A 144,179-nucleotide genomic window follows, 5' to 3' on the forward strand; every position below is an offset into this window, starting at 1 on the left:
GCCACGTGGAAAGTCCCAGTAATTGTGATTTTTTTGATTTAATTGAAAGATTTCATAGACAAACTGTGCCTCCACTCAGAAACTGTTAAAAAGGGATATTCTACTTCTAATTCCCCCTGAAGGCAGAGACGCGTCGCTGCGGCCGCTCACGATGCGCGCAGGTTGCACGATGATGATGATGATGATGATGATGATGATGATGATGACCGCGGCTCAGAGCTGCTCAGCGCGTCAGGTATTAACACTGCGAGTGTGATTACATGTGGGAGGTCGGATCTGCGAGGCTGGCGGAGAGCCCTGTCGCCGCTGCGAGCTGGAAACTACTGAATGGGAATCTATCCGGCCACTCGGACACTCCGCTCCCGTCTCCCGGCGCCGCGGCGGCTCTGCGTAAAACCAAGCGGCGCGTCTCCAAGTCTGGCTCCGCGCCGCTCGCAGGCGGAGAGCAGGCTCGGTCCGGATCGGCCGAGGAGGAGCAGCTTCTTCTTCTCACTTGTTCTCGGGCTCCCACGAACATGCCTGCCATCAAGAAGGAGCGGCTGGACGGGGACGACATGGCACTGACCGCCTTCAACCAGTCCGAATACCTGGCCCCTTTAAATGCCACCGCCATCCCCGTGGTGACCCCGCATCCGCCGCCCTACGACCACATCTTCGCCCATCACCGCGCGTACTTGGGGCTCCACGACTCGGCGCTGCACCACCAGCACCTCCACCACCACACGGACGACTTGATGCTGGAGAGGTTCTCCTCCATCCCCGACTTCCAGCCCTTCTTCGACAACGGGGAGCCGTGCATCGAGGTGGAGTGCGGCGAAAACAAGGCTTTGCTTTATATCAATAAACTGTGCCAAGGCAGCAAAGGACCTTCAATTAAATACAGGGGCGAGTGGCTCACCCCCAACGAGTTCCAGTTCGTCAGCGGACGGGAGACTGCCAAAGACTGGAAACGGAGTATCAGACACAAAGGTAAGAGACAAGCGGCAGTGTGCTCGCGGTTCGTGGGCAGAGAGGGACACCTCACCACCGGCTCGGAGACACTTTTTACGCGTAGCCGATTCTGGGTAGAAACTTGGGTGTCGTGGTTGGGCGCTGGGTTTTGGAGTGAAAGGGTTACAGCAGCAGTCAGAGACAGATCTCCTCCACCAACACTCCGGGGCGCTGACCCAGAGTCCGGGCTGCGATCGGGCTCTAAACCCGGGGCATCAGGAGGAGACTGCGCCGGAACTGAGGTGAAAAGTTACCGACAGAGTTAATTCAGTGCGTAACAGTTGTATTCTTATTTGTATCATTATGGGATGAGTGGTTCCGTTTAGTGAAGCTGCACTTGTGCATGGGTGAAGAGACTTTTAGGACATGGAGGGATTTTCTGTCTTTTGAGATGTTGTGTTTAGTTTGCTCCTTCACACCAAAGTCAGAGTTTAACGTCACCATTAAGAGAGCAATTCAAACATTTAACCAAATATTTAAGAATATATCACATCTTTTTTTTTTTTACAGGTGTTTCTTTTCTTTTTAAGCATCAATGCAACGATAACGATCCGAGATATCTCATGTGGACATTCACTGCACAGTATTTTTAAGCAATGATTACGCATGGAGCGCGCACCCACCCACTCGCCACACACACACACACACTCGCACGTACGCTAGTTTATCCAGGGAGAGCAGACACTAGTTAAGGTGTATGTGTGTGTGTGTGTGTGTGTGTGTAGGTGGGAAGTGGGGAAGGGGGGGTGTCGACCCCAGGTCAAAAATGATGCCCGATAGATCAATATGCTGATTCCTGTATAGACTGATGACAGTACTCTGCTGTCTCTCCTCATGGGAAAATGAATAGAATTAAACTTCATGGCAAAAACTGAAAGTGAAAATTCCAGGTACTGACTCCTCCACTTGTATACTGTATTCAGATATTGGTTGTTATCCATTTATTTTTTTGTTTTAAAGATTTCTTTTTTAAAACTTTGTAAGTTTGGCAAAGATGGATTGAAGGAACAGACTCTTCTCTGAAGCTGTTGGTGTTGCCTTAACTCATCCTGTGTCATGCAGCTGATGAGTTTGAACATATTTCTACACATTCCCTGAAAAGTCACTTCTTTTCTTCTCTTTCTCCAGGGAAGAGTCTCAAGACGCTCATGTCAAAAGGAATCTTACAGGTGCACCCTCCGATCTGCGATTGTCCTGGTTGTCGAATTTCATCTCCAGTGGTAAGAATATTTCTTCTTCATCTTTCCTACTTGCTTTCACTGCTGCAACCTCTTTTTTGTCAACTTGTTAATACAGTGTGATAACAAGGATCAGGCTGTTTTAGATTGTGTTTGACTTCCCTGCAGTAGGTATGTAGGATTTTAAAACACGTTGGGTTGTCAACATGGTCGTCGAGATTTCTCACTGTTGAAGGTTGTAACTTGTCAAAGAGCACGATGCATGAGGAAAGATATATTATGTATAAGGGTTAAAAGACTGGTGTGGTATGTGGTACGATAATATCGCGATAAACTGAAATTAGCATGTTATAAGAACTTTTTTAATTCCAAAGTTGAGTTAATGGTTAATGCCTTCGTCTACTTGGTTCCTGTATCAAGTAAATCTAGTTTTATTTATTCAACGAAAATAACAGATTTGTCCGAAAAGTAACGATACGTACGAACCATCAAAACATTTTATTTTATTTTTCTCATAGACCAGATCACTGCTCTATAATTTTGATTTTTTTCAGCCTATTTGAAAGCAGGACTATAGCCACACGTATATTTCATTGTGATATCTGTGCTGTCACCAAGCTCGACATGCATGAAACAGTGTGTGTGTGTGTGTGTGAGTGTGTGTGAGAACACCGGAGCGTTGTCTCTCTCTTTGTAACCTTGACGGTGAAGCCCCTACAGGCACACGTGTCAACTTTGATGATAATTTTTCTCAGCATGAATATCAAATCCACTTTCAGCCTTTCACAGACGCCGAGTATCAAGCTGCCTTTTTTTTTATATTCGGAGGCATTGAGCTGTTCAGTACGGCCGCCTGACGTGAGGGCTCGTTGGCTCGGCTCCTCTGTCCCACTGAATCAGTTTCCTCACCTGGCTGTTGAACTTTTGTTTGCCTTGTGCTTCCCCCCCCGGGGCTCGGCCAGGGGCATGATGCCAAACCTCCAGGCCTTGCAGGTGTGTCACGGATATATACGGCTTCACCACTCTTGTGCGTGTGTGTGTGTGTTTGTGTCAGTTATGAGCAAGCACACCGCCGGCTCACTGTCGCCAAATCTGTTCACACAGGTTGGGAGAGCCTGTATGTGTGTGTGTGTTGTCTTCATGTGTGTGTGTGTCTGTGTGTGTGTGTGTTTTTATCACCACGAAGCGCATCTGTCGTCGCTCCCAAGCACTAATCTTGAGGGAAGGGTGTAAGAGGCTTAGCGAGCTACTGAGCGTGGCTACTGCTGATTATTGTGTGCGAGGCACGCAAGGCAAAGGTGGTTTAGATAAGCCGGAGGTGTTTGAGTGATACAGGTAAACAGGTAACATTTTTCACAGCCAAGAATGAAGACCTGCACCCTAACACGTAGGGTTCAGCCAAGACCAGTCACCCGAGGGAGGCAGGGGGCAGTGGAAACAGAAAGCAGAAATGCTCATCTCTTCTTTTTCTTATTTTTTACACGAGGATTTTCAAAATCTGAACATGTTTACTTGTGTTTAGGCTCTTTACAGATATCAAAGTGATCGGCTCGTGGCTTGCAAAGGCTTGCACAGTCCCGTTACGATGATAGCTGTGACAGTAAAACTTTGTTATTGACGTAAGCAGGGATATGAGAGCATTAAGGTCAGTGTAGCCTTTTTTCTCCCTCACTTCCTCGCCTTGTCTGTTGGTGAAGCTCGAAGTCGAACCCACCAATACCACTGTGACACACATCCACACACACACACACACACACTCACACACACACACACTCACACACACGCGAGCAAAGTCTGTTGGCAGTTCAGTGCGAGGCAGCAGTGAGGGTTAGGGCGGAGGAGGGAGGGCAGCGGGACTTGTATGGCCTGTACTGGCGTCTCCCTCTCTCCCCACTGACTCCCCTCAGGGCATGGCAGCCAGCACTCCCTCACTGATGAGCTCTCTCTCACACACACTCTTCCACACACACACACACACACACACACACACACACACACACACACACACACGCACACACACTACATGCCTGCCCACTGACACAAATTACCTCATGCAGACATTTATTTTGAAAGTTTGACGGCTGAACTTTGAGTGATCTTGTTTCGCTATAGGCATGAGGCAAACGATCATAAAAAAAAAGGAAAGAAAAAGTGCAGCAGCTGGCAGGAAGACATTTCACCTGCTCGCTCGGAACTCGTGGAAGTTCATCTGCTGCGTCGGCCCCCGACACAAGCTGTTTTTACGACGACGCGACACAAAGTGAACCGTTGTTACGCTCAACAGTTTGGAATTTGAATATGATCGTATAAATGTTCCTTCACGCTCCGGAATGAAATCAGTTTTATGACTGATGCGCTGCTGATGACGAGCTGTCAAGGTGCGTTCTTTTGCTGTCAAGCCCGTTATTATGGGATCATCAGGCGCTTAAATGATTTCTGTCTCTTGTCGGTGGCTGTGAACATTGACACAAGTTGTCCCTTGAAGTTGCTGGACCCTGTTTATTCTTTGTCTGGGACTATAATACTGAACGTTATTTACGCCTGTTGAACTGTTGTTCTTGGCTCTGTATGTGTGTGTGTGTGTGTGTTTTCTTGTACTTAAGTACATGTTAGTTTGTGTGTGTGCGTTTTCTGTGTGCATGTCTGGGACTATTTGTCATTGTGACGGCGGGCGGACTTGCCTGTTTACTGTGTGTGCACTTGCGCGTGTGTGTGACTGTGCATGTGTGTACGTGTGTGTCTCCTCCAGGGAGAGCTGGGCTTCCTCTGCTCTGTTTTTTCAGCGGAACTGGCGGAGGCCGGGAGGAAATTGCACTCCCCTCCTCCGGCTCTTAAAGACCTCCTCCAATCAAGGGCTCCTCTTGCAAAGTGGAATCAAACACATGCACACACTCAGGCACACACACACACACACACACAAACACAGAAACATACACACATACACTCTTTAGCATACAAATAGACTTTGGCTTCAGATTGTCAACTACCTACTGTACGCTGTTGCTTCCGCTGTGTACGTTTTGTGTTTGCGTGCATGCGTGTTGCTCTGGTTACGTTGCTATGGTAACGCCGGAATCGGTCAGTGGCCCAGAAGTGTGCAGAGCTGTGATCACGTGAAGTGTATTTGTGCACTTTTGAATGCATCACTCTGTGTATTGGACAAATTAGAGATTAAGTGAGCCCCTAATGAGCTGTTTGTTCACCGTGGGTCTTAATCTCGCTGATAGAGATCAATATCAACTGGAATGTGAGTCCGACGTTAGATCAGCACGATTCTAGATGAATAAGAATCATGATTTTCTTGGTTAAAATTAAGGTCACGATTTCTACAAAAATGTTTATCGCACTATTTTACCCGATGCAGAAGGAGACGACAAAAAATATGAAGTGAACACTCGTGTTTCTAGCTTGCTATATCTGACGCTGAAGTGTTCTTCTTTACTTTTTCGCTGGTAAATCGCTGGTTTCTCCTGCTCTGCATCACGTGGTCTAATGCTGTGTTGTCATTTATTGAGGCAGAAAGTAGTGTTTGTTTTCATGCAGCAGAAGACCAAGGAAAATGCATCAGACTTGTTGACGTTAAGAAATGAGATTGCATAAAGGCATTTTTTTTAAATCAAGTTTTTAATACGATCAAACATGCCGCTCAGTAACATGTAGAAAGCCAGTAACCGTTGCGCATGAACATACATGTGAAAACACGATCATTGTGCGTTTGTTGTTTTTCAGTTAATAATTCTGTAAAAATAGCACTTGGTTGTTAGCAAATTGGCAAATGTATATGTGAGCTTGTATGTACTGTACGTGCTGCGCTGAGCTTCTTAAGTAGTTGTACATATTTTTAAAAACAACGCATCAAAATGAAGTCGAAGCATCTATCAACCAAATGTGGTTTATCACATCAGTGTGTGTGTGAGTGTGTGTGTGTCAACATGTGATTTCCTCTTACGGTTGCACTGACAAGCTCACACGCAGCGTGCATATGACCACCAAGACCAGGAAGTAAAGTCCATCATTTTTTAACACCTTTTGATTAATTTTAACGTGGTAATTTAGCTGTAAGACCGTTATGATTTTGCAGATCATTATAATTAATGGTATGTATTTGGAAATCAATTCTTAACATAAGTTTGATTTTGTCTCTCATTTTGTTCAATGTTAATATTGTGATAAATTGATTTATTATGATAAAGATGGACACATTTAATGTAACGTTTGCTCCATTAAGTGTAGTTTTGTGTGTGTGATTTGTCTAAATCTCATCAAGGAGTGTATTTAATTGCCCTTGTGTGTTTTATTACAAGTGCGTCAAACTTGAAGATGAGATTCCATCGATGGTCTGGTTCACATTCGACTCCTGTCGGGACCAAAACAACAGAAAACCCCAGTTGAATTTTTTCCTCCTCAACTTTGCGCCTCCCTCCACTTCCCCTGCCAGGGGAGAGATAGAGACCTGGTGGTGGTCACCTGTGAAGCTGTGGTGACTTCAGCCGGCCAATCCCAACACAGAGAAAGAGCGAGAGAGGCAGAGAGGGAATATGGGAATACGGGAGGAGGAAAGGGAACAAGGGGGAGAGGGAGGAGAGCGAGAGGCGCACACATGCATGCTTGACTGCACTGCCACTGACCTCCCAGCGCCGCCCAACAGCACCCCCCCCCAGCCCTTCCCCTCCACATCACCATCTCTCGCCCTCTGTGCACCTCACCCCCCCCCCTTCTTAACGCCGCCGCCACCCCCCCACTCCATCCCTCCCTCCCTCCCTCCTTGCCCTGTGCCGCTTCACTGGGCTGCAACGGCAGGAGAGCGTGTGTCTGTGTGTGTGTGTGCATCCGTGCAAATGTGTGTGTGTGTGTGTGTGGGGAGGAGGGGGACTCGGTCGCCTGCCTGTCAGCCCTACAGTGCTTTCTCACTTTTTTTCTCTTCCTCTCACACGGCCTTGAACAACCAAGTGTTGCTTAAAGACTATAAAAAAACACACACACACGCACACGCACGCACATTATTTTGCTAAGTATGTTTCCTTGACAAGGCGTCCGATCTCATGGTTGGAGATGTTCTCCACACACACACACACACACACACACACACACACACACACACACACACACACACACACACACACACACACACATTGGGAGAAATGAAGAATCACAATTGTCGTGTCCTTGATTGTTTCCTGTCTGAGTTCGTCCCTCCAGTATAAAAGAATAACACACTCATGTTTTTTGCTTGGTTGATGATATTTCAATTGTCTCACACACACCTATAAAACATGTTGATTACAACGGCAGTAACAAGCAGCAACTTAACTTTTTGCCTTTGTACAATGATATATACCACTTTATTGCGTGCCTTTAGTTAGTGTGTGTGTGTGTGTGTGTGTGTGTGTGTGTGTGTGTGTGAGTGGTGGAGGAACGTGTTTATTCCTCTATCTCTGTGAAGGAAAGTGTCTGTAGGAGCATTATATTATTTTATGCCAGAAGAGTTCAGCATGTTTTTAATTACGGATCTGTTTATTCACAGCCGGTCTTGATCTTTGCTGTCGTTCCAGATATTGCAGTAAGTGTGTTTTTACGCACACACTAATAATTTGATTATAACCAGATTAGGAAAATATAAAGCCTTTCTTAGATGGTTTCTCCTTTCCTCTGACGGCGTAGCGTGCCTTTGTCTGATTTCTGTGAGTGTTTGGATTCTGAACATGCACCACAAAGGTCAGGGAGTGCAGCGGATGCAAATGGGTGTTTTTTTTCACACACAAACAGTGTCATGGCTCAGGGTGGGGAAAAGGAAACGGCGACTTTATTTTGGGATGACAGCGAAAACAGCTCTCATGACACAACCAACGCTACATGTGATAGAGATTGTGTTAAGTTGAATTAATCAAAGGACAAACGATAAACAGCAAATTATTTTCTTATTTTCTTATTGCTTTGTGGTGCTAATGAGGCTTTTTTCCACAAATCCACACAAACAGTGTCTGGACTCTCAGCCAGATCATATAACAAGTTTATTAGAGGGTTACTGAGGGAAATCTGCTTACTGCAAACCATGAACACACACACACACACACACACACACACACACACACACACACACACACACACACACACACACACACACACACTTTAATCAAAGCATTACTTTAATCAGATTATTTACAGTAATCAGGATATACCTGTCGTGTTTGCATTACCAGGCCATCTACATTTTTACGAAAGTTTGAAAAATCTAAAACGCCCTTGGGGGGTGCACCTGTGGAAATGTCCCAGCATGCTTTGCGGGACGAGACAAGAGATAAGTGGGTGAGACTAAACAAAGTTAAGAATTTTGCAATTTGCACTTGGTGATGAACTGAATCTGAGTCTCTCTCTCTCTCTCTCTCTCTCTCTCTCTCACACACACACCAATGGTTTGTTTTGGCCCTGTTTCAGAGCGCTTACGTGAACGTGGTAATGACCGCCTCACCCCTTCCCTCCCTCCCTCCCTCCCTCCCTCCCTCCCCTCGCTTATTTTTTCCTCCTCTCTCCCACTCCCTCCGTCATCTCCTCAATCCCCCTCCTCCCCCTTTCCCCTACAGCTCGCGCCAACTCGGCCCTCCATCCCGCCTCCACACACACACACACACACACACACACACACACACACACATGAACACACACACACACACACACACGAACACACACACACACACGCTGCGAGGTAACGGCAGACAGGCGCGTGACTCATTAGGCATTCGTCCCCCAGGGAGATCGCTGGGGGGGCGCGTGCGAGGGAGAGAGAGCGCCGCAGCTGCAGGAATGTCACGGGCGGCTACCGCTGTGTGTGTGTGTGTGTGTGTGTGTGTGTGTGTATGTGTGTGTGTGTGTGTGTAAGTGTGTGTGTGTGTGTGTGTGTGTGTGTGCTCACTAATGCTGGCTGGAGCCGGCGGCCGGGCACTGCATCTTTCAGGAAATAACGCAAGAAGGAGAAAAACACACACACACACACACACACACTAACACACACACACACACACACTAACACACACACACTAACACACACACACACACACACACTAACACACACACACACACACACACGCACACACACACACACACACACACACACACACACACACACTTATTAGTGCTCCTCTCCACCAAGAGCCGGTTTAAAAGTCTGAGATGAATTTAGAGAGAGAACATTAGATTGCCCTTCTAATTTCTGCTCGGCTCTGCAGGCCCACGTGTGCACGGTGACTGTGTGACGTCAGAACATTGTGTTGCTTTTTAAACCAAACACCCTGCTATGGATTTATGATTCCAGGACGCCACCCAAATGAATGGTTTTGGTAAATGGTAAATGGTTTTGTATTTATATAGCGCTTTTCTAGTCTTGATGACCACTCAAAGCGCTTTACAGTACAGTTTTACATTCACCCATTCACACACACATTCATACAGTGCATCTATTCGCAGCACTTTGTTATTCTATGGGGGGGCCATTCAGGGTTCAGACTGGGGATCGAACCGCCGACCTCCAGGTTGGTGGACGACCACTCTACCCCTTCTAATGAGTTAGAAGAACGTATGTGGCCGTGAATGTAAGCGCGTTAGTTACCACATGTTATCGCTAATGTTTTTTTCCTCAAATGTCGAAGCTTTATTACCCATATCCACCTATTAAATGATAATGTATTCTGAGTATATCTTGGCTCATGAATTGACCGCAATAGTTTACTTTTGACTTGTTGCCATTTTTAAAGATTGTTTTCTATAAAGTTGGCGAGCCCATAAGAACACTTATCCTGCACTCTGGTAAATCTCAATATTTCCCTTGCACGGAATTTCACTGACATCTTAAGGCTCTTATATACTACTACGAGTCCGTTTCTCGGAGAGGTCTCAGCAGGGGGCAAAGACTCTTTTTGATTTTTACTTCTCCGTCAGTCTACGTCCGGAAAAAATTCACCGCCAAACCCATAGGTGGCGCAACGGAAGACGAGCTCAGAGAAGCCTACCCCATTTGGGAAGAAGAAGTCCACGTGTCTCTGTTGACATGTTAGCTTGCGTCCCACACACTGAACCATGGCAACTAACAGAACTAAATAAAGTGACACCCAGCGGGTCAAGATGCTGATGTAATCGTTTCTTAGCGCAGCGGTTCCCCGGTCCTGTTTCCGAACTGTGTTGCTGATTCCACAGCTTGAATCTGCTTGAGGCTACATGTAGCTAGAAGCTACCCGGAGCTAGCTCCCCCCAGCTTCCACACACAGTCAGCAGGGACTCCCGACACTAACTACTACTATCCAGTGTTTGCTTCTAACCTGACGGTATTATAGAAACAGTGTCATGATAGAAGTGGAATTAAAGTCGTGACGGCGGGTTCTTGCACTGTTACCACCGCAGTTAGCATGGTGGCTAGCCTAGCCCGCTAGCCTAGCCTGCGCCGTTTTGAAAGCTCGTTATAACCGTCTGTGACCGTGCACACATGTCGTCAGTGCTCGAACGAGCCACCGTCAGCCGGACAACTCCGCTGGCTTAACACACACGTCACATTAATCGTAGAATCATAGTTGTGTTTGGGTTTGATGCTACATGGAAGTAAACAGGAAGTAAACAGGAAGTTTGAGGTCCGGAAATACGGAAATGACGTCATTCGGAAACGATGTCGTTCGCGGACCAATCACAGCCAAGAGCGGTCCGTCGGGTCTCCAACATGAAGACGGATAGTTAGAAAAATCAAACGTGTACGAAAAGCTGTCCGACGCCCTCGGAGAGGACGTTTCACGACGGATAGGGCGGTCTTATCTGTCCGTAATAGAAAAAACGGAGAGGCATAAATTGGCCTTTAGAGAGACAATTAGGTGGAACATTGTGTGGATATTCACAAAAGCTAAACTTTGCACATTTGTGTCAAATCTCCTTCACCTCAACATCATTGTCATTATACTTGATTGCAACAAAATATACGGTCACCCCAACAACTACAGCTTGAGAAAAAGTAAGGGAATGGGATAACAGTAGTAGTTTTTTGCACAAACCTCCACCAAGGCCCAACTGTCTCCCTAGCAATTCAATCTGAATGCACACGCATTGATATCAGTCCCTTAAAGTGACCTACTCTTTTTTCGTCAAGATCCATGAAAACGGTGAAAATGTTGAAAAACAGCATAACTCGCTTTGGTAAAGAAAGAGGGAGGTAAAACAATTCTGCATCCGTCTCCTGATCCAGATGCACACCAAAATGTAATGGGTTCTTCCCTGACCCACACCACATCCTCCCACCAACTCCTGTGGCAATCCACCCAGTAGTGTTTGTTTAATGCTTCTAAATGACACACAAACATGTCTGATCTACTGAGCGGGCCTCATGTCTTTCTTAGTGCTGCCATACAAACCAGTAGCCAGTCAGATTTAGCTTTAGCTTTAGCATTACCTTAATTTGTGGCCATATTCCGCTGCTCTATAGCAAACACGGTATAAACTAGTTTAAGTCACACTTGTATGATTGGAATATTGACAGCGAGGGGTATTTACATCTCATTCCGTTTGACCTATATTATGCTACGTAACTATAGAAACCACTGACTGTTAGTGTCAAACTGTGAGTATCAATCTTTCAGCATTTTCAAATTCAAAATGCTGTTGATCTCATGTTTTACATGAATGTGGGTGAAGAAAGTATTTGACTGGATGTGTTTGTCATGCACTGATAAGACCATAATTGTGTGTCCAGATTGGGTAATAAGTTGGTCAGTGTGTCCCCAGGCATGTGCGCATGTGTGTTTTTTGTCTTGTGTGTGTGTTTGTTATTGCGAAGCCCAGATATATTTCTTGGCCGCCTGACTGTCAGACAGAAAACGTGGGAGGCAATATTCATAGAGGTGCTTTTAGTGGGACTTTTATGAGAGACTTTTTTCCATGGCTGAAAGGAGGTTGACCACACACAGTAAGGTTGCCTCAGAGGCGCGTGTGTGTGTGTTTGTGCGTGCACGTACGAGCCGGAGCGTTCCGGCGCCCTTCCTCTCAGCGCCCCTACGTGGGCCGCCGGGGGGGTGTTACGCTTCGTGTTTTGTTTCAGAGAGCCCTCCCCCCCCCGTGCTGCGGAAGTGTTGCCGGAAGCAGTGGGAGCTCACCCCCGGTTCTGCGTCAGTGCCACTAAAGAAAGGATCGGGGCTTTCCGGGAGGAGGGGGGGGACGGGGAGTGGGAGGGGAGGGGAGGGGGGCTGTCAGCCTGGGTATGTCACGGCCATGTGGGTGGTTGTCTACACGCTCACACACAAACACACAGCTACACAAACACACACACACGCAAACACACAGCTACACAAACACACACACACACACAGCTACACACACACACACACACACACACACACACACACACACACACACACACACACAGCTACACACACACACGCACACAAACACACACACACAGCTACACTCACGACTGCTCTTAGACAAACTATTCTTGTATACATTATATTGCTGGCATGCTCCAAGTAAAATCCCCTGCTTCAGAGGGAAATTCTAAGGAGCAGGAACAGGTGTGTGTGTGTGTGTGTGTGTGTGTGTGTGTGTGTGTGTGTGTGTGTGTGTGTGTGTGAGTGAGTGAGTGTGCACGCGATGTGTGTGATGCCGTAGCGCATGTGAGCTTGTGTGTGTTTTTCCCTGACAACGCGGCGAGAGCACGAAAAGAAACTTGAGGCGGAGGATTTGTCTCTAACAGATGTGTGTCTGACAGACGCGACCGTGGCTGCATCCGTAGGAGAGCGACGCTCTGTTGTTCTGTGGTGTTGTTCCCCCCCCCACCCCCACCCCCAGCCCCCCCGTTACACCCTGTTGGAGCTCGAGCACTTCCTTCCTGTACGGCGAGGCCTGGTGTGGAAGTAGCAGGAGCAGCAGTGAGTGATCCTCGGTCCTCAAACGCCGGAGCAGAGCTCGTAGAAACCTCTGACAGGAAAGAAGAAAGGAGGGAAAAACCTCTTCTCTGGCACGGCTCGGAGAGAAAAAAAGAAGAGAAAAAGGGGTAGAAATCTGCAGAACTATGCGGCCTGCTCATCCTGGGGGATGTTTTCATCTTTCTCTGTCCCCCCCACCCCCCCCCAACTCCAACTCTTTTTAATGTCTGCCATTTGAGAGACTCCAGAGGGGCTGCACCTGTTTGCCTCTTGGCGAGGAGCCCCCCAAATCCCTCCTCCTGCCCCGTCTGCCACTCATGCTGCTGCACCTCCTGGGATGGAGGGAGCGAGGGAAGGAGGGAGCGGGGAGGAGTGGTGGAGAGCAGGGTTGCGTGTGGTGGAAGGGATAGCTGGAGGGCTCGAAGGCGTCCGGGAGTGAGAGCAGTGATGTAGGCACAGACTGGAGGGAGAGAGAGAGAGAGAGAGAGGAAGAGGAGGAGGGGGAATATTGTTTCAAATCCAAGTCCTCTCTTCCTCACCGGACAGGCCTCACATCTGTGGAACCTTGAGTCATCACATTCTCTTTCTTTTCTGTCTTTGCTCTCACCTTCTCTCTCCGGCATGAATCCACATCTGCCCTCCTTACATCCAGCCGGCTAACTTTTCTCCTCTGCCTGTCGTTCCTTTGCTCTTCAATAATTCCCTTCTCCTCCACTCGCCCTCCCTCCCTCCCTCTCTCCCGTCCCTGTCCCGTCTCTGTGAGAGGTCCATGTTAATCTGCAGTGACCTCTCCAGGTCACATTAAAGGTCACCCAGCTTCACTTCCTAATGACCCCGAGGGCAACACTCTCCTATGTATCCCTTCTTCTCACTCCTCATTCCTGTCAGCTTTGGAAAAAGAAAAAAAACCTCCAGCCCTTTTAGTTGGTTTTAGGTTAAAAAGTTTGGTGCAACTCTTTTTCAAACAGCTTGTGGGGAGGGAAGTTGCTTCATTACTGCAGAGGTACTTAAGTATTGGAGGATTTTTTTATGTAATTTATTCAGTGAATAAAGTGAGGACATTCAACAGTAACAAGTTTTAGAGATTAGGTTGTTTTGCTTCAGTTATCCTCATGAGGGTACAGCTACAGTCGTGTTATTATTCTGGCTCATAACCTTTTTTAATCTAGTATATTATTCTAACTGTAGATGAGAATATTTTTCAACATTTTATTTGTGGTTCCCAACCTTCTGTGTCTGATGTACTTCCACAGTCTTGTCTGAGGATCTGTACCTCTTCAGTGACTGAAATGTTCCAATACCGTTTTCCCTTCCTGATACCGATTCCAAGTTGGATTTTACTAATAATTATATGTCGATAGCACTTTTCAAGCAAATAAGCACAACATGTATTGGCCAGTACAGAGTACAGATCCAATACCATGGCATTTAAAAAAAACACCACCTCATATGATGTATTTTAACAGCTGCATGCTGCTAACTCTGAATGGAAGTGATGATTCCTATTGCTGTATGATCTGACTCAGGTTAAACCCTGCTGGACTTATTCAAATATTTTGATATTTAGCCAGCACAGTGGCAGTTTCTCAAAACTGCTGTTTTGGAGCAGTGAAGAACAAGTGATCTCCAGGAAAAGAAACTTCCTGTTTTATCTGGAGGAAACATATAGACTTTAAAAATGTGGTATCAGATCAGTACATAGATTTGAGTACTCGCGTTTCGCATTTTCTGCAGAATCAGTGACATTTCCAATGCTTGTATCAGATCATCTCTACCTTTAAATATTTATAATTCAATTTAAAATCGGGTATTATTTTGCACTGTCCATTTCATAAAATATTATTATATATGTATGTATATATATATATATGATTATTTTTCTCACACCTTGTAGCCAGTTGTTAGACGTCTCTGCTTGCTCACTCAGAGTGTTGAAATATGTTTTTTGATCAAAATTAAAATTTCTATCATTTAAAAGTAATTGAGTTACATTGCCATCTTTCAACATGCCCCCATCTAACTGCAGGAGTATCTCCTAACCTGTCACCTGTCAGTACTCCTGATTTGGAAATATTGATTCCGTTTGTTCTTTGAGAAAACCTTAAAAAAAAGCAACACAAAAATAGTCAATCAATACAGCTCAATAAAACTAAGATACCTTTGTGTTGAAGTCTTGAGTCAAACCGAGTCACAACTTAAAAAAGACACGCGCAAAACAGCCCGAGGTGCCTGGAGACACTACTGTTGTGTTGATGTTTTTGTACTTTAAGGTCCAGGAATAATGAATCTTGTTGCTAAGACATCTTTTTCTCTCCTTTGTGCCATGTTGTGCAGAACCGTGGGCGCTTGGCTGAGAAACGTACCATCCCCCTCCCCCCCAACCGGGTGCCCAAGAAGGAGCTGGCCTCCATCTTCAGCAGTGACGACAGCGAAGGCAGCGAGCGGGCCAGCGGGGATCATGCCCACATCAAGCAAGAGGACGAGCTGCATTACAGTATTATGAGAAAGAGGTGAGGCTCCTGCTCAATGACGTCTGTGGCCCTGGTTTGCACTGGATGACAAATCATTCTTATACTTCTTACTTTTCCTTTCCTTGTATGTTAAGTTAACGTTAATGAATATTGTCATAATTACAAGGGCTTTTAATGTGAAGATGCTTACATTGTGAAGTGAAAATCTTCCCCAAGAGGAAAAATCTCCTGCTGTAGCCTCTGAGCTGTTGCTTCTGTTAAAAAATAATTAACAGTCACAAGTCCACTGTTTTGTTTACTTCTCTTCAGTTCCTGTCTAAAAGCAGACGGATACACGCTGATTTTTTTAATGGCACCTCAGGCGCGTGTGTTGGTATTTTCATTAACTGTGATTTTAGGATAATTTGAGGTGTTAAAGGCTCATTTTGAGATGAGCAGACAAAGAACCGTGTTTCAAAAATAAACTTAGGGCTCTTGCTTTGGGATATCTGATGGAAGGATGTGTGCTGAGCTTTCAAAGTGTTAATTGGTTTGTTGGTCTGCGTTTTGTTGCCGCTGCCAAGTCTCAGTCTATGTGTCTCGACATGATTTTTTGAAAGACAAGTCACCTGAGTCACAAGTGTCTGCTTCGTCCTGAGCTTTCTGAGCGCTGTTTGATCAGAGACTTTAGTATGAAAATAAAATATAAGCTGTTATTGCTTTAGAATCTATGTCCATGTTGATGTGCATCTGTTCTAGCTGCTCGATTAACAATTAAAGAAGGTATTAGAGCTGAGGGTGGGAAGGAAGTGAAAAACACAAACAGACTGAGAGCCAGAGACTTAAATTAATGATAAGAAGTCGCAAATTCTCCTCAAAACCACTTCAACAGTTTAAACTCACAGTTCAATATGCATCTCTGAACAGTCTCTGATTCCTCATCCTTCACGCTTGTTATTTTCATTCATTTATGGGAAAATATTTTACCTGACAGGAATATTTTGTTTCAATATTGGCATTGGCATCTTTAAAAACTAGAATAATAAAACGGCAATTGGTCTCAATTTATTTGGAACAATTTATATGTTTTCAGAAAGTTTTCAATTCATGATTATTTTAGTGCGATTTAATAATTGGCTGCTATAAATATATATAGTAACACTTCATTAAAATGTCTATAGCAAAAATGTCGAGAAAACAGGACGTATCATTTTAGGTGCTTTTTAATTGCGTCATATCAGCTTTACCCGCGGCTTTGTTAACGTATGACAAATGAAAACCACACTGCTAGACCGTTAGTGGGATGTCTTTTCCTTCCTGTTTGTAGTTGTCACTCTCGATTATTCATTGCTGTTTGCTGCACAACGTCAGTGAAGCTGTTATTTGTTGCCTCATCCATTAACATGATTTGCGCGTGAGTCGTGTCAATTAGATTTTAATTGGCAGTTGGGTGAAGACAACAACTCCCATGATCCCACACGGCTTCATGACATCATCAAACTAAGTCTTCTGTTGTTGTTTTGATTTAAAAACCCATCACGGCCGTAATTTACATATTGTTTGTTTAACTAATTGTCATAATTAAAATTCATGGACGGAGGAATTATTTCGGCTTCAAATGAAAATGTGGACTGCATGCACAAAAAGTTTGTGAGGATTCAAGTGAACCAGCTTGTTCATAATTATACATGCAAACAGTGAGGTCCCGTCATTAAGATAAATCTCTGCAGCTCATTGACTGTAAACACTCTGCTTTATCAAGAAGTAGAACCAAGTATTAACAGGATCTCAAGAAATATATTAATTTGCCTTTTTCAAACCAAATGGAAAGACAGAAATTAGGACATTTGGGAAATTTGCGTCTGTGACGATCTGAGATTTCTCTCCGAGAACGTAAACATATCTGTCTGAATCAGAAATCCGACAGGCTACGAAGAGATATGATGCAGATGTTGTTCATTGATTAACCTCCGCATCTCCCCAGCTGCAGTATAAGCAGCTTGTGCAACCTCATTACAGAGGAGACGTTTTTCATCTCTGGAGACTTGCGTGTGACACGGCGGACAGCACAGCAACTTGTGAAGCTTAAAATGGATCCACTAACATCATTTGAGAAGCCTTCCCCTCCCCCTGACACTTGTGCCGCTGGCGTGTTAAGATGATAATGAATTTAAAGAACACTTATGACTAATATGTCAAGCTTTTACCCTTTGAAAGGCGGCGACTCGCTGGAGCCGCTGCTGCGGTCTGTCGCGGGCATCCGTCTCAGCCTTGTTTTATCCGTTAGTGCAGGTCTGGACCAACGGGATAATGGGATGTCCAATCACGGAAATCTTATTTCCATTGACCGCAGCTTCGTAAGTGAGTCGTAGAAGGGTCTTAACAAATTGGATTTGGCCAATGGATGTGAAAAATACAGGGCCTCTGTATACATGTGTGTGTGAGTGAGTGTCTGTGCTGCCTCATCCACACATCATCAGGGCTGGCGGCAGCCCCCGGTCACACCCACTTGGTTGCTGCAACCTGCCCACTGTTAACTGCACCTTAATCTGGACGGGCTCATGTTGGCAGCATGTTTCAATCATTTATCCAGATTTTTTTGTACTAACATAAATCTTCATGCAGCAGATTAAGTTCCGATGTAGTTTGCTGCTCTGCTACAGTTCTTCAGTGCATAGAGAATATACGTGTGTGTCTCTAACATTGAAGGGTCGATTTTCAGTTCTGGGAACCAGCTGTGGTTTACGTAGGGATTTTGCTGGTCATTGTCAACTGGTGTTATTTACATAGCTCTTTCTTCTCATTAGAACGTAATATCAAACTTTTAAAATTAGATTAATGTTAATAGTCGTCACTGTTGGTAAGCGAAAATTATTTATTTAACGCTTTTTCAGACTTATCGACCACTCAAAGAGCTTTTACAGTTTAAGTTGCATTCACTCATTCCGTCAGGGCAGTCTCGATCTCAGTGCACTTTGGAATGCAGACTGGACGTGCTGGGGATTGAACCACCGACCTCAGTTAGTGGACAACCCTCTCTACCTCTTGAGCCTCAGCCAGCAATAAAGCTGCATTTGTCCTGAAGAAGCTCAGAGCATCTGGACTCAAGACTGAAGTGCAGCCGAGCCACAGATCCGGTAATAATGATCACAACAAGGTATCAATACCTCCCTGAGGGATCAAAACTAAAGTCTAGTTTGGCTCCCATGAAACACACAGGAACTGAAATGTGGGAATAAAATGGAGTTCTTTTATCACGGTGCCAGTATGTCAGATTGTTTTGTGACTTGGATTCATTAACACTGATGTATGGATTTCATCTTGGGCACTAAATATTTGATCTTGGTAACTGGGGATTTTAGTGTCTCACTCAAGGGCAAAACAAAGCCCACCTCAGTGTTGGTTTCAGTTGGCCGTAGATAACAAGGCTTTGATCAAAAAGTGCTGACGGAGAGTTTGGGTAATTACCCGACAACCACTGAGGATTTTATAGGTTACGCCCGCCGACGTCTGCCTTTCAGCCCTGAGCAACTGTGTAGAGAAAAAAAAAATCCACCATACCCATTATTAACCTGCACCAAAAAACACATGAGGCTTTTGTTACTCATCACTCACACAGTAGATCTATCTAGAACTTCCCCATCTACAAAATAGGGAAAATATTATTGTTGTTAGATGACGTATAAGAGAGGGGCTGCAGACCTTTACCATTTACCTTTTTAAACCGAAACTTGTGGCCATTTGCAAGTGTACACAGGTAAATCCACTAAAAATAGGCACATTGACTCCTTTACCATTGCCAGTTTAGGAGTTTACCCTATGTTAGTCGGTTTTTTGACCAGTGGAAAAGTGTCTATAGACAAAAGCATAACAATTTCAAGCTGCTCACTCGTCAGAGGCTAATCACTGTGTCTTTATTAAGGCCATCTTGTCTTGTGTCCATCCACTCAAGGAGAAAAGCTTTTTGAAACATGCAACATATTGAATTTAACATAACATGTTAATGTTTTTTCCCTGAGACATTTGTCTTCAGCGACGAGGTCATGGTTAAGGTAACTGTGGGTATAATTATAACCTCATCATAGTCTTTAGCTGTTGTCAGTTTAACTTTGTGTTTTTTTTAACTTCCCCGAAACACTGAAGCAGCTTTTGAGCTTTGAAAGGAAGATGGTCACATTCATCAACACTCAGAAGACTCTAATTAAATTATAATGATTAGTAACTATCGCTTTGTTTCCTCTCGGTGAAAGAGGAAACACGTAGCAGCACTGGCTATTTTTTGTTTATGGGGATTCTGGACTCAATCTTGTGCAATAACCGCAGTGAGAGAACGACACGGGCACTGACGTGGCTTCTGTACGTCCATTGCAGTTGACATTTCGTCCTCTGGCTTTATTGAACCACTGTGTCATTGCCTTATGCCAGTAAAGGGTCACGGACAGTGTGAAATTACTGGAAATGGCTCTCCCCCTAAAGCACTAATTAGTGAGCTCTGAGGTTTTATAGCTTTGTAGAGGAGCTTTCTGCTTCAAGAGTTTTTGGCCTTGTTTACACGCGTTCACCATGGCAACAAGATTCACAGCAATTTGGTTGTTGATTGGGCGTTGGCTGCGGCAGCAGGGCGTTCATTGTTTCCCACATAGAGCAGCGTTTTGTCTATTAACTTCCTGTCAAAACACAGGATTAACTAAAAAGATGGGCTGCAGCAGCTTAGTCCCAGTTTTGGCATCTGCTTGAAGGTTCCTCATGCCACATGTGAAGGACACAATGTTCATCGGCACCTCGCATACAATACATGAAATCGGCTAAATATAATAAGAGTTTGCTCTTTGAAGCACAAATGGATCATACCACATAACTGATCATTAATTTTTTAATCCAAATGTCGAGGATGAGAAAAATAAGATCTCGTTCAGTGTGACGAGTGGACAAATGAACAGGTTTAGCACAGGAAAGAAACTAAATTCAACATGGCCGATTTACAGTACATTCCTTCTCCGTTATACTTTTCTCTCCCTCCTCGGCTGCCTTATCGACCTCGTGTCAATCTCTACAACTGAGGGCCAGCGGAGAAGTGAAGCTGGGCTACTCTTACTTATTTATGTATCCATTTCGGTATTTATTCATCACCCCCTCTGCTCTCAGGGCTCCCAGTTGCGGGTTGCCTTTCGATCCAGCTGTGAGCGGCATGGCAATTGTGTTTCCGTTGCTTGCGGGAATCAGACAAATCATAAAATGTATAAGGAACAGATCTATATACCGACATTAAACGTCATGTGTCCTCAAGTAATGTGTATCACCGAAATAAAAAGGCGTTATTAATATTTGAGGCGAGGAATCATAGAAACTTCTTTTACTCAGCACTTTGCCCAAGCCGATATATTACTATTCTTCTAATGCTGTGGGTTTTTGAATATTGTATATTGCCTGGTAGTATTTGAATGTTGCTGTGGGTCACATGTGCAGGTTGGAGCGGGTTGTGTTCAGGGCTGTAGTCTTGAGACCAGAGGAGTGTACATGGTAAACCTGCGAGCACCAGATGTTACACAGCTTCCTCTCCTCCATCTCTGTCTCTCTCTTTCTCTCGTTCTCCCCTCCACACCTCCACCTTCACATCCCTGCTGTGCGTCTGTCAGCACTTTCCCAGTGGTGGTGTGAGACATGGCGTCAGGGCGCCTGGGCTGCCAGCTTCTGCCAGCTCACACTGTGACCTCCAGCCCGGCCACCTCAGCTCCACGTGCCAATGCCCCAGCAGGCCACTGCAGGTCGTTTGTACCGAGTTGACTCCCGGTGCCAGGAGAGGAGTCTTTTCATGTGTGCACTGCGACAGTAGACGGGAGCAAAACCTTTCCTTAACAAACTAAAGAACCTATAAACTTGAATGATCTGACATATTAATGGGATGAGGTTTTTCCAGGGTTACTGGTGATGTTTCTGGTGATTTTATTTATTCTTTTATACGTGATTTTTCAACATTCACAATACAAATATGAATATAGAGTCGAGGGAAATTTGACAAGTATTTTTAAAACGTGTCGAGAGAAAGCACTGAAAGAAAACAGCAGTAGAAATTTTGGTTAGACGTTTCCTGAAATGTGAGTATCAAGTGTTAAAAAGTTTTAAAACTTGGCGTTGAATGCTTGGTTGGATTCCTGGGCTCGTTTTCTTTTTCTTGGATCAGATATTTTCTGACCTAAATCAGGGAAACCTTATGCTACACAATATATTCACTCTAGGCCAAGGGTGGGGAACCTTTTTCCTGTAAGGGCCATTTCAGTTTTAATGACCTCCTTCGTGGGCCATTCTAAAGTATTGAATACACATATAAGGATGATGATGACAATGCTCACAGCTGCTTTTGAATGGAAAACTGGACTTTTCTTGCGGCGTCCGTCAGTTTTATCAGTAATCCACTCTGCGATGGTTCTTTGAGAGAAACTGTCTCTTTGGAGAGTTTTCACTTTGTCTGGTTTAACCAACTTTGCAATGGCTACAAGGCTCCTTCACAGATTCTCCGTCTGAATGATGTCTCAGACTGTTAGCTATGGGCTCACTTGACACAAAACTTCCCAGCATAACATTGTCTCTGTCAAAATGTGGTCTTATGAAAGCTGCTTGTTGGGCACCGAGCTCCATCGAAGAGCGTTATCTTTATCCAAGCATTCTTTTCTACCCAGTGTTAAGAGATGTGTCACTGGCCTTGTCTGTTGTTTGTCCATTCATCTGGGAAATGTGTTGCTCTAGTATTTATGAATTGTCTCACTGTCCTGGAGGCCGGAGGTTCGCCAACCCTCATTTATACAAACGTCTTTGTTTACAATAGCTTCATTGAGCTTTGGAAATTAAAAAAACTCGGGGAAATGGTTTTGGCACCAATTAAAAAATATATCAGATGATAGACAGCTCCGGTAGAAATCAAATTACTTATACAGATATATAAATATATGTTCAGTTATGTTGCAGAATCCATGACAGAATTTTCTTCTTAGTCGTCCCAGTGTCTGGGTCGGTGCGTCCGTCCTGTGGCGGGGGATGAAGGGGCAGTATTGACCAGTTTAGGGATCAGCTGAGGATGAGATGATTGTCTCCGGCGTGCACCTGGGAGATAAGAAGCCAGCTCATGTCCTTCTTAGCTATCAGGCCCAACAGCGACAATATAACCCCCGCCGTACTCTCTAAGGCGCCCGTCCTCCCCTGCTAAGGCTGGCCTCAGGAGCTCCTTAGGGAGCGCTGACTCAGGTGACTGGGTTTTAACCACCATCCCCAACCCCCCCTCTCCATCTTCCAGAGCTCGAGTATGACCTTGCCTCCACCCATAGAAAGAGGAGAGGAGGGAGGGGGGGTAGAGGGAGGGCAGAGGTGGGTGGGGACAGGACTAGGCCCTCATTAGCCCGGGCCGAGGTGGGACAGCTCAGGAGAAGTGCGCTAATTACCCCACTAACAATGTCCTTGCCATTCAGGGCTTAGAGTGGCCACTTTGCCACGGGATAATAACCCCATCACCTCTGGGAGAAGTTCAGGATTGCATTATCACGATCACTTTAAATGATGGACAGAGGGTAGTGTTACAACGCAGCCAGCTGATTGATGGATTCAGCTGCAGTTTCTCACAGTGGAGCATAGAACTGTGTGCGATGTCTGTTTTTTTTTTGGAGTCACTGGGTGACGCAGATCTGCACAGAGACATTATTATACAACTCGAAGCACAATGAAAAAAAAAAACCTTCCCTGCATCTCATTTTCTCTTTTGAAGAAAACCATTGGGCTCAGACTCGGATAGCTACTAATTTTAGCAATTTACACTCTAAAAAAGAAGTCTATCATTAGTCTTAAGAGTTTGCAGTCACAGTCCAATCAAGCATCTCCGTGCGTAGCAACTAGCGGGGAGTGTTTGGTCTGAGACAGTTTTCTGAGTCACCGGTTCGCCGTGACTGAAAAGGTGACTGGTGAAGCCGGCACGGCCAGCATTAGGTCCTCTATACGCTCCCCTTCATCTTTCCTGTTAGCGTGTGGAAAACAGCTTGGCGACCGGCAGCCTGACATTACAGCGGGAGCCTGTAATCATGGGACTGTAAAAACCCAAATCCAGCGGCCGCAAACAGTGTGGCCTCGTCATAGCGGTGGCAGCTAAGAACCGTTCACCGCTTTTGTCCCATAAACTGAGCTTTGCCATGTCATACCAGACCCCCTTCGTGGATGACTCTGCTTTCAATAAACTTGCCGCTTTAGGCCTGCGAAGGAGATTTCTGCTGACACTCGAGGAGTCTGATACCATCCAAATAATGTGTCGAAACGCTGCATATTTTTAGGGTTGTGACAGATTCCAAGAACAGTAAATGAAATGCAAACTGTCACCTAAGAAATATTCAACCCTGTACCTCTCCTGCCACACAAGCTGTTTGCCATTACACCGTGACTACACTCGCACTGCGCGGCTGCTACACTCCCCTCAAATGCTAAGCGCCTATTTCCCATCATTATGCTATTTAATGCGATCAGGATGGTAATCAGATTGAAAATGAAATGCCTCCATGACACAGTTGCGTGGGTCCACCGGTGTGGGGGGGTTGGAGAGGCGGGCTGGGGAGCATTCGGAAGGGCAGAGTGGCTCCAACCAGATCTGGGAATATAATCTCTTAACCCTCCTCCTGCTCCTCCTCCGGGAGCTGAAGGGCAGGAGAGGAGGCACGAGAGCAGTGAACGATTTTATTGTGAAGGACCTTGTGTTTAAGTGTAGAAAAATATAATATAAAATAATATTTTTTTTTATCAACAGTGTTATGTAACATATAATCATTATGTTGTTTTATAATATTCCCTGTAATGAAAACTTGCTCAAGGATTTACTAGACATTTTTAAATCTTAAATATTGATTCATTTTTCTTTTCAAATGATCCGTTCTCCTTATTTCTGTGAAACAGCATTTGGCGGCCGCAGTTTTGAAAAAGAGCCATAATCATGTTTTAAGCTGCTAAACTACTTATGAGTTGTGAATATGTTCGTTAATACATCTTAGTGTAGAAGATGAGTAGGGATGAGACCCAAAAGTGCTGGATGCGGTAGTCTGTCAGTGTGTATTACACACCTCCGAGCTGAGAGCCGGTTTACAGGACGGCCACTTGTAGCTGCAGAGAGTGTGTTGAGGCATGTGTTTCAGAGAGGACAGGTCTGTCTGGATGAAGGATTTCTGCAGTAAGTAGTGTGTGAAATTGTATGAGTTTACGCTCTGCTGCTTTAGATTGCGTCGTGGAATTAAGTTTGTTTGGGGACGCTTTTAAATGTGTTTATCCTCTCTTCCCCCTCTCTTTTCTCTGTGTGTGTGTGTGTGTGTGTGTGTGTGTGTGTGTGTGTGTGTGTGTGTGTGTGTGTGTGTGTGTGTGTGTGTGTGTGTGTGTGTGTGTGTGTGTGTGTGTGTGTGTGTGTGTGTGTGTGTGTGTGTGTGTGTGTGTGTGTGCGTGCTTTACAGTCGTGACAGTGACCTCTCTACAATCATTTCCAACCTGCACCACACCAGACAGCACGGCATGCCCGAGGACCAGTCAGCCTCTGACCACAACACCAGTCCTGGAAACTCAGGTAGGACCCCCAGTGATACCGTCAGTGTGCATGTGTGTATAACACAGGCTAAGTGTCAGATGTCGTCTTTCCTTCCCTTCCCCTCTTCCATTCTCTCTCTCCTCCTTTGCATCAAGGATGATGATCCATCTGCCTTCTCATCTCCCTGTAACACATGTAAACGCTCCATTTCCCCCATTTAATTTACTTTAATTTGTGTGATTGGAGGAATTTAACGTAAGCTTATTACTCATTCCTGAAGGTCGCTCTCAAGTTGATTACTTAATGTTCTTCCCACATTCTCTGCTGCACTCCAGGATTTTTGTTAAACCCCCTGTTTTAAATTACCTCTGAATAAATAGCTTTGTTTGCCATTAATCCATTTCCATGTGAGCAGAGGAACCATGGTGAGTGTATGCTAAGCTAAGACCTTTTCTCGCAGCTTACAGACAGAGCATAGACAGCATTTAATCACAGCTATTTTTCAAGTAGCTTGGGTGAGGAAGTTGTGCAGCCGCTGAAGACATATGGTGGTAAAACGGTGTCTGTGGATATCAATATTCAGCGATCAACCGACTGTACCGGAGGTTTCTGCCACAGAATGTTAGTTTTACCTATTTATTGCATCTCATAATGTATGTTTGTGTGGTTTGCTGTGGTCGCCTTACTGGGAATGACTGATGACAGCAGTGTTAAATGGCAACATGCAAACCAAACTAACTTTTCACTTTATCATATAGTTGTGCATCAAAAAGGAATTTGATGACTGAAATGATTGTACGGTGGGGCAGTGGTTAGCACCGCCTCACAGAAAGAAGGTTCTAGATTCAAATCACAATTTGGCCGGGGTATTTCTGTGTGGAGTTTACATGTTGCCCTAAGTCCAAAGACATGTGGATTGGGTTAATTGGTGACTCTAGTTTGACTGTTGAAGAGTGAGTGAAATGTTGTCTGTCTCTGAGTGTTGTTGGGTTTGGCTCCAGCTCCCCATGTGGCCCACAAGGGTTATGCAGTATAGATAATCGACGGGATGGATTTGCTGACTTTTTCCTACAGGAAAAATGTATAACTTAAATAAATCAGCTGTAGTTTGAAAACATTCACCATCAACCTCACTTCTCAACAAATACATTTGCTCCTAATTATTCAATTAGTTCCTTATTTTTTATCAGTGAAGCTCACACCTTTGCTCCACTACTGGCCGGGTTATGACCCTGTCCCTTATCCCATTAGCCAGAGGCACAGCAAGAGGCATAATCAGCCAAGACCCAACACCTCCATACCCTCTCTCTGTGTGTGTTCATCGCCTCTGTCTGCCAGATTAATTGTCCATACGGTGCGTGTGATATCAGGCAGGGTGGGTGGAAGGTGCAGGGTATTAGACTGCTCAGCAGCCGCCCCAGCCAGGGTCTTAGTCCTGGTTTGGGCTGGATTTCCAACCAAATACGGGTCTAATCAGCCGCAGAATTTAATGGAGAAATCGAAGCCCTAAGTAGCTGTCTTAATGGAGAGAGGCAAGAGGTGGGTGGTGGGGTGGTGACAGAAGAGGGGCTGAGCGCAGTGGGGTCCGCACCAGAGGGGGTCCAGGACCCCAAAATCTGTCCGTTTGAGCATTACAGGGAGATTTAACAGACTGCCTAAGCAGCTCGCTCCGTGTCTGTAAACAAGTCCAATCCGATCAGCCACTGGCTCTAATTCTGTCTGCCAGTGAAATGAGACGCACACACATTGACAAACACACCATTACACACCAAATAGCACATAGTTATGCAGATGCAAGCCCACGCAAAATCAACACAGGTTCAAATTTGTGCCCAAACACACGGGTGGGTGTAGCGTCTATGAAGTTTGAGAGCAGTGGATTATTTGACTTGGAGATGGATGAGATGTAAACACGGCCCGCCGTCGACGACACTGTGTTTACTCGGCTCCGCCACTCAGCACTCCTGTTCGACGTCTCCTCCAAAAGTGTTTAACCTCCACCAGTGGAGGGAGAGAGTCCGAGAGACGGGGACTGAGACGGGAGGGAAATTAAAGGACAGAGAAAGGAACGAGACAAAAAGTCAGCAACAGAGAGAGAGAGAGAGAGAGAGAGATGAGAGATGCAGTGATGGAAGAAACATTTGGGAAGAGAGACAGGAAAGAGAGATGAATGAGTGCGGTGGTGGTATCAGGGGAGGGCAGACAGCAGCCATGGCGGTGGATGGCTCCGTGTGTGTGTGTGTCTGTGTGTGTGTGTGTGTGTGTGTGTGTGTGTGTGTGTGTGTGTGTGTGTGTGTGTGTGTGTGTGTGTGTGTGTGTGTGTGTGTGTGTGTGTGTGTCTGTGTGTGTCTGTGTGTGTGTGTGTGTGTGTGTGTGGGTCAGGAGGAAAGGGAAGCAGGCTTGCCGGGTCGTCTCTGTGCCGGAGTGGGCCGTTAATTAAATCTGAGGGATAGACAGGAGGGCTGCCTCCCTCCTTCCCCTCTCCTCCTCGCCGCCCGTCCCCTTCCTCCCTCGTTCGCTCTCTCACTCTCCAGCTGCTGGCTATTCAGAGGCTCCATGAGAGGCGGAGGGGAGGGAGGGAGGGAGAGAGGGAGGGAGGGAGTGGGAGAGCAGGGGCGCCGGCGCTGAGAGTCTGGCTGCCTGTGGAGACTGTAAACTGTGGCTCTGCGGTCAGACCGGAGACTCAAACAGGCAGATAAGGTGTTTTTGGACCGCCACCCTCTCTCTCTCTCTCTCTCTCTCCTCTGCTCCTTGCACTCAGACTCCCAGAGGCAGTTACAGCCTGGCGGTGCGAGTGTGGTTGAGGGCTGTAGCAGCGGTGTGTGTGTGTGTGTGTGTGTGCACCTTTACGTTTCATTTAAATGCTTGGTTTAAGATGTTTGTTTGCTTGTGTGTGAATGTGCAGCCTTTTCTTTTTTCAAACTGACTTTGAGTGAGGATGAGTTTTTAAAGTATTACCAATCCCTGATTACATGATTATCATAGAAAGACAATTTTAAACAACACAGCAGGATTTCTTATGATATCATATATTATCTTCAAACATAAGTTTAACTTGTTTAATGTTTTAAAACATCCCACTGGTCAACAGGGGTGTCTATTGTACTGCCATAACAAAATGGCTTCTCGGGGTTATTCTGTTGAGAGACATAACTTTATATTTATGTATTCATTTAAAGTCACAGAAGTCAAACAATAAATAATAACCACTGCGTGTGCACGCTTGCACGTGTTGGCAGTGGTGCATCCTCCCATCAGCGTGAGCAGAAGCGCCTCTCTCCCCATCGCTCCCTCCCCCCTCCCTCACCCACCCACCCCCCTTCCTCCCCTCCTCCCCACCTCCCTCTCCCAGCTGCATCGGCCCGTAAGCCAATCAATGAAGGGGCTTTCAGGGCCGGCGGAGGCCCCGGCGCACGGAGGGGTGATCAATAAGTTATTAGCACCATTCTGTCAGCTGTAATGTGGAGATTGATCGGGGGGCTGCGGCTGGCGGCTCACCCCCACATCCCCGCCTGTCACCCCCCACCCCCCACCCCCTCCCTTCTTCGCACACCCTCCCCTCCTCCCCCCAGCCTGATAAAGATGACAGATTAACGGAGTAAGAGAGGAATTAAGGAGTCTGCCTGTCTGAGCTGTCACCACGCTCCATGGGATGGAGAGAGGAGGAGGAGGAGGAGGAGGAGGAGGACTAAAGTTTGAGGGAGGAGAGGAAATCCGAGAGCAAGGGAGGAAAAGAGGAATGCTCCCCTGCGGATGGTTCACCCCGGTGGTGTCACATGAAAGAGGAGAAGGTTTAAGTCCCGCTGTTCCCTCTTTCTGTCCCTCTGTGCTCATCCCTCTTTACTTTTCGGTGGGAGGAACAGCTGATAAAGAGTCGAATATTTAGCAAGGGAAGACTGAGTCAGAGGCTTGGAGCTGTTGTGTTCAGGACAACTTATAAAAAGTTACCCTGCACTCTTATGTTCACCACAAATGGAAAAAAATATGCCATGTCATAGAAGCTCATGCTATTGGTGAATCCATGTGCTCCTCGGAAGCTCCCAATTCCTGAGTCGTCAGTCGGACTTCAGTGAGTTCATGTGCTTTGGAGTGAGAGTGTGGAAGAAACATGGAGCTTGAAAATGCTTCATATTTAAAACGTTTGGAGCTTTTACACTACACCTTGACACCTTTCTCTGCTATGTAAAGTGGTATTCTGTGTTTATGAGAGATGCACATGCAGTTTGCAAATCGCAAACGTTCACGCCGACTTTCTGAATTGTTCTGACTTGAGATGCTACAGTGAGTTTTCCTTGTCGGCACCACATGAATGCACGATAAATCACAGTGCCACTTTGACAGTTAAAACCTCAACCTTGGAGCTACAATAAAAACTTCTGAATCCATAACTACTAATTCTTCAGCAATATTACCAAGCAGGTTATGTGGAATATAGGCCCAGGGTAAGAAAGTTGAATGCCAGCGGTGATAGTGGGAAGAAAAAGGGTTAGCATAGAGTCGACGCTAGCAGACGCTCAGGGTTCGGCTTTAAAAGAGAGCGCCGGAGCTCTAAGAAGCCCCATTTAATTGGCTTTAAAAGCTTTCCGCCCTCAAATCTCTGGCCCTCGGGCCCTCGCTCAGGAGACAGAGTGTCTTGAGTGAGGTCGGCTCGAGAGAAGACTGGAGTGTGCGTGTGTGCGTGTTTGTGTATGTGTGTGTGTGCGTGTGTGTTTGATCATGATAGGCTCTAGGGTGTGGATGATTGGTAGAAGAAGGGGCAAAACTGATTGGGGCTCTCAGGGTTAATATTCCACCACAGATGCAGAGCTTTTGCTTTTTTTTTGTTTTTTTGTATCGACCAGTTAAAGAAAGGGACTGAAGATGATCTTAAAATGGAAGAATCACAGAATGAGAGATCAAAAAGGAGACGACTGAAGAAGTAGACATTTTTAAGCTGTTCAGTGTGTGAGCGTGTATGTGTGTGTGTGTGTGCACTTGTCAATTAACACCCCCCCCCCCCCCCCTTTGGTCCCACTGTCTCTTTAGGGTGGTATAGGGAGTGTATATCCTCAGGTCCTGAGAAGCAACATCAAACACTGAATCATTAGTGAACCTCCTCCCTCTCCCTGTCTCTCCATTTCTCATTTGCTCACTCACCCTCTCATCAACATGAGGCTCACTCGGCCGCACAACAAAAATCCTCAGAGTCCTGTCTGGATCTCTCTCCCCTCCACGTCTGTCCGTGTCTTGTTAGAGAGAACAGAGGATGTAAGTGACGGGTTAAAGGGTTAAAGGTCAAACTCCGCTGTACGTCCTCCTCTCCCTCCTGTCGCTACGGTAACAATATCAGGAGGACAGACGAATGGCAGCAATCGTCAAATGCTGTTTGCTCGAGTGTTGCAAATTTTTTAAACCCCCTGTTCATTGTTTCTCTGCACTATTTACGCATGCTGTGCAAATGATGAAAACTTGCTTTGTTGAAAAAGACACTTGCAGAGAGAGGAATCGTTCTCCTTCGGGGGGGAAAGTAAAAAGTAAAACACACACACATCCCTAAAAATATGCACAGGGACGTGAGATAGAGTGAGAAAAGAGAGAGGAAGCAGTTGCTGCTGTGGCTTGGCTGTCTGTGTGGAGGAAGAGACAGAGTTGGAGAGAAAAAACAGAGGTGCCGGAGATAGAAATAGAGAAAGAAAGAAAGAAAAAAAGACAGCGAGGGAGAGAGAGAGCAATGACACACTGATTTTTCCTTTCTGCCGGCGCTGCGTGCAGTGTGCTCCGGATCCCCTCCCTCTCTGATTAGGCCCGTATTGATTTGAGGCGTGTTGGAGGGGGGTGGATGTGAGGCGACGGGTCGGGAAGGAAGAGTGGGAGGAGGAGGAGGAGGAGGAGGAGGAGGAGGAGGAGGAGGAGGAGGAGGAGGAGGAGGAGGAGGAGGAGGAGGAGGAGGAGGAGGAGGCGGTAATTGTACGCTAGATGCTCCTCTTTGGTGGCGAGGGAGGAGGTGGAGGAGGCAGCGAGGGTGTTAATGGGAGGGAAGAGAGAGAGAACTCCTGATGGAAGCACACCTAGAGGAGGGAGGAAGCATGTTTACGAGGGCAACAGGGTGGGGGGGTGAGTGACACGGAGGGAGAAAAACAAAAAATAAAAACATGATATAGACATAATTCAGGCCGAGAGGAATTTCTCAAGCAGCTGAGAGGCTCTCATGTGCTTTAGTTATGTCAGAGGCTTCTGTGCCAACATCTGGAAAAAGAGAAAATGAGAGAGAGAGAGAGAGAGTGAGGGAGAGAGAGAGAGAGAGAGAGAGAGAGAGAAGAGTGATAACACTTGAGGACAGACGGTTGGAAAGAGACATTGGAGGAGACACAGAGAGACAGTGTCCCCCGCCCTCCCTCAAGCAGACAAACACACATACACACACACATACACACACACACACACACACACACACACACACACATATACACATATACACACACACACGCACACACACACACACACACACACACACACACACACACACACACACACACACACACACACACACACACACACACACACACACACACACACACACACACACACACACACACACACACACACACACACACACACACACACACACACATGAATGTGCCGGGCAGATCTGTCATCCACGGCAGTGCAGGCCCCCCTCTCATCTCTGACAGAACAGGCACGTCTCCAGACGCCCGTGGCTCGCTTCACTCCCTCCGTTTCTCTCTTTCTCTCCACCTGTCACTCTTTTTCTCCCCTCTCATTTGACTCCTTTTCACTCTCTCGCTCTCTCTCTCTTCCAGCTTCCTGCATTATCAAAGCAGCCGCCATGTACGCAGGTAGACACAGAGCAGAGCGGCACCATCAAGCGTTTACTTTGGTCTTCTCTTACTAACTTCCTCTCTCTCTCTCTCTCTCCCTCTCTCTCTCTCTCTTTATGTGTACAGATGCCCTTCTAGGCAAGAGGAGAAGCTTCTCTCCCAACAGCAGCAGCGAGTGTCCATCTGACAGCAAGAAGTCACGTAGCGTATCTCCCAAAGGTAAGACCTGTGCAGTGTGTGCGTGTCTGTTGTGTGTTGTGGGGTCACAGATGTGCTTGGACATGCGTTCGCTGACTGGTGAACGAGTGTTATGGTGAAAGTGAAAGGATGGACGCTGCCGAGTAGAGAAGAGGGAGAAATACAGCGGTATTGATTTAGCTGCTGGTGGTCAGTGTGTTAGGGTCAGTGTGATGATGGGAATATACACACACATACATACACACACATACATACACACACACACACACACACACACACACACACACACACACACACACACACACACACACACACGCACACACACACTGCCTCACACACATGCTCACTTTTCTCCATGTTAACCCATTCCTCTGCCTCTCACAGTAACAGTTGGATTTTCACACACACACATGTTAGAGTGGAACTATTCTCGACCTCAACTCAGTCTTCAAATGTGCAATTTTTTTACTTTGGCCGTTAACTAAAGACGGTTTGTTGACGTGAGGCAGCAAAGGATCATGGGAGATGTCGTCCTCATCACCATTGCTGATAAAAATTGACATGAAGCGGCTCAGGCACAAATAATGTTGATGTATCGTATTGAAGTTGTGTTCACGTTACGCAGCAAATGGCAATGAAAAACCGTGTTTCATTATGAGAGACCAATACAAACAGTGGGAGGAAAAACAGCTACAGACTGGCTAACTTATTGCAACAAAATAAATAAAATGTCACGTAGAGTCAAATTTTAGGATTTATCTGGGTTTGAACATTTAAAACAGTTTGGACAATGTTAGTACACAAGTCAAAATATTATATACGTTTTTAGACCTCTTAATGAGGGAACTGTTACATATAACGGAGCCTGTCATGCTGCTTTCCTCCGAACACAACACATGCGGTAATATCAATAGCAGTTTAAATTATATAATATCTCAGGTAATAGGCCATCTAGGCCAGATAGTATCAGTCAGTTGATTCCTAAATAAAAAACGTAACTGTTGCTTTTTAATTAGTCTCTATGACGGACCTTGCCAAGGCACACCAGGACGATAAACCCTCTCTAGCTCCGGAATCCGGTCGCCTTCCTCTATTATTTATATCTCCCCCATGTGGTGTGAAACCGGGCCCCCGGTGTGGAGCCGGCACGGCCACCAGGCCTGTCCCCCTGGGCTGCTGAGGAAGACTTCCTGACTGATGCATTATACAGCAGGCAAAACCAAGGGCGACTCACCGCACATTCAGCCTCATCACTACACACACACACACACACACACACACAAACTCACACACACACACACACACACACACACACACACACACACACACACACACACTCCAGGGCCTTGTGTAGGCCAAACAACATCAGCGGCACACAGATACATAGCATAAATAACTCTCATTATTTGAAATACCAGTAAAAACTTTTGACATGTTTATAGGTGAGGTTATTTACATGAGTGCATGTGGAGGTCAGATTGAGCTGTGTAGAGCTCAACAGGAACCCTGTGTTGACCTTTGCCCTCTGGGTGACCTTTGACCGATGGCAGCCTCTCCCTGCCTGCAGCCTCTTCCCTCTCTCACTGTGTGGAGAAGCACTCATTCTCGACCATTATAGTCGTACTTAGACACAAGCCAGCTTCTGAAAGATGCATGGATTTTTTTGTGTAAGTGTGTGTGTATATGTGTGTGTGTGTATATGTGTATTTTTGTTTATCTGTGTTTGTGTCTGTTCTGTACTCGGGCTTGGATTCCTTTTAAGGGAAATGGGGCTTGTGTGTTTTTATTCTGACTTTGTGTTGCATGCATGTTGCCTTTTAAAGCAAACATCCTCAGTATATGTCTTATATGTTTTTTTATTTTGCTGCACATTTGCATTTGTGTGTTCTGTTTGTTCTGACTGCTGTCCAGAAAAGTGTATTTAAGTCATTTTAAAAAACACTGCTGATCCTGTGCCTTAACCTTGAGCTCCTCCTATTAGTGTTATCTATGCGCTTTACTTTTTTTGTTTGCCTCCGAGTGTGGCGACACACACACACACTCTCGGCTGAAGTCAACGCAGGTGGAGAAACAGATTGAGAGAGAATGAGCGAGGTTAGCGTTTGGATGGAGCCGGAGAGATTGGATGCCGCTGCGTATATGACGCCTACTTTTCTTTCATTTGCAAAGTCGGCAGCCCCCCCTGCTGTGTTCAGAGAGCGCAAAAACTTTAGACGCTGTGCCGAACACGCACACACACACACACACACTGAAACACACACACTGAAACACACACACACAAACACATACACTCAAGGACCTTGGGTGGATTAGCCGGAGCTTGGCGGTGGAGACAGAGATGCTTGCGTGCTGGCTTCCTCCCCCACCTCCGCTCCTCAGCGCCACTCCTGCTCGCCTGCCCGGGGCCAGGCTCAGGTTTCAATAAGAAGGAGGGTGGTAAAAATAACCCCTGCTTTCCTCTGCGTCTCCCTCCTCCTCCTCCTCCTCATCCTCCTCATCCTCTCTCTCTCTCCCTCTTCCAACTCCCTAACCACCTCCCCATATCCCCCTCCACCCTTACCTTAGATCATGTTACTATTGACAGAGAGAGGGGGAGAGAAGGGAGGTCAGAGAGAGAGAAAGAGATTAAGTGTGGTGACTGACAGCTAGATAGATATCATACACCACATCATCTTCACAACACCTTAAACACTACACAACGCTACGCTAGCACAGGGATATGAGTTGAGCTGTTCTTGTTCTTTGTTTTTTCGTTTGTTTACATAGTCAAATACAGTATCGGACTTCTTATAAGCATTCAGCCCATGCAGCTGTTAGCATGGATACTGCTGCACTTTCTGTCACAGAAAGTTCATGCTCAGGTCAGGCCCAGTCCATTAACAATGTATGCCTGTATGTGTATAACTTCATCCGAAGAGGCTTCCAGTCCATCAGTGGTGACTTCTTAATAAATGAGCTATGTACGCATGTCTTCTGGCTGATATTCCAGGCAGGCTATATGTCAATGGGTTCAGTGGCTCTGTGTCCCCATGGTATTCTGGGACGTTTTTAGGAGTGGGACATATATGTTTTTTATCCAAACAAAACTCATTTCTTATGAGAAAACAAATCATAAACTAAGATGAGATAAAACCCTGGTTCCTGTAGAGCACTTAATGAACCGTCACTAGTTTTAGTTCCTGCACAGCACTGCCCTGTGCTCAGTTTACTGATGTACTGACATGGGGTTTTGTGTTTTTAACTTCTAATTTAAAAAAAATGTGTGACCTCTGGCTGTTACTTTGAGACACAATTGGTTTCAAGCTGCAGAGTTAATTTGAGTATGTGCTTGAGGCCAACTCCTGACAATAACGACTGACTCGAAGATGAATGTGGACGTGGATGAATACACAAAATAATTATTTACTCTTAATGCTGAAAAGATGGGTCAGCGTGCGGCATTAGATTAAAAGCGAGTTAATAGCCTAGCAGAGTTTCCGAGCCTTGGGTTTCACGTTAGAATGTATCTCCTGATGGGCTGGATCCTGGCAATCAAGTAAGGTCATAATACAAGTGTCTCCTTCCTCTCCGCAGAAAACTCCCGGAGTCCGGTAGTGGAGGCGGGCGGCAGTCACGGCCACATGAGCCCTGAGGAGCACTACAGACGTATGATGTCAGCGCTCAGCGAACAAGGGTCCTACGAGGAGCAGCAGCAACGCCTCTACCAGCTGGCGAGCAGCATGGGTCTGCCTGGCCACGGTCAGTTCACAAACTCTGTACTGTGTGTGTGTCTGTGTGTGTGTGTTTGTCACGTGACTGTGCACTCAGGGCACTTTCACACCTACGTTTTTTGGTCGGGACTGTCAGACATTTTAGTTTAGTCTGAAGTGAAATAACAGGTGTGAAAGGTGCATCAGACCATGGTCAGGACCTCAATTTTGTTCAACCAGAGAAGGTCCAGATCCAACTGAACCATGAGTCGGCTCGTTTGCAGTGTGAAAATATATTGTTGGATAGTTCGGCCCCTGGGACCAATTGCAGGAAGTTGACGCAGCGATAAACAGCAGAAGAAGAAGGAATGGTAGTAGTCGTTACCTCCAACAATAAAAAAAAAAAATATATATATATATTCCGATGATATAATACATGAACGGCGAGGAAGTTCATTTTCCTGGTAGTACCAAAAATATATTACAGTGGCAATGAAATAAAGGAAGAGAACCATTTATTTTTTCCATTCAAAAGGAAAGGCTACATTTTTTTACGCACTTTATTCAAAAAGGTTTATGAATACAAAAGACGACAACAAGCCAACACACGGCCATCCACAAACCAATCAAATTCAAGATGTACTAATGTCATACGAAAGTCTTCAGTCTGCTCCCTTAATTTCAATGTGAAACCAAACTAATGGAATAAAATGATTCCACGTGGGCTCTGTTACCGAGCATGAACCAATTCTTACTGGTAGAGTAGGAAAAACTGAATTAAAAAAAATCAACCACGCACTGAGCTGTGGTTGATTTTTAAATTCATTTTTTCTACTCTACCAGTAAGAATTGGTTCATGATAAGAACATAGAGGTACTTTTCCATCATTTCTTTTCCTTTGTGTTAAAGTAACTTGAGAGTTACTTCAAACTAAGAGTTTTCTTTGGGAGCACTTCACTAGCTTCTAAAAAAAGAAAAAAAAAAAGAAATCCACACACACGTCTTCTTCTATCACCTGTCACAAAGTCACCCAGATGCCGTGCTGCTTTGTAACCCCAGAGTGCCGCGGTGCTGTGCTCAGGGTCCCATGTGAAGGTGAGCCACACTGCTGCCATTGGAAAAACCCCAGCCAGTGAGACGGCTGACATTTCTATTTGCGGCGCTTGCCCACCCGGTGTCAAAGTGTCACTCTGTGTGATTTCTGACCACCGCGGCTCCCTCCGTTGTTCACACCCACGAGGCATTCGCATGCATCAACGCCACAATTGATCCGGAAGCTCTCATTGGCTGCCTGCCAGGGCTCTAAATCTCCCAACGCTCTGCAAACCACCAGTGTGTCTCAATTCCTCACGGTTTCTACAGATGCATAGAATTGACTGGCTTTAGTTTGAGAGATCTGTGGTTTGATATGGTAAAAAAAACAACTGAGAAAAGTTGCCTTGTTTGGGTTTTATACGTTGGTTTTTACGTTCATTTCACTCTGCCTGCCGTAAAATTTTAACTCATTTCACACATTTTCTTAAAGAATGTAACATAAAGTCCTCCTCGTCTTTATGAGCTCTTTCACAGTAGCATAAATCCAATCGATGCCTTGGCTGAATTGTAGTTTGAGCTACTTTTATTTTTATTTGATTAGTAATGATTTTTAATTGCTGGCTGCAAATCTAGGGGGGCGAAGCCTATAAATGCTTTAATTGCCTTTTCCCCGCGTCTTAGAGGAGTTAGAGGCAAGCCGTAGTGCATTGTGGGGGTTTTATGGCCCAGGGTGCAGGCTGATCACTGGCTTCCTTTCCCAGAAGCCTTGCTTGGTATGAAGCAGACGCTCTGGCACAACACAGACACAGACTCGCTCCCTCTCTTCACTTCCACATTCCAAATCGTTTGATCGTTTCCACACTTTCCTTTTATTCCGCGCTCATGCATTCTTCTTCTAAACTGTGTTTAAATGAAGGATTGCTGTGCAGGAGAAGAAGAGACACGAGTAGAGACACACCAGGAATACGAGTAAAAACAAATCTGAGTGGAGAAATGGTCAAAGGAAACGAAGGAGGAAAATATAACTTCTCCTGGAGCGAGGAATCAAGAAAATAAATATACAAATATACCATTTCATTAACGCTTAAGTCACCCTATCCAATACAACTATCCTTTAAATCACAACTTCACGGTGAAATTTCCCCCCGAGCGACGTGTGTGTTTGCGTCCACTGTCGTGTTTGTGCGTGTCCAATCCTCTAAGCGGATGATGAGCATCACCGGCTTTACCACCGGCTCCCGGACAGCCGAGCCTTCGAATGCTGCTAATGTTCCTGTTCCTCCACACCTGGCAAAGTTCTCCATCTCCCCACTGTGCCCACAGCACACGGCACTTTCTCTGACGCTTCCTGCAAATCCTCCCTCTCTCAAATGAGTGGCCGAAGCTTATGAAGACACTGACACTTTGAGACATTAACAGTGTAAGGAGTGGCACACAGGGACAGCTGTCTTGTCTCTGGAGAGCCTCACTTCAGCCGAAGCCCCTTGACATTGACCTAGACTGCGATGGGGCCCCAGTGACCCCCTTCTCCCTCACTACTGAGCCCCCCCCCCCCCCAGTACCACCTTCTCCCCTATACATCTACCTCTCGAGAGCTGCTTTTATACCCCCACCACCCCCTCCTCCTCCCCCTCCTCTCCTCACCCCCACCTCCAACTCTCCCTTTAGCCTCGGTCCCCGCAGAGCATCCTTTCATGTGTTTGAAGTGCAGGGCACAGAAAATGAAAGTGTGTGTGTGTGTGTGTGTGTGTGTGTGTGTGTGTGTGTGTGTGTGTGTGTGTGTGTGTGTGTGTGTGTGTGTGTGTGTGTGTGTGTGTGTGTGTGTGTGTGTGTGTGTGTGTGTGTGTGTGTGTGTGTGTGCGTGGAAAGAGGCGGTTTTGAGGAGGAACTCTGTGTGCGTGTGTGTGTGTGTGTGTGTGTGACTGTGTAGGTGCAAGGTGTTGTTTGAGAGGCTCTCTCTGGACCTGATGGGCAAAAGAAGAGTTGGGAAGGGGGAGGAGGGCCTGAAATTGGAGGTTGAGGTGGAGGGGCGGCGGGGTTGTGGAAATGGCCAGGAGGGCTTTCCCTCCCTCTTCATATGATGAAAGGAGAGAGAAAAGAAAGGGAGGAGGTGGGGGAAGAGATCCAGATGAAAGTGTCGGGAGGGGTGGGATGGAGGGGGCGTTCTTCTGTTTTGTCTCGTGCAATTTAGTCTGATTTGAAACTAGAAGCTGTACACAACAACGTGTCTTTATCATCATCCCAAAGAGCCGGGGAACTCCAACCCGTGATTGGTCAAAGTACAGACAGTCAGTGTGACAAATACGCCACAAATGTACTGCTGGCTAAGCCAATGATACTGGTTGAATACCTCTTCCTGAAAAGATACTTAACTTTTATGGTGGATGGTGCGCTTCGGCGGAAAGATGTCGACTTTTGTGTACCTGCCACTCCAGCAAATCCATCACGAGCCCGGCCAGGCTGCATCAGCCCGGTGCTCGTCTGCATTCTCACGCCGAGGAAAACCCGGCTTAAGCGAAGGGATTTAGGCGCAACTCCAGGAATGATGGCAGGGAGAAAATGGGATGGCACAATGGAGGGATAAGCAGGATGGGTCCGAGCTGTAAACACGGGACCTCCCAAAATAACCCTTATATGTGTCGTCAGTGTCCAATGTTCAGTTAGGACTCTAATTTACAGGAACTCTCCCCTTGTGTTTCAGCAGCTGCAACAAAATAGTTTTAGACAGGGGGATTTCTGACACACACACACAAACACACACACACACACACACACACACACACACACACATACTGGTTTCCATGGTCTGCGGGCCTCGAACTTGTTGTCATCATCTGTGGGGACCACCCTTTCTAGAGGTATTTGAGGTATGAAAAAAATCAGGGGCACTAAAAAAAATTCTGTTAGTACATACACAACTTAAAATATCTAAATTTATGAAGTAGTATTTTGACTGTGCAAAATGGGGACCGAAGAAAAAACGGGTAGGTATGGCTGATGGGGACCTTATTTACATATCATTTGCATGACTCACACAACTTGTCATAAGACTGATGGGGACCTTGCTTCAATAACGCATTATTACATATATATATATTACTACTGATACTGTAAGTCCTTCCATTATTACATTTGTTAGAGCAGTTTGTTTAGTCTAAACCAAAGAAGAAAAATCAATCTTGGCTCAGTTGTTGATAGATAATGTAGCGATATAACATGAGGCCTTTAAATGGTGATAGGGATGCAAAGCATCACTTTGCACAGAACATCTTGCTGTTAATGAACTCTGGCTTACAATGAAGCAGAATTTGATAGGACTATTAGTGTTATGCGGTTGAAGTGAATATTAACATATCAAACAGTGACATCTATCTACATCCGTACAAAGAATAAATCTTATTCAGTCAAATTTGTAAGATATTTTTAATTACAGCCAACTGCAGAGCAACAGCTTACTGCTATTCAATCACTTTCAAAATATTTGGTCGAATGAAAGACAAAATTCAAGTTATCTGAGTTGTAGGGAAAGACAGGATTTTTTGTAAACAAATAAAATCTCAAGTTTTACCGATCCTTCCTTTTAACATAACTCTTTTAGTAAAAAAAAAATATATATATATATATTTTAGAATTTAAAATAACAAAAATGTTGGCTATTATTGGCACTTCAGAACAGAACAATAAAATACATTTTTTTTAAATGCCTTAGTCATAGTAAATAAACATTTTCAGTAGACCAAGTTAGTATCTGCCATACCAGATAGGTGGTAATCTTCCTATTATTAACTAAATTTCCTCTTGTTGGCTGTAATGCGGTTATATATGTAGAATTTCACATTCTGCCAGCTCCGGTCATTAAGAGCTTCTGGTTCAGCTCTTATACACTTCTCACAGTCAAACTTTGCTGGAACAATACAAGATGTGATGAATCGATTCATGTGGCTTTCCACTGCCTCCACCTCTGTCTGCTTCCAGGGTGTTTTCTTCTTTTGGGCAGTTGTACCTTTAAGTGGTCAGAAAAACAAATTTGTAATGACAAAGTGTGTAAGAGTTATAATCCAAAGTTACAAGTTCTGTACAGTATAAACTAGCTTCTAAAGTATAAGAAAACTAATTTATACAATTACATTGCCAAGAAAGCACTGATTTGTGCATTCTGCCTGAAATGGTCAGTGGGAAAGAGGATTTTGATTCCATTTTCTTATAAGCTGTACATGCTGTGTTATATTAAAAAATAAACTGTTAATTCTGGTCACTGACATGGACTCACATTTACTGACATCAATTTCTCAAAATTGTCATGAAGACAATAATGTATTTATAAAATGTTGGATCTGTTGGATAAATAAACACAATGTACCCATTCACTCATTAATCTAACTAAATATGGATTTGTGAGTACCCAGGACAGGTGGTTGGTATAGGGGCTAGTTGTTGTTTGTATGTTTATACTATTAAAACTGTTACTGTTATGAGTCCTACTTTAAGCACCTAATAGACTATAGAATCAGCCTAAAAACCCTTTATCAGACTATTGCAGGCCTGAATATACAGATAAAACTAAATTAAATGGGTGCAGCAACAGTTATGCGGCAAAGTATTGGTGGCAACATCTTAAATGGGCAACACCGAAAACAGACTCTGATCTGGTCTTTTTTTTATGACTGCTATCTAACAAATTTGGCAATTTCTATATATTTCTAATATCCATGAAAGAAGCAAACATAATAAATACTGACATTAAAAAGACAAGAGGTACTACATGTCAAACGTTTACCTTTTGAGGAAGGCCTCATCGTACTGACTGGTTTTGGTTTATTGGGTGGTTGTGGCTGCATTTCATTCCTCTCAGTGGGAGGAAGTGACTCCTCTGCTGGTGGTGCTATAAAAGAAAAAAAAAAGAAGTAAAACTTTAACAACATTTTCCAGGGACAATTTTTAAATGACAAAATTATAAACAGCTTTAACATGGTCGGGGATTTGAAGGTGTGCTGTTTCTTTTTCTGTTCCCATATGGCTGCTATGACACATTTTAAAATATTTGGACATTTCTATAATTAAAACACTAACAATTAATATAAAGAAAGAAGCATACATAATCAATACTGACATACAAAAGATAAAAGAGAAGTGTCATGAGGTCACCTATTGAGGAAGGCCTCATTCTGCAGGATTCTGAAGGTACCTCATCACTTGATGAGTGTGGATTTTGTCTCTTGGGTGGTTGTGGCAGCATTTCATCCCTTTCGGTATGAGGAAATGTCTCCTCTGTATGTGGTTCTATGAAAAAACAAAAAAAGAATTTCACTTTAAAGACATATATGTACTACAGAATAATGATAATACAAAATTGAAAATTCAGTTTAATTAATAAAAGTGTATTCAACCATTCAAGTGTTGAATACACTTTTTAAACTACATATTATTAAAAAGATGAATAAATAATGTTTGTTAATTTTTATTTTCGATTGATTTCGAGATAAATGTGTGTGTCAATGGGTGAATGACAAAGCTGTACTGTAAAGCACTTAGTGGTCTTCAATTATATCACACAAACATCAGTGTAACCATGCGAAATGAATAAATGATGAACAAAAACAAACAAAAAAGTGAAATAAAATAACATACCATTTGGATCTATTCCAATTTCATCCAACCCTTTAGGCGGTCGTGGCACGAGTTTACCCTTTCCGTACTCCATAACTGCTGCATTGTGAGCAAAGTTTCCTCTGTTGCCAATATAATCCAGGTGTCTTTTTTTCTCTTTGGAACCTTTTGGAAAGCTTAGAGCTTTAGCCACATCTGATTTATCTTCATGTGCACGCTCTAGATGCCTTGCAATTTTTGAAATAGGCTTACTGCAATACAAGCAATAATGTTTTTTGTCATACACACCCTTCCCACCTTTTTTTTTAAATGAACTGACAACGACGCTGTCGTTTATGGTCTGACTTGAACAGGGTTCTTCTACTGCTCTGGGGGATTCAGGTGTAATGTTGTGACTGTCCAAAATCATGTTGTCTGGTGTTGTAGAATCGCAGACAGGGGGGCCTATTGAGCTATCCGGATCACTGTCACTTTTGGTACCTGGTACGTAGTCATCTGCACTCTCTGATGACGAATCAAATAGCTCAGAATCTTCCAGATCTGTGTCTTTCATCTAAAAAAATTAATGAAAACATTATAAATATGTAGAGCTGTAATGGTTAGATTAGAAATTAGTCAGTAACCTAACAGAACCAAATTAAAATTGTTAACAGTGTTGATGTATCAATTAAACCATCATCTCATTTGGCTGTTTTGCAAGTTTTGTTTCATAATTTGTTTATTTTAGCAGTTTATATTAATAATAAACAGGGTATTTTGACTGTTCTGAAAAAAATAAGATTATATCAACTTGCATCAACTTGAAAAAATTGATGTTCAACTTAAAGTGATTATTTTTTACAGACTACATTATATATATTGTTAAATTATAATCCACTGAATTATTGGAAGTTATTTGTGAATGATGTCAACTCACAGTAAGTACTTACCAGAATACTTTTAGTCCGTCTTAGTTTTGGTACAAAAGTCTCAGTTTCATTTTCGAACTCTGTAATCTGTAAATAAAGGCACATGCACAATAAATAATATAGTAAAGTACATATAAGAATATTTGAGACCAAAGTTGTGTCTGCTCTGCTAAACTAAGTCTGAATTCACAATCTACAAAAAATACATTTCATACATTTTACACACAACATTATAGTTCATTGTGGGGACCAGTTTTATCTAACTTTTCAAAAGTTACAACTTGCACACTGTCAGAAGGTGTTTTGTGGGGACCTCGTGACTCCAAACTGTAGAGTGATAATTTATCAAGAAAGAAACAACTGTGAAGTTTGAAATCTACCATGAATATACCTCTAACACTAACCTTCAAGATGTATGACTTCAAATGTCATTGTATACCAATTTACATTACTTCTGACCAGTGAAGCTCTTTCTCGTTCACACAACTTAACACAGGCTTTGTGGGGACATTTTACACACAACATTATAGTTCATTGTGGGGACCAGTTTTATCTAACTTTTCAACAGTTACAACTTGCACACTGTCAGAAGGTGTCTTGTGGGGACCTCGTGACTCCAAAATGTAGAGTGATAATTTATCAAGAAAGAAAATACTGTGAGGTTTGAAATCTAGCATGAATATAGCTCTAACACTAACCTTCAAGATGTATGACTTGAAATGTCATTGTATACCAATTTACATTACTTCTGACCAGTGAAGCTCTTTCTCGTTCACACAACTTAACACAGGCTTTGTGGGGACATTTTACACACAACATTATAGTTCATTGTGGGGACCAGTTTAATCTTACTTTTCAAAAACAGTTTGTAATTGCAAACTGTCAGAAGGTGTTTTGTGGGGACCTCGTGACTCCAAAATGTAGAGTGATAATTTATCAAGAAAGAAAATACTGTGAGGTTTGAAATCTAGCATGAATATAGCTCTAACACTAACCTTCAAGATGTATGACTTGAAATGTCATTGTATACCAATTTACATTACTTCTGACCAGTGAAGCTCTTTCTCGTTCACACAACTTAACACAGGCTTTGTGGGGACATTTTACACACAACATTATAGTTCATTGTGGGGACCAGTTTTATCTAACTTTTCAACAGTTACAACTTGCACACTGTCAGAAGGTGTCTTGTGGGGACCTCGTGACTCCAAAATGTAGAGTGATAATTTATCAAGAAAGAAAATACTGTGAGGTTTGAAATCTAGCATGAATATAGCTCTAACACTAACCTTCAAGATGTATGACTTGAAATGTCATTGTATACCAATTTACAATACTTCTGACCAGTGAAGCTCTTTCTCGTTCACACAACTTAACACAGGCTTTGTGGGGACATTTTACACACAACACTAAAGTTCCTTGTGGGGACCAGTTTTATCTTACTTTTCAAAAACAGTTTGTACTTGCACACTCTCAGAAGGTGTTTTGTGGTTACACACTGTCAGAAGGTGTCTTGTGGGGACCTCGTGACTCCAAAATGTAGAGTGATAATTTAACAAGAAAGAAAATACTGTGAGGTTTGAAATCTAGCATGAATATAGCTCTAACACTAACCTTCAATATGTATGACTTGAAATGTCATTGTATACCAATTTACAATACTTCTGACCAGTGAAGCTCTTTCTCGTTCACACAACTTAACACAGGCTTTGTGGGGACATTTTACACACAACATTATAGTTCATTGTGGGGACCAGTTTTACCTAATTGTTCACACACAGTTTCTACACGAACTCTGAACATAGAGTGACAAAATAATGAAAAAATAGTGATGGACATGAACTTACCTCTTCAGGTGTGGTCTTTGGCGCAAAGGCACCATCTATCAGACTCTCTGAGTGGACAGGATCAGAGTCATCCTCCTCCATGGTGTCAACAGTGATGCTGGTCGTCTGTAACAACAAATTGTATGACTATTTCAAGAAATTTAAATATAAGAGACTAATGGTTCATTCAATGTATATAATACATTGACATTCAAAAAGACTGACCATTGAGATTTTACCTCTAAAATGAGAAACACCCTGTTATTAACATAAAACAAACTCCAGAGAAAAGAAGCTTGAATTAATTTTCAACTATTTCTTCCTGCCCAGCCAAGCTCTATCTCGTTCACACAATTTAAATAAAACAGGCTTTGTGGGGACATTTTACACACAACATTATAGTTCATTGTGGGGACCAGTTTTATCTAACTTTTGAAAAACAGTTTTTACTTGCACACTCTCAGAAGGTGTTTTGTGGTTGCACACTGTCAGAAGGTGTGTTGTGGGGACCTCGTGACTCCAAAATGTAGAGTGATAATTTAACAAGAAAGAAAATACTGTGAGGTTTGAAATCTAGCATGAATATAGCTCTAACACGAACCTTCAAGATGTATGACTTGAAATGTCATTGTATACCAATTTACATTACTTCTGACCAGTGAAGCTCTTTCTCGTTCACACAACTTAACACAGGCTTTGTGGGGACATTTTACACACAACATTAAAGTTCATTGTGGGGACCAGTTTTGTCTAACTTTTCAAAAACAGTTTTTACTTGCACACTCTCAGAAGGTGTTTTGTGGTTACACACTGTCAGAAGGTGTCTTGTGGGGACCTCGTGACTCCAAAATGTAGAGTGATAATTTATCAAGAAAGAAAATACTGTGAGGTTTGAAATCTAGCATGAATATAGCTCTAACACTAACCTTCAAGATGTATGACTTGAAATGTCATTGTATACCAATTTACATTACTTCTGACCAGTGAAGCTCTTTCTCGTTCACACAACTTAACACAGGCTTTGTGGGGACATTTTACACACAACATTATAGTTCATTGTGGGGACCAGTTTAATCTTACTTTTCAAAAACAGTTTGTAATTGCAAACTGTCAGAAGGTGTTTTGTGGGGACCTCGTGACTCCAAAATGTAGAGTGATCATTTATCAAGAAAGAAAATACTGTGAGGTTTGAAATCTAGCATGAATATAGCTCTAACACTAACCTTCAATATGTATGACTTGAAATGTCATTGTATACCAATTTACAATACTTCTGACCAGTGAAGCTCTTTCTCGTTCACACAACTTAACACAGGCTTTGTGGGGACATTTTACACACAACATTATAGTTCATTGTGGGGACCAGTTTAATCTTACTTTTCAAAAACAGTTTGTAATTGCAAACTGTCAGAAGGTGTTTTGTGGGGACCTCGTGACTCCAAAATGTAGAGTGATCATTTATCAAGAAAGAAAATACTGTGAGGTTTGAAATCTAGCATGAATATAGCTCTAACACTAACCTTCAAGATGTATGACTTGAAATGTCATTGTATACCAATTTACAATACTTCTGACCAGTGAAGCTCTTTCTCGTTCACACAACTTAACACAGGCTTTGTGGGGACATTTTACACACAACACTAAAGATCCTTGTGGGGACCAGTTTTATCTTACTTTTCAAAAACAGTTTGTACTTGCACACTCTCAGAAGGTGTTTTGTGGTTACACACTGTCAGAAGGTGTCTTGTGGGGACCTCGTGACTCCAAAATGTAGAGTGATAATTTAACAAGAAAGAAAATACTGTGAGGTTTGAAATCTAGCATGAATATAGCTCTAACACTAACCTTCAATATGTTTGACTTGAAATGTCATTGTATACCAATTTACAATACTTCTGACCAGTGAAGCTCTTTCTCGTTCACACAACTTAACACAGGCTTTGTGGGGACATTTTACACACAACATTATAGTTCATTGTGGGGACCAGTTTTACCTAATTGTTCACACACAGTTTCTACACGAACTCTGAACATAGAGTGACAAAATAATGAAAAAATAGTGATGGACATGAACTTACCTCTTCAGGTGTGGTCTTTGGCGCAAAGGCACCATCTATCAGACTCTCTGAGTGGACAGGATCAGAGTCATCCTCCTCCATGGTGTCAACAGTGATGCTGGTCGTCTGTAACAACAAATTGTATGACTATTTCAAGAAATTTAAACATAAGAGACTAATGGTTCATTCAATGTATATAATACATTGACATTCAAAAAGACTGACCATTGAGATTTTACCTCTAAAATGAGAAACACCCTGTTATTAACATAAAACAAACTCCAGAGAAAAGAAGCTTGAATTAATTTTCAACTATTTCTTCCTGCCCAGCCAAGCTCTATCTCGTTCACACAATTTAAATAAAACAGGCTTTGTGGGGACATTTTACACACAACATTATAGTTCATTGTGGGGACCAGTTTTATCTAACTTTTGAAAAACAGTTTTTACTTGCACACTCTCAGAAGGTGTTTTGTGGTTACACACTGTCAGAAGGTGTCTTGTGGGGACCTCGTGACTCCAAAATGTAGAGTGATAATTTATCAAGAAAGAAAATACTGTGAGGTTTGAAATCTAGCATGAATATAGCTCTAACACTAACCTTCAAGATGTATGACTTGAAATGTCATTGTATACCAAATTACATTACTTCTGAGCAGTGAAGCTCTTTCTCGTTCACACAACTTAACACAGGCTTTGTGGGGACATTTTACACACAACATTATAGTTCATTGTGGGGACCAGTTTTATCTAACTTTTCAAAAACAGTTTTTACTTGCACACTCTCAGAAGGTGTTTTGTGGTTACACACTATCAGAAGGTGTCTTGTGGGGACCTCGTGACTCCAAAATGTAGAGTGATAATTTAACAAGAAAGAAAATACTGTGAGGTTTGAAATCTAGCATGAATATAGCTCTAACACCAACCTTCAAGATGTATGACTTGAAATGTCATTGTATACCAATTTACATTACTTCTGACCAGTGAAGCTCTTTCTCGTTCACACAACTTAACACAGGCTTTGTGGGGACATTTTACACACAACATTAAAGTTCATTGTGGGGACCAGTTTTGTCTAACTTTTCAAAAACAGTTTTTACTTGCACACTCTCAGAAGGTGTTTTGTGGTTACACACTATCAGAAGGTGTCTTGTGGGGACCTCGTGACTCCAAAATGTAGAGTGATAAATTAACAAGAAAGAAAATACTGTGAGGTTTGAAATCTAGCATGAATATAGCTCTAACACTAACCTTCAAGATGTATGACTTGAAATGTCATTGTATACCAATTTACAATACTTCTGACCAGTGAAGCTCTTTCTCGTTCACACAACTTAACACAGGCTTTGTGGGGACATTTTACACACAACATTATAGTTCATTGTGGGGACCAGTTTTACCTAATTGTTCACACACAGTTTGTACTTGCACACTGTCAGAAGGTGTCTTGTGGGGACCTCGTGACTCCAAAATGTAGAGTGATAATTTAACAAGAAAGAAAATACTGTGAGGTTTGAAATCTAGCATGAATATAGCTCTAACACTAACCTTCAAGATGTATGACTTGAAATGTCATTGTATACCAATTTACAATACTTCTGACCAGTGAAGCTCTTTCTCGTTCACACAACTTAACACAGGCTTTGTGGGGACATTTTACACACAACATTATAGTTCATTGTGGGGACCAGTTTTACCTAATTGTTCACACACAGTTTCTACACGAACTCTGAACATAGAGTGACAAAATAATGAAAAAATAGTGATGGACGTGAACTTACCTCTTCAGGTGTGGTCTTTGGCGCAAAGGCACCATCTATCAGACTCTCTGAGTTGACAGGATCAGAGTCATCCTCCTCCATGGTGTCAACAGTCATGCTGGTCGTCTGTAACAACAAATTGTATGACTATTTCAAGAAATTTAAACATAAGAGACTAATGGTTCATTCAATGTATATAATACATTGACATTCAAAAAGACTGACCATTGAGATTTTACCTCTAAAATGAGAAACACCCTGTTATTAACATAAAACAAACTCCAGAGAAGAGAAGCTTGAATTAATTTTCAACTATTTCTTCCTGTCCAGCCAAGCTCTATCTCGTTCACACAATTTAAATAAAACAGGCTTTGTGGGGACATTTTACACACAACATTATAGTTCATTGTGGGGACCAGTTTTATCTAACTTTTGAAAAACAGTTTTTACTTGCACACTCTCAGAAGGTGTTTTGTGGTTGCACACTGTCAGAAGGTGTGTTGTGGGGACCTCGTGACTCCAAAATGTAGAGTGATAATTTAACAAGAAAGAAAATACTGTGAGGTTTGAAATCTAGCATGAATATAGCTCTAACACGAACCTTCAAGATGTATGACTTGAAATGTCATTGTATACCAATTTACATTACTTCTGACCAGTGAAGCTCTTTCTCGTTCACACAACTTAACACAGGCTTTGTGGGGACATTTTACACACAACATTAAAGTTCATTGTGGGGACCAGTTTTATGTAACTTTTCAAAAACAGTTTTTACTTGCACACTCTCAGAAGGTGTTTTGTGGTTACACACTGTCAGAGGGTGTCTTGTGGGGACCTTGTGACTCCAAAATGTAGAGTGATATTTTAACAAGAAAGAAAATACTGTGAGGTTTGAAATCTAGCATGAATATAGCTCTAACACTAACCTTCAAGATGTATGACTTGAAATGTCATTGTATACCAATTTACATTACTTCTGACCAGTGAAGCTCTTTCTCGTTCTCACAACTTAACACAGGCTTTGTGGGGACATTTTACACACAACATTATAGTTCATTGTGGGGACCAGTTTTATCTTACTTTTCAAAAACAGTTTGTACTTGCACACTGTCAGAAGGTGTTTTGTGGGGACCTCGTGACTCCAAAATGTAGAGTGATAATTTATCAAGAAAGAAAATACTGTGAGGTTTGAAATCTAGCATGAATATAGCTCTAACACTAACCTTCAAGATGTATGACTTGAAATGTCATTGTATACCAATTTACAATACTTCTGACCAGTGAAGCTCTTTCTCGTTTACACAACTTAACACAGGCTTTGTGGGGACATTTTACACACTACATTAAAGTTCATTGTGGGGACCAGTTTCATCTAACTTTTCAAAAACTGTTTTTACTTGCACACTCTCAGAAGGTGTTTTGTGGTTACACACTGTCAGAAGGTGTCTTGTGGGGACCTCGTGACTCCAAAATGTAGAGTGATAATTTATCAAGAAAGAAAATACTGTGAGGTTTGAAATCTAGCATGAATATAGCTCTAACACTAACCTTCAAGATGTATGACTTGAAATGTCATTGTATACCAATTTACATTACTTCTGACCATTGAAGCTCTTTCTCATTCACATAACTTAACACAGGCTTTGTGGGGACATTTTACACCCAACATTATAGTTCATTGTGGGGACCAGTTTAACCTAATTGTTCACACACAGTTTCTACACGAACTCTGAACATAGAGTAACAAAATAATGAAAAAATAGTGATGGACATGAACTTACCTCTTCAGGTGTGGTCTTTGGCGCAAAGGCACCATCTATCAGACTCTCTGAGTGAACAGGATCAGAGTCATCCTCCTCCATGGTGTCAACAGTGATGCTGGTCGTCTGTAAACAAAAGTAAAACGTTCCAAACATTAACTTCTATTATATTGTAATATTTCTATTCAGACAAAGTTTTCAGATTACATCCATGTCATAAGCGAGACTGAATACATTTAGAATATGACCCTGATTCTTTACCATATAAAGTAATAGCATTTCAATGCTTTGTGCTTATGCCCGAACCCATTTCGCCCCTTCTCCCTAACCCTATCCCTTGTTTTACAGGGTTATCTTGCCCCTTGAAACAGTTATAAGGGGTAGTGGTTGAAATCTTCCCCATCAAATTGGGACAGCCCTTCAAGAGCCATTACATAATCAGTGGTCATCGCAAAAACCTGCCACGTCATCAGTAGTATTCGATTTAAACAGAAGCGACAAAAGGTTTTCCTGGAGATGTCATTGTAAAAACATTGTTGAGATCCTAAATTAACCAAAGCTATTGCTTGCAGTCACTAAAGTGACAAACCTATAATATCATAATCTCATCTATGCTAATGCAGGTGAATCAATGACATTTCCATTCATCCAATGGAAATTGAAAAGCTTGGACACGCTGCACTATTTCACATATAAATCAAAAGCACAGCTTCAGGCTGCTAGCAGAGGTTTGTAGACAACCCTGCTAGGATGAAGTGTTAAAAGAGGATCATTCAGTGCAGTAACATAATATCTATAATAATCTTAACTGACCTTCAATAGCTCCTTAAAACTTTTGTAAATCAGATTCCTGTTTGTAATTACATGTTCCTGTTATTTTCACTATAATTAGTGGTCACTCATGCATTGCAGCTTAAAATCCAAACAAGTTGTGTCAATCCTGGTATTTTTTGTATATGTATAGTGTACATGGTTATTGCAAATATGAATACAGCCAAATTAGTTCCACATATTTCTCATTCTACTAAAATGTTGTCATACTTGACTCATTGTATTTACTGTGTTTGCAACATACTTGTGTTCGCCATGGGCAGTCTTCACCTCCATAATCATAGGTGATTTCTTCTCCTTCTTTGATGTCATCCAGGGCAAATACACAAAGGTGGGGTACTCCATTAACATACATTTTTTTCATTTTCGAGTTAGGACGTCTGTGTTCATCATTAACTAGTCGCCCAATTGAGCCATCTTCTCTGGAGGCATCAACACTTGAGAAATTGGAAAAATTGGAAAAGAAAAAATACAAATGTCACAATATATCACGATAAAATCAGAGACCCACGTAGTAGAGCTTAGTATAGTATATGGAGTCTAGTTTAGGTATTCTTAAGTCTTACCACCATGTTTTCCCTCTCCACTTGAAGGCAAACATGAATGCAGCACATGAGGGGTGGTAAAGTTTTCTCCTTCTCTGTGATTCTGCATCACTTATCATATCCCCCCTATATTGTACAACAAAGTCTCCTTTACAAATTGTACCCTTTGCAAATACGCCACGTCCTGTAAACAATAAAAACATTTTCAATAAAGATCCATTAATTATATTTGTTAACAATGAGTTTATGCTGATATATAATACAAAACAAACCAAAACTGACCAGCATTCTAGTCCATATTAAATGTATTCTGGAGCTTTTCTTTAGATTTTAAATGATAATTATTTATTGATAATTTACAGCAGATACCACCTCACCTTTTACTGCATTAATATACTGGACCTCTAATTTGCAGATTTTGTCAGTCTGTGAAATAACATGTTGAATTGCATCCTGAAAGGGGCTGATGCATGGTGCCATTTCTGCAGGAAAAGATTAAAAAAAAATTGTTTACTTGCTTAGTAAGACTGGTGGTATTAAAAATTGCTGTTGTTGCCTCAATCCTCATGAGGGTTGTTTTTCTTGCAAAATTCAACTACAGAAACCTTCTCCTTTACTCTTTGTCATGAGTATAGTTTCTGCCTACAGGGTGATGCATACTCTCTCGTGCGTTGTTGCATAAACTTTACACACATACAAACATATATGTACTGTATATCTGTCTTGTGCATGTGTGAAAGGTAAACTGGGTCAATACTGTAGCCAATTATTTGGATTTTACCTGCAGGTCATGCCTGAAAACAGCTTAAATGAGAAATGATAATGTCTGAATAATTGTGAAGGAGTATGGCTTTCACATATAAAGAAAACAGCAGGAGAATTCAGACAGGAGGACGTGCCTGGGTAGAGCAAGCCAGAGGCATGACATGATGTACACATTCAGTAGCAGAGAGCATAGTATTTTTGTTTACAGCACATCGAAGATGATGGCAAAATAATAGTCATTGTATTTTGTTTTGCATGTACACCAATGTTACAAGCATTTGGACATGTCCACATTATCAACAAAGAGTCAAAAGGGAGATTTTTCATGCTGAGATATTTTTATTCTCCCAGTCTCACGTCTGTGAGCTGTTAAAAACACTATGAACTTTCCTACTCGCCGGCTCTGAATCCTCCTTCTATCATTTAATTCCAGATGTATGCCTCTGACCATGATGCTTTAATAACCTGCTCTGCCTCTTCCACATGAACGTGCCCATTGTTAAATAAGAAAAGTTTAAAGGGCCTGTTCATAACCAGCTTCCAAATAGAGGTTATCCAGAGCAGCCAGGTTACATTTCCTCTGCACATAAACTCCTTCACATATGCATCATGCTTGCAAGTAGTTAGAGAAACGCAGTAAAACATTTGAGGTCATACACTTAGCCTTTGTAGCTAATCATAGCTATTAATCATGCCAGCTAGGTAATGGTAATTAATGTAATTTGAGGGTTCAACACTGCTTATACTTATCTAAGATACAACTGTGCTTACCTTATGTCTTACTTTTGCTCCTCTGCACAAGTTCTTATCTTCTTAGCTAGTTTCTCCAGCAAAAAGTCTTCTTTTACTGTTGATTGCTGAAAATGTCATCGCTGCTTTAATCATTACTAATGGGGACCAGGAAGTGGGTGGCACCCAACCATATTTGGAAGATGTGTGTGTGTGAAGCAGTGGGTGCAGTACTAGCTAGAAAAAGTAGGGACACTACTGAGCAATGCTCACACACTAACATTTACCAAAAAACATGTAATATGGGCCAATGCTTCAAACTTCACAGGCACCTTCAGAGTAGCTCTAGTATTCATTTAAAAGGGTAATCCTCATGGGGACCGGCATTTCGGTCCCCACACCGCAACCGGTCCCCATGACGTGACTGTGTAAACAGTCACCGGTCCCCGCGGTGTGATGATTACCAGAACACACACACACACACACACACACACACACACACACACACACACACACACACACACACACACACATACACACACACACATACACATACACATACACACTGAAAGGTGGAGCCCGAATAAGGCATCTCTGTCATGTGAAGCTTTACAGACATGGACTGGATAAAAAATAGAAGAGAATAAGAGGAAAACTGGAAGGAATACTTAGGAGAGAAATAATAAAAAAATTCTACAGTGTCACATAGCTTTAATTGTCTGGGTTTAACAAAGCACTCCAACTATTTTACATTTCTAAGTCAGAGCTGTAGATACCACTCACTCCAGTTTGGTTTGTTTGACATAGTATCTTTGATTTGGTTCAGAAATCGAAACATTATTCTACCAAACAGTGTAAAGTTTCAATTTAAATTTAAAATGGAACTTATCAAAGGTGAATCATTTTTGGCGTGTGGTTTAAGTGGGTGGGGTCCTACTGCCCTATTGCCCTCATGACCTCATTATTTTTAAACCCTGGTCACAGACAATTTACCAATCACAGAGAGAACTGCTCAGCCCGTGGAAACTTGTATTCAGTCTAATGTGGCCCAGCCTGGAAAAATCCAGAGACACACAGCTATATCTCATAAAATTACTAAAGTTAAGTACACAAAGTAAATGTGATACAAACTGTGCATGGAGTTTGAAAGACATGGGCAGGGAGGATCTCGTCTAAGACACTATTGATCGGCATTATGGGAAGTGTAAGATCCAGTGTTCTTGGAGCTCGACCTGGATTCTCTCTCGGTCACTTTTTGGCTGCGATGTAGCCTGAATATTTCAGGCTCCGCTGCATTGATTGTTCATTCTTTTTCAAATTTGTCTCTTGGAAGTGTCCAAACTTTTTGGAAATGCAACACTAAATCACCAGAGGGCCCTTTAACTGAAGCAGACATACAAAATAATTGGTGAGGTGGGATTGTGACCACAACTCTTAGAGGTCAGCGCCTCCACCCTGTCACCCCCAACACCATGTATGCAAGTGTACGAAAGACTCTGTGGGTGTGTGTGTGTGTGTGCGTGTGTGTGTGTGTGTGTGTGTGTGCGCGCATGTTTGTGTGTGTGTGTGTGTGTGTTTGTGTGTGTGTGCGCGTGTTTGTGCACTCTTGGTCTCCAGTTCCCTCTGATCCTTCCCTTATCTCTCTTCCTCCCTCCTCTCACACACATACACACACACAGACACAAACACCCTTGTCTGCCGCCAGCCGAGTCCCCTGCGGCCTGGCGCAGCAAACAGATCGATACACCGGAGCTAGGCCGCATTAATATCTGTCGCTTCACCCCCCCCATCCCGGCGCCCGCTCAGCTGCTTCAGCACACACAGAAACACACAGTCAGGCACGCATACGCAAGCACCTAAATCACACAGACACACATCACACCCGCACCGGCGGCGGAAATGGCCCCAAGCTCCTGAGGGATCTGTCTAATTAAAAAAGTGTGTGTGCGTGTGTGTGCGTGCGTGCGTGCCTGTGTGTGTGTGTGTGTGTGTGTGTGTGTGTATGTGTGTGTGTGTGTGTGTGTGTATGTGTGTGTGTGGAGGAGGTGGGTTTGTAGATAGATTGAGGCAGGAGAGAGAGAGCAGGATGGATTTTTCTCTCATTAGAAGCCGTGTCTCCTGGTGTCTCCTTCTCCTGCGACGGCAAGTGAGAGAGCCGAGGTGGCTGGGAGAGAGGGGACAAGCGGAGAGAGGGAAAGATGGAATAAGGCGAGTGGTGGAGGGCAGAAATTTGAGAGAGGAGGGCAGGCTGAGATTGAGGAAGAAGGTGGGATGATGGTGGTGAAGGCCGGGATGTTTCAAAGTGTGAAGTTGCTTTTTCGCTCGCTCTGATTGTACAAAAACCCAGATGCTGTCAGCCTGATTTGTTTTGTAAAAAAAATGTCAAATACACCATATTGATTTAATTTCAATTTTCTGCATCAACCTCTTCATTTCCTCACATTCGCCTGGAAGTGGTCAGCTGGCTTCCACACCTCGACACATGGGTTTCGATGCGATGTGCTCATTTCTTACACCTCTGCCAAAACGTCAGCTCTGTTTATCTGTGTGCGGTGTGAGTGTTTACATGCATGTGTCTGCACACGTCCATGGGCGTAACATGGGGATTAGAAAATGCATCGGCATCACTTTCACTAATAATGTGGAATGAGCCAATTGGGGTTTTTAAAATAACTTATTGGTGTTTTTTATTAGCCGTGTGCAAACTACACCCTCACATCCAGCGCTACAGTACAATCACCAACTTCTGTTTTCCTGTGTTTTCCTAAAAATCTTTTAAAGTTTACTTACAGCACATGTGCAACACACTTAACAGAAACCATCAACTAAGCTAGCGGTTGAGTTTCTGTCTCATATTGCCTCTTAAGTTTCTTTCAGGATCTTGAGGGGGACGTGAATTCTAATTTGTTTTTATCCCTTCCCCTTCTCTCTTTCCTTTTTCTTTCCTCTCACCGTTCCTCCTGCATCATCTCTGCCTTGTGGACCCTTATCTTCCTGTCTCTCTCCCTTCACTGTGCTTTCCCGTCTTTCCTCCACATTCAGAACTCCTCCGTGCTCGTCAGGAGGCGCTGGCTGCAGCGGTGAGGAACCCCGTGGCCTTAGAAGCTCACCTGCCCTCGGCCGGCAGCTCGTCCTCCTCCAGCCAGAGACGCAAGCAGGGTCTGCCTCAGCACCGGGACGCACACTACACCGACAGGTACGTTACGGACGCAATCACAGGCTTGGCTTGAATGTCAATGTCAATGCGTTGTAGGAAGCTATCGAAAATGCAACCATGCTCTGCTTGCAATACCAGTGTTATAAATCATTAATAAAGCCCAACACCCACATCTCGACACACAAACACACAAACAGAAGAAGGCCCGCTCGCATCCCTGCACCACCGCACTTCTCTTCCCATTCTTCCACACATTCCCAGCACAAGATCTGATCTTGTTTTTCGGCTTTTTCAATGAGTTGTATCGTATGCGTGTGTGCGCGTGTGACTACATGTGTTAGTGTGTGTCTCCAAATTTCATGGCTAAACTAAGGATCCAATAACCTCTTGGCTACCACCGTGGAGCCGCACGCCTGCATCCCCGGCTCTTCCTCCCTCCTCTCCCTCCTCTCCCTCCCCCCACACCCCCCACCCCCCCCAGCGCCTGGCCCCTGCGCCTCCCAAACAAAGCCGGGGGCAGCGGGAGTGGGCGGGTAATTGCTTGTCGATTATTTATGTGGCGCGGGGAGAGGCGGGGGATCGATAATGGGCCGGCGGTGCGGCAGCAGGGGGGGGATGGAGGGCGTTTGTGTGTGTGTGTGTGTGTGCGTATGAGACAGTGAGAGACAGAGAGAGCGGGGGGGGGTGGCGGGGTGAGGGGTAGGGGCGGGAATATAAGCAGGAAGCAGAACGGCCAGGCGCTGTGTGGTGCAGCTCTGGTAGGCTGTGGGTTTGTTTGTGTGTGTGTGTTAGTGTGTGTGTGTCTGTGTGTGTGTGTGTGTGTGTGTGTTTAGGCGAGGATGTGGGGGGGGGGGGTCGTTCGTTTGTGTTTGTTCCATTTCTCGAGCTGGCGGTCTGCATGCGTGCTCATCTAGGCGGACTGAATCTGGGTTTGTTTGTGTGAATATGTCTCCTAATGTGTGCGTGTGTGGCCAGTGGTGCAGTGTGAATGCAGCCAGTGAGCTGTGGCCGTTCACCGACAGCACGCCGAGTAATTAGCCACACAGGATTGGTGCGAGTTAACCAGGCCTCGGCCATCCCTCTATCCATCATTCCATCCATCATTCCATCCATCCATCCATCTCCAACCTCACTCCCTCCCCCCTCTACCGCCCCCTGCCTCCTCTTTAACCCCTTTAAACTCTCAATATGATTGGGAGAAGAAAATTGGTTTTATGTCCAAATTGTAGAATGCAAAGAGAAAGAAAAAGTAAAGAATTAGTGAAACAAAAAAAATGCATTTTCTCACGTGCACATTCACCATAGGGCCAAACGTTTTCTGACATATTCATATTCAGAGGTCATTTTTTCATGTTCTAGAGTAAGTCCCGTACATTCTACTCACGGAGATCTGAATGCAACTGCACTAAACATTTCTAGAACAGTTTCTAACTTTGAGTTCTTATTGTGCTTCAACGTACAGTAATACTCTCTGGGCACGACAGGCCTGGATAAATCCTGGACTCCATCCAACACGTTTGGGTGCTGAATCGCAGACTGCATGATTGGCCGTATTACGCTGTATCACTGATTGTGGTTTATAACAATACCGTGTTGTCCCAATCTCATGTGCTGTACCACCTCCCAATAAAACGCACAGAAAGTGCAAAAAAAGGGTAAAAAACATGTGAGAGTAAAATGAGTCCAAAGTGAGGAGGAAATTAAAATCAAGATAATTGGAGCGAAAACGTAAAAAACGTACAGAATGAAAAGATGAGAGTGAGGAAGTGAGCTAGAGACAGATGCTCACCCCTCTCCAGCGCTCTCCATGGCTCACCTTTCCATCGACCCCTCATCATTGATTATCTGGGGCCCATTAGGGCCCATTGTTAAAAACAAATCATTAGGGCCGCTCGATGGGCTTAGAGCCTGGTGCTCCATTTGTCTGGCCTTAAATGGCACTAAGCTCACCGAACATCTGCAAGGCAAATAGGGGAAGGATGGAGAAAAGTAAAGAAAAAGGGGGAGCGAGAGAGAGAGGAAGTGGAAAACATGGGAGGTTAAAATGGGGATGAAGAGGGGAGAGGGTGAGAGGAGGAAATGAAGGAGAGAGAGAGAGATGAACAAAAATAGGGAGTGAGGAGATGCACAGAGTGTGAGATAGCGGTAGGGAAAGAAGGGACGGGGAGAGAGTGAGAGAGATGGAGGGCGGGCGGGAGAGGGGGAGAGAAAGAGGGAATGAGCATGGAGGGAGCCTCATCCATTTTAATGAGCTTCCTGTGTAAATGTGTTCCTGCGGAGAAGGAGCCGAAGGCGGCCGCGCGGCGCTCCTAATCCCCCCACGCTCCCATCATTAAGGGCAGCCCTGTCGCACGCACACACACACATGCACGCCGCCACAAACACACACATTTACACACACACACACGCGCACACACACCGCTGTCGCCACTCTGACAGGTCGTCACACAACAGTGAATTCCCCAGGAGCCCCTGGCCTCACTGCAGGCGGAAGAAGAAGAGGAGAGAGAGAGAGAGAAAGAGAGAGAGAGAGAAGGAGAGCGAGGGAAGGAGAGCGAGAGAAGGAGAGAAAAAGAGAGAAGTGGGAGGGGGGGGGGGCTTCCTGTGATATAGTTTTTCATGATTATGAACCCACCTTGCGTTTGTGAATCTGCCCATTTTCAGTCTCATGCAAAAACTAGGTGAGTGTTTTTGCCGAGGCTTTTTATAGCATGTTTGTGGTTTGCCAACAAAATGCAGAGATAGGGCAAAAAGAAAAACACACACACACACACAGAGCCTAAGAGCAAAACAACTAATGTCTGCCACTCCTCCCTCAAAATTGCCTCCTATAAAAGGAGGAAAAGAGGGAGAGATGGAGGAAGGGAGTGTCAGACACAAACTCTCTCTCTCTCTCCCTCTCTCTCTCTCCCTCTCTCTCTCTCTCTCTCCCTCCCTCCGTCTCTCTCACTCCCCATGATTAGGCCTAATTATGGTGGCGCAGACGCCTGGCAGCCCCAGTCATGCAGCTTTAATTGACCGTTATTCATCTGCGGGCTAACGCCAGGCAATGGTAGGCAGTGTGTAAGGAGAGGGAAGAAAGAGATGGAATATCAGAAGAGAGGGGTTGGGGTTGGGGTGCGGGGGGGGGGGGGGGCTGATGGGTGTTTGGCATGCGGGAGCCATTGCAGGGTGGATTGGAGTTTCGCGGGCGCCTCGGCGTAGCCCAGTGGAACTGTGCGTCGCGAGGCTAATTGCTAGCCCAGAGGGATTAGGCCAGGTGATTACACACTGGGCGGTGTAATTACATAAGCAGCGGCGAGCAGGGCCCCGGCTCGCGGCTCCGGGGTCACGCGCCGCAGCAAGATTAATTGGAGCTGCCACTGGAGTGCGAGGCACCGCCGGAGAGAGCGGTTATACGATTAGCATTAACATTTCAGCGGCGGAGGCGATCGATGAATGGTTTTCACCCCCTCCCCCTCTCAGGAACTGGCTTCAACCCCCCCCCCCCAACACACACACACACACACACCTCTCCGCACTCCAATGTGCGCCCTCCCTCTTTGCAATTCCTCCCTCTCTCTCTCTCTCTCTCTCCCGCCTTCTCCCTCGTCATTTAGCGAGGTGGGAGACATGCAGGCGCTAGCTAATTCGAACACGGTTGCAAAACAATATTTGCGGTCGCATGCGTCCCAGTGTTGGTTTTGATTTTTGTTGTTTTCCTCAGCTTGTTTCCCGTGTATGCTTTTGTGTGGTGGCAGTCGCACACAGCTGAGCTCCGGCTGGTGTGACGGCAGCAGCTCATGGGGAGAAAAAACAAGAGAGAGAGAGCAGAGGGAAGAGGAAGAGGTAGAGGTGTGGGTGGGAAGCTGGAGAGTGAGTTCAGAAAGGCCCTGGAGGACAGCTGTGGCTGGAGATGTCCGGCAAGCATCATCATCATCAAGACCAGATCCTCTGACCATGAAGATTAGAAGAACTCAAAGAAAGAGGGATCGAAAGAGAGACGGGACTAAAGTGAGACGAGAAGTGGGAGAGGAAGTGAAAGAGATGTAAAGAAGCTGGTATAAAGAGACGGGATGAAATGGAGTGATGAAGAGGGAGAAGAGAAATATGGAGAGGTGAAAGAAAGACACGAACAATACAGATATTTAGAGGTCACAGAGAAGTAGAGAGACCGGAGTAAAAAAAAAATAAATAAAAAAAAAGATGGGTTAGTCGGAACAAGAGATGGAGAGAGAGGGAGCAAGGTGAGAGGCGCCTTCCCCCCCCCCCTTAAGGAGGACAAAAGACGAAGCAAATAATGGAGAGAGGCCTTTTCAGAAGCAGACGTTGCAGGACGCTCCATCTTTTCACCGGCTTCAATGCAGCCAAGAGAGCGAGAGAGGGAGGGAGGGAGGGAAGCCGGGAGAAGGGCGTAAAGAGGGGAGAGAAGAGAGAGAGAGGAGGGATGAGTGTTAATTAGAAGGTCCTTCAGCCCATGGCCCCGGTCAAGACACAGGGGCCGCCCCAGCTGTCGGAGCATGACACACTGGCATTGTGCATTCAGCTCTCATTATGTGTGTGGGTCTGGAGTTGTGTGTATGTGTCTATCTGTGTCTATATATTGTGTGTGTGTGTGTGTGTGTGTGTGTGTGTGTGTGTGGCGGCAGGGGAAGGAGAGGCTGCAGTCCAGGGTACAGCTATGGCCAGCGGCGCTTGTTGTGGCGTGGCAAGACTGATGAGGCACTGGGGCGACGTGGGGGCCTCTGGAGCTCCACTGATAAAAATACACTGCATACATTGGTGTGTGTCAGCGTGCGCAGACTCACAACGCCGGAGCGGAGACACACTTGGAAGAGAAACAAAATTATAAAAAAACTAGTCATTAAGCCATCATGCATTATACATACCTCCGCTTTTCTTTTTTCCCCCCATTTTAACGTATTCAGTCAAATTCAACTTTGGCCTAATGGTGTCCTTGTATATTTGTGTGTGCAGAGATCTGTCCCACCCGCCGCCCCTCCTGTCGCCTCCCACGGCCCCCCACATCGCCTTAGGACCTCACCTGCGGCCCCCGTTCCTGGGCATGCCTTCCGCTCTTTGCCAGGCCCCTGGTGAGTTATCAGTGATGCCTCAGCTGAATAGCTGATACACATCACAGCACCCAACAAAAATGGGGTTTTCTAACATTTGGGATTCTTTGCTTACCAGTGTGTGTGTGTGTTTCCTTGTTTCCATCACAGGTTATGGTTTCCTCCAACCAGCTCAAGCTGAGATCTTTGCTCGGCAACAGGAGATGTTTAGGAAGCAGAATCTGGCCAGGTGTGTATGCCTGATTTTGAATGTTTCAGGATGTAATGATTAGGGTTGCAAAATTCCGGGAATATTCAAAGTTGGAAACTTTCCATGGGAATTAACGGGAATTAACGGGAATATACGGGAATATACGGGAATTAACGGGAATATACGAGAATATATGGGAATTAACGAAATAAACTGGAAATCTTGTGGGTAATTTATACTAACTGTATTTACCTTGTCATATACAGACATAAATATAAACATTTTGTTTTGTCATAGGCTGATTTGAGCCCTGAGGAAACTTTGGACACTTGACTATACGCTTCTGCATCGTTGTGTCATTCTTAACATAGGTCTTTGAACAGTATTTGCAAATGTACACAGCCTTTCCTTCTACATTGAATGGGACGAAATGCCTCCATACATGAGAGAGTGCACGTGGCATTGTTCTGTAGAATAAGATGAGAAAAAGTTTGTAAAAAAACGCTAATGCAATGCCAGAGATATAAATAGTTAGCCAAACAATTGGAATAGTCTGTAAAATTTTTACAATTGATTGAAAAATTAATGGAAATAGGCTAGATGAACAGATGAACAATCCTCAATCAGCATGCTAATATATTTTCCCCAGTAATATCATGGAAACTTACCTGACTAGTCCTGCACTCTACAGCAGGCCTCAATAGTGCTGTAGTGTGCAGGATGCTGGGAGTTATCTGTGCATGTGATGGAAGAATGCACAGTGGAGGGTTGAAACTCAATGTGCAGCGTGTGCTTCATTCCATACATCTTTAAGATAGAGTTTTTAATGATGTTGTTATTGCTCAGCGTTTAATTTGCGTATTTTTTTTTTTTTTCAAAATTCCCCAAATTCCCGAGCTAAACTTCCCATGGAAAGTTTCCGGAAAGTTTCCGGAAATTTACCGGAAACTTTCCGCCCCTTTGCAACCGTAGTAATGATTATAGAAGCTATTTAAAATATTAACTGTAACCACAGTAAAAAATGTTTGGGGATGTGGCTTTTTTGTCACATTAAAGTTCCGCTTTTTAAATTGTTTCAAAAGAAAACTTCTGGATACATGTAAAGTTGTAATACACAGCAATTTAACCAATATTTAAATGTGAAATAATGTACAGTTTTAAACCAATGGCATGGGTGTTAAAGTCTCGATGTGTTTCACTTCCTCAGACTTGAGATGTCCGCAGAGCTGCTGAGACAGAAAGAGTTGGAAAGTCTTCACCATCGACAGCAGCAGCAGCAGCGTCTCCTGGGCTCCGACTCGCTGAGAGCTCTACCTCATGGCCTGCCCCTCGACCACCCGGCCCTGCGGAGCCTCCACGACATCCCAGAGGGCCACCCTCTCCGCGAGGAACTGGCCCGCCGCTCAAACGCAATGCTGGTCCTTCGCCACGGGGCTGGCACGCCCCTTCTAGCACTCAGCCACCAGCAGCATCAACCCGGGGCGTCCTCCACTCCCAAAGACACCCAGGCCCAGAGCTCCGCCGCTGGGCCTGACGCTGACTCCAGGAAGGCCCTACGCCGTGGCCCCCAGATACAGTTCCGTGCTGGGGACCACACAGGTGGAAGAGAGGACAGAGGAAGGGAGGGAGACAGGGAGGATGAGGAGATGAGGGACTCAGACAGCGAGACAGAGATGTACACAGAGAGGCAGGAGAGCGTTGCTGCCAAGTCCATGAGTAAACCCAGGGACAGAGAGAGGGACGGGGGTAAAGACACTGGAAGCAGGGGGGCATGTGACAGTGCCAAGGAGCCTCGAGAGAGCTCGGGCAGGCTGAGCGCCCCCTGCAGCTCAGCAGGTACAGAGTCACCCAGTCGTCACCTCTTCACCCCTGGACTGGGCAAGGCTGACGTCAAGTACCACCTGCCCCCTGGGTTCATGCCACCGCTGCCTGCTCTTCACGGCCAGTCGTTCCCCTTTGGGTTCCCCTACGCCAACCCGTACTTTCACACGGGTAAAATACTCCAACACACACCCACACAGAGACACACACACAGACACACACGCACACACACACACGGCGGAAAACTGACATGTGAAACCCATTAGTGTCACCGTCTGTTTGCGTGTCTCCAGTGTGGAGACCTCTCCCTGTTAGGGGCCCTGCCTCTGACCCCGGTGTGACCCCCGAGCACACCACCAGCAGAACAGACACGTGGGCAGAAAAGAGGGAGGAGGGAGTCTGGGCGTTCACATATAAAACACACACACTTCTTGTTCATATACATAATAACTGCAAACACAACACTTTCTGTTAACAACCTTAAACTTGATTTTATCATTAAACAAATTCCCTGCCTCCTTGAGCAGCTAAATGACATAAAAATAAAAATAAAATCTGGTCAGTAGAGGTGGGCATATTTGTTAAATGATTCATAATCCCCAGTTACTTGATAATCATTTAATAGTACAAGAGTGAAATGAGTGTGAGGAGCTGATATTATCTCTTATATTTTGATAATTCTTTCGGTAAATGTTGGTCTGTGGAGAAATTCATGATTTAAAAAATGTTATGGAATTCATTTTTTCCTTTTCAAACTCATTGTGGAAGATTAAACCAATTTTAGTGTCCAGTTTCTTTCTAAAGTGCAGTTCAAAATATGTTCAAACCCAATACTTGGGTTAAGCTGGCAATTTTGGCGTTCCGCATCAGCACAAACGTTGAACAGAAGCAGGATCCTCGCTCTCAACAGCAGCTTTGTAGCCAGAGTTTACATTGACACATCATTTTCACCCACTGCTGCTCTTTCAGGCTCCGTGGGAGGTCTTTTCATGGATGGGGAGGACTCGGCCACGGCAAACCCTGCGGAGGACATCAGCAAGTGGAGTGTGGAGGACGTGTGCGGCTTCATAAGCAGCCTGGCCGGATGTGCTGAATACACACAGGTGAGTACGTGGACGGGTGCGAGGGAGGGAGGAGGGAGAGAGAGAGGGAGGAGGAGATGGAGGCCGGGGGCAGGCTGACTGGAGAACAACAGTGACCAAGTTAAAGCATTTCAGGCTTCTCATCGTTGAGGGTAGAAACACTAAACCGAGCACAGCAGCAGTTTATTGTGAATGTGTATGAATGAAACGTGTATTTGTGTGCAAAGTTGAATATTGTTCCAAAATGAAACATCCAGCTTTTGAGAAAGATACAATACTTACATGATGATGTGTTTAGTCATGAAGTCATTTAAAATCGCTAAGTTATTCTGGTTGTGGCGTTAAGACAATCCTCACTTTGAATTCAGTGTAGAGAAAACCAACTTTAATTCTAAACAACACATCTCAGTAGAAAATAGCTTTATCTTCAGAAAAATTCATGGAAGAACAGTAGTGCAGTGTGTGTTCTAATGGGCTTTGTACTTGGTTGGTACTGGTTAGTTTTCTGAAACCCAAAAAATTACTCAGTCGTGATCGACAACATCACTTGTCGCAGCCTGCAGATAAAGTCTAATATTAAAAAATCATGTGTCCAAATCGCCCGAAATTCAACACCACAATTCCTTTTGCCTTTAACAATACACATACCAAGTGCGAAGCCATCAAGATGAACGGTTCTCGAGATAAACAAACCACATACAGACAGACACAGATTACTGGATTTATTAAATAGATTAAGACTCAGGACAGGAACCGATTTCTTTGGCCACTGTGGACAGAGATGATTAGTTTATCAACATTTTCTCCACAAGTGGATTCTCTATCGTAAAAGGTTGCAATAGAAATATTCAACAATCTTTTTTTTCCCCCTCTCAAAAAGTGGAATGTAGCATTTTGGAATAGAGTCACCGTTTTGTCGGTTGTGTGAGTGGATGTACAGGTTTGTGTTTCGAGTGTGTGTGTGTGTGTGTGTGATGGGTCCTGTGGCTGAAGCGGCTGTGTCTTCGCCAGGTGTTTCGGGAGCAGGCCATTGATGGAGAGACATTGCCGCTGCTCACTGAGGAGCACCTGCTCAGCACCATGGGACTAAAGCTGGGGCCTGCGCTCAAGATCCGCTCACAGGTACACACACCACAGACCAGCGTGTGTGTTTGATCAAGTGGACTCTGTGTCTGAGTGTGTGTGTTTCTGTCCGTAGGACCAAGACAAACTGCTAGAGTAGCATAGCTTATTATTCCCTTAAACTAGCCCGCCCCACAGCCTGTTTCTGCTCTCTCTCTCTCTCTCTTTACCATAAAGTTTATAACATAACTCTATTACGTGATACTCCACAGGATGCACTGACAGTCTTGCGATCTCGTCTCCTCAGGTGGCGCGTCGTGTCGGCAGGCTTTTCTACATGACTGGATTCCCCCTGGCGTTCCCTTTCCCGCCTTCTGCCGCCCTGCGCCCCACAGAGCGGGATCGGGACACCCCCCTGCCCCACCCTCTGTCCCTGTCCCACAGGCCCGCCTCCACCAGCAGCAGCTCCTCCCCCTACAGCGGTCCCATTCCAGCGTGCTCCTCCCCCAAGCAGGAAAACGGTAACGGCTCCACGGTGGCGGGAAGATACGAGGCCAAAACACCTTCGTAGGTGCTAAGACGCAGGGGTGAGGAGGGCGAACTCAACCACAGAGATGGACTCCTAGGTTCTCTTTACTAGACTCCCCCCACCTTGGGAGCTTGATGCTGAATTTTATGGGAAAACTTGGACTGGAATAAGAGGACAACTGGACAATATGAACCACAGCCGGCGAACCAATCAGTCTGAGTTTGTCTGCAGCGGCTGTAGTCGAGCAGAATCCAAAGAAACTGGGTTGGATGGGAGACACGTGAGGCGACAGAGGAACAGAGGAAGAGAAAAGGAGGAAAAGGAGACAGCTGGTCACAGACAGCCTGCCAAAAAGAGGAGCGAAGCCCTGCCACAAATGCGACATTCTTGCAAGTCAGACAGTCAGACGCTAGCGGAAACTCTTCCTTCCTTCCTGGGCTGGAGGAAGCTCTGCTAACTCACTTTCTTTCTCTGGTCTGTATCTCTGCTCTCACCACAAGCCCTGCAGAAACCAGGAATTAAAAAGGAGACGCCTCCCTTCTCTTTTCTCTCCCTCGCTTCCGGAAGCCAAACAGCAGCGTGGAGCCGTCTCTTCAGAGGCTGGAGGCGAAGCATACATGCTGAGCAGCCACAGATCTGACCAGCTCCCTCTTTATCACTGCAACTATGCATTCCACTGTCCCAATACCAAAGATGACCGGATGTGTGGAATTGGAACCATGTTTCACAGTGTGTCTGCTTCTTTTTTTTTTTTTTTTTTTTGCATTAAGTCTCAGAGAAAAGACTGGTCCAACAGGGGAATGCTAGGCTTGTGCCTCACATGATGGACTCTAGGTGGAGCTGTCATTTCCCGACATACAAAGACTTAAAATACCGTATGTCGGAGAAATGGAAAAGTGTGTACGGCTTATGTCATTGTACGCTTGTGTTGACTACTGTGGGAGGTAGGAGAAACATGCAAAATTGTACAGAATCATGCTTAAGATGAAAATATCCTGAAGGTTACATACGTGGTACTTTTACTTTTTGTTAAATGTAGTTGCACGAATAAGGTTTTCTTTACTGAAAAATGTGACTTGCTGAACTTTGGTGGTACTTATGTTCATACTTTTGTTCTGCCATTTTTTTTAAGTGTAATATTAAAAGACGCTCCCAATCTTGAATGCTACTTCAGCATATAAATGAGGAAAAAATATTTATAGGACTTTTGATGTAGTAGATAAAGCAGATTATGATATGTATTATAATTAGCCCTTCAGATGGATTCCAAAGATACTTTTACTTGGTTCTCTCTTGGTTGCAGGGAAAAGAAAGGCACAAAGCTCTTAATGCAAATGTTTTGATTTTGTTATGGATTTTTTATTTTAAACCAACACAAGCAATGAATTAAAAATGGTCTCTAGATTTCCCTTCAAATGTTTTGTCTTCATCCTATTTTTCTATTCACCACACGGGTGAAATAAATCCTAAAGAAATTCCTCTGTTTTCTCCGTTCTGTCATTTGTGTGCATGTGTCAGAACAGCGTCCATGTGCCCTTTCCTCCTCAGGTGTTTTGTGGTTCTTCTGTAAAAAGTGTGCAGGAGGGAGTATATGTGGTCTTTTGAAGGGGAGGTGAACCACGGGGGGCGCAGTTCAGGTCAACACCGGCCATCAGAGTGTGAGGTTCAGCTACAGGCCAAGGCCTCCCTGCCTGTGGGGATAAACCCGACCCTCCTATAACACCCACAAGCAGGACCAGAACCAGGAAGTACTCCCCTTCCTCCCCCAAGAAGTTACACTGAGGCTTTATGGTCTGCTTCTACAGCCCCTGGCTTTAGGCTGGGCATCTGAAAACGACTGCTGAGGAAATGTGGCAAAACTAATTAAAAAACGTATATCCTAATTTGCAGAGTTTAAGTTCTACTCCCCTGCCTCTGCCCTGTGTTGTACACAGGCAAACATGTGATAGTTGTTAACCGAAAAGGCCAGGATCACCTTTAGTTCGGGGGTGAAAGCTGCAGTAAAGCTGAGAATAGGGATAAGTTAGCGTAGGAAAGCCGTGTCTGAGCATGTGAATACACAGACAGAAAAGACAGTGGTCGGGAGAGAGGGGCGGGGGTTTGAGGAGCTGGCACAGAAACAGACCAGCCTGTGTTGCTGCTCTACCACCTGGGCAGAGAATCTTGGCACGGCATCAGACACCACCCTGCCAGCCTGGCACAGCACTGCTGCCTCGGGGCTCAACACCCGTCTCTCTGTACCCCTCCTCTTGGCCGGCCCAGCCTGGCTCGGCCCAGCTCGGCTCGGCTCGGCGCTCTCTCCAAATAGCCTGTCCTCACAAAGCCTGAGGGTGCCTACAGGTGTGCACATGTATGCAGGACACAAATGACTAATTTCAGGTGCATTTGTGCATCAACATGCACGTACATGCTTCAATTAGTTAGAAAGAAACAAATCAAGTGGGGAATTTGTCTTTTTTAATAGAATTTCAATGCTTAATCAAATCATATCGCAAACACATTTGCACTGTACAAGTTACAAAAAGCAAAGAAAATAGCAGAAGTTCAGAAATACTGTGAGAATAGATGGCTGGTAAAGTGGAGGGAGTAGAAAGTCTCTCATGTGAGCGGCGATGAACCTCAGTCTTCATCAGACAGCTCCAGGTCCTCCACCACATCCGCGTCTCCCTCTGCCAGCTTTATCAGAGCGGAGGAGGACAGTGGCTGAGGAGCCTCATATTCCTTTTCATCCGCTTCACCATCATCTGGAATACAGACAGGAAACACTTGTTCAGCGGCTAGAACATGTATGAAGCCCAGCGGCTACCGGAGGTTACATTTTGATAACTCCTAAGCATGAAGATGTAGATATTGCTTGATCGCTCAGGAGAGTCGGCAGCAGAGAAGAAGCTGGTTTATTATTCATTTGTTTGCAGTTTCGAGTTTGGGAGATTTATGTTAATGTTAAAACAAGCATATGATTTAATTAATAAACTAAAAATGAAAACAAAATGAAGAAAATTATATACGGTTTGGGGAACCTGAATGAATCTGGCCCCTCTCCCTCATAGCACTTAATTCAGATCACTGACACATATTACAAAGGAGAGCACTAGACTCTCTAAACTGAGTGAATACAGAATATTTGTCATATTTGCCCAAAACAATTGTCAAACTATTTATCAAATATTAAAATACCGCTGATTATTTATTGATCAACTCAACATGATCTCTTGTTTATTCCACTTGACTTTGATTCCTCAATATTTAGTATGTGGATACATGCGCTTATTACATGGGATTATGATCTCATCTAAATCCAAAGTGAGTAAATACATACACAACAAATGAATAAACACAGGGAAAATGATGATGTTAAATATGAAATGGCATGATCTGTTAGTGCTACCCGTATTCTTGCATTTTGGACACTGATGTCCGACACTTACCAAAGTCTCCTCCGTCCATTCCTTCATCGCTCATGTCATACAAGTCTTCAAGATCCTCATCATCATCTGCCGCACGCCTGCTCTTTTTACCTGAGGAGAGAGACAATGAAAATCATTACACTGCATTGAATTGACTCGAGTGTTACTTTGTTCAGACATTTCAAAGTTTGCGTTGGTGCGCCGCTGATGTGCGAGCACGTTGGAGACACCTATATGTGGGCCAGGTATCAGAGGCAGCTGGAAGTGTCTATTTCCTCCTGAGATGGAAGTGAGAGACGATTACAGAGACGCTGCGACTGCTGCTGCACAAACACCCATGACAGTTTACTACTGGCAATTTCAGACATCTTATGCTCATGGCCTAAATATAGCAAATGGAGATAACAGGCAGGTTCCAGAGCTACGACGATGATGATGGGAGAGTCGGTGTGTATGCTGGAGAGAAGTAGAGAATTTGTCTGAATCGTGTGTGTGTGTCTGTGTGTGTGTCTGTGTGTGTGTTGTCTAGCCAAAAGGGACAACTGGGGTCCATGAGCTTTGAAGTTGAGGTGTGATGAGAGGCTGAGGGGATGGAGGAGAGAGGAGCAAACCAGAGCTGCTTCCTCTGTCCGCTTTACCGTGAACACACACTCCCACACACACACAAACAACTTCTACTAAAACACAAGACATCTCCCTTCCTATCTGAATATAATGACGACGAACATGCTCTCGTTCTCTTCCACTCTTTGTTGCTCACAAGGTGCAAAGCAGACATCAGGAGTACATCAGAAGTTGCCCCCAAATAACCTGGAAGACGTATTACTTCCACACACGGACACCACCACCACAGAAAACACACACGCACACATCAATTTAAATCATCAGTCTCCTGCTCTCGAACTCCCCCTCTTTCCGAGAGTGTGTGTGAGACCACAAAGAGCTTTGGTGAGCTGCCCAAAAGCTTTTGGCTCTTCAAGACTGGACGACAAGGTGGTGGGTGTGCCTTTGTGCGCTATCATTGAGATGTGCATGTGTGTGTGCACGTGCTGCGAGGACATGTGGGGGCAGCTGGTTGAGGCCCACGGGGCCAGAGAGAGAGAGAGAGAAGTAGAATGAGCGTGGTTGACGGGGAGAGAGGGGAGTGGGAGCGTCAACTCTGGCTGTTCCGCTGGGCTGGTTTGAATTAGGAACCCCGCCGGGATCCAAGCTTGTACTTCCGGTCGGGGGGGGGGGGTTCCAGTTCATGTATGTGCACAGGGGGTTGGAGGGTTGATGAACAAGAGGTGTGTGTGTGTGTTTTGGGGTGGGGGCTAGAGAAGCCCGTCTGCCGCTTGCCGGCAGCTGCCCATCCGTTTGTGGGGACGCTCCCTACAATGAAGTCCAGATGCATCAAAAAAACTGCCGCCTACTCCTTTCCTCTGTGACCTTGGGAAGGCTTGTTCAGCTTGGAGTGCGTCCGAGTGTGAAGGCGAGGTTACAGCTGCCTGTGACCTACGAGGGACCTCGAGTGGACAAGACACAGAGCTGAAAGGTGCCAGCTCCTCTTAGCTGAGAAAGAGCTCAACTATCTGTAAAGAGGGTTTTCTCTTGAGTTAGGTTTTGGGATTTAAGTTTTTGTTTTACAAAAATGGCAACTTTGGATTTTTTTGTAATTCAGAGCAAATACTTTGCAGGTCAGGTGGTGATCGATCGTGAGCAGCTGATCCTGATGGTGGACCATCGACCGTGAAGGCAGCTGATCATGGACAATGATTACAAGAAGACTGCTTGACATACAATATGCCTACTCACATTTTCTACCATAACTGGCAATACCTCCTCGATTTCTATTGTAATTGCTGCTCCATTTATCTCCATCAGATATTTTCTTGTGTATAAATACTTTAAATATTGACACACCATTCCATTATGCTAAAAACTGTTTCTTCTAATAATTGTTGTAAATATTGTTATTGTGTGTTCAGCTACAAGCGGCATCTATTGCACTTCTGTCCGATCTGGGAGAGGGATCCTCTGTGAGGTTCCTACGGTTTCCCCCTGTGAACAGGGTTTGTTTTGGTAGTTTTTCCTCACTCTTGTTGAGGGTTAAGGACAAAGGATGCTGCATCTTGTTAACCCCTATGAGACAAATTGTTATTTGTGAATATGAACTATACACATAAAACATAATGTATTGAGGTCATCGATTTCTTGAAGCCAAAACTTTTGTCCCAGAAACAGACACAAATCAAACTCCTCTGTCATCACCTCTTAACTTTGCTTTTAGTGAAAAACCAGGCTGTAACAAAACACAGCCCCCTGGAGGCCAATATGGGATGTACATCACAAACAAGTTTACCAGAAGTAACACAAAAACTTTGCACAACAATATCATGAGTGAGTGAAAAGAGCGACTGAGATTCAGGTTACCTTTAATTTGGAACCGTGCTTCATCTCCCTCTGAATCGCTGTCAGACTGAAACAGGTCCTTGAACTCTTTCTTGTCCTCTACTTTTTTCTCTGAAATCCTCTTACGTATGATCTCAGGGAGGTCCAGATCCTCCATCTTTAATACAACACAAACAGGGACAGATTAAAGCACAAGCCTATCCAGATGATGCTCATGATCATCAAATAATTTCTCTGCTCCACTATACAACAACTGTTTCATCATTAATAATATTATTTATTTTATTGGTTGGATAGTTACCCTGTCTTTGCCAGATATTTCTAGCTGGATCTCCTTCTCCCTCAGCTTCTTCCACTGGCTGTAGTACTTGGTGAGAGGTGTCCCTTCCTCCTGGAGCTTCTTCTCCCAGGCCGCCTGAAAGAGAAAATGGTTATTAAAATTAAATTAAAATCGTTGTATATTTGGATAAAGAATGTATATACAAAGTCGTGGGTGTGAATAAGAGCTGTACATTGTGTTAAATAAGAAGCAGATGAGTGCTTGATAATCATGAAGATCCAGGATGGTAGAGTATCTGTTTTGATGGAGGCCTATTCAGTTTTCACAGGTTGATTCTGGCTCTGAACTGATGTTGCACAGCAACCGCACAACAATTGACCAGGAGATAGAGATGGACACACAGACAGTGATGAGAGTGAGATGTGAAAAACAGACGGATTGAACAGTCCTGACCGGGGGAGAGCAGCCCATCCCCAGCCTTCCCCTAAAGGTATTTGTGAATGATATTGATTAGACCCAATCATATTATCCAACCAACAAATCAAATTGAGTGAACAGACCTTGGTCTCCTGCGCCTCCTGTTATCTTAACACATTTACCACTTGGCTATTAAGTTGGCTGACATGTGTGCTCGAGAAAAAAAAAATGAAATGAAAAAGCTCATTCTGAATTCAGCCTACACTCACAAAAAAACAAAACAATAAAAAATTCCACTGGAGAGACACCAACAACAGACACCAGTGTGACCTGGATTAATTAGGCTAGCTCTCAGTTTGGGTGACATGTCAGTGGGGGGGTGGGTGGCCAGAGGGGGGCCGTGGCCTTTTACACAGCAGCAGCAGCAGGGCTGTCCCCTCTCTTTCGCCTGCGGTGACACCTCCACCACGATGCCAGAGAGTGGATGCCATGGCGACAGCCTCTGCTGAGCAAAGAGTCGTGGCGACAGGGGCTGGCGCTGCAGCAGAGCCGTGCTGTCTGTCTGTTGTACTTTGTTAACAGACACACACCCACACACACACGCGTGCACACGCAGACGCACACACACGGCTACTCATTAAGGCACAGGCGCCTCTGGTTCAAAGGCCCATAAGAGTTTCCAATAATCACAGGGTTGTTCTAAACCTGTCTTTGAGTTTACACAGGGAGGTGTTATCAGTCGCTGCCTGTAGGGGTCAGCGGTCAGGACAGTCTGCAGCCGCAAACTCAACTGGACCAGAGTCCAACAAAAAAAACAACCTTTCTAATCTTACTGTTCCTCAACCAGAGAAAAGTGTCTTTACACTTAAACTCGTACACTCTGCCCTTTTCATGCATCTTGAGTTCATTCAGGTAAAACAGCATCTACACATTGAGAAGCAATTATTATATTATCATGCTGTTGTTGTGGAAATAACTTATATTTACCAGAAAAAATCAATCGAAATTTCTACCAACTATAACCCATTTCCAAGGCGAGTGGATGGAGCTGACTGATTGTTGAACATATTTGTGAACACCCAACAAACCCACCATAGCAGCTGGCATCATCTTGTCTACAGCTGGCAAACTGACAACCCACTACCCTCATTAGATCTGATTTATAAGAGGGATTAATGGACAGACTTCTCAGATTAATTAATTTCAAATGTCATCTTTGTTGATTATCTCTCCGATTCTATTAGTGCTGAATAGAGCTATGTTCTGTTTACTGTTAGTTTTGAGATCTCGTCTGGGCATGAAATGAGTCAATCAATATTTTAGAATATTTTAATACAAAACTAAATGGTTCAGACCTGTGATTTGTTGTACATTAGTAAAAAAAAAATGACATTCTTAAAGAGAACAAATGAATAATGGTCACCAGCAGAAGCGTTCATCAAACTGTTTGCTCTGGATATCTGTTAGATTTTATCTGGTTTCCATCTGAACCATCATCAGCTTTCAGATAGGTTGTGTATTTTGACCAGGTGTTTCCTCTGGTTAGACATGCTGCCAGGGCTAGCTTTGCATTTCACCTCACGAATATTGCAATGAGCAACTATCTACGCTGAATCTGACAAGAGTAACCACAATTGCGACAGGTTTGGACTCATTGCCCTGACTCACTGTGACTTGAACAAGCTGCAGGCAACACGACATGGCAACTTTAATCTTGCTCCCTTTCTTTATTTTTATTCTCTTCTCCTCTCTCACCCAGATGTGATCGCAGGTAGCAGGTTTTTGGCATCATTTGATTGATCACAGATTGGTAAATCAGATACCTGGTAGTCCAAACTTAATTTAGTCCCTAACCAAAAACTTACAAACCCGTGCGCCCAAAACTACTTATAACACAAATGTTTAACTATTATTAATCTGCCTTGAGTTTCATTTTATTAAAAATCTAGAATAAATGGCAGGAAACAGAGGAGACAAACTGACGAGAAAAACAAATGAGTGTAAAAGGAAAAAGAAGCTCTGGAGAGGCCGAGCTAGATTTAGAACAAGACAGACATTCCCTCTCACACACTCACCACAGCGGTAGCATCGGCCACTCCGAAGGCGGCCTTCTGTCTCCGTGCTGTGATGTGGCTGCTGTTCTCCTGTACCTTCTCCAGTAGCTGGCGCACCGGCTTGCAGTAATTGGCCACTTTGCATTCCTTCAGGAACACTTTCAGCTGCAGGGACATGGGGGGGTTAGAAGGGACCAGTGTAAAGAACCATGCAGTCTGCCCATATTGTGTATTCAGGCACGGCAGAGGTGGGTTTGTGGTCGTGTCCCCAAAGAGGAACAGATTTGACCTCGTGAGACGTGAACCAGAGTCATCCATTCAGAGAAGGATTAAGCTCAGTGTGATGTTCAGTGTCACCATTTCCTTCTGAGTTTATACAGAGGTGCAATTCTTTAATGCTAGAATGTGTCATGTAAAAGTGTGTGGATATGAGGAAATAAAGTCAATTCAAGTCACCAAACTTATTTCACATGTACATTCCAGGATTCATTTCAAGGATGTGTTACCTGAATGACGGTGGGGAGAGCGAGTTCTGGGAAGCCAATGGTGCAAGCTTGAGTGTGGAAATATTCCAATATCAGGTCATACAGCTGGTCAATCAGTCCGTCCTAAGGATTCAAACAATATTCAGGTTAAAAACAGATGTGTAAAATGTCAATGCATCATTGTCGTCATTGCTGTGCGACTTCATTCAGAGGGAAAAGGATTGTTAAAATGAACAGTGGAGGCCTCTTAGCAGAGTTCCAGACCTCTGAACCTGCCCACATTTATGGCTTGTTAGGCAATGCTAATAAATCTGTGGCGGCGAGTTAACTTAAAGCCCTTTTTACCAGCAAGAGAAAAGATTACAATAGGCAGGATTAATAAGGGGAGGACATCTTCCTACATACATGTATATACCTTTATGTTTGTACAAGTTAATCCAAGTTCATGTACAGAAATAACTTTCTACAACTGAAAAAGGCGCTGGCGAGATGGATTTGCAATTTGCTCCAACACAGGAGAACAGCAAAACAAGAGAATTCTCCCTCCAAAACAAAAATCAATCTGAATGAAGAGAAACAAAATGGTTAAGTCGGTCAGATTTTAAGGCCGAGCATGGTCTCGCTGTCACACAGCTTGTCCCTTGAAATCTGTCACCTCTGGCTTATAAACTGAGAGACATCAAAGATTACTTAGAATGCTCCCATGCCAAGTCAGAAACACTGATCAAAATATTAAATCCAGCCTGTAAATTGTTATATTAATAAGTGGCCACAAGTATTACATTTTTTTTTTTTAAATTATAACTTGGGGCCAACCTGTGCAGTTACCAGGACTGCTTTGGTCTGCATGAAGCAACTGTCCCCATGTGATCAGACAAACTGTTCACATACCAACTGCGCATGCTGCAGATTGTGATCAGTCCATAGTCACATTTATACAATTCTTTTAGTAGTCATACAATGACAGCTGTTAACTTATAACATTGGACTCAAGAAGAGGCAGGAAAGAGAGGCTTGGCCGAGGTGAAAATATTTTGTCAGTCAAAAATTTACATTTTTGGGAGACAGATGTGAAGATAGAAAGAAAAGCTTCTTCTTGATTTTTATAGCTGTTGGCATTGCAGTTGGCGCATCCCAGCCATCGACTGGAATGGAGTGAGGGTCAGTATATGAGCATCAGTGGAACGCCTCACTGATACAGACCCTCAACAATACTCTAAATGAAAGTGCATGTGTCCACGCAACCAGAGACCGGCTGCAGCTGTCTGAGGATGTGGAGAGGACGTCCCAGCATGTAGCTTTACTTCAGCCTTGTTGTGGTTGTAACCATCAACAAACTCAAAAAAAAAAAAAACTCTGGTCACGGCAACCTGAATGGACCAATGACAGCTTTGCGATCTCCATGTAGCTGCCACAGGAAGTTACTGTCCATTAAAGAGACCCTATATGTATTATTTGCATTGTCAAAGCACATACTGTTATACATCTATGATTCAACGTTTACTGAAGATAATATAGATAATAAATATGGAGGGGAGAGTAAATGAAAACATCATAAGAAAATCTTAGTTGAGTCTTTGTGAAAACTTTTTTAACGTGCGTTTCATATCTAAGTGTGTTTTTTAATGTTGTGTGTCTGCGAGGCAGGGGTTGGTGGCAGCTGCCCAGGTGACTGGAGTGAAAACAGCCCTAGCAGGCGGAGTGCAGGGGATTATCCCAGAAGGCCGTGCTGCAATCCTCTTGGCTGCAGCGCTGAGCGTGGTGACTCCGGGCCAGTTTTAGAGCCCTGACAAGGGGCTTTCAACGCTGCCCTCAATCCCCTCCTGTACACACGCAGACTACCACACAGTGCCAGGGAGTAACATGAAAGTAACGTTAACTAAGACCTGAGGCACTCATCTGATCAGCCGCTCCTCCTTCTCAGCACAACAAAGACACACGGAGCGGATACAAAGCGCAACACAAGCAGGACAATCTATCGCCAAGAAAATAAATTAGTCCTCACTAGTGGCGGATCAAAGACAAAAAAATGTACCTTGTAGGCTTTCTCCATCAGGTTGATTTTGTTCAGCTTGAGGATGACGGCAAAGTTGATGGGCTTCTTGCTCATTCGTCCGGGCTTCTTGTTAAATTCCACTTGTTGGAAGATCTATAAAGAAAAAGAATAAACCAGCAGCACTGAATTTGGATCCAATGACTAAGAAGTGATGAGCTTTGTTCATACAATAGAGCAAAGCACATCGTTTTCAGAGAACAGAACAGTGAGCAGTACCAGAACACAAAGCAAATACAAAATGCATGGGCAACATGTGACTGTGTGTATATATATATACACACACACTTTTTTGTTAATTCGTGTCCTTGTGTACTCGTTTATTATTCAAGGCCACAACTTTTGAACAGAATTGGAAACTGTGACCATATTTTCTATATTCAAGGAACAACAGAAATCAACTACCTCTACAGTGCACATGTAATCAGCAAGACATTGATATTAGTGCTTCCACTTCATTTGACATTTACAGTAGTGTTAGAGAGATGACACATTTCTATCTTGGTATGGACGTACATGCGAGCCAACGTGTGGGCTTCTCGTCTACACGGTTAAGCTTTCATATCTGCCCACAGTGCACAAGTGAATTTCTGCATTGTATTCGTATATGAAGCTATTTCTGACACCCTGTATCTCTGTGTATTTGAGTGTGCGCGTGCATATGCATGTGTGTGTGCGTGTGTGGTCGTTAATGTGCTCAGTGTGTGAAGCAGAGCAACGCTCCTGGTCGGTGCTGTCTGTACAAACATAGGATGTGGTGGCGGTCTGCGGGGGAGCCGGGGGGAAGTGGGAAGGCATGGGCCAACCCTGGTGCATGCACATGCAGTCGAACATGCACGCACGCACGCACACAGCTACTGAAGCAGGAAGCTCCAAATCATGCACCCCCCTCAGAGATGCGAGAACACACACAGGCACAGACACAGGAGGAAGGGGCTGCTGCTGCTGCTCTAATTAAAACAGTAGCAGCATACCTCCGCCTGCCTTTAACAAGGGGAACAGTAAAGGAGAAAAAAAATACAGGAAATATAATGCGTCACAAATAAACCCAGCTTGCTGTTGGGGATGGCCGCACTGGGGAGTGGGCCAGAGGCAGAGAGGATGTGGTCTGCACAACATGTTAGGACCAGAGTGGAAACCACAACCGTGCCTTTATCGGGTCGGTCAAACTGCTGCAAACACGCACCCACACACACACACACAAACAGACAGATGACTCCCAGCGGGCCGGGCTAGTTGCTGTCGCTAGCACACTGTTCACCTCCAGCAAGCCACAACACCGCCCCACAAATAAACACTGACATACGTTTGCACACAAGAAACACACAGAGACCACACAGTCACGCGTTTCACACCTGACCCGGAGAATGTTGTCAGTTGGTGACTTGCGATTGGTTTGATAAGAAAGGTGTCTCTCTCTCTCTCTCTCCCTCTCTCTCGCTCACACACACTGAGTTGTAACCATCGAGGTGTTTCCTCCTGAGCGCCTTCAGTTGTGGCCGTTGAGACCAAAATGCCTTTCATACACCACTGATGTGTTTCCACAGCAAATGGAACATGTCATCGCCTCCACCTTTTCATTGTTTCCACTTGTGACAGAAAACAAACTGACTGGCGTTTATTCTGCATCATTTTAAGCGGTGTGAGGTCTTCAGGTGTATATGGTGAACTGGAATATGAAGGACTTCAGATTCGACTCCTGGAAACTTTGACCTTCTACATAACTCTTTTGCAGCTGCCTGATCCTGTAAGACCCTTGTGGAGGTTACTGCAGATGACATGTCTTACCTCCAGGAGGAAAGGCAGCACAGGTACAAATGTGTTGGTGCTGCTGGACAGCAGCGTGAGGGCTCTGCAACAGTGCATCCTCAGAGGGTAATACTTTGATGAGGGCACCAATCTGTTCAGGAGGAGAAAACAGCGGTCAGTGTCTCCCCCTGCTGTTCGGAAAATGTATACAACATCATATATTCAAACTATACTACTTTCTAGCATTGAAGACTTTTGACATCATTGGATATTGTCCAACATGTACAAGTTAAAAAAACAGACGTTATAATAGATTTACTCACTTGATGGTTCCAATTATGACCTGGCAGAGTGGATAGATGAGAGGCTGGAGGACATCACTGGGGTACAGGGTGCCGAGCACACGACACCAGAGGTACAGACAGTGGATGAACTGCCAGTTATACACCGACTGGTATGTTTCCTACAGTACACACACAAGCAGAGTCGTGGTTTAATTACAGATGCATAAAATTAGCACATGCTTATGTTTGCATTGTGATTTATGTATGAGTACAAACTAGCAAGAAGTAGGGATGCACCGATCCGCTTTTTTCACCTCCGATACCGATACCGATATCTGAGGTTTAGTATCGGCCGATACCGATCCGATACCGATACTAATTAAACAGTCGGATTCCCCTGGTCCGCACCAGTTCTAAGTCACCCGCGGGCGAGTTCACCAACTTTGCAGCTCTGCCAGTTCCGTTCAAACTGAGCAGGGCGGGAGATCCGGACCGGGACCCGTCCGGCACCGGGCCGCCGGAGGGACCGGGACCGGTAGCCGGACCGGGACCGGTAGCCGGACCGGGAGCGGGACCGGTAGCCGGACCGGGGTTCACAGCCGCCCCGGGGAAGCTAGCGGCGGCGGCGGGCGGAGTGGGCAAAGTTCCGGCTCCCGGTCCGGGCCCCGGTCCCAGGGCAGCAGCACAATCAGCCGGCAGCCCGGCTCCGGGGAGCCCCGCGGCCCCGGTGGAGGCGGCTCGGCTCGCACCGGGGCCGCGGGGAGAGGCGCCGGACACTGTCGGCTCCGCACGTTGCTTGCGTATGACGTCACTCACAGCGCACAGCATAGAATTACACTGAATAGATCAGCCGATATGGATCGGCCCATTGTCACCGATACCCGATCTAGAAATTTCTTCAATATCGGTACCGATACGATACAAATATCGGATCGGTGCATCCCTAGCAAGAAGGTGTGAAAAACATCAGGCTGGTGAGAACAGACTAGAAAGTAGCTTTGTGCTCTTTTGAACTGAAGGGGCCGTGTCAATACCTATTTATCAAAGAAGAAATAATCTTACAATAAATAAAGGAATCTCACACTGACTTTTTTCCTCAATGACCACTTGTCTGATTGATTTCAGATTTGGTGGGTATGTTGCTGAGGACACGAGAAAGTCTGTTTTTAGGATGAGTGACTGTTCAAAACAATCGATAAAGATTCCTTGATTTATTCCAAACTGCACTCAACACAACCCTCTTACCAGAGCGCATGCTCCACCTTGACAGACACTGCTTCAAAATGAGAATAAACCTTAAAAATCAGTTATTATAAAGTAGCAATACCCCTTTCCCACATGTGTAAATGTGACAATTTATCAATGCTTTGAGAGACTCTTCTTCAATCGCACATTTGAAAACCAACCTTTTTCTTCATGGTCATGGCGTTTCGGAGGTGGATGGCCAGCTGTCGAATGTAAATGAAGGCATGCTGGTAGGAAGCCTGTGTGTCCAGGGAGTACATCTCTGTCAGAGTGCGTTGCATGAAGTTGATCATGGGCAGCGCATTGGGAGATGTGAACTTGCAGTTCTGTACGTAGGAAATGTACATTTGCTGCAAAGAGAGAGAACACCACCGTAATCAGAAGAGATCAAAAATATCTAAGTCAACACAACTTGGGACTGGTTCTACAGTGACGACATGCATGCTTAACCATGCTGTGCTGGTATGAACAGTTAGGGGGCTCTTGTTATTAATAACTGATCTTCTGAGATCTCGTTCCTCTGAGGCAACGTTCATATCAGCAGATGCTTCTGGTGAATAGTAAACACAAAATGTTTCTCTATAACTTAGTAATGTGTTTTTTTATAACTAAACTAAGTAATCTTATTGCACTGACTGGACTCCAATTAGCTGTTGTTTGCGTCTTTAAATAGATATTCACATAACATTTCAAACCTTCACAAAGCATTTAAGTGATATATTCAGTATAGACAAGAACAACACAATGATTGAGTTATTGCTTAAAATAGATCATGTTTGTTCATTATTATAACTAAGAAGATCTGACATTATAAAACCGGTCATACAATATGATAATTCCAAAAGGTGTCATTTGTTTTTTCTTGCCACTATACAGGCTTGATGTGTCTGAAGTGTTTGTAATGACCTTAACAGAAAAAATAAATAAAATACAAATGTGTAAGAGTGTAATTGTAGCATGATCTTGTTATGGCCTAATTCCCTGTTCTAACCCATTTAAAATCTAGGTTCCCTGTGAACTCCTGAATTCCTGCATTTAGCTCACCTTGAGAATGGGGTTCAGATACATCTCTTGCTTGTGTCTGCAGATTTTGTTGAGGGCCAGGAAAGCCAGAACTCGGTTTGTTTCCTCCCCTGTGCTCCACTGCTTCAGCAGTTGCTAGATACAAACACGTTAAAGAAATTTAAGGAAAAATACAATAACACAAGGAGAATTTATCCCAATGAGCCCTTCCTAGGGTTTTTGTCCTACCTTTCCCAGATGGCGACACTGTTTGGGCAGGCAAAGGTAATAAGGCACGAGCTGGTTGGCGTGACGCAGGACAGCCCTGATGACTGTGGCCTCTGTTAGACAGGATAACAGCTACAGGTGCAGAGGGACACAGCAGAGATGTTAGAGGCAAAATAACAAAGGATGTTTTCAGGACGTAAAAAGGAAGATGAAAAATCTGAAAGTAAAAGCAAAACAAACCTGAACTACTCCACTGACGTACATCTTGATGTCAATGTGATTCTTCTGCCACTTAGGACTGGATGATGGCAGCACAAGCCTGAGAACAAAACAGAGGAAACCAGAAGGAGAGGTGAGCAACCTTTCTAACTGTCAACATGACGTGAGAGCAGCAGGTGAAACATCCACTTCATACCTTTTCTGGTCTTTTTCTGGCTTCAGGTTGAGCATCCTCTGCAGGGCCACATAAATGTCTCTGATACAGAACAGAACCAACGAGTTGAACACTGTAGAACAGATAAAGAAAGGGTTATTCATATTAAAAAGGAGTCCAACATTTTGTGGTTGTCAAGCAAAATCTATTCATCTCATAGTAAATTACACAGCTTTTAATTCAATAATGTGAGATATTAACCAAACCATGATGAGTCATGTTTGAATCTGTTAACAGAACATTATCAAGCACTTTCATTTTTATATTTCTGTATTAAAAATATTTCTAACTGTATACAACGCTAGAATGTTTGTACTGGAGTCCGAAAAATAATATCTACTGCAAAGTTTTCAGGTTTTCTGGATTATTTAAAATACAGCTTTTGACAAGGCTCTGTCCACACACACAGCTTTTTCCGATGCAAGTTGGGGTTTCTGCAACATGCAAACTGTGATTTAAGTTATTGAAAACTGAGCTTCTGCAAAAATCCATTCAGGGTGGAGATTTTACAAAACAATATTTTAAGTGTAGACATGTAGACAGAATAAAAAGAGTTTTTGATTTCTAATGTCATTGTTGTTAGCCTGCCGAAAAAAGCGTATACTTATGAGTCCAGATTGGTCACAATGGCTTAACGGGGGAATATCCTTATATCGCAGCTAGATTTTTCTGAGAGCAAAGGAGGAAACCTCTTACCTAAATGGACATTTAGTAGATACCTATGTACGTGTGGGCGCAGCTGTTAAAAAACTACTACTAGTGAACATTGAAACATTAAACTATTAAATATGCGATAATATGGCTTTATCAATACATCTAAATAAAATACTGTATAGTGTAATATCAGTTTTGTTGGTTGAAGTGTTGCTCTGTGCCATTAATGAAACCTATTATGACAGACTTTTTACAGTCACTGTGTCCTGTAGTTGTTTTGTTAAATTTTAATAACAGCGACGTAGGAACACACTGTTACACACTGGTGAGTTGTGTTCAACTACAATTGCATTAAGAATTTTGACAGCAATGCAACAATAATAATGTCTATTAAAGCCCTCAAAAAGCCAATTCATTTGCCTGAATAATAATAATAATAATAATGAATAATAATAATAAATATAATAGCAGTATATAGTAATAATGGCAGCAACAACAGTATATATAATAATAGTAAATATAATAATAATGAAAATAAAATTTTTAGGGCTGCAAAGCAGCACTGGGTGGGCCCGAGCACATCCATTTTGAAGCGTTGCATGCTTTTTGTCTGAAAAAACAAAAATAACCAGTTCTGAGAGAGAGAGACGTAACCTTTGCAAGACATAAAGTTTCCTTTGATCTAGGAAGACTGAAATCAAAGGATTCATGGTCCATGTATGTCCGCGTTACAGAACATCGTGTTTTAATGGCGTGTAATCAAACTTTGACACCACGCCACGGTCACACCGTGTGATTAAAAAAAAATCTGTCAGTCAGTTTTTATCTCCATCTTGTCGTGATGACACTCATCTCAATTTGAAGTTGATCCGATGAAAACCCTGGTACAAGTGTATCAAAGAAAAAATGTGGAATATGGCCAAAATGGCCACTAAATGCAAAATAGCAGGCTTCCTGTTGTGTTTTTCCAATTGCACCAAGAGACTTTTTTGTTTGTCTGGTCATGATACACCTGTATATCGATTTTTGTGAAGATAGGTCAATGGGAACACCTTCCGGGGGTCTCGGGCTGTCTCGGGGGGCACCGTTGAGCCATTTTGCGACGCCCATTGAAAATTCCTTCAGAATATGTAAATTTTCACCACTTTCTAACTTTCTGCAAATTTTGGTAAGAAGTTGAGCATGTTAAAGCCCTCAAAAAGCCAATTCATTTGCCTGAATAATAATAATAACCAGAGACTTTTTTGTTTGTCTGGTCATGATACACCTGTATATCGATTTTTGTGAAGATAGGTCAATGGGAACACCTTCCGGGGGTCTCGGGATGTCTCGGGGGGCACCGTTGAGCCATTTTGCGACGCCCATTGAAAATTCCTTCAGAATACGTAAATTTTCACCACTTTCTAACTTTCTGCAAATTTTGGTAAGAAGTTGAGCATGTTAAAGCCCTCAAAAAGCCAATTCATTTGCCTGAATAATAATAATAATAATAACAAGACATAAAGTTTCCTTTGATCTAGGAAGACTGAAATCAAAGGATTCATGGTCCATGTATGTCCGCGTTACAGAACATCGTGTTTTAATGGCGTGTAATCAAACTTTGACACCACGCCACGGTCACACCGTGTGATTAAAAAAAAATCTGTCAGTCAGTTTTTATCTCCATCTTGTTGTGATGACACTCATCTCAATTTGAAGTTGATCCGATGAAAACCCTGGTACAAGTGTATCAAAGAAAAAATGTGGAATATGGCCAAAATGGCCACTAAATGCAAAATAGCAGGCTTCCTGTTGTGTTTTTCCAATTGCACCAAGAGACTTTTTTGTTTGTCTGGTCATGATACACCTGTATATCGATTTTTGTGAAGATAGGTCAATGGGAACACCTTCTGGGGGTCTCGGGGGGTCTCGGGGGGCACCGTTGAGCCATTTTGCGACGCCCATTGAAAATTCCTTCAGAATATGTAAATTTTCAACACTTTCTAACTTTCTGCAAATTTTGGTAAGAAGTTGAGCATGTTAAAGCCCTCAAAAAGCCATTTCATTTGCCTGAATAATAATAATAATAATAATAATAATAACTAGTTTAGCTGCCACAGTCACAATGTGAGGAAACACTATTTAAATAATAATAATAATAATAAGTACATGTGTATCAAAGAAAAAATGTGGAATATGGCCAAAATGGCCACTAAATACAAAATATCAGGCTTCCTGTTTTGTTTTTACATTGCACCCAGAGACTTTTTTGTTTGTTTGGTCATGATACACCTGTATATCGATTTTTGTGAAGATAGGTCAATGGGAACACCTTCCGGGGGTCTCGGGGGGTCTCGGGGGGCACCGTTGAGCCATTTTGCGACGCCCATTGAAAATTCCTTCAGAATACGTAAATTTTCACCACTTTCTAACTTTCTGCAAATTTTGGTAAGAAGTTGAGCATGTTAAAGCCCTCAAAAAGCCAATTCATTTGCCTGAATAATAATAATAATAATAAATAATAATAATAAATATAAAAATAGTACAGTATATATAGTATATAATATAACATAATATATATTTATATATGATAGTAATTATACCAATATAATAGCAGTATATAGTAATAATGGCAGCAACAACAGTATATATAATAATAGTAAATATAATAATAATGAAAATAAAATTTTTAGGGCTGCAAAGCAGCACTGGGTGGGCCCGAGCACATCCATTTTGAAGCGTCGCATGCTTTTTGTCTGAAAAAACAAAAATAACCAGTTCTGAGAGAGAGAGAGACGTAACCTTTGCAAGACATAAAGTTTCCTTTGATCTAGGAAGACTGAAATCAAAGGATTCATGGTCCATGTATGTCCGCGTTACAGAACATCGTGTTTTAATGGCGTGTAATCAAACTTTGACACCACGCCACGGTCACACCGTGTGATTAAAAAAAAATCTGTCAGTCAGTTTTTATCTCCATCTTGTCGTGATGACACTCATCTCAATTTGAAGTTGATCCGATGAAAACCCTGGTACAAGTGTATCAAAGAAAAAATGTGGAATATGGCCAAAATGGCCACTAAATGCAAAATAGCAGGCTTCCTGTTGTGTTTTTCCAATTGCACCAAGAGACTTTTTTGTTTGTCTGGTCATGATACACCTGTATATCGATTTTTGTCAAGATAGGTCAATGGGAACACCTTCCGGGGGTCTCGGGCTGTCTCGGGGGGCACCGTTGAGCCATTTTGCGACGCCCATTGAAAATTCCTTCAGAATATGTAAATTTTCAACACTTTCTAACTTTCTGCAAATTTTGGTAAGAAGTTGAGCATGTTAAAGCCCTCAAAAAGCCATTTCATTTGCCTGAATAATAATAATAATAATAATAATAATAACTAGTTTAGCTGCCACAGTCACAATGTGAGGAAACACTATTTAAATAATAATAATAATAATAAGTACATGTGTATCAAAGAAAAAATGTGGAATATGGCCAAAATGGCCACTAAATACAAAATATCAGGCTTCCTGTTTTGTTTTTACATTGCACCCAGAGACTTTTTTGTTTGTTTGGTCATGATACACCTGTATATCGATTTTTGTGAAGATAGGTCAATGGGAACACCTTCCGGGGGTCTCGGGGGGTCTCGGGGGGCACCGTTGAGCCATTTTGCGACGCCCATTGAAAATTCCTTCAGAATACGTAAATTTTCACCACTTTCTAACTTTCTGCAAATTTTGGTAAGAAGTTGAGCATGTTAAAGCCCTCAAAAAGCCAATTCATTTGCCTGAATAATAATAATAATAATAAATAATAATAATAAATATAAAAATAGTACAGTATATATAGTATATAATATAACATAATATATATTTATATATGATAGTAATTATACCAATATAATAGCAGTATATAGTAATAATGGCAGCAACAACAGTATATATAATAATAGTAAATATAATAATAATGAAAATAAAATTTTTAGGGCTGCAAAGCAGCACTGGGTGGGCCCGAGCACATCCATTTTGAAGCGTCGCATGCTTTTTGTCTGAAAAAACAAAAATAACCAGTTCTGAGAGAGAGAGAGACGTAACCTTTGCAAGACATAAAGTTTCCTTTGATCTAGGAAGACTGAAATCAAAGGATTCATGGTCCATGTATGTCCGCGTTACAGAACATCGTGTTTTAATGGCGTGTAATCAAACTTTGACACCACGCCACGGTCACACCGTGTGATTAAAAAAAAATCTGTCAGTCAGTTTTTATCTCCATCTTGTCGTGATGACACTCATCTCAATTTGAAGTTGATCCGATGAAAACCCTGGTACAAGTGTATCAAAGAAAAAATGTGGAATATGGCCAAAATGGCCACTAAATGCAAAATAGCAGGCTTCCTGTTGTGTTTTTCCAATTGCACCAAGAGACTTTTTTGTTTGTCTGGTCATGATACACCTGTATATCGATTTTTGTCAAGATAGGTCAATGGGAACACCTTCCGGGGGTCTCGGGCTGTCTCGGGGGGCACCGTTGAGCCATTTTGCGACGCCCATTGAAAATTCCTTCAGAATATGTAAATTTTCACCACTTTCTAACTTTCTGCAAATTTTGGTAAGAAGTTGAGCATGTTAAAGCCCTCAAAAAGCCAATTCATTTGCCTGAATAATAATAATAATAATAATAATCCTTACAATTTCAATAGGGTCTCACCAGACACCTTTGATGTCTGTGCTCGGGCCCTAATAATCCTTACAATTTCAATAGGGTCTCACCAGACACCTTTGATGTCTGTGCTCGGGCCCTAATAACAACAAGCCATAGTTTTGACACACATATCAGTACTTGTAGGTGAAATGTGCGGTCTTACCTGAGCTGTCTGCCACTTTGTATCGACACGGACCTCCTCCTTCACCCTTTGTCGTAGCTACAGCTGCCTTAAAGGCCTGCGTGACCTCTCTGAAGAGACGAACCGTGGGCTCCTTCTTCATCGCAGCTTTCCACTCTTCAATCATCTTCTCTGTGACTTTGGTGGCCTCCTCCTTCTTAGATTTCTTGGAACCTTTCTGACCCTCCTCGACATCTTCGTCTTCCTCATCAGAGTATGCATCCTACATGCAAAACATGCCAGTATCAACATCTTTGGGCCTATTCAGACCTGGTTTTAACATCAGTCCTGAGAGATCCAATTACATGTGGAAAGAGCTATGTTCCTCTGTTCACATCTGACTTTAATATTTGTCCTGAATATGTCTCATGTGACCTCTTGTGATCGAATCTCACTTTACCACAATATGTGCAAATAAACACATTTAGATTCCACAAGATCAAATTATGTTGTTATTACCAAGTCTAAGTTTACAGATGAGTCCTATGACAATGCATGTGTGTTGCTGTATGTATGGGTTTGTATCAGCAAGTGTGCGAGAATAGAAATAAGAAATCGTAATTTGGTGTTGATATTGTCGCCATAAACAAATTGATCATGTAAGCACTGAGAACAGCAAACACTACTTAAGATATAAAGGGAAACAGAGTCAGAAGACATCAGCCAAGTAGAGTATCAGCCGGGTCCTTCATGTTTGGCCAAGGACTCATTTGTGTTCACACAGCTTAGAGAACATTGCCACATGCGTCCAACACTACCTCAGTATTATATCTGAGTGATTGGATCTCAGGACACAGTTCAGTTCTGACCACTTGTGTTTGGATCACCCGGTCTGACCGATGTGAACACACACACACACAAGCAGCTGACCTACCTTCAGTGATGTTGGCAATTTATGGTACTTTTTCTCATCCTCATCTTCAGAGCTGTCCGTGTCGTCGAAGTTGAGAAGAGTTTTGTCGTTCTCTTGCAGGAACTTGTAGAACTCTGGATCTTTGTTCTTTAACCTGGACAGCTGATCCTTGTGCTGAGAGGCCTGACCTTTCTTCTTATCATCACTATGGAGAAAATTCACTTGTCAGTCCCTGGGAGGCCATGGTGTAAGTACGATCACAACAGTGAAGTATGAGTGTGAGTCTGACTTACTTCTCTGAAGCTGCAGAGCTCAGATCTTTCTTCTTTTTGATACCATTCTGTTTGGGAGTGTCTTCTTCGTTTTCATCTTCATCTGCAGAATCAAAGCCTGACAGCAGGAACTCATCCACGCTGAGGTCTTCTAGTTTTCTACAAAAAACAACATTAAAAAAATAAGTTAGCCCACATGTGGGAAGAACTATACGTGGTACATGCTCTCCAGTTTCCAATTCAAACGTTTTAAAGTTGAGCTCTTAGCTCTTTAGCTATCTAGCCACATATATCCAATTAACAGACGTGTATTTAACGTTTTCTACTAAGAGTAAAAGTACTGGCCCCTGGATTAAAGCGAACTACTTCCAAAAGCCCACAACACTGCGTTAGCTTAAACGGCATGGGTGGCTAGGACACGTTCGTTCACGATGCTAGCTGAGCTAACACGAGTCTATAAGACAGCAGAAGTCCACCGAGGGGACGGAAAACTGTTTCCCTCACAAAGAAAACACAATCAGCCGTTAAAACGCGCCATAAACGTGTTATAGTTAAGAAAATGTGAACACACACCTTTTCTGTTTCCCTGCCATGCTGGATTCCTAACGTGACACCGCGAGACTTCAATACCCACAATGCACCAGTGCAAACCGTAGGAATTGGTTTTATGGTTCATGGGCAGTGAGCACATTAAAGCGTCTGGAAACGTAGCGAGAGCAACACGTTATTTTGGCCCATTACACAACGCTTATGATGTTTTATGTCGATGAATGACAGCGTTGAATTTACTCCCTTAAAATATGAACAGAACCAGCGTGATAAAACAAACGTCGGCGAGCACAGCAACCAGGAAGTTTCACTGTCAAAGATGTGCGGGCGAGAACAAGCAGTGTTTTGATGCTTTAACTTGAATCCTCGGCTGCAGCGGAGACAAGCAACGGACATATTTGACTTCTTCATGTGTGTGTCCGTCACGTTGCACAGTTACCAAGCTGGGTAAGCGTTCCAACAGGAAGAGAGCGGCGCTGTCACCCCGACGAGGACTGGTGGTGAGTTGAGCTGCTGGTTTCCATTGGTCTGTGACGGCAGAGCTAACGTGAGCTAAGCTAGCTAGCCCATACATAGAGTAAAACAAGAAAACTGTGAATTAAATGTTATTTTATTAAATGGTTGGATAGAGGAATGATAAACACACAAACGCCCCTTTCAAAAGTAGACAACAGTGATGTGCTTTGTACATTGTGGATCGGTGTTCGGTTGGTGGTGGTTTGATTCTGCAGTCGGAGCTAACCGAAGCAGCAGACGGTTCAGCTTCTAGCCAATCAGGTGGCTTCTAACCCAAACCCCGCCTATCGCTGTAGAGCAACTGTGTTTATCGAACGCACTTCCGGACTCTGGGCAGACGAAAAAAAAAGAGAGGGTCTCTTAAGGTCGACCCGCGGCGCGTCACATAATAAACAAATATCAGTTGGAAACGGTTGACATTTTTTTTTCATCATTTGTGTTTAACGTGTGACCCCCGCCCCCCCCACACAGCTTCTTATTTGAACTCCAGGAGCAGCGATGCCTCTCTCTCCTCCCGGACCTCCGGCTCCACCTTAACAAGCCGATGTCAGCGTTCATGCAGGTTTTTTTTTTGCATTGACGTCAACCGTATACACAGCCATACAGCACAAAACAGAGGCTTCCTTCACATGTCGTGTGCCTGAGTCAGAATATGGACAGATAGTCAGACACTGGGGCCACTTTCGAAACCAAATCTGACTGCGACATCCGCATTGTTCTCTGCCATCACCTGGAGGAAGACACTGAATCCCAGGAGCATCTCGACACAGCCCCCGGTAAAGAGACACATCCATTCTCTGTGCTGCTGCAGCTGCTGATAGCTGCTGTTATTCAAAAGAGATGGAGTGGGGGTTGGGGGGGGTTCTTCAGATCCCACAAGGAGGCTGATGTATGAGGAGAAACGTCCCTCACAATGACAGGGAATTACAGTGCAACCAACAAGATTGTTAGCATGTGCATGTTTGCCACTGAGGCTTTGTGTGGATGTCAGCCAAGGGTTTTGAGCCAGAGAGGGGAGAGGAGATTTTAAGAGACAAGCCTGGGATGATCAGGACCAGTGCTTCTCTCTGTTAGTTTGATCTGTGGAAATCGAGTTGTCACGCCTGCCCCCAGCCTCCCTGTATCAGGGTCTCAGTTTTCAGCATTGTCTCATGTTGTTACCTCCGGCATGAGAGCAGGTTGTCTTCTCATAGATGGCTGGTGTGGTTTGTGGTCTATTGTGTTTTGGAAAATGGGAGAGCCCGAGCTAAACGCCAGACAGCTGTTGTGACATTTGAGACGATGGACCTCTGCGGGACAGGTGTTCAGTTGAATGAGTGGATCTGAACAGATGACGACATTATTATGATGCACTGATCCTCAGACATTTGTGTGCTGGACTGGAGAGGAATGTGAAACTTAAACACAATCACTAATTTCTCTCAGAATTTGAAGTGATTAATATTCCAATATTTGACTCAGGAGGTTGTAGAGGGAGCTTTTTTGCTCAGTTTTGTTTCTCTATATTGAGTTACGGTAGCATACATTTTTCTTTGTATTAACAAACATGTTTGGTGAATTTAAATTGAAAATAAATCACAATTAAAAGCCCAAGATTCATCTACATCCCACTGCAGGATGTACTCGCTCGAATAAGAATATTCTGATAAAGTATCTATTTGTAAGCCTTTCGTCAGTTGAGCTGGGGGTACCTTGCTTGAATTTATTTTGGCATGTGATATTTATTTTATTTGGGTTTACCTCAGAGCATCCTAAATATTCCTCTGACTGCAACTTCTGATATGCTGCGTGACGATGGTTATGCAACGTCCTGAAGTGGGTTCTCCATCCGAGAGCAAAGCAGCTGAGTGTACAAAGAAAAAAAAGCAAACTCAGGCTGCATCCTCCTCTCCTCCTGCCCTGCCTAACAGAGGCTGCAGCTGGGATGAGGAGGTGGTGGGAGTTGGCTGCTGATTCTCATGGAATTAAACCTGTTAGTCAGAGGTCGCTGCAATAATAAACCAAGACAGTCCAATGGATGAGAAGCCAGCGTTGATTTGAGTTTAAGTAAAAGTCCTGTTTGACACTCTGTCTGTTGTCATAATTGTATTCAATCAGTTTTGACAGTGAATCTCAAGTAATGAGGCCAGCCAACGCTTTGTAATGGTACTGATCTTTCCATCATGTTGGTAGGTGTCATGTCTTAGCTGTCAAGATGCATGCCATAACAATAACTGTAGGTACAATGATTGCTCAGGACATCTGTCATTACACCTGCATCCCCACAGATAGACAAAGCTCTTCTGACTTTTCTGATGTCTGAAGACGTTTTTGCAGGACGGTGACGTTTGCATTAACTGACATTAAAACGGTTTTCTCGGGGTTTCAGTTGGCCAGAGTGTGGCCCAGGCCTGCGACCGCCACATCAGGCACCATGATGGAGGGGGGCATGCAGTTGCTCAACCGCGATGGGCACAGCATCTCGCACAACTCTAAGCGGCACTACCACGACTCGTTCGTGTCCATGAACCGGATGCGACAGCGTGGCCTGCTGTGTGACATTGTGCTCCATGTCTCCAACAAAGAAATCAAGGCGCACAAAGTGGTGCTGGCCTCCTGCAGCCCCTACTTCCACGCTATGTTTACCAGTAAGTTAAGCCCATCTTGTCCAGCTTGTATTCCTCTAAACATCGCCTGTCTCCACTTCACTTTGTGCTTTCATCTCTGAATGCCCATAAAGCCCATCATGTTCATGCGTCCGACGTTAAACTGCACATACAATTGCATTGTTGCTCATAGTTTGATGACAGCACAATTTGTGTGTGCAGTGAGTGCACCTCATCCTCCCAGCATCACCGTTTCCTTCCCCTTCATCCTGTCTGTGGCACAGGTGGTCTAATGAGGTGTGTGTTTGTCTCAGATTTCCTCCCGGTTCTAGACCTTTGTTAGGGAACAATGAGTCTCCAGGGCTGCCTCTCATCTGACCCGCTCACTAACTGTCCCATTTTCACAGAGACCGTTGATCTTTTACTATCAGCTAAGCGGCAATGGCAGCTCTCCTGTAGATACTGTGTTTGTGATTTCTTCAACCTTCAGGAGATGGAACATGAAACCTTCTGACCCACTGTTAAGCACTAACACGCACATAGGAGAAGATGGTTTACATTTAGTCATCCAGTTAAAACTGATTAAATGGACATCAACAAATGAAGTGTGCTGATATTTGGCAGCTGCCCGGTGTACATTAGGAGCTGCTGTGTGTCAGTATGATTGAACAGGGAGGCAATTATATCAGTCAGCTTTTACGGCATATAACTCTAGGAGAATTGTAACCACTGTCATTGTGTGAGATGCAGATGAGATGTCGGAGAGTCGGCAGACCCACGTGACCCTTCATGACATCGACTCTCAGGCTTTGGAGCAGCTAGTCCAGTATGCCTACACAGCTGAGATTGTGGTCGGGGAAGGAAATGTGCAGGTAAGGCTGATGATTTCCGATTTATAGAACAAATTGTTGTATCAGACTTTTGCTTTGACCCACCCCTATCTACCATTAGGGTTCAATCAGACTCATGATGTATTTCCACCTGTAATCGCCAGACGTTGCTCCCAGCAGCAAGTCTACTGCAGCTCATCGGGGTGCGGGACGCCTGCTGTAAATTCCTCCTCAGCCAGCTGGACCCCTCTAACTGCCTGGGCATCCGAGGCTTTGCTGACACACACTCCTGCAGCGACCTGCTCAAATCAGCACACAAGTATGTCCTGCAGCATTTTGTGGAGGTGTCCAAGACAGAAGAGTTCATGCTGCTGCCACTGAAACAGGTAAGCATGATACTTTTTATGACTGCTGCTGTGTCTTCTACAAGATAGTACTTTATAGAAAACATAGGTGGCATATTTATGGTGGGAAATTAACAGTTGTTGGTAAAGCTGTCTAATGGAAATTGCTTTTTGCGTTTTTTTATACCTCCTTTACCACAAAAATGTGCAGAGTCATTGGACCTGGAAATGAATGAAGATTGTTTCTATTCTCATTGCAGACAAAAGCCAGATGTTTATGGTGAACATGATAGACAAAACATTCTGGTTACGACCTCGTCTGAGTTTATTTTGTGACAAACGGAACAAAAGAAAACATGGAGTAATACTGAGAAGCATTTTATAACCTTGTCTATTGGCACAGTTGTATCCAATCCTGTTTTCAACTCCCCACAGACTTGCCTGAGGGAAATGCCCATCAGCATGTCGTGTTTTTAACACTCATTAGAAAATATCAGCTAGCTGCATCAATCACTGTTTCTTGTTGCTGCCATGGAATATTCTATCAGGCACAGGGGTGAAAATTCAATCTCAAAGGTGTTGGTACAGAAAACAGTTGGTAAACTACTGCAGTTCTGGTAACTTATTTACATAATGTGTAATTATAACCCATGTGGCGTCTTCAAACATTTTTCATGTCTGTGACACATTCTCCAGATATAGACGTTGAATGTCAAGTGAACGGTTTCAATTATGCAACCCCATGCCGGCTAACAGAACATCTGGTGAAACAGGCTGCTTCATAGGTTTCCTGTTATTTTGTTTAGCAGCAACTGATCTACCCTCTCAAAGTAAATCACCAATTGTTCATATGTGTAGCTAAATAGCTAAAGGCATGCAGCACATATGAATGATATCCTAAATTCCCTGCATAATTAACATTAGTGAAGTGGGAATTCATGTATTGAGTGAAGCACAGTGATGGACTGAGCGTGTTCATTTGAAAAAGCATAACATATTAATTCCACAATGCTATTTTCTATGGCTAACAATTAGCTAAGTTGAACACTAAAGTGATACGACATCCCAACATGATCTCCCGTGAATATTGTTTTGTCAGCCAACCTAATAGATTGTGTCATCCACACTTAGTCTCTTCTCTTTTTGGAAGGGGTTGATAACCTCGAGTCACGGCTGCACACTACTTTTACATCACTCTAGAAAGTTTACATGCAATCACAAAGTTTTAATTGGCCAGTAAGCCTAGTTGATGTTTATCATTGTAGATTTTTTATACCCAGGAAAATTGTGGGCTAAAAATTACAGAACCATGACAACACTTCTTCATTTGTGCCATTTTTGTTATTATAGATTCTTATAGCAATTAACAAAAAATAATTACAACACTATTTTGCTACAGATATACCTCCAGTTATGCAACTGATTTCATGACAAGTGTATCTCGGTCAAGTTGGATTAAGAGCGTAATATTCTGTCATGATTGGCATTGTAAGTAAGAAAGTATATTTTCAAATTCTTTCAAAGACATTTATTCTAGTCTCGAAGTCTCTCCTTTTCCACCCTGGACAAAATTTCTATCCAAACGTAAAGGTTCCCTTAACCGAGTGTAACCCCTGCTGATCCAGCTGCGGGGGTACATCTATTAAATACGCTGCGGTTGTCATGGAGACAAGCCGAGCCAAGTCCCAGCCACTGTTGCCCATGTCAGACTGTCCTCTGTTGCAACTCATGGGGGACTTGGAGGTAGGAAGTAGGTCTGTTGCTTTGTTCTTGTGCCAGTATGTACGTCTATTCACACACCAGGCCGAGTGTATTTAGTTTAGCTGGGATGTTGGATGAAACCAACTAAAGTCCTTTAAACAGATTGTCCCTCATCTCAGAGAGATAATATGTACTCCTATTGAAAAAACAGCATTCACCGTTAAAAAGTGCAGGGTCGTGTCCCCTGCAACCCTCATAAATAACTCCCCTGATCTGGCAAATGAACTTGGCCAAATTATCTCTTATTCCTGAGTTTGGCTCAGCAGCAACAAAGCTGTGGTTCCTGTCCTGGATGTGGTAATTAGGTAAAACAAGCGACATTATCACAGCGTCTGTGCTGTTAATAGAAGTGACAGTGTTGCTTACCTCTCTGATGTTTTTTTTAAATTTAGTTCAGGTTTTCGGGGGGATTCAGGTTAGATTTTTATTCAAGCTAGTTCAGTAAGAGCCACCAAGTGGAGCAGCAGTGGCCAAACGGTTTCTTACTGAATTCCCAAAACTATCAGAATAAACTGCTGAAGTGGCGTTGAGCAAGGCACAGAAAACCAGCTACTCCCTAGAGTGGCCCAGCTGACAGTAGATCAGACAGCGGCTGATTGTTAGTGAGTGTGTAGTGAGCCAGAGAATTCCTAAAATAAGAAAGCATTGTTTTCTGAGAAACTGCCCCGGTTAAATAAAGGTTAAAGAAACAAAAAGGCACAGGCTGCTAAAAGGTCAACAAAGTGGTTGCCCCACCCCCCAAAACCAACACACAGGACAGGGACCTGCTGCCACTGTAGGTTGATTCACAAGCCTGGTGATAAGGGATTCTCGTTCATTTTTACAGGAGGTAAACCGGCCTATGATTTCAAGTATGAGTATCAAAACATTGCCCTACAATTCTGAATATACCTTTAACTCGTTAGTTATGTGAAAATTCCTGAGAGGTCATGAATGGGACGTTGTTTTCAAAGTCTTTTTAACTTTTTACATTTTTTTGAAATTTTTTTTTATGCTTTGGATTTTATTGGCCTCAAAATAGCATACACAATCTAAAAGCCCATTATATTAAAGAGACACTTGAATGGCACATAGTAGAGAGAATGACTCAGTCTAGACCCAACAGTCCCCTTAAATTCAATCAAGCTGCACCAAATTTCACATGCTTATAGATCAGTTTCCTCGATATTTTTCTCACCAAGATCCATGAATTATTCTCTGGAAAAATTGTGAACATGTTGAAAAAGCTCTATCAAACAATGTTAAAGAAAGTGAAAATTTTACAAACAAAATGGAGAGGGGAAAACTTGACCTCCTTGGCAGAGTTAGAAAACATCCTCTCTTTTATGAAACGGCGTCTGTTTCAAGCGAATGTATTTTGGTTGAGCCAAGTGAGGTTAGTATTAATTAAAGTTTCGGTGAGAAGAGCAGCTGCCAACATCACTTCCCCTTTATCTTGTTCCCTATCTTAGAATAAATCCCCACAGCAGTGAAGAGACTGTGCTCAGGGAGCTTCACCCGCTCTGTCTGTGGCCTTCAAAGCCTCAAGACTGGATCTGCAATGTGCGTGTGTGGGCGCAGTCCGTTAAAGTTAAGAAGCATAAAGCCAGATTAAAAAGAGACGATTTTCTTTTATTCGTCTCCACTCTTCTGTTTTACTTTTTAATGTTCCTTTTCCCCCCAATCTGTCTGCAGTTGTTCTGTGACTGTGATAAATCTTCAGCAGATTTGCGTTTATATCCGGGCTGCTCTGAGCTCAAGGAGCTGTGAAATATGCCCCATATTTCTTTCATTGTTCTGTGAAGGATGTAGAAAAGCATGGCAGGATATTCACTAGTTTACTTTGGTGATGCTTTGCAGATGTTGCATTACACGTGTGACATTTCGAAGAAAACAATGGATGAACAAATTGTTATTGCTGTGTGCATAGGTGTCTCGTGCATCAACCTCTTTTCATTCATGCTGTCTTCCTTTTCTTTACATCTTTACATAAACACACACACTTTTATGCATGCAGTCGTAAAAGGGACTGCAGGGTGGGGCAGCAGCAGTAGCAACAGTAGCAGTATTTCTCTGTGTGACTTTGGATTAGTGGAGGCTGTTAGGCTATAAACTGTTGCCCTGATCTGCCCGGGGAAGACGACAGCAGCAGCAGCAGCTGGCTGCTCTGGCCCCACCCAGGCCTGCCAGCTTTAGGTTGATCTGGGACTTGTGCCAACCAGCCACTCGGACTGCAGCACTCGGTCGTGCCACAGAAACACACATACACATAATACTTACTTAAAATATATCACAGCACCACTACACACATAAAGCCCTTACAGTGGCACACAGGCATTAATGCTGGAATGGTCCAAGTTAAAATGGTGCCTAAAATTATTTGTTTAGCCACCATTCAGTCAGTATAAAGAGTATCAGGTCAGGGGAGAGAGAAGATAAGAGGAAGGAACAGAGGCAACAGCTCAGCAGACAAATTCAGGTACAACATACCGAAACTAACACTGTCTGGGGCCAAGACAATGTTTTCCTGTCTTGAAACAGATCTTTCACTGTCCTTTTTTCACAAGCAAATGCTGCTGTACGGCTTTTTGGATGGTTACAGTTAAATTAATGGCACTGTAGATTTACATCTGATGAAATAATTTATGTAAACATTATATAAAATCGGCTTTGTTCTCCCTCATCCAGGTCCTGGACTTGATCTCCAGTGATAATCTCAATGTGCCATCTGAGGAGGAAGTGTACCGGTCCGTGTTGAGTTGGGTGAAACATGATGTAGATGGTCGCAGGCAACATGTACCATGGGTAAGACTGGTTCCATCTCACCAGACATGATGTCTCAACTCTGAACTGTTTTAGTTAGACGATAAGGTACTTAACACCACCTTTCCCCATCTTAATCTGAATTGACCTCCCACCATTCTCTGTCCCTGTCAGCTGATGAAGTGTGTAAGGCTGCCACTGTTGAAGCGAGACTTTCTAATGAGCAATGTTGACACGGAGCTGCTGGTGCGACATCACTCTGAGTGCAAGGACCTGCTGATCGAGGCCCTGAAGTACCACCTGATGCCTGAGCAGAGGGGCGTCCTCAGCAACAGCCGAACACGCCTGCGTCGCTGTGAGGGCGCCAGCCCCGTGCTCTTTGCTGTTGGTCAGTGTGGTACCTACCAGGGTAGACTTTGGGGGCACATCCCATGTCACTCAGAAACTATAAAAATATGAGTATTTATGTAGCTGGGAGATAAAAAAGGGTGAAATAATTATATCCGATCTTGTCTGGTAGTTACGCAGTATTGTATCATGTAGTCATGTATCGTAGACATTATACTATGTGTTTCAAAAAGAAAAGTGGAAAATCTGATTCACCACGAGATTTGAATGAAACAAGCACTGAAAGCCACTTCCTGCTTTTTGACTCAGAGATAATATCATTTGTCTTTTTTAGTTAAGTTGTTTGAGAAAAGAAAGTCAGTTTAATGTAGTTATGTTTTACATGCTGAAGCCTTGCATAATCCCAAAGTCACTTACAACTAAATCATAGCAATTCGAGTACAGTTCCTTATTTTGTCTGGAGCCTAAAGCTGTTCATTTGCAATTACAACATACTTGTTTGTGCAGTTCATGAGAATATCATCATCCATTCATTCTAAGCCAGGAGTCTTTTTGGGTCTCTCAGCCAAAATAACCTGACAACCAGAACAACGATCCCTGAAATGATGCCACACTTTCGCCACCACCACTACACTGCTTGATGTTAAAATGGGGTTTTGTTGCTGTGTGCCCCAGGCGGTGGCAGCTTGTTTGCCATCCATGGAGACTGTGAGGCTTACGACACCAGGACAGACCGCTGGCACATGGTGGCGTCCATGTCCACTCGGCGGGCACGGGTGGGCGTGGCAGCTATTGGCAACAGACTCTATGCTGTTGGAGGGTAAGTGATGCTGTTAATTTCTAGCAAGCAACCATCTCATCACTCAAACAAACATAACGTTGTGTTATTAACTAAACCTGATTTTTGTAAAGAGGATTGGAAGGTGGTATATTCAGATGTTTCGACTATTTAATAGAATCCTGAGTGATAGATATGCAAAGGTTAAACAGCTGCGTCCTTTGGATAAAGTGTTAGGGTAAGTCTTTTAAAAATAGCTTTTAAAGTCGACTGTTGCCATGCGTTGCATATTTATGAAAAGATGATTCGAGGCAACATTTGCTATGTTAATCATCAAAAAGCCTTTTCTGATTAATTTACATCCAAATCTCCTCAGGTATGATGGCACCTCAGACCTGGCAACTGTGGAGTCTTACGACCCCATCACCAACTCCTGGCAGCCTGAGGTTTCCATGGGAACACGACGGAGCTGTTTGGGTGTAGCTGTACTACACGGCCTGCTGTACGCTGCAGGAGGTTATGATGGGGCTTCCTGTCTCAACAGGTACACACAGACAATTATAGTTCGAAGCTGTGATTTAGTGCAGTGTTTTAGCTTTTTTGTGTGTTTTCGAGACCAGATAGATCTTAAAGACAGTTAATTTATATAGTGAAGTCATTATATTGAATTGAAAGGGTTTTTCTCTTCTCTCAGTGCTGAGCGCTATGACCCTCTGACTAGTACATGGACCTCAATTGCTGCCATGAGCACCCGCAGAAGATATGTCCGAGTCGCAACTCTGGGTAGGAAATGGGCAGAAAACACATTACTGTGAACATACTGTTCAACTTTATGTTTACATTTTACAGTCTACATTTTAAATGTCTAAAATCAAGGGGGAGTTGTACCTTTTGGTACTCAAATCCTAATATTTACATTCTGAGTGTTTACTCCCTTTCCCCCTCCAGATAGCAGCTTGTACGCAGTAGGAGGTTATGACAGCTCCTCACATCTCGCAACAGTGGAGAAATATGACCCGCAGGTAAGTTGTATGCTGTTAAATTTATCATCAGAGGAAGATGTCTGTTGCCAGGTGTGGAATGTGAATGCAGAAGAAAACATATGGCATTATGGAGGAATGTATGAGCATGTGACCAATCCACTGTCTCTTGATCTGATGAACAGAGCAACACATGGACAGCCATAGCCAACATGCTGAGTCGGCGCAGCAGTGCCGGGGTGGCCGTGCTGGACGGCATGCTGTATGTCGCAGGGGGGAATGACGGCACCAGCTGCCTGAACTCGGTGGAGCGGTTCAACCCCAAGGCCAACACCTGGGAGGGGGTGGCCCCCATGAACATCCGCAGGTTAGTCTGGAAACAACTCACTTTGATATGAACAGAACTGTCTAAGGGCAGTTAAAAAGAAGTACGTCTTCGCAGCAGTTTAAAGTACGATAAGGAAAGAATTGGAATGAAGTTTACCCACTTTGAACAATGCACCAAAACATTTTCAACTGCTACAACTCAAGATCAAAACTGCACAAGAAATACAAGCATCATTCAGAGATAAATGTTTGGAAGACTGGTTCCATTGTTTGAGAGAAGTGAGCAACCAGAGCCACCAGAGAGGTGAGAAAGCAGCTTGCAGCCTAATCTGTTCCTACTTGTTATATTACAAAAGCTGAGCTACTAAGTTTAACTGCTGCAAAAAATGAGCAGGCCCCATACCAGTCTGTACCAAAGGCACCTTGTGTTAAAGTTACACAATTACATTACGCATGTCAAGCTTCATTTCTATTACTAAAAATATATGTTTTTTGCATTTGTTTATCTGACCTGTATATTTGAGCACGTCAGCAAAAAGATGTTAGGACAAATGACATATGACAAAGGAGCTGAGGTGGATCCAGGAAATGTGATTGAGTAATACACAGCTAAGCCATCAGGACAACCGGGTTCTATGATTCCAATTCCAAGTCACCAATCTTGCCTTAACACTGCAGTCTTTTCTGAGTTTCTCATAAGAAAACACCTACTGTGATAATTTTGCCTAGTGGAAAATCTTTTCGATTCAAGGGATGGGAGCCCTGATCATTCTTTACTTTTCCACAACAGTAGTTTCTTTTTGTTAGAAGATGAAAGTTGTCTCGCAGGTGATTGTCAAAGCAAGTTTGTCTATTGATGCAGGCTTGCATGCACACTCTGATACAGCATCAATCAGAGAGGGAGACGAAGCAGTCTGTGATGTCAGGACGCATCAGCACAATCCAGATATTCCCCTGGCCCCACACACACGCACACACACACAAACACTCGGCCTCTTATTTGAACACTATATTGCCATTAAGAAAGAACTTTGCTTATTTTTACTGAACCAAACAAACCCAGTATGTTGCCGACCAAGTGTGCGATTTCTGATGCTGTGCTGTCGATCCGTACCTAGAGGTGTGATGTGTAACACAACAGTGTTTACACGTGTCTCGCCACACCAACTCTCCCTTTTACCTAGACGGTTACCCACCTCTGTGTCTATGACCCGCCCTGTGCCTCTTATACAGAATGGCGAGACGTAATAAAGGTGCAACGTTCCTGCCATGAACAGGCTGGGTTTAAGAGGCTAATGTCTGGGATGTTTCAAGGCTTCTGCAGGATCCTGTTGACTGTGCAGCCCCATAAATAACTCATGTGTTAATCATCAGTGTGGCTTTAGGTGCTTTTATATCCAGTTGCTGAGAGGCTCCTTTTACACAGACCAAACATCACACTGTGTTCACCGCTCACCTGTCGCTCTCAAAACACATTTGGCACAAGCTGATGTTAAAATATTGGAAAAACAATAAATCATTGTTGACGACAGATAAAGAAAATGTTCAGTTTTATTGTCTCTCCCAACTTCCAAAGACCCGCTTCTATAATGAAGTTAAATTATAATTGGTAGTTCCTTTTGGCCTCAAACTGTATGACAGGATCATATGTCATTGTATGACTCGTACATCTAATTTTAGAATATTTCTGTCCCAATCTCTTTTTCAGTGGAATATCACAATATGAAAGTAATTCAAAGCAGACACTGCATTCAGTGTCAGTCACCAAGCACAAATGTCTACTCGCACTCTGTAATAAGTCTACCCATCCATTATCTATACCACACGTCCTTTGAGGGTTGCAGCGGGAGGAGGAGCCAATTCCAGGTGATATTAGGCGAGAGGCGTGGTGCACCCCAGGTCGCCAGTGTACCACAAAAACACATTCACACATAAGGACAATTCAAAGTCTCCAATTTACCTAACCTTAATCTGCATATCTTTGGACTGTGATGAATGAAGAATTATCAAAATGAAATGGAAAACATTGAGATTTCTCTGTTTCCAGGAGCACCCATGACCTGGTGTCTATGGACGGCTGGTTATACGCAGTGGGAGGCAACGATGGCAGTTCCAGTCTCAACTCCATTGAGAAGTACAACCCGCGCAGCAACAAGTGGGTGGCGGCCTCCTGCATGTTCACGCGGCGCAGTAGCGTGGGCGTGGCCGTTCTGGAGCTGCTGAATTTCCCACCACCCTCCTCACCCACCCTCTCGGTTTCCTCCACCAGTCTTTGACACGGGGTCACCACTTGGCTGAGCTTAGCCTCTGCTGCTACAGCCCAGGCTGGCTCTGGGAAGAGGCGCAACTGCTCGGTTTGAGATGGTGAGGAGGAGCGGAGGATGGGAGGGGACAGGTAAATGGATAGGAGGGCGTAGAGAAAAAGGGGAAATGCCTGGTTCGGTTAATACAGTACCATCAATAATTAGTGGCACTCTTGGTAAATATTTGCTGACCATCTCGTTAAAACATGCAACATAAGTCATGAATTCTAAATCAGAATCTCTGAAAAAATGGTTAAACCACTCTGGCAATTTTTTACCAAGAGCCAGTAATTCTGGAATGGACTCTGGATGCCTGAATGTCCGTGGTACAGCTCCACCATAAAGATACCAGCTCCCTCTCTCTTCAAGATATTCCTGGATCAAGATGTGTAAACTTTGACCGCTCTTTCCTCAAGCTCCTGGTTTTTTCCCCACCACTCATTGACCCACTCATGAAACGTGGTGGGTACTTCTGTCATGTGTGACGTAAATGTTTTGGGTTTGATGTTGCCGTCTTCTGCAAGATTTTTATTTAGATGGATTTCTAAAATGTATAAAAAAAGAAAAACAGAATGATTTTACTTTTGGAATGTAACGTTCGATTGGTGAAACCATGCATGTTTACGTACTGGCATAGACTCCCTGCGGGAGGATAAAATGTTGTAGTGCTGCCATGCCACACTAGGTGGCAGTCACAGGCAATGCTCTAAACCCTTCCCACACTGCAAGAGAGCATGGAAACCAGCGTGCAGAGAAGCTCCACCCTCAGTTCTGCAAATGAGTTTGGATCCTTTTTTCATCCAAAAACAGAACTATATTGAAGTGTATTTATTCATAAAATGTATAAATGATAATATATTCAGTTTTTAAAGATGCTTATAGAAGGACACAGATCAGACCTATGCCTATTTAAGAGTGTTATTAATATATAATAATTTATGTGTGTGATGTGCAAACCATCAATGGAAATGACAAAGAGAATGTTGGTGTGAGAGGAATTTGTTGGGTTTCTCCTGAGAGGACTGATAGTTGCATTTTGATATGCAGGATTTAATTTGCATTTCTTAATGTTTCTTCACTGCCACAAGCATGATCTCACACCGGAACACATGTTTACTACATTTGTGCAAAAAGCTTAATTTGCCTCACACCTATTGACCAGTCAGTGAAAAGACTATGTTTTATTTAATCCTGCGTCTCTATTGCATTTAAAAAGACACAGAGCGTGATCACTGCACACGTAACAGCCTAAAATGCATAACAAAGTGTGTACTACTGTAGTTTATCTTCAGTTTACCAACACTTGACCAGAAAGAGTCACGTGGTCGACACTTGGTGCTGTCATATTTCCCTCTACACTCCATCAAGTGTAGTGTCTTGTTTTATTACCTCATTTTTTAAATTGATCCAAGTTGAACTACAAACAACTGTATAATTATAACAACTACACTGGCTATAGTACAAGTGGTTCTACCAGTGATTTCCAATAATCGCCACCGAACTTGCATTTTCTAAAATAAATGAATCACAACATGAGTCTTGTCTCAGTTAAGAGTCAATACCTGGTGTCAGTTCAGTTCATGTGTAGCGCAGTGATAATTTCATTCCAGACTTCTAGGAAGTTGCCTTTTTTTTCTCCTTATTTTGAAGGATTTGTTGATCTGGATCTGTTTACTTTGGACATCTATGCGTTAGAGTGGACCCAGTAGAATCGGGGCTGTGATGGTCTTATGGAGATGCCGTGATTCTGTAAAGTCACCGGGAGACAGACTTAAAGACAAAAGGTGCACAAAACCACACAAGACTTTGGCCTCCATTCTGCTGATTCAACTGTAAATTTAAAAAAAGATAGCTAAAGTTATGGATGTGCAATTTCAATGTATCTGTTACTTTTTTAGTTTGTGTTTAATGTGGTGATACTTGTTTATTTATGTTTGTTATTTATGAGGAACTTGAAAATATTGAATTTTGCACTATTATGAAATGGAGCAATACTACACACTGTAAAAAAGGAAATAAAGTTGTTTTCAGATGTGATAACTTGATGACTTTGAATAAACAAACGCACACACTGATCGGTACAACATTTGAAAGTATATCCTTTAAATGAAATGCCTCTCCAAGTACTGCAAGCGTCTCACTACATGTCACTCTGGATAAGAGAGGCAGTTAAATGCCCAATGAAAACACATAAAAACACACACGCACACTGAAAGCCGTGTCGGTAACCGTGTTTGTTGCTAGGCTCACTAAACACTGTTGCTTGGTACCTTCCCAACATACTCCTCTTTCACAGTGATCCATGCAGACAGCTGAACACTCTCACTTTACCCTTCTTGACCTCAGTCCCATGGCATTCACACCTGTGGCGGCCGCTGCATGCACTCGAACCTATGAACTCCCACTCTCAATACAAACAGGACTAATACAGTAAACACAGCAAAATACTGCAGCTCTGAATGATGGGAAATGTGCTACGATTGCACTAAGCTGGTTTAACAGGACATCACATCGTCTGTGCACATACACACTCTTTTTCGATATCCTAGAGATGTTACTTATTTGACCAGAGGATGAACAGAAAGTACAACCATAAACTGAGCAATGAAACGTGTGAAATATGCCAGAGTGACATACAAATGTAAAAACACTACGAGGTGCTGCAGTTTTTTGTTGTTCTTTTACTGAAAATATGAGGTCAGAGTGATTTGATGATGCAGGGATCCCCTGATTTCTTGGAAGTTGACAGGATGTTTTGTAGAATGAGATGAATTCACATTGGTTACAATAGACAAGGTGCCAAGTTGTTTTTTTGGAAGTTACATCTGCAGCTCCCAAGATGGTTGATAGCACACCAATGCATGAAGCCATTTACTCATGTATTCTGGAACATACTGTATGCACAGCAGTGTGAGAAGTTTCATGGATGAATCATGTGTTACCATTGGCATCCAATGTTGAATTCAAGCTGACCACTGTCAATGTTCTCAAATTTCACAGCCACATAACAAGCATGAGAGGAACCTCAACGTGTGCAAAGAGGATTCTGGAATGTCTGACCGTCTTCTGTGTGTGTGCGTCACTAATTGCTCGAGCTGCGAGTCACCTCTGCTGCCAAGAGGATGCTAATGAGTTTACAGCTTGTCCATATGAGTGTGCTCACTCCGGAGGAGCTGCTGCAGCTGATCCCGGGGTGAGGGGGGGGGGGGGCGGTCAGTTCCTCCCACCGGAGCCTCTCCCCTTTCCCCTGGTGTCAGCCGCTGCAAAGCCCTTATCGGGCCATGGAGATGCTGTCATTCTATGTGGAGGGACTGAAGTGTCAGCTGCACCGCTGCACCTACGAGAGGCAAACACTTCTCGACATGCTACTTGAGATAAGAGCCGGCTTGTAATGGAAAATCCGTCAACCCCAACAAAACTCTTTATCAGAAATAAAATGGAAGTCTAAACCAAACACAGGAGCACTTTGCAGAGCAAAATGAACAATATAAATTACTGTATACATCACAGTTCATTAGCTAGCTACACAAAGGAGTTATTAATCTGTGGGACTGCTGTGTAATTTCTCCTATTGAAATAAATGAACATTAACCATCTTTTCAATTCAACTAGATCAGCATATTTTCAGCCAGGGATTATATTTAAACGTCAAAGTTAACACACGACTTTCACCTCTACAGCTCTTGTTCAGGTTATTGGAATCTTGTGCAGTTCTTGAATGATCACACTACTTTTTATGCTATTCTCCTGACAGGTTGTGTATGAAGTGGTTGTCTATGGGAGCCGACCAGAGGGACATAATAATCATCATGATCGCATGGAAATCCAGAAATTCAGTTAATCTAAGGTGGAGTGAGGGGTCACTTTTTTCCCAGCTTTGTAATAAGAGGAAACACCAATAAGACTTTCGAAACCTCTGATGTGGACCCGTCATCCTTATATCACCTGATGCTTATACAATCACAACTTACCTTAATACAGTGACTCATTTATTCCCCCTATATAAGAATCTATGTCTGAGAGAAATGACTCATGCTCCACAAAACCGGACATTGAATAGTAATCCAGAGACCCAGGCTCTGTGTTGCGGCTATCTACTGTATCAGTGCCTTCAGAGATAAATCTCAGAAACAGACAGTGAGCTGGTGATTATCGCCGGTGACCTGTTAGTGTGACCTGTGTGGAGACACAGCCTAAATAAAAGAAAAGAGACTTAAGCAAAGAAATGTCAACAGAAATGTTCTAACCCAGGAATTCCCAGTGATTATCCAACAGGCATTTTGTTGTAAATGTTTAACTGTGTCCTTTTAACTACATCAAGTATCTCAGTCCATGTTTACATCGTCTGGTTTCAAAGGGCATCTCTCCCATTCATGGGTCATTCATATTTTAAGCTTGTGCAATAACGTTCACAAATTACTTAACAGCTTGCAGTTGCATATGTGTTGTTAAAATTGCACAAGAAGTTTTATCAATATGTAGAAATTTTAATTCGATTCTGTCCAAACCTGTCTCCAAAGAAACGTCAGTGGCAATTGCTTTAGGTTAAGAAATTCCGATGTTGCATGATACAATAAGGTTATAACGGCACTTGAGCTTATGCTAATTCTTGAATATAATTTCATGAATTCTCTCTTAAAGAAAACTTCAACTTCTTCTCCATAGAAATTCAATATTGTTTATCAGCCTTGAAAGAGGTTTGAAAATCATTACAGAACTATTTAAGAATATATTCAGAATGATGTTTGTTAGATAGTAACAGATAGTAACAGATCAATTATTGGATAGGAAAATGTAAGATACAAAGAACAGTATAACAAATAAACTAGGTTTGAATAAAATTCATACGATTGATGGTTAAGGAAAAGTATAAAGCTTAATTTTTAACTTGTTAACAAATCTTTCTTTTCTTTTCTTCTTTTCTTTCAGTTTCTGAGCTGCAAAAGATTGTAACTGTCCATTGACTGACTATATGTTGCTTTCCATCCAAGTTAAGATATTGAGAGGGAAATTGACAAGTAAAAAAAAAATATATATCCTATGTGCATATTTGTTACTTCTTTTTAAAAGTAATCTTGGATATAAATCATATAGACCTAATAAAGTCTGTGTCAAAAACAGGCGTCTGGCGAATCTAGAAACTGAAACATTCGGACTGACTTTGACTGATCTTGTCTTCAAAGTGGGGCCGAGGTCCAATTAAGAATCCTATACGGTGGTCGTGTGTGAGAACTTTGGCACGTTGGGGTCTCCGTTGGACACCTGATGTTTGGGGCCTCGTAGCCAGACTCCGGTTTAGTGGCCCGAGGTGTGACTTTAGCACCGCTGCTCTCACCCGCTGAGTCTGGATAAACACAAACGAGTGACTTCCCGGGGAGAGCCAAAGTTCAACCCAGCATACACGGAGGGAAGGGCATTATGAAAATAGATTTGAGGTTCCTTCTCATCTCATAAAACGAAACAGGTGGGTTCAACTTTAGGGGGAAATAAATATGAAGTATAATTGATTTTGGTTCAGTTGTAAATGGTCTGAGGGGCTGGACGACATGTTTATTATTTTGGGAGCAAAGGCTGAAACTGGAACATACCAAAAAATAAAGTCATTATTTTTTATGGCCATGTGGGTTATTGTTAGGAAACAGCTCATTCAGGAATCGTCGGTCCCACCATATAAAACATGACAGGGAAAAGAATGGGCTGTTTGTCTGCTGTTGGTTTTGGCAAATGTAGCTGGTATTTCCCTTTTCCCGGTGAGTAATATGACAAGAAACTGTGGGAGTGAGATCTACTGTAGTGTACTTACCCTCAGAGTGACAACAGGCACATTCCCTACTGTTAAAACTCAAGTCTCCTTTCCTCAATGGTTGTCTGTAAAACGTTGGCAGAAGCTGGTTTGTATAATCCCATGTGAGGAGTTCAACCACATATAACAACAGTCACCCTTAAAAGCTGGTGGTGTGTGGGTGGGTGGCTGGGGGGGATCCTGTGGTCATCGCATATCAGTCTCTCCTAAACATGGTTGAAATTTAGTGAGACCACAAAGTAGGACTTCAAGTTGCTGCCCTCAGACTGAGGTTGTACTTTCAACACGGGTCAAGTACACGATAAGTTTGGTGCTGAATTCCTTTGTATTGGGAGAACAATTTATAAAAAAATGGAAAATATATACTACAAGCAATCCAGTTTTAAAAACATCAGATTATTTTTTGCCTTTTGAAAGTTGATGAAATAGCTTAACTTTCGTGTGAGTCACAACCTTTTCAGCGTAGAGCTTTTTAAACAATGTGACTTCAACACGACTCTATTTAAGTGAACCATTGTAATTGAGTATTGTTTACAGAATGAATTGCTTATAGCCTCATTTTATATATACGTAGATACTATAAACTGAAGATGAATGCTGATGTGCTTGCATACAGCATGTGAGTAAATATCAAATATATACAGTATAAACAGTTACATAGGGTTAGGGTTAGATAGCTTTTTTATATATTTACCATCTCACCCTTGTAGCACCTCTCAAAGTTGAAACACTAAAGTTAAGGGAAATTTCATTCATTAGTTTAAGTAGTTTTTCGTGAATTATGCTGTTGTCGAGTGACAGAAAACAAGATTCATCCTATGAGAACATTGACTGAATAAATGCATCAATATTCAGGCAAATTCATGCAATATCTGGTAAGATGTTTCACTCTTGTCATGGGTGAAAATATATTTACATGATGAGGTTTATAACACCTAATATTTGATTCTCTTTTTACTTTACGTTATGTCACACCTAGGTTAGTTGGTTTGTTTGTTTGTTTGTAAGCACGATTAACAAACTACTAGACAGATTACCACAAAACTTGGTGTTTCTTTAATATTGCGAGATAGGGCGTTTTTCAACATTTTGAACATTTTCTTGAGGACAGATATCTTGGAGTGTGTGCAATTTGGTGCAGTTTGGCAATTTAAGGGAAGTACCTGGCTTTGGTGGAGGTGTGTGCAGGACTGAATTACATTTTAGGGAAAGATTTCCCCACTTCTGGTTTTAGAACTCGTGAACTGTTACTTGCTTGTAAAACCTTTGTTGCATTTCTTGAGAACGAACTGGATCCAAGATGTTAATCTTGGTCACGACTGGATGATATATTTCTTCTGAAACCACTAACTGAAACTGGATTGTCATCACAGTAGAGAATCCCTGGCAGTTTTTTTCTTAGCTGCCTTCCTCATGGAATACTGCGAAAGAGACATGAGTCATCGTGTCGGCTACGTGTATCATCAAGTTCATTTTACTGCTTTCTCAGTGATGATCCACAGCCAGACAAGAAACCTGTTTTCAAATGATGACATCATGGGTTGAATTACAGGGACCATAGTGTAATCAGTTAGATTACTGAGTAAAAGCATCAATTTACTGTCAATGGATCCATATTAGATATAATACATATAAAGTCCTCAAACGGCTACAAGGACAATAGTGATTCAGAGGGTCCCTTAAATTAAACATATTTACCCTGTGGAAAAGGATAGTACATTACAGAGGAGTGTGTGCATTATTAGCATTGTTCTATATTAGAGAAAATAATGATTAGTGTCAGTTTCCTGAGAGCAATAATCCCATCTAATGGATTAAGTAAAAAACCTTTTACTAAACCCAGGATCCTTGATAGTACCTACTGTCTCATAAAAAAGTTTAATATGTGGGCATGGTCCACGCTCCATTGATTAATGATTTCTCTAAATTTAATCAGTTTTTCAATCGCTTGAGTCATTTCACCCTGTCTTTTGAAAAGTGCTAAATAAATAAAGTTTATTATTATTATTGTTATTATTATATTATTATATTCATTATTGTTGTTATTATTATTATTCAAAATGTTTAAGTAACACCGAAATGAAAAATATGTTTTGGGTTTCTTGTTAATTAGCTTACTATCAAAATGTTGCCACATTTGAAACATTCCCTCATTTAATCGAGAGGAGATGAATTACTGATGATGATAGAGATATTTTTCTCCTCCTTATGATTTATATGACCTACATTTTATACGCCATGTTGTTTCTTTCATCTACACATCCGTTATAGTTTGGGTTTGTCACAAGTTAAATATTACGTATTTACTTGTGTATTCTGAAGAACAAGTCAGGCTCGTTACCAAGGACTGGTTTCGGATTAGATCCATGATTTACTTTCATTTAAATCACATGTAATTCAATCAGTTTTCTTCATTGATTAAACATGCTGGACCGTTTCGTGAGTAGTGTGATCAATCAAACGAAGAACAATCACACAGAGTGAAGAACAATCCCACTCCTGAAGTCTACAGTTGGCTGTGAACAGGATGATGTCTGTTGCCGCCTCGGGTGGATCCGTTCGAACAATCTGGTCGAGCAGGTTGGCAGCGAGTTCCCTGACAGTGAGCAGCACACGTTCTCATTGAATGATGACTATAGAGCGCAGCAGCTCCACACAGACAGTGACCTAATTAATGAGCAAACACAAGGCCATCATGAGGGTTTGACTCCTCCGTCTGACTGATAAGGCCTCTGGTTTCTGATCATTTAAGGCAAACAAGCCGGGAAACTAGTGTGAACATTCAATGCTGTAACCTAAAACAAATACCCTAAAAAATTCCTTAAATGTCTACATGGGAATGGTTTGATTGAAGGGATTGACTTTATAATGAACTTTAAACTATATCGGCAAGATAATAAAGATAAAACCCTGAAATTAAACTTGTACAATTTTGTTTTGTTGACTTTCACTCTTTACATGGCAGATATCTCATTTACAAACAAACACCTAACATGCAAACCAGACATGTTTGCATGAACCCATAGCCTTGTGGAAAATAGAGCATTTGAATACACACACATATATATGTGCAGTTCAAACATCCTGACTTCCGTTCCCTGTGACAGACGACTGCCCAAAATGTGATGAAATGCTAAAGACGAATACGTCACAAAGAAAAAACAGAATGATCTAATAGTGTGATACCCTAAAATGAATTATCTCTCTCAGTTTCAATATTACAGGGAGCTTTGGGCTATTTTTAACATCTACGTAGTTTGCTTTCCAAAACGATAGCTCCATTATAATTGTGAAACCTAAAGTTTTCCAGATACTTGATGTTTCCAAATGACACTAGTTGAGTTTGAGCATGTGAGTCAATAATAAACAGACTGCAGGCATGTTCCATGTCTGGACATGCCAATGGAAGCTCCCATCTTGCCTTTGATTGACACACACCATCCATGTTTAGTGACCACTCAGTACAGCGGTCAAACCGAGGAGGCCCATTTGGCCCCTGGAAGGTGTGAAATGGCACACTTCTCCCTGAACACCCCCCACACCCCTGGTCTCTGTTGTTGGGATTGATTTAACAGACAGAGGCAACTCACAGAAGGTGTGAGTCCTACTGGTTATTCAGCACACACACACACACACTGTCTTTGACACAGTCCCAAACTCCGCCCCTGTTACGCACACACTCTCTCACCGGTCTCACTTCTCTGCCCTGCCCACTTCTCCCTCAGTACAAGTCTGACTTCAGCCGGGAGCACACACACAAACACACACGCCACTACTGGATAACACTCGTCCATCACAGGAGTCACTTGTCTACAGAGCAGCAGCAGAAGCCTCACAGAGCCCAGCAGCATGGGGAGCAGCCTGTCATGCGTCCCCCAGCACAACTTCAGATTCTCCAGTAAAAGCTTCATTCGCAGAAACAGGTAAGAACAATCACAACCTGTCTTGGGGATTCTTACTGTACTCGCCTCCGTGTGTTCCCTCAGAGCACATGTCCTGCCCTTGACTGCCGTTTGTTATTTCAGACTCTGTGTTTCATCTGGAAGGAATTCCTGGTATTTCTCGGGGTTTGAGCAGCGAGGTTAAATGTAGGTTGTGAATTTTGTGACGCCGGGTTGTCAGGATCATATGGTTATGCAGCATAGTCTGGGTGTCGTGCCTGAGTGCTGCCTGTCTGGGCAACGGTGTCGATGATCCAGTTACCATTTGCCTCCTCTTTGCATCCCTCTGAAGATGATCTGCCAGCTGTCAAGTCTATCTGGTTTCCCCCCCAAAGTCCGGAGCTGACCCCCAATCATTATCACGATCACACATGGGCAATTATACTCCATAAAAGAAACCGTTGGGTTTATGGCACCTGATGGCTGGTAGTGATCTGATATGAGGGCATTAAATACAGGAAATGACAGACATGCCTAGTTTTTCGATCTGGTTTTCTTGAATCCGTTGGGATTATTTGCCCGGGCATGTTACAATTGGCGCAGCCCACTCTGCGGGACCAGCACATCTGATTCTGATTAACCTCCGCTACAGAACATCTGTCCTGTGTGATGATTCAGGGTCTGGTTTGATAGAATGTGTCATGCTGTTCTACATTTTCAAATAAAAATAAGAGACAGGGCAAAAAAAACAAAAACATCAACTCTGGCTTATACACCTTCCCAGTGGGATTGATGGTTCAGTACAGGAACAATGCATTCAGTGTTCCTGCTTCCTGTGCACCCTACTCGCTCTTTGTGTTGCTGAATCAGGCCGGGGTCAGGTATTCCCTTCAGAGAACGGGGAGTGAGGTGCATTGAATACCACAGCAGCAATTTGGAGAATGTTGGGTGTGTAAATCAACTACCTATCTATTATCTACATTCCTCTTTCACGCTGCAGCAGCAGATTGCATCAGTGTGCAGGTTATTAATATTTTTCTCTTGTGTACGTGAGCACAAGTCAAACAGGGACGTAGTAGAATAGTATCAGTCACCGAACACTTGTCAGTGATTGATGCTGGACATGGACTTCCTGATGGGACAGACCTTGATTCCCACCGTGAAAACAAAAGCCTGCGTTGTTGCACCGAGGACACTGGTACACATGTGTGCAGATAAGCAGATAAACTGCAAGCTGAGACTGTAAAAGCAGTCCCACAGTCTTATCGTTGCAGTGGGGGAGCTTCCTCGTAGAGACGTGACACTAATGGTAACAGATGAGGGTCGTGCAAAACAAAGGGGGACATTGAATACTGATTTTCCTATGCACATCCTTAATATAAGAAACATAAGAGCGGATTGTTCTTATCATTTAAATGGTTGGCATTGATGGGCCGAGGACAAAGGAAGGGTCTCTGGTTGATTCACTGTACATTATGTGAGATAAAAAAAAACCCACACAATTCAAAGTTATTTACCAAATGTGAAATTTTACATTGAAAACCAGAGGGGCACTTGAGCAAAGTCCCGATAAATGTAATCAAGCTTTACCAAATTTCACACATTCAAAGATATAAGTCCCCTAAATCTGCCTGTTTTCACCAACAAGAACGATTCCCTGGGAAATAGCAACAAATTTAAATAATGCCATGTCTCACAATGGCTTCTTCCCTGACTTATATCACAGATTCATTTCATTCCGCTCAGTTGTTTTCATGTGATTTTGCTCACAAACAAACATAAAAAAACTATCATGAAACAAAAAGACAGGGGTGAAAACATGAACTCCCCAGTGAAGTTAAAGAACAGAAAAACTGAAAAAGTCTCTGCCACTGAACTTGAAATGCAAAACAGTCTGAGCAAAGACGGGTGTGTTAAGTTCTACTCTGCATCTGATAACAGTGGGTGACGGTCAACTGACAAGTACGGGAAATGCTCCCTGATGACTCGGCCGTTGGGGATTTAGCTCAACAGCAAACAATGAATAGCTGGTAAACACGGGAGAGTGAGTGGTAACACGTGGTTTTTCCTTTTTTTTGAGCAGCAGCCGCCTGTTTCGCAAAAATTATCCCCAAGAGGGTCAGGAGAAGTCCAACAGCATCATCAATATCCTGTGCACTGTCACCCCCAGGAAGGTAAGACCCTCTCTCAGCTCGCAGGAGACTAACCTGAATCTCATACTCATACCAGAGAGAAGTTTTATAAATGTCTGTTTATTTTTTACTGACATTATGATTGTTTGCAGGAAATGTGCCACAAAGATCTGCAGTCAATAGACAACATCAAATGGAATCCTCCGTTTCCTTACGACCCGGCCAGCGGCTGGAAGAAGAGCAGCATCAATGTGAAGAACTACGGACGCATGATTCACAGCTCCAAAGTGCGTTTCCGCTTCCTCCAGTGCCAGGTGAGAGAAACGAAAACAACTTTTTAATGACGATGTTGAAACACCGGACAAGCGAGTACAAAGGAAAACAAAACTAATGCTGCACAATCCTCATTGTGGTTAATGAGGTCTGAAACAATGACCAAGCCTACGATGACACATCAGGCCAGTCATCCATGTGATCAGCGTGACTGTCAATTCCCCCCCCCCCCACAAAAAAAACAAAAAAAACAGGTGGAGAATAACCGGACAGATGAACTGAAACTCCCTGTGTAATTGACGTAGTGGCAGGCAGTGAATAATCCAATCGGTTTTCCATGAAGCGGGCCGCAGCCTGTGTTTGGACATACAGTTGTGAAACATCTCCCAGAGAAAACCTCAGGGTAGAGAGAGAGAGAGAGTTCCTCTGATCCCAGGGACTGATAGAGGACGTGCCGTCTCCGCACTGTGGGAACTGCAATTCATCAAAGCTGTGACACAACAGCTCTGTCAAAAAAGTAGAACGGAAAGAGTGTTGGACGGAAGGGCGTCATGATGCCAAAAGAACACAAAGTGTGAAACCTAGAAGAACTCCACAGAGGAGGGATGACTTACCACAGTGTTGACAAACAACAAAGACGATTGCTAAACGAGTTTCTTTAAAATCACATTTTACGCTCACAGAAGACACACCTTCCCGGAAATCCTTTTCCTTTCTGCTAAATCAGAACATCTCCCGTAGGCGCACCATGAATCGGCAGGTGATACAGGAACAAGACATTCTGATCAACCGATGACTCAATTTGTGTGAGACTTTAGATACAAACACGAGTGCTTAACACGATAAAAACAGTTCCCCGTGGTATGAATAAGGAACTAAAATGGCAGTCAGCTTAAGGAAATACATTTGAATTAACTAGATCCATTTCATACATTCATAGCTATCAGCCCCATAAACAAGACGGATTTTTTAGTCAAGAGCCATTGATGCGGATCTGCAACACAGTTTAATGAGTCCTTCCACGCATCATTCAGCATCTGATTAACAAACAAACAAACAAACAAACAGACGCACACAAAACCTAACTCCCCTTGTCGAGTTAATAAATACAGGAAGTGAGAAACCTTAAAAACAATCGATCTTAACATTGTGAAATGATTCTCATCTGAGAGCCAACATCAGGAAAAGACACATTGCTGAAGATCATGGGCGTCCAGACATGTGCCTGTATGTGCGAGGGTTCATTTCATCAACACTAAACCAGCTGATTGTATCGATTCTCAGTTTTCCAATTCGGCTTCATGTTAAATCAGCTCTTGTGTGTGTTTTGAAACCTGAACACATAGTAGGTGAAACGTGATGGCTCTGTAATACAAGGATCGTAGTTTTCTTACGGTGTATTACTTCTTAGACGGGACATTTTATGACTTTTCTCTATTATCTCCGCAGGATATACATGATTGCTACCTGGATCTCTTCCAGACACACCTTCACTTTGTCTCTAACAACACAACCGGACTAACATACCAGGTGAGTTTGCTTTCACTTAGACAATTTCACAATGTTCACGACTGATCCTTCCAATGCTTCGCTTTATGTGTCGTTTTGATCTTTCCCAGGATTCTTTAAAAAAGTTTATTAAACTTTCTTTGGGGCAGATTTTTACTTTACATAATCGTGCCTTTCGACATGTGTACCCTGTCAGTCAGCAGAGTGTTTGTAAACAGAAAGTAGGATTAAGTTACTTCACCATGTGTAAAGCATGAGCTGCCATTAATCATAATTTTACTGTGTCGGTTGTCTGCTTTACTTCTTGTCAAGAAGAGACAGCTGTGATACTTTAAACAGTATAAGTTAGCATTTACTGTAGATGATGGCAAATGCAAAGTATGCTGGGATTCAAGGGTTCCCTCAGACTTATGGTGAATATTACAATTAAGAGCTGAACAGTTGGCTCAAATGGAGTAATTGGAAAAGGAAATGTTGCAGTGAACGCTTTTAGTGAGAGAATGAGAGAATGTTTTTGTGCAAAGAAGCGTGATCGAACCTTTTGTTATCTTGTGTTCAGGGAACTCTTCCGTTGAAAGAACTCTCCGTCTGCAACCTGCAGCAGAACTGCAACCACAGTCAACCCCAGGAATTCGCCTTTCAAATAAACGGTAAGTTCGACTCGTGTTTGTTGGCACTGAGCCCTGGAATGTCATAATCATCCGTTTGGACTTTTATTGGTTGTGTTGAATTTATCTAATCAATCACTCAGGCTGATTGATTAACAAATCCAGCATGCTGTCTAGAAGTCAGCAGCAAACGTCAGACTTCAAAGGAGGTTGAATCAGAGTAGTTGTCTAAATTTTTTATCTTAATTTATTGCTCATACTCAGTATTTTCCCCTCTGCTGGTGGTCTGCTGTGTTTTTAGTTTTGGATCAAAGTAAAAAAATCTCCTCACTGCAAGAAATCACACGCTATTTCCAAGCTGCGGCATTTTGTATGTTGTCACATTCCAGTGATTCAAAGGTGCTGCGACCCCCTTCACCTCCACTCAACCCCAAGACTAACTAGAGCCGGGCCCCCTTCACCCTTGGTCAGGGGGCCAAAGCAGCCCTTAAGACCCTGCTTGTTAGAGGACAGGTGCACTTCAGTCGGCCCAGCTGCCCGGCTACCGCTCTTAGCCTTGTCACTGCATATAATCTATGGCACATTCCAAAAACTGCTCCGGTTAATGCCCGGTGGAAATGCCACTTAGCTTTTGAACTCTGGGTAGACGAAAACAGTCTGAGGCTCGATTTCTTTTCATTAAGTAGAAATGTGATGCTGCCGGGACTACAGGGGTTCTTGCCAGGGACTAATGCAAAACTACAGAATTTTTAAAAAAGTGAAAAGTGCCAATCACGAAGAGTAGACGGTTTCTTTGTTTGCATTTGATATTAGTTTCTATCTGACTGACATCTGAACCGTCTCCACTGTCACAATGTTGACACTCATCTGACTTCCCCGGATCAAGCTTGTTATTTTGTGGTATTGTATTCCAGCTGTTGTTGCAGTGTGGACTTTGATTTGCTTTATGGGATTCACCACGGACAGGAAATATGTAGCGGAAGCGTGTCAAACGTCTGAGTCAAGTGAGGGTTCTCACCAAGTGCTTTCCTCCGTGAGCGCTGCGGAAATATGATTCAGCTTCAGGGTGAAGGGGTGATGGTGAGTTTATGGGTGACGAAGCTAACACAGCACGAGACAGTCTGTACAAATCCCTGTAAGCTTTTACACAGTTTGAATTTATGTTGCTGTGAAAGTTAGATAATGAGACTTAATTACCTTTAACAATAGTGACTATAAACTGACAAGAGTAGCGGACTATGTGCTTCCATTCCCAAGAGTTTTCCCTTCACTCGTGTTGTTTGAACTTGGGGAGCACATGGTGGTCAAGGTCTACAATTATGAAGAGAAAGCTGAAAAGATTCCAGAGTCCCGACTTCAGGAGAGCTCAGTGGGCCTTGTTACCAGATAATTACCACACAAAGCCAAGGGGCTGGAGTGAAACAGACTATCTGTACTGATTATCTGTGGTATGTGTGGGACTGATAGATAGAACGAGATTCCAGCTCTTTTCATCCCAGACCCTGGTCATTCCTCCTGAGTAAACACTGTGAGGGAGGCAGAGACTGCTCTGACTTTTAAATACCAGATGACGCAGGTCAGACGTTAGATCTTCTCGCAGTAGGTCTTACATGTGGTTTACTCACTTCAACATGTGTTAACATTTATTACATAACTTGTGCTAAACAGCCAAGAACGCGGCGGGTGGACTCACGGTTAATGATTAATCACTGCGTCAGAGAATTTCCTGATAAAAAAGGCTTGGAGAGAAAACTCACAAAAGACACTTTCCTTTTTTGACCCTGTGACCTTTGCACCCTGCAGGTGTCAGCCTCAACTCCATAGTTGTCTACTGTGCCAACCAAGACGAACAGGACCTGTGGTTTGGCCTCCTGAAAGAAAACATTGAGGCAAACGGAGGCACCGCAACTACAATCGAAAACTTCACCAGAGTGAAGGTAAGTTAGACAAAACGTTCGAATGCCACCTACCTCGAAATAACCTGTTATATTATATCAAGCTGCATAAAAATCTGGCTTTCGTGCTGCAACAGAATGTGGTCATCATCTTTTAACCCACCTGGTGGATTAGCCAAGAAAGTGGTTTGGCTTCAGCCGCTCCTGAAAACAGGATGTGTGTGAGCGTGTAGATCTGATGAGTCAGGTAGGTCACTGCTGGCTCTCCCTGAGGCCTGGATACGAAGGAGTGGCCTTGACCACATCACAGTCAATATCAAAATCACATCTGCACAGGGTTGACTCCACACCCACAGGTGGGGAAACGGCTGATGAAACGCGTGAACCTAAATGTTTCACGAGAAAATAACTGAACTGACAATGTTTGTGCAAGCCTTAGCTGGGAAGCGTTTTCTATGAACAAACATTCAACGCTTAAATTTGCTTATGGGGCAGAGGAATGGTAATATTTACATTGCTGACGGTTCATTGTGACTTCTGTTTTTCCCTGTTTACCTTCTGTAGCTGAACCAGGACAAGGCTCCCGAGGGCCGAGAGGAGCTGAGGAACTCCATCAACAGAGAGCCCATCTACGAGTGGGAGGGCTCCCAGCGAGACAGCCTGGGCAACATCACCTATGTCACCAAAGTCCGGCTGCAGCACCTGCCCTGTCAGGTATGACGTCACTCGGTTTATCTAGAGTGAATCATGATTTCCGGTCACGCAGAGATAAAGCACATGATCTGGGTTCTTGACTATTTATGGGAATGTGCAGTGGAGTCACGGGTAGAGGCGATAACATGATTGGTAGTTTGTTGTCCCACATTAACTCCTGACGACAGCCGACCTGTAGTGATACATGGTTTCGTACTCTGGGAATTTTTCACATTTAAAAAGCTCAATAACATCAGCTCCAAATCCAGGTGACTCACAGTTCTGAAATTGCGCAACACACACATTACCTTAACACAGTGTGAGGAGTGACTGAAATGGGTGGAGTCCATATTTTTGGCAACAGGATGCCTCTGCTGCAGATGTAACTCTAATTTCCTTATTTTTCCACCAAGGTGCAAAACAGAGTCAGACACCTGCAACTAGCCGGTGAAGAAAACACAACTCTGTGCTGAACCAGATCAGACATGAGCACAAATAAATAATGTTGATAAAGCTTCGCATAGCAGCCAGTAAAAACAGGAGTCATGACACAGCATGCATCGTTATCTGTAATTAATTCTCATATGGGCCCGAGCGTAAGTCCCTGAGTGAGATTTAGGGCCCGGTTGTGTGAGAGCCGTTCGCCAGGCTCACAGTGACTCAACTCACCTCACAGCTGGAATGTCAGCTGTCTCTCCAGACACACCTTCCGCGAGGGAGAGGAAACATAAACTGCTCGTCTGCCGCACCTTTAAATGCCCCCCCGACCGGCTGGACTGAAGATCTCACTGGGATTCAAACTGTGCCTCTCAGCAGAGTATTAAAGGATAAACACTGCTGGTTTTTCCTATGTTTGCCTTGGGTCTCACGGTCGCCTCTGTGCTTTGTGTTATTCATAGTTGTATTCTCCCCCAGGGAGAATGACTGGAGATTATTTTCTTACAATAAGATTAAAGGATTTGGTTGCCTTCGCTCCTGTACAACATCGAAACAAGGGAACTTTTCAGAGATACTTATATGAGAGTTCAATTTAAGCTTTAATATGATATAGATTCTCTTTGAATTTAATGGGCCAAACCTTCTGAGCACCTAAAGGGAGAACCAGACATCTCCACCAATCATCCGTCATATTGGTGTTGAAATTTTATTATGGGAATATGTAAACAAATCATAGACAATGGTTGACTGTTCCTGACACACGTAGCTCACTATCAGCTATTATCTTGTGTCGACAGGAGCAGAGTGACAGACTCCTGGTGATGTACCCAGCGACACTGATCATCCTATCAGAGGAGAACGACGGGCTCTTTTACAAGGTACCACTCTTCTACACTTACTAATATCCGGAGGTGTGTGCATGAAGCGTATCCATTGTTTATGTCTGTGTATTGGCTCTAACAGTCATTATGATTACAGGGGAAACTTCCACTCAACATGATTACTGTGACCACACCCTGCCAAGACGTCAAGCCCAACACCTTTATGATCGAAGGTAAATATAGTGAATCAGTGAGCTGCTGCTCTGCTCCGGACATGTCAAGGGGAATTTTAATGAGTGTGTGTTCTTATGCAAGCTTTATGTTAAGTGGCCTTTTGCATGGATCTACCAGCGTCACAGAGTATAACCCCTCTATGAATGAGCTGGTTTTATCCCCAGTGAATGACAATCTGACTATAGCACATTCCAGCGAGCGACTGGACCGAATGACAGCCTTTGTCCCCCCCCCCGTCCTCTCTTCCCAGGGAAGCTCATCAACCCCATAGTGGTTTCGTGTCTGGATATGACCACGTTCTGCGACTGGATCCAGCATTTCAAAGCTGCTGACGTGCCAGTTCTCACACCCCCGCCCCCTGTGTATGACATCATCTACACTCCGACGCAAAAAGAGGTGAGACCCCCCCCCCCCCACCCTCCTTTCCCGGACCACAAACTATTATATTGTTTACAACTGTTGATGATCCATAACTATAAAGGAAGCTATCTACACTTGATTTGTTAACCTTTGGGGACATGGGAGGGTTCAAGTAGAAGTGAAAGAGGACACAGACCCATTTTTAAATCAACATAACTATGATATGATTTACAACAACTACATTTGTCAAATTTGCTCTTGGTCAAAAAATCTTTATTTAAATGTTTAATTTCTGGGTCCTATTATTTCTAGGCTCCCCAGTTCGACCGGTGGAGTGGAAACAGCCAAGGACGAAGTGAGTCCCTTAAGTTTAGCCAGTCAACAAGTGGCCGTGGGCCCCACAACCTTCAGCTGCCCATTCATGAAGACAACCCTCTCACCCCAGGATACGCTGAACCGCTCTGTGTAAGTCAGCCATGTGTCAATTCTCACGTTCAACCGTTCTTAGACTAATAAATGCACCATAAGCATCTTAGTTGTTTGTTTTGGTGGAGCTGAGCAGCAACACATTTCCTTTACAAGGTTCATTATTAATTGAGGTCAAGATACCAAACGGCTCCTGTTGCACCCACAGAGGAGGAATAGGGAATCCTCAGGCCTTTCAGTAAAAACATCATAACAGTTTTCAATAATATTTATAATTTTTAGTAAGTTTTTATTGGTATAGAGAAATATGCGGCCAATAAAGTCTGATTCAGCAAAGAAGTTTAAGAAGTACTGAGACTCTAGCTGTGTAGTTCGCTCAATTAGCTGAGCGAGGAGAAGGCTCAATGCCCAGAAGACAAGTTGTTGTTCAGCTGAACCACCACTCACCCTATTACATTGATAGAGACTCTTTTCTCCAAAAACACAAAATGAAGATAAAAAACTATGATGTAAACAGGAGAAACTGTTTAATACATTTGCTATACAGGGACTCACTGGTTAAAATCTCTGACTCTTTTCTGTGTTGTAAAACATTTTACACCTACTTTGTAAATCAATAATTTTATATAATAAAAAAATATACTACACCACATTAACTTTTTAACTCAAGTAAAAGTAAGACTTGTTTTTAAATATATTTAATAGTACTAAAATAACAAGTCCTCTTTGCTAATGCAACAGTCCACTACATCATTTATTGAGCCTACTGTATATTCAGTTTGATACAATAGTATAGACTACCTATTTATAAAGAAAACTTCAGATACTCCTGAAAACATATTGTCAGTTTTAATGGCTGAATCTAGGCGATGTTTCAGGTGTTTCTTCATCACCAGTAATGCTGCTTTAGCAAGGGGCGGAGTCTTATGATCTGATTGGATCTATGGATCAAATCCCCCTAGTTATTCATTATTTATAAAAATGGAATCAAATGTAAACATGTCACACAATGCTTGTAAAAAATGTAGTGGATTATAAAGTACATACGGTATATTTTTTCTGATATATGTGAGTAAAAGTAGAAAGTAATGAAAATAGAACCATGTGAGTACAGGAACTTGAAAAATGTACTTAAGTACTGTAACGAATATACATCCCAGCACTGGCTACGACTCCTGGCTGACTCTTGCCCTGGTTGTGTTTATTCTCCGTACAGTACAGCTCCAGCCGTCCCTCCTCAGCCGAGACCGCCCGCCTGGGCAGCAGGAACAACAGCATATCTTCCCACACCAGGCCCGAGCGTGACCTACGACCTTTGTCACTGCGCTACTCCTCACCGCAGCACAACTCCTACGTCCAGCCTGCCGAGAGCTCGGTGGCGTCTCAGGTCTACAGCACGCCGTATTCTGCCCTGCACCATGTCAGCCCGCAGCGGCTGGAGAAAGCCCCACTTGTCAAGGTAATTCAGTCTGGCGTCTAACTCGATAACCAAATATTCCCTCAGAGACCGTTGACTTATTTTACACGTCACGTGTGCAGCTACTAAAATAGATACGAGCAGGAGGACAAGAGGGGTCAGGATATGTGTTAACAAATGAGATAATAGTGCAGAATTGACGCTGAAAGAATAATTTATGTGATGGTGCAAAGAATGAGACCTCTCTTACATTTAATTACAAATACCAAAGCCACCAATCAGTAAACAGTCACTGATGGAACATCCTTGCATTACGTATGGCAGTTAAGAGTTCTATACACAACCCTGACAGCTGACTGTTGATTTATGAGACAACACATAGCGATGCTGCAGATCAGGACTGGCATGAGTCCAAATCCTCTACTAGGTAATCTGATCTGGTTAATGTTATTGGCTCATGTGAATCTGAAGAGCATGTGAGAGAAAGTCAGATGAGACGATGGGAAATGAGTGATTGATATTCCTCTCATCAGCTGGTGTTTTAAACTAACTTCTGCCTCTGTCTGTCCGAACCTTTTGTGATTAGTCGAACAGCTGGAGCACACCTCAAACGTCCCTGAACTACTCCCTGAACGGCCCACAGCGCCACTCGGACATGTGCGCTCCCCGACAACCGCTCTCGCCGCTGTACGACGAGCCGTGCAGTCCCGAGATCTACTCCCTGGATGAGGCCATGCCATCGGTAAGTGGGTCAATGATACTGGATCCATTGGTTCAATTTACACCTGCACAGCCTCTCTAATATCAAGCATCGCACACACATACACGCATATACACACTTCAGTGAAAAAGTAAGAATGATCAGTCCCTGTTAGTGCAGAGACGTAATAACAACCAGCAATTATTTATTCTGGGTCTGTATATTCAACTTAATTACTGAACGTGTGTTTACCTTTAAGAATTAAGTTTATTATATTTGCTAGTTTCTGGTCAATAAAATTGGTCACACACTTAAATAATTCAAAAGTAATTTCTTCCATCATTACTTAATCCAAATGTTATTCATTTTATTAAAGGAGGAGAGCTGGCCAGAGCGAATTCAACACCACAGCCACCACCACCACCAGCAGCAGCAGCAGCACCTGCCGCCCTCCTTCCAGCTCCACACCCCCCCCATGGGAAAGCGCGGCGGGAGAAGCCTGGTTCTGACCCACTCCAAGGGAAAGGCTGTGAGCCTGGATATGGAATTTCCTCCAAGCCACGCGGAGCAGAGAGCCGAGGCCGTCTCCAGGCTGAAGCTCCTGCCCGTGCCCAGCCGAATGCAAGAGCAGGTGAGAAATGTGACAGTACTCATCTCTCAGGACGCTCCTGTTCCTGGAATGTGGTGGTGCAAAGTGCAGCGATGGAGCTCTGTGTGGTAGCAGAGCAAGTTTATACACTTGTTCTGCAGGGGATATTTGATCAAGGGCCATATGTGAAACAGTCTTTGATATTTTCACGAAATATGAGAATGTTTGTTTTAGTTGATCACGGGAAGTAACTTTCTCGCCCTTTTTCATCTGTCGACAGATGATTCTCCCGTCGAGCTCTTCGAGGAACACCTCTCAGATGCCTTACGGCTACTCACCAGGTAACAACTGAACCCATGAACCTGATAAAACATTCTTCTGTTTGTGTGTATTAGTGAACATGTGTGTTGACTGCATTTTCAAAAAAAGATCAGTTGGTTAAACATGTTTCAGTGTTTCAAACAAAAAGAAGAGGTTGCTTGTTTTCATTGCACGGCTGCATAGAATCTATATTTCTATTGAGCAGCGGCTGGGCCCTCATTCGAATCATAGCAAACACTGCAGCATCGTATTTCCCCACAAGTGTCGGTTGTGAAAGTCAACACTGTCTGCTGCCTTCCTAAGCACCAGCAAGGACACACAACATAGCTCACACTCCCTTATACCTTAAATTAAACACTGCAGACGCTCTGGACTGATTTAACTCTCTGGCCTGTCAGCAGGTAGACAGAAGGTTAAAAGCTACAGAACTGAAAGTGCACGAAACACGCAAATGAGCCAATACCATTGCAGCCATCGTGGCTCTCAATTCCATTTGATGGAATTAAGAGAACACAGTGCAATGGGACGGACGGCACACAACTGTCTCACAAACGTTTCTACATGATCTTTTGTCATATGAAAACAAGACTAGAATTATTAACCATGCTGGGATATGACAATTGATTTCATCTGTCAGGCTGCATGTTGCTGTATCTTCAGAAAGAATGAAGGTGGAGTAGCAGTGGCATGTTACCCCGGCAGTTTTACTGTTTACACATTGGAATAAAGCCAATGAAACCACAAGTGCCTTGGAGCTATGTCCAAGTTTATTCAGTCAAGGCGATGTTTTGTCTTTCATTGTTCAGAACTAAAAGCCTGGCAATCTTCTCTCGCTCCTATAGATCACCACTCGTACCTCGAACCAACAGAACCAGATGACCAGGAAATGGACTATGACAACATTTGGGAGTACGACTGTGATGCTGGAATGAATCAGCCAACGTCTGGAATTTCGACACACTGGACAGGATTAGACTACGGGGCCAGAGGCCTTGGTGCCATGGCGACCCAGCAAAGATGGTCGTAAAACAAAACAATAGCCGGGCCACTCGTCGGGACGTGTGCAAACAACAGATCTCTATCAGAGGGATAATAAAAGCCAGCACAGCCGGTGCTGCTCCTGCTGTGTACAGTGTGAGCCGGCAGATCAAGAGACCTGCGCTGTCGGATGTAGTGCAGTTGAGCAGGCGGACGATATGTGCAAGTATGCAAAGCAGCAGGCTAAATAAAAATATTGTGAAAGTGACAGACTCGTACTTCAGCTGTCTGTTTGTGATGTAGCATTCAACAGAGAAGACAGCTGGTTGCACTAAAGCTTTCAGACGAGTGCAAGAACTGACCGTTTTTAATTATTTAAGTATTTTCAAACATGCTGTTAAATGTCTGTTTGTTTCAGCTGAAAGCTATAAAAAGCATTCCAAGAGGGCTTGTTATAGTACAGGATGTATATGTTTTGTAAATGTTGTACATATATTATTTTATTATGATACATTATCAAGACAAATAGATGTGGGTTTAACGGACTACAGCATTGTACTGATAACTGTATGGCTTCCTCTTTTCCATTTTTGTTTGAGGTGTTTATTTATATTTGGCAATAAAAGTATAATTTAATCTTGTGTATCTGTTTATTCTAATTGCTATGGGACTGTTAAATCTGTTGTATGTATATTACAGTAAATACAGTAAACTACTCCATATATTCGCTCTTTCGAAACAAGAAAAAGCTGATGAGTGAAACTGATTATATTTGATGAAATGATGTGAAAAACCAACAACATATCATTGAAGTAGGATTACCTCCCTTTCTGGGCTTTAAAAGACAAAATTGGTCCCATCAGTGAAATGCATGAAAACTCTGTTTGTATGAAAATACTGTAACAGCACGACTCAATGTATTTTTATAGCTCTACCACGCCATCTACCTGAGAAAAATATATTAATACTAGTCAAGAAAGATCTCTTCTGAATACTTGAAAATTATGTTGAATAAGTTTACATAATGTATTAAATCAAAGTAATTATTTTGAACTTGACTAGATTTCTAGGGCAAATTTGTTATTATTAATTACTTGGAAACTGCAGCTCACTCAGCTGATCCAATTCATAATTATCACGTGAGCTTGTGCTGCCCTCTAGTGTTTGGAAAGCTGCACCTCCAGGAATAGTCTGAGGAATGACAACAGACACTGCAAACGATTCAATTTAATGTTGTTAAACTGACACCGATCCACGAAATATGAACAGCTCACAGAGCAACTTAGATAAAATACTGTACAGTCTTCTATAAATAATCTATCATGAAAATCAAATGCCCTTCATAAAATACATAAAAAGAACACTGGCGAATAATACAGCTCCCAAACAATTACACAATAATGGGGGTTCTGTTACAGTGGGAAATGTTGCAACAGATATGATCTCATTCATATCATGAAATAGTCAACACAGTCACTTTGGATAAAATCAGCTGCTACATAAAACTAGTGGAAACAAAACATGCTCCAACAGCTCCATTTAAATTGTTTTTCAGGGATTCAAGTTAATCCATTTATCACGAGTTCATCAAACATCGTCAGCTCAGCCAAGCTTTGCTGCTAATCTCTCTCACTGAAACCTTATTTACAATCGTCTCAAACTTGTAAAGTCTCCTGTCTGATAAATACACATGTCTGATCTCGCCCTGACGAAGCAAAACAGCTGTTATTAAACAAAACTCTTTCCATTCTATGAAGGCGTCAGTGAAACTCCGAGGATCTAAGTCCTGCAGTGACTCACATCCAGGATTCATGGGAAAATTGATAATTTCACTGGTGACGTGCATCGAGGGCAGAGAGATCAGGCCTCAGTTGTGATGTAATTCCTTCTCGCTGGCTGCCGCCTCCATCTTGACGTACTTACGCAGGTATCGGATCGCTGACAGAGCACTCACGTTTGCCAACAGAACTGTGAAAGTAAAATACAACTGAAACGTGAGTCATTGTGTTACTTATCAGAGAATGAACACAAATACTCGGTGACAGAATAAGCGGCTACTGTGTAATTTCAGTCTTTAAAAAAGCTGCATGATATGAAACTAAATTACTGCTACCCATGAACAAGCATACCAGCTTTCCAGGCATCTCCAACTTGTGGGTTTGCGGTCTTCAGTACCCATGAAGCAAAGGCAATACAAACCAGACACATATCTGACTGTCGGAGTGGCAGGAGCAAGGAATCCAGCCCTATAGAGACAGAGGATCACAGATAATGTTGTGAATCTTTTTATTTGATCATACACAGGCAGTTCACAGATTGAGAGCATCAGGTAAACTGAGGTGTCAAATGGGCGCTCCGGAGCTTCATAATTGGCAATAACATCCCAACAGCTGAGCATTAGCCCCCAGTAATATGTTGGGACTTCCTGTTCTGTCACGCCGTGACCCAATCAAATCCCATCATCCTTCACAGATTCCAGTTCTGCAGCCACACGTCTGCTTGATGCTTCTGGAGTTTAAAACTGTGACTCTCGTGGCCTTGAAGATAATCCTCGTAGACAAGTGTTAAACCTTAGAGGCCATGTCATGATGCTGAGTGTTATTATCTTAATTAAAGCTCAGTGGGGGAACACATACAGACGCCATGTGATGATTACATTTCCCTTCACAGCTAGTCTAATAAATTAGGGTGCTCCGTGGCAGCTTGGAGACGACAATCATTGAGTGAAGTCAAGTTATCACATACGACCGCTCCTCTCTACTTTCACCAGCGCAGTCCAGTGAGTGTCGCCCGACAGCTGAGGTAAGAGAGTCCGACCCGGTCATGACTGGAACAGCTGAACGAGTGGATCACATATCTAACACCACGACATATCTTACACTACGACTGTCCACATGAAGCTCCACTACATACTGTAAATATTGTAAATTATTAAAAAAAATACATTTTCATTTGTATAAACTTTTAAAAAGAGGTATGTTTCTCTGCGTCTAAAATCGTGGCTTTTAAAAATATACTGTCTGCTAGGCTGGTCCATGGAATTGAACTGCTGAATTGTCCTTATAATTATATAATCCATGTAACTAATTCACTTTAAAGTCTAAATCCACCACTAAGCTGACTCTGATCACAAAAAGTTGTGGTTGGCCAATATGCAACGATTTAATTTCCAAAGGCATAAAATGTGAATTTAGTAAAGCTTAGTTTAGATAATAGTGTTCCCAGAGAATTAATCAGCTGTGGACTTAACTTCTGAGGAACAATAAGATCACATGTTCTCTCTTCTCCTCCAGTTTGTCATTTCCAGGCCTGTTTGCCATATGAGACCATTTACCAGTTAAAATACCACACTAAGGGGTTATACCTTTTTATTGCAGCCAAAAAACAGACACTGCGTGTAGAAAGAGTTTTAAAGAATTTCGATTCTTCTATTATACTAATGGAGCTACACATTTAATCTTGGATTATTCTATCCCCTTATTCCAGTTACACTCTAAGAACAAACAGAAACATACTAATAAAAAAGTACTTATTTCACCTAAAATGTACTGTAATAGCAGCAGCAGGCTAAAACCTAATACCCTAACTCAAACCTTCATGAATAACTGTGATAATAGTGGGAAACTGCACTTACTTGGATTTGAAACAGCCATCTGTAAATCCTCATTTCTGAAAGGCTGCAGCGCCTGCTGTCTGGAGATCCTGTCCTCCAGGTGGTAGAGAAGTGGATCCGGAAACATCACGTCTTGATTCCACAGAGCTTTACTGGGATACAGTGTCCTTTGAAGGGATCTGCTACTTTGCCTCACAGGTACATGAGACGTTTGGGAGCTTGGGAGTGTCTGCTTCTGCACCGTGATTCGAGAAAAATTCACATTCCTGAAAGACAGCGTTGCTTTCCAGAAGAAGTTCTCTCTCAGGTCGCTGTCTGTGAAGAAATTGTCATAAATGTCCGTCGAAATCTGGGATGAGTTTGCGTTATGGGTATACCTGGTCACCACCCTGACAGGTCTACAGTTGTCCTCTTCATCAGATTCAACTGAAGAATCATCAGAAGAGGAGGATGCAAAGAAGCCTTCATACGCCTCAGGGAACTGTAGATTTCTACAAGCTGAGCGCGAGTAGGAAAAGATAGGCACATGCTCACTTTTAGTCTGATCCTCCACTGAGATGAGAGGACAGAAGAAGGTTTCTGTATCGTACTCTGAGAAAAAGTGATCATAATTTTCAGAAACAGAATTTCCATCTGCGTAGAAGGTGGTTGTGTTATCTGTGTTCGGTTGGCTGGGAATCGACGGCTTTCCACCAAAGAGGTACTGAAAAATATCGGAAACAGAGATTCTGTAGCCGTCTGTGTAAGAGGAAGGTAGAGAATCCATGTCCGTACGCTTTGGCGTCTTATCCTCAAAGAGACAGTCAAACCTCTCTGATACTTCTTCGTCTAAGGTTTGTAACGTTTGCCCTTCCAACCTGGAGCTGAAAGACTCAGAATACAGAGCAGCTAGATTGTGCTCACTTAAGGTTTTGGAAATCTTTCTGTGGCTCTGTTGTGCATTTCCAGAGAAGACTGGTTGAGAAATGTTACTCACAGACGTCATCATTACATTCTCTGTGTAAGTATCTGAACCGAGACTCATCAGGACAGGTTTCTTCTCCCACAGAACACTTCTCGAAAGGGAAGAATCAGCTGCCACAACTGCACCTGAACTTGACTTTTCAGGATCAGGACCACTGGGCATGTGCTCACTGGTTGGTTTGAGCTTGCACTCATCTGATTGTGGAAAAAAACCTGAATCGGTTAAAGCAGACACATCTGTTTCCTGACTTTCTGGAAGAGGTGGCAGGGATCGTAAACCCAGAATGTCATTTATCGTCAGCTTCTCCATCTCCCTCCAAAAAGAGGACATGGCAAACACTGAGTGTTTTGAATCTGGTGCGTTTTCAGGTTCACATTCAGCTTCTTCTGCTCCGTCCAGTGATTCCCACTTAGATTCTGTTGAGTGATTGGATTCGGACCATCTTTTAGATCCAGATTCAGCTTCTCTGTCCTCGTGTTTAAACAACATCAGTGTTTCTTTTTCTGTTCCTCCAGACTCATTTTGTCTGACAGATGAAGAGAAGCTACCAGACAGGTCTGTGATGTTTTCATTTGAGAGTGACGCTCCAGATTTTGTGAGCAGGGATGATAATGATGTAATAACTGAAGGACTGATGATTTCCACAGATGGGCCGGGATGTTGTGATGCTGCTAATTTTGCTAATTTGGACAAAGCCTGAACCTCCGGAGGGCGCTCCGTTTGCTGTATTGTATTATTTATGTCTAAATCGGAGGCACGAGGTAAGGTATCGGGTAAGGTCACCTCACTGGAAATCTCTAGTATGAATGGACGGGCTGTGGTGTTGAATTGCTGTGGTTTTGTGTTGTCCAGAGCGGAGCTAAACTGGTCTGTGTCATGACGCCCGATTTCCAGCTGTTGTTGGGGCTCAGCCTGTCCGTGACACTCTGTGCTGTCGGCTCTGACTGAATTTCCAGCCTCTGCGGCCAGGACTGAGTTAGCATCGGATAGTTTGTCGTTTTGGCCGCCTCCCACGGCGCGATCATCTGACTCTGCGCTCAGATTGACCTCGGCTGTACAACACTTAAGATTGTGCTCGTTTTCACGACCACTGATCGAATGACTCGCTCTATCAGACTCGTGGAGACTGTCTGCACTATTTGCTGTTTTTCTGTCTGATTGAACAGTCACACTGCCGGGAACGGAAACCACCAACCAAGGATGTTTATTCAATTCTGTTGATCCTTCAACTTGTAATTTCATGCATGGCTGTGAATCTGTTTCCACATTAACACGGCTGCTTGCCGCTGATATTGCATCGTCGACACATGGTGTAACTGACTTATTATTTGTTGCATGATTTTCAGCCAAGCTTGCTGCTTTACACCTTTCCAGTCTGAGTGTGTGTTGGTATCGACTGTCACCGGGCGGAACAATATGAGAGCAATCATTTGTTTTGATCTCCTTAGCAGATGTCCTCACTGGAAGACGGCTTGAGACTGAATATAAAGAGGACACAACATTGTTCTGTGGTGCATTTGAATAAAATAAATTCACATCCTCAGGTAAGCACAGACCCGTTCCTCCTCTCCCTGAGTACTGCTCCTCCTCTGAGTCTAAAAACCGCCTCTCGTATCCATGGGCGCTGTCGGCCGGCTCAAAGCTGAGTCGTCTCTTCTTCCTTCTCTTTCTCTTGATGGAGGCCGATGGAGAGGATTGTGGGCTTGCAGATTTGTTTAGGCTTGTTGCGTCTACCTGTAAAACAGGGTTGTGTTCTTCCTTGCGTTTAATGCGTGTCACCATTTCTGCATTGCTGGGCAAATACTTGTTGCACTTATCACTTTCTGTGAATTGACTTAGAAAGAAATGCTCCTGCTTAGCATCCTTTAGAGGTGTGCACATTTGCACCTTGATCACTTTGTCTGTGTGAGGTGTTTCTGAGTCCGGTAAGTCACAAAACTGATTCCACTCTGTTTGTGTGCAGGCCTCCTCTCTCATAAATAACTCTGTTTCAGGGTTGGCTGAGGTGTTGGTTTTGAGCACTGAGTTCCTGGCTGCAGAGTCAGAGGAAACGTTGGAGCCAGACTCAACTTTTTTCTTTGTGTTTATGTTGCTCATGGCGTCGACAGGCCTCGGCGTCTCTGTGCCAACTGCTGTTTCACCCCTGGCAGACGGAGAGTTTGACTTGGGGATGTTTTTTGGCAAAGTGCTGCCCCTGGATCGGTGCCCATCACTACACTGTTCCTCCTCTGCGGCTGCCTCTCCGTTTCCTCCCGCTCTCTCTTGGCATGGCTCAGCAAGCCTCTCAGTCTCTGAACGATTTTTCAGTCTTTCAAAGAATATATTGACAGACTGCAGGTGTGTGTCCTCCTCACTGCCTGAAAGGACGCTCTCCATTGCACTAGCGCCACGTTTGCTGAGGTAATGCTCCACGGGAGAGCCCTCGCAGTCTGGGGGGCCGTCGATGGGTCGGTCGGCCTCTGAAACGCCCGACGTTAGGTCGACTTTGTGAAACCTCTTGAGTTTGGAGCCTGTTTCATCAAAGTCACTCATCCCAGAGTCCAACCCTGCTAACGACGGAGGAAGCAGGTTGCACTCCTCGCACTCTGCAAAGAAGCATTCCCAGTCGCGGTCACAGATCTCCACGCTGTATTCAAAGTCTTCCATTTCCACTGAGTGCATGTAATGTAACCTGGGAAATCAATTGAAGGAGGTAAAGACATATTTTAAGTATTTGAGTTTCTTACAGGTCATTTTAGCAACACAAAATGTATACAAAATAAAAAGATTGTCTCAGGCTGTTAAGAAATCGACATTACGTGCACTAAGACCAAACTTCCAACAAAACTACATCATCAGATAAATGAAGGAATTCATATAATTAAAAAATTTCAAAAAATACACAACCATGCTGATTTTAATTGTCCATAAGATTTGCTAAATAATTAAAAACATGTAAATAAAATGCAACTTCTTTTTGCAATAGCTCTCTATTGATGTGATGATATACAATACTGAAAATAAATCTCTTAAGGGCAAAATATTTTAAACTAGCTAGTAACCTGAAACTACCACAGATTAAATCAAATTACAACATAAGCCTTAGTAATCTCTGCATTTCTAGCTGTGTGTACATGTACAAGCCCATGTGTTCAGGTTGCCTACCTGTCCGGTTTCAGCTGTGATCGTGGTCTACAGGAGGTGAGGGTGAGGGACACTGGAGTCTCAGCAGCACCATGCTCTACGTCCTCTGGTGGGCGTTCTTTTGCACGAGCACGCTGCGCCGCTGGCCCCATGATTTGTTAAATATAGATGCGGTGCTTCTGATCACGTAGTACACGCAGTATTTTCTACATCAGCCCCGTCCAACAGAGGCATAATGTTTCCCAACTTTAAATAGACTCTTCACTATGGCAAGCTCTTTAACTGGTTAGAAGATATTGATTTGTACTGTTGTGTTACGTGATCGATGCATTATAGAATCTATAATAATTATGTGATATCTGCATTTGCTTTATTTCTTTTTATGTCATTATATTTAATCAAATTAATTCAAAGTAAAGCGCTGAAAGCTAATGGCGTCCCTGGCAGCTGCTGTTGGCCTAAACATCGGTCGGCCTCGGAGCAGATATTGAGGTCATATGAGGCGTGTGCGAATCAGCTGAAACTCACTGGTGTGACATCACGCGTCCACAGCGGATCGGAGCAATCTGTCCAGACGCTGCGGGAGGGTTAACCACCGGGAGGAGACACTGGAGCTGCAACATGTGAGACTCATGTGACTCATCTGGAACTGAAACAAACAATACAAATCCTGTTAGTGTCATCGGAGAGAAATGAAAATAGGCTCTTCTTTGTGAAAGGCACGTTTAAGCTTTAACTCATTACTATTAGTTCAAGTCGGTCCTCATTGAAAGATGTGTTTTTCTTAATGTTCCTTCCCTTGGATGGATGACTTTCATTCTGCAGAATAATGTGTATGTGCAGTTTACAGTCACCTGCTTTAAGCCAAGCTCAAGAGTTTAATGTGTCTTCACAAGGAGGTAAATTATGATCTATTGTGCAACAGGTCTGATGAGCAAACCTGAAAACTACAGTGTGCATACAACGAGAAAAGATCTTTTCAATGAAGCTGGAGCAGTTTTGTTTTGCAGTTAAACTTCTGAAATACAAATACCCACTCATTTCTAAATTTAGATTTTTCCATGATTTTTTTCATCTTTATAAAACATGTCTGGTGGGAGTCTTCAGTAAATTATTTCATAATAAAACTTTATGGAACAATAAGAACAGCTTTTGCCAGATTGTGAGAAATCTCGGGTGTCCTCCTCTAGCCTGAGGTGTTAAAGGCTCACGTGTTTCTGACTTCATAAACTATTACTTGAGCAACCATATGTCTAAAGGCCTGATCAATTTCATCCTATTACACAGGAATCATATCTGAAACTATAAATGTTTTTGAAATAATATATTTGAACTCAAAACCACGTTTTTTTTTCCAGAATGAGTCTAGATGCTTTTTGGAGTTTGTTAGATTTGGTTGAAAGCACTGAAAAGGAAGTGGACATTTGAGCTGATATTTATTTTGTCACATTCTTTTTCATTAAAGGTCAAGTATGAACAAGCAATCTGTGATTAGGTCTTATTATATTTGTGATGCCTAACTTTAACATATGCACATTATATTTGCTCTGTGGGCAGCATTATGGCACAGATGTCAGACTGGGACCAGGACACAGAGCAGCTTATCTGAGGAGGACCTGAGCCTTTGTTTACAGCTATCAGTAAGACTTAGTCACAACAATGTGATTACGGGACCATCCTTGCTGTCAAAATGTCACTGACACTAAAAGACAGAGATAACCTATCAGGCCTGATCTCATTACCAACTGTTAAACTGTACTTAACAGATGCCTAATGTGCCTTAATTGCAGTTGGATGTATTGATCAACGATGAAGTCTCCCACTGGGAATTTAGAGGAAAACACCTCAAATTATATTTTTATTGCTTATGACTAAACACTGGTGAATATGTCTGACTCTTCAAAATTTGAGTTAATGTTTTGCAGAACATTATAATCATTAGAAAACTATGTGTGAAAATAATAGCATCTGCAAAGACAAACGTCGGCTTGTCGAGCTGTTCCTTGAGTGTCACTATGCATTCAGAATTTGCATCTCACTCTTTCTTTCACAGGCGGGAACTACAGCCTTTATTTGCCTAATTTTCATCACTATAGATATTTATGAGAAAAAAAAGAGCCTCTAATTAGCCAAACCCCAGCCTGGGCTGCGTGCCCAAGAGGGTCCTCTCAATTCATCAGCTGTGATAAAGGGAGACAAGCCAGGGCCTGTGTGGCTACTGCACCTGGGGCAGCGGGCCGTTTTGACACGGGTGGGATTCTGTTTCCATCAACAGGATTAGGCTCTCATGAGTCAGTTCTTGGAGTTAGGTTGGAATCTGTTTGGGCTGTTTCACGGCAGCTAATGCGACAGAATTTCACCCTAATTGTTTTCCATGTCAGCCCCGGGAACTCATCGTCAATTAAACAAAGCCCAGTAAACAGATGCATTCAGGAGCAGCTCGGTGACATGATGTTTGAACAGAGAGCAGTTTGTGTTTGGTCCCGTTACCAAGCATCCTGGGTTGGTGGCATCTTTTGTGTCAAAGTCTTAATTATGGTAAAGGGTAGAAAAACAGAAAACAGTAGACAAAGATGCCTATTTTGAGAGCGTTTGGAAAGCACACGAGCTGTTTGCAGATCTGCAAATGCCACACAGGTTGATGTGGACTCAGCTCTCTACGAGCTAGACGTGAGGCTCCGTGAGGCTGGAAAAGAATGAGCTAATGATTAAAAATGACACTGTAATTAAAATAAATCTGTAATCCATCTTATTAATTGGTTTATTTAGAGGTTATTGTTTGGGTGTGACACAGTTTTTTACTTTTCTTTTTCAGTTGAAATGTGTTTCAGTATTTGGAGCTGACTGGAGGATAAAGAGAAAATACATAGTGTGGATCACATAGAAACATTTCCATATTTTTATTTTCAACATGTGTCATTTCCTTTCATTTCAAAAGTGAAAAGATAAAATAACATTTAGTGGCTGCACATTAAATATTTAACGATCTCACTCCATGATGACTCAACACTTATGGATAAAGCTTATTGGATAAATCACATAATTTTTTCCAGGAAGGGTCATAAAAATTTCAACCAAATTTGGTTTATATAATTAAGTGTTTGTGTATATATCTAAGTCAGTTTAAAATAAAAGAGAAGTGGATTTTCTTTTCTTCATTTTTCTACCAGGAACATTTTGGATTTACGGGCCTGATCAGGCCTTACTTTTGGAAATCGATTATTTCAACCACACCAGGAATTAGCCTGGTCCCTCTTAAGCATTTGCTAAATCAGTCGTACCTGGATCAGTGGCTGCTGATAGTCGGGGTGGAGCAGTGGCCGCCTGCAGGCTCTCAGGGATTATTCACTGTGACAATGGTGAGATTTGATCAGTGGCACGAACAAAACATCATTGTCCTCACCTGAAATGTGACCACGAACACGCACACATGCACACACACTGTGTCAGTACACAGAGCTGCTCCAAGACCATGTTAAGAACATAAACTGTGATTAAGACTCTGGTAACTTTAAACGGAACCTCGGGGCCACCGTACCCTCACTGTCAACTGCTCCTATTCAAATAAAACTTTGATCTAACTCACCTTTTCAATCACGGCTTCACCTCCATTACTTCCTGCTGTGCAATGCTTGATGTTGACCACAAGATGGCGATCAACAACCACCGATTCAGACCAAACGAGTCGATAAAGCTTCACAGATAGATAGATAGATAGATAGATAGATAGATAGATAGATAGATAGATAGATAGATAGATAGATAGATAGATAGATAGATAGATAGATAGATAGATAGATAGATAGATAGATAGATAGATAGATAGATAGATAGATAGATAGATAGATAGATAGATAGAAAGATAGATAGATAGATAGAAAGATAGATGGATGGATGGATAGATAGATGGATGGATGGATGGATGATGGATGGATGGATGGATGGATGGATGGATTAAATTGATAGATAGATAGATAGATAGATAGATAGATAGATAGATAGATAGATAGATAGATAGATAGATAGATAGATAGATAGATAGATAGATAGATAGATAGATAGATAGATAGATAGATAGATAGATAGATAGATAGATAGATAGATAGATAGAAAGAAAGAAAGGTAGAGAGGGACTGATAGATTGAAAAACAAGAGAACAAATCGATGCACAATATAAGAAATAATGATACAAATATCAATGCTACAACTGCTACTACTACTAACAACAACAAAAACAACAATAATAATAATAATAAAAAATAATAATATAAAAAGTGATTTTGAGCTAAAAGTAAAGATGTACTCCACTATCATCACTCAGTGTTTAAGTTACATGTTAAAAGCAGTGCAGTAACATTTTCTACACACTACTACAAATACACTCAAAATTACCTGGTTGAATGTTGTGTTGACTTCACTGTTGTTGAGTCTTCACAAAGCTTCATGTTTTATCAGCTCATAAATGAGTAAACTCACAGGAGTTTTCTCTTGTTGACCTCAGTCACACCTGTTTCTCTCTACTGGTAGTTTACAGACACGTTTAAAGACGCGGACTCGTTACATTATCAGCAGTTTTTATATTTATAAAAGTACTTTGGTGAACTCGTTTCTATAGTTTCAACCTTGACCTGAACACACGTCTATTAAAAAAAAAAATCCCTGTGCCTCTGCAGGTTGCTGGGCTTTTAGTCTGAAATGTCAGTCGTATATAACTGTCAGATAAAGGAAGTGGAGTGAAAAGTAACGATTTTTTCTCTTGAAAGAATAATTTTTTCTTTAAAATTCTAAAATACTTTTTGATAGGTCCTCATGTGTTAACGTTCATTTAATGCTACTTCCTTCGTGCTTTAAAATGTGTTTGATTTAAGGTATATAGTTTGTACTGTCTCTGTGTGCTGTAGTTCTCAACAACGCAGATAGCCCGCTGTAAAAACAAAAAAGTACAAACAAGACTAACATGGAACTGATAACTGATACAAACAAACATTTATCTAAGTAAACTCAGCTTGTCTGGGGGACAGACAATGGATACCTGTCACTACAGAACAGTGCTGTTCTCTATCTTATCTTCTACCATTGTTTCTTTTGCGTTTCTTTGACAATAATAACTGCATGGTATAAGGTAAAATAATATATTAAATCATATTTGTCTTTACGTTTCCCCAAATACATGTCGACTCAGTACTAAGTATTGTGTCCTTATTTTTCTCTCAGTCCTCTCTCTCTATGGCCTGACAGGCTAAACAAAGTCAGATAACATATCCACATATATTATCATCTCCTCACGTGTCCCATCTGCAGTAAGACTGTTTGAGAGTAAAATCAAACCAAAACTGTGAGGGGACGATTTAAAAATAGAACACAACAAAAAGTCTCAATCCTCAATGGACATAACATCTCTCCCTTCTCTCTTCCAAAGTTTGATTGTGAAATCCTGCATCACATGCAACGTTACTGGCTGATGTTTTATTTCTCCTCAGTCAGTGAATGGATCTATCAGTATGAAACTCACAGCCGTCCTCCTGCATCATGTCACTGTCAGTTCACAGCTTTTATGTCTGCTCCAGTTCAGTCTCGGTGGAGCTGTAAGCCAATATCTCATTGACAACACTGTTTACTTGTATGTTTTCATGGGAGACTCCCTGAAACATGTTCAGGAATAGAAAGCCATGTTGTTTTTTATATGAAACGCAGCCGTCTGGCTGAGAGCTATAAATTACAGCTGCACAATAGATTATTTCATGGTGTCTAAAGTCATCTTTTGCCATATTCACACACCCAGCACTGAAACCTATTGGTTCAATATTCAGTTCCTTCTTGCCCTTCACCCTAATTAGGCACAGAACCACATCATTATCCAGTAGCTAGTGTCAAAGTATTGTTAGATGTCCAGACAGCAAGTCAAATTCTTCTTTCGGTTTCCAGCCTTGAGGCAGTCGCCGGACTCTTTGCACATAAAGCAATTTGTGGTCCAATTTTTGCCACTTGGAGCCTTGAAGTGAAACAGCTGAAATGATTGTTAGGAAGGGAGACCTACACATTAGCCGAGCTGAACAAAGCACAATTAAGGCCAGAGAGGCGTCTGATCAGCGATGTGCCTGAGGAGTGTGGTGACCCTGACTGACTCCGGTCTGTCTCTGCTCTGTCTGTCCTGACCACATACACAGCCCTGCAGGCCTCATCTACTCAGTTCATGTTAAAGACAGCAAATACTTATGAAAAAACTTGAACAACAATTTTTATCACATCCGCCTTTAGGTTTTCACCCGTCTGCCTGGTTGTTGGTTTGTTTGTTTGTTTGTAAACAGGATTACACGAAAACAACCGAACAGATTTCCACCAAAACTTGGTGGAAAGATGAGAAAGGGCGTTTTTCTACATTTTCAACATTTAATGAAGGAAATAATAATGGATATAGATTTTTTCTTTAAATGAGACATGTTTATCGGACTGATGTTCTTAAATATGTGCAATTTGATGCAACTTGATGGATTCAAAGTGACCTGGTGGAGGTATGTGCTCTACTGAGTGCCATTACAGTTGCTATAGAGACTATTTTTAATCACTATCTTGTGGAATGTGAAGTGAGTCACAAATGCATTCAAGTCCAAAATATATTAATTGCTAGTTTAACTTCTTCTTGACAGCTTCATTGTAATGAATTGTGTTCACGATCAAACATTTTTATGTCCTCACATATCAGGTTAGTCCCAAAAGGTTTTTGTTACAGACGGATGAAAAACAAAATCAGTCTACTTTTAAAAAGTATATCCTCATCCTCCCCCTGGATAGTTTTGAAAATAATCCAAAGGTCTGATATCAAAAGCATTTTTGGTTTTATCTGAACTAAACATTAGACACATATTTCCTTCTGATCCTGCTGCAAACTAATTGCCCACCAGGTTGTTATCTTGTCGAACACATAAGTTCCAGTGTTGCTTTAAGACTCCTCTTTAGTTTGTTTGGGCATTTTTCTAGTATTGAGTGAAAACATTTGTATTTAATCCTGTCAGGTTTGTGTTCACTCTAATTTCTGATTCTCCACAGACCGATTTGTGAAGGACTGTTTACTCTGAGTTAACTATGAGGCCGGCCATGTGAGGAATCATTCTTCCCTTGGCAGACTCGGTGGGTTAATAAGTTATCTGAGGACAAAGAGCTGACAAGCCCAACACCACAGACCGAGCTATGGCCTTCCTTCCTCTGGCCAGGATCACTGGGGTTATCAGTGACAGGGGAACAATAGGAAGTGGTGAGACCAATCATACTGCAGCGTTGTTTCTCATCTCATGCATGCCTCCACACTGCTCCGCGGAGCGCTGCTGGGAAACAGAGCCGTCCGGCCGCTGCTCTCATCACATGTAACACAACCAGGCTCCTGTGCTGTCATCACTGTGACCTCTCATTTATCATAACATACTATACTGCCTGATGCTGACAACAACCATGGCCTGGTGTGAACGTCTCCTCTAGTACAGAACACACGACCCATGGACAGACATGAAAACCTTGCAGAGGTGACAGCACACTTGTTTTTGAATGCAAGTATTTCAGTTAATGAATAGGTCATGAAGATGTAAAATGTTGGCTAAATCATACATGTCTGATCTCAATTTGTTTTATTTCTTACTTATGTCCAAGCAGCAGATATGAAAAGTACATCTACAAATCGAGTTCAGTTTGGTACAAAGAGAGCCACCTTTTCTCTCCTATCAATCAATCAATCAAGTCTTATTTGTATAGCCCACATTCACAAATCACAATTCGTCTCATAGGGCTTTAACATTGTGTGACATCCTCTGTCCTTAACCCTCAACAAGAGTAAGGAAAAACTACTAAAAACCCTTTTAACAGGTAAAAATATGTAGAAACCTCAGAGAGAGCCACATGTGAGGGATCCCTCTCCCAGGACGGACAGAAGTGCAATAGATGTCAAGTGTAAGAAGACATCATCAGGATTAAAGTTTTTAGCAGCATCGATTAGGGTAAACATTTTTCAATACTATATGTCAAGCAGTCCTCCTGCAATCATAGTCTCTGGTCAGCAGCCAGCAAGATCACGATCCAGCATCAGGATGGGATCCACTATAATCCACAGTCATTGTCCACTGCCGCAAGTTAGAATCCATTATCAGCTGCCGCCTCGGTCGTGGTCCACCATCATCCGATGCCAACGCGACAAAGGATCCTCCATTACCACCGATCAGCTGGCACGATACAGAATCCACCAAACTGGATCCACCATTGCGACCTCCGACGCGCGATCCACAATCATAATCCATGGTGCGGCCACAGCTGTGGCCCTGCATCCGCGGGCGCTAAGGCACAGAAACTCCAGGAAAGGGGTCAAGTTAGTAACATGTACTGATCAGATAAGAATTACCTTGATGTGATAGGGATGGAGAAAAGGAAGGAGAAGCAGAAAAGAGAAGCTCCATGTGTCTTGTGTCATAAATTCCCTGTGAGTCTTAGCATCATCAGGGGTTTTTGCCTTTTAATCAATTTTGGAACATAGGACAAGTTACCTTCGGCCGCACTAATTAGCTCTAACTATAAGCTTTATCAAAAAGTAAGGTTTTGAGTCTACTCTTAAACGAACAGAGCGTGTCCTAGTGTTTCCAATCCTGTGATTGTTACTGGATGTCTTGCTGTGTAAGATTTTACATACAAAATATAAACCTAAAATGGACCTGTCTTATTAAAATATGAAATAACAAATAATGTGTCAGTATTTCAGTATTTCTGAAATAACTGCATGTGACAAATTGAAAACAATGTTAAAGACATAAAAATAACCTGCAGAGAAAGAATCCTTGACTCTAAAGCTCCCCTCATCTTTCATCGTTTTCCAGTCCAAAACCTTTGAGGTGATGTTTTAGTGCTACTGCAGTCAGCTGTTTACAAGGGGAGAGCTCCAAAAAGCAATTTTTTGTTACATGTTAGTGAACAACCAGAGATTCCCCACAAGTGTTGGTGGAGACCAAAAACAAAGCTAGAGAAGGATGAATATTGGACCAAGCAACTGATCCTGAACAAGTTCAGCATGTTCAGTTACAAGCTGATGTTTCCACTGCGCCCAAATGATCAGAAATCAATTATTGCAGTTTTAAAGCTGCTACTATAATTTTCTTTTACATTAGAAATGTCTAATGAGTATGTTTATTGTGAACAGAGTCACACATAGTGACAAACCTGAAGAGAATTATCAAACCACAAACTGAGTAAACAGAGTAAATGCTACATTCAAAACATCTAACATATGATCTTAAAAGATGCTCAGCTCCAACTGTGGTGTGTACAGATTTTGTTCTGCTCCTCCTGTGTCTAAAAATCTGCTCATATACACATTGGAATAAGATTTTGAATTTGGGACTTGTAGTGGAGTATTTTTTGGGAAAGAAAGAATCTGAATACTGTCTTTGCCACTGAATAACAAAATAAATATTTTAAAATGTATCATTGATAGCCAGAAAAAGGATCTATTACTTACATAAGTCGTATCAGATATATACACAGAGTTGAAAGTATTTCATGTTTATATTATCTTGGTTTAAAATGGATTTAAGGTTATTTTTCAGGAGCCAGTTCAGCTTCAGGAGAGACATTGAAAACATCAAGCGCTGGCCTCACAAGTGGAAACCTGCCCGTGGTAAACGTGTTATCTTTGGATTTGGGCCGTAATATGATCATGAAGTTGGATTTTCTGGGTGTCTCTTCCCCAGTTAAGGGAGAGGCGTACTGCACAGGTTGCAACCTTGTCAAAACCAGCCTGTAAATCACAGAACCCTGCAGCTCACACCCTCAGGCCTGGTGTCTGCACACGCTAAGTATGAGTCAAACGCATGTCTGTGTGCGCTGTGCCCTGGCTGCCCTCTGGATCTGAGTCAGCCAGCTGGTGAGAGTGGGTGTTGTGTTGCTGGAAGCATGGGCCGTCCCCTCAGTAACCTCAGCCTGAGCCGTCTAGCAGCTTTGTCCCTGGGCAGAGTGACTGAGGGAGGGCACACATCCCTCTCTGCGAGAAAACCGCCACTCAACAACCTATTTGTGGTCTAACAGACACATATTTCCACTTCCAAGGCTGTGGCTTGTTTGCTTCCTGTTGATGTGGATCACCCACAGTGTTAAAGTGACTCTCCCCTGAAAGCACTCAATGCACATAAGGTTATCAATGGCTGAGCCTCGGCAGAGAGGTAAACTGCAGAGC

General features: G+C 43.1%; 4 protein-coding genes and 1 long non-coding RNA gene across 6 annotated transcripts; 3 read left to right on the forward strand and 2 right to left on the reverse strand.

Moving 5' to 3' along the window:
- The first annotated feature begins 226 nt into the window (after positions 1-226).
- Positions 227-67,943, forward strand: samd11 (sterile alpha motif domain containing 11). Of its 2 annotated transcripts, XM_061075273.1 has the most exons (13): positions 227-969; positions 2,119-2,210; positions 15,392-15,567; positions 24,975-25,084; positions 31,990-32,082; positions 35,635-35,799; positions 56,616-56,769; positions 61,687-61,802; positions 61,932-62,010; positions 63,179-63,963; positions 64,762-64,895; positions 65,886-65,996; positions 66,244-67,943. In XM_061075273.1, exons 1-13 carry the CDS (start codon positions 261-263, stop codon positions 66,505-66,507), a joined length of 2,988 nt encoding a protein of 995 aa, XP_060931256.1. In that variant the 5' UTR covers positions 227-260; the 3' UTR covers positions 66,508-67,943. The 2 variants fall into 2 exon arrangements, with proteins under 2 accessions (XP_060931256.1, XP_060931257.1); XM_061075274.1 differs by lacking the exon at positions 65,886-65,996.
- Positions 40,440-42,405, reverse strand: LOC133005561 (uncharacterized). The gene is made up of 3 exons (XR_009678376.1): positions 41,931-42,405; positions 41,563-41,667; positions 40,440-40,788 (listed from the first exon to the last, which is right to left on the reverse strand). It is a non-coding gene; the product is annotated as an uncharacterized LOC133005561 (long non-coding RNA).
- A 957-nt stretch (positions 67,944-68,900) lies between the features above and the next one.
- On the reverse strand, positions 68,901-89,756 carry noc2l (NOC2-like nucleolar associated transcriptional repressor). Its single transcript, XM_061074371.1, has 18 exons — positions 89,708-89,756; positions 89,156-89,293; positions 88,884-89,067; positions 87,992-88,232; positions 82,476-82,566; positions 82,301-82,379; positions 82,082-82,192; positions 81,875-81,988; positions 80,992-81,180; positions 79,625-79,764; positions 79,341-79,452; positions 77,535-77,648; positions 75,521-75,622; positions 75,036-75,179; positions 72,565-72,678; positions 72,285-72,420; positions 69,894-69,983; positions 68,901-69,209 (listed from the first exon to the last, which is right to left on the reverse strand). The coding sequence occupies exons 1-18, from the start codon at positions 89,725-89,727 to the stop codon at positions 69,085-69,087; spliced, it is 2,244 nt and encodes a 747-aa protein (XP_060930354.1). The 5' UTR covers positions 89,728-89,756; the 3' UTR covers positions 68,901-69,084.
- A 2,821-nt stretch (positions 89,757-92,577) lies between these two features.
- klhl17 (kelch-like family member 17) lies at positions 92,578-105,193 on the forward strand. The gene is made up of 11 exons (XM_061075488.1): positions 92,578-92,826; positions 93,535-93,656; positions 93,779-94,000; positions 98,387-98,503; positions 98,636-98,849; positions 99,485-99,629; positions 99,964-100,131; positions 100,282-100,370; positions 100,536-100,609; positions 100,753-100,934; positions 102,942-105,193. Exons 1-11 carry the CDS (start codon positions 92,613-92,615, stop codon positions 103,168-103,170), a joined length of 1,776 nt encoding a protein of 591 aa, XP_060931471.1. The 5' UTR covers positions 92,578-92,612; the 3' UTR covers positions 103,171-105,193.
- A 7,549-nt stretch (positions 105,194-112,742) lies between these two features.
- Positions 112,743-126,916, forward strand: plekhn1 (pleckstrin homology domain containing, family N member 1). The gene is made up of 16 exons (XM_061074574.1): positions 112,743-112,923; positions 114,965-115,055; positions 115,166-115,327; positions 116,736-116,816; positions 117,355-117,445; positions 119,207-119,340; positions 119,863-120,012; positions 121,227-121,307; positions 121,408-121,483; positions 121,735-121,880; positions 122,157-122,309; positions 123,487-123,729; positions 124,274-124,429; positions 124,764-125,018; positions 125,257-125,317; positions 126,140-126,916. The coding sequence occupies exons 1-16, from the start codon at positions 112,850-112,852 to the stop codon at positions 126,322-126,324; spliced, it is 2,139 nt and encodes a 712-aa protein (XP_060930557.1). The 5' UTR covers positions 112,743-112,849; the 3' UTR covers positions 126,325-126,916.
- The last annotated feature ends 17,263 nt before the right edge of the window (positions 126,917-144,179 follow it).

The sequence above is a fragment of the Limanda limanda genome, chromosome 7 (genome assembly GCF_963576545.1).
Source record: "Limanda limanda chromosome 7, fLimLim1.1, whole genome shotgun sequence".
Taxonomy (NCBI): Eukaryota; Metazoa; Chordata; class Actinopteri; order Pleuronectiformes; family Pleuronectidae; genus Limanda; species Limanda limanda.

Excerpts from the sequence above, each read along its gene's own strand:
- plekhn1 (XM_061074574.1), top strand. The coding sequence starts at position 112,850 with ATGGGGAGCAGCCTGTCATGCGTCCCCCAGCACAACTTCAGATTCTCC. Across the intron at positions 112,924-114,964 it reads AGCTTCATTCGCAGAAACAG|CAGCCGCCTGTTTCGCAAAA; the intron begins GTAAGAACAATC and ends TTTTTTGAGCAG. Across the intron at positions 125,019-125,256 it reads CCAGCCGAATGCAAGAGCAG|ATGATTCTCCCGTCGAGCTC; the intron begins GTGAGAAATGTG and ends ATCTGTCGACAG.
- klhl17 (XM_061075488.1), top strand. The coding sequence starts at position 92,613 with ATGATGGAGGGGGGCATGCAGTTGCTCAACCGCGATGGGCACAGCATC. Across the intron at positions 93,657-93,778 it reads TCGGGGAAGGAAATGTGCAG|ACGTTGCTCCCAGCAGCAAG; the intron begins GTAAGGCTGATG and ends TGTAATCGCCAG. Across the intron at positions 99,630-99,963 it reads AGACTCTATGCTGTTGGAGG|GTATGATGGCACCTCAGACC; the intron begins GTAAGTGATGCT and ends AAATCTCCTCAG.
- samd11 (XM_061075273.1), top strand. The coding sequence starts at position 261 with ATGTGGGAGGTCGGATCTGCGAGGCTGGCGGAGAGCCCTGTCGCCGCT. Across the intron at positions 32,083-35,634 it reads ACGTAGCGTATCTCCCAAAG|AAAACTCCCGGAGTCCGGTA; the intron begins GTAAGACCTGTG and ends TCCTCTCCGCAG. Across the intron at positions 62,011-63,178 it reads AGGAAGCAGAATCTGGCCAG|ACTTGAGATGTCCGCAGAGC; the intron begins GTGTGTATGCCT and ends TCACTTCCTCAG.
- noc2l (XM_061074371.1), bottom strand. The coding sequence starts at position 89,727 with ATGGCAGGGAAACAGAAAAG. Across the intron at positions 79,453-79,624 it reads GTCATAATTGGAACCATCAA|ATTGGTGCCCTCATCAAAGT; the intron begins GTGAGTAAATCT and ends CCTCCTGAACAG. Across the intron at positions 77,649-79,340 it reads TGCTGCCTTTCCTCCTGGAG|ATCTTCCAACAAGTGGAATT; the intron begins GTAAGACATGTC and ends TTTTCTTTATAG.